This window comes from Perognathus longimembris, chromosome 3 (assembly GCF_023159225.1).
Source record: "Perognathus longimembris pacificus isolate PPM17 chromosome 3, ASM2315922v1, whole genome shotgun sequence".
Lineage (NCBI taxonomy): Eukaryota > Metazoa > Chordata > Mammalia > Rodentia > Heteromyidae > Perognathus > Perognathus longimembris.
Genome location: NC_063163.1, coordinates 50,151,647 through 50,280,185, shown reverse-complemented (window position 1 = coordinate 50,280,185; position 128,539 = coordinate 50,151,647). Strand labels below are relative to the sequence as shown.

Sequence of the window (128,539 nt, the reverse complement as noted above, 5' to 3'; positions counted from 1 at the left end):
TGGAGCATGAAGTTAAGTAAAAGAAGATACTCTTCCAAAAGACCTCATAATTCCATTTCTGTGAAATCCCAGAAAAGACCAATGGTCATTGGGGCTGCAGTGGGATACTGACTACAAAGAAGCATGAGAAGTTTGAGTAACAATGGAATTTTTCTGTATCATCAAGGCTCTGCTTATATGGCTGTACTCATTTGTCAAAGTCCTCCATGTTGCGAATTTAAAATCAATCAATTTTAATATAGTACATAATAGCTTAATAGAACTAATTGAATTTGATTTAGGGAAAATTTTAAAGTTAAAAGACAAATGATAGGCTAAGAGAAACTATTGGAAATATATATACATACATATAAAATTATATATGTATATTTATAAAATCTAGCAAAAGTTTTTAATTCCTAATTTACAATTAGCCATAGAAATCTGTAGGTAAATATCAAGAAATTCATTTGGGGTTTTCTTTTTTGCCAGTCCTAGGGCTTGAACTCAGGGCCTTAGCACTGTCCCTGAGCTTCTTTTGCTCAATGGTAGCACTCTACCACTTGAGCCATAGAGCCACTTCTGGCCTTTTCTGTTTATATGGTACTGAGGAATCAAACCCAGGGCCTCATGCATGCTAGGCAAGCACTCTACCACTAAGCTACATTCCCAGCCCAATATCAAGAAATTTGAGATTGGGGAGGAGGGAAAGTGGGAGAAAAATGAGGGAGGAAGTAACAAGTTTGTCAAGAAATATACTCACTACCTTATGTATGTAACTGTAACCCCTCTATACATCACCTTGACAATAAAAATTTTTTAATTAAAAAAAAAGAAATTTGAAAGAAAAGCAAACAAGACATATGGAGTTCTTTACTCTTTAGTCGGTGCAAATGACTATCAGTCTTGTGGAAAATAATGTCAGTCTTACCCGGGTTGGTATAACCAAAACAAAAATAACCATTTTCCCCATCAGTTTTGCATTTTTGGAAAGGCTGATAAGGTGTATTGTTGGTGAAAATAGAGAGGTATAATTTCTATAATTTTCTTTGTAAACAAATTATAAATAAATGAGCCTAAATCCAGCAGAATCTGTCATATGAAATAAAATCATCATTACATAAAGATTTCATATAAATGACTAATTGCTAGTCAATTTGAGTATTAAACTAAAAAAAAGTAAAAAATATAATCAAAATTAAAATGACTTTGATGTTGTGTTAACAGACATGAGATAAAAAAATACATGTTTTATGTGCATTATAATGTATGTATTATGTGCTTAAAGAAATAGAAGAGAGGATAAAATTTGAAAGCAAAACCAAAAGATTATAAAAGAACATCTATAAAATATATTTTGAAAAATCATATAGAACTTGTAAAAATTAAGACATCACACTGATGTTGAAATCTGAATGTTGATGTTATAAGCAGATCTGATACAGCTGAAGAAAGACTTGTCAAACTAGAAATTACATAATAGCACACAAAGAGACTGAAGATACCAGAAGTTAAGAGTTGTAATTAAGAAGATAAAAAGTTTAAAAACATACTTGAATAGAGGCAGAGGAAGAGGAGAGAGGGAGATTAGAAGAAGGAGTACCTGAAGGAGAAATGGCTGAGCGCTTTAAACAATTACTGAAAGAAACTGAGTGCTGGTGGCTCACACCTGTAATCCTAGCTACTCACGAAGCTGAGATCTGAGACTCGTGGTTCAAAACCAGTCCTGGGGCTTGAACTCAGTGCCTGAACATTGTCCTTGGCAGGACTGGCACAGATACACACATTAAACAGATGTTAAACAAAGTATCTGTAAACAGAAATACATAACAGACAAGGTTACATATAGATCAATGATGAAAATGTTGCCACCAGAACTTTGTAGGAACCTAACTCTCCATTGTCCTTAGATACACTGGTTCAGGATTAACTTAGTTCTGTGACTTTACAGAAAACATAACTACTGCAAATAATTGTATCAATTGCAAGAAAAGAAATGGAAGCCAGAGAAGAATGGCTCCAATGAGCTTAGATAAAAACAGTCACTGGAGGACCATGTCCCACAGAAAATTATTCTCAAGAATGAGGAAAAGACAGGAGCTAATGGCTCATGCCTGTAATCCTAGCTACTCCAGAGGCTGAGATCTGAGGATCATGGTTCAAAGTCAGCCCAGGCAGGCTTTAAAAGTTCTAAGCTTGGAAAGAGAATAAAAATGCCAACTAAATTTACATATTTACAAATTAAACTTGAATCTTCAAATATCTAAGGCAGTCACTTAAAAAATAGATAAATATAAGGTGTATGTTCTTCAAAATGGCAGGGAAAAGTTTAATAGGTCACATTAAAGTGTATAGAAAATAAGATGTGCAAGGGACACAAAAGAAATGCAGGACACATGTAACAATTGTAAAGTACAAATTAAGTTTCTGTAAATAACCCAAATAGGTTCATAATTACAAAGCACTGTACCTGTACTAAAAACTACAAGTAACAGGTAAATTTTCTAGATTTAAATTTTAAAATTCAGCCTCATTCCACTGATCAGGGACATATCTAAATTATGACACAATAATTTTTTTAAATAGATTTTAAAAATTGCATCGCATAGACACTAACAGAGTTCAGGTAAAAAGTAAAAAATGTCTAAGGATAAAGAGGTCTCCCATAATGAAAGTTAGTATGATTTTTTAAAATTTCAATGGCTATAAGTTGGTATGCATAAAATAGCATTAGCCTGATAATATAAGGCAAAACATGTTAACATATTATATTATAAAGATAAATTTTTTAAAACTTTGGACAAATTTCTAAATATTCATGTCACATAGTCAATATTCTCTTTTATAATGCAATAAAGCAGGAAAAAATTAGAGGAAAGCATTTTAGAATGTATACATGGAAAAGATTTCCAATGTTTTTAGTCACGCATTATTCAAAGGAGAAATCAATGAACTTTAGAAATTTTTTCCAGTGAACAAATGAACTTAGTATCTAATTTCAAAAGTCTGAAAGAAAATAATAGGATAAAACCAACAAAGGATTTTTTAAGGTAATAAATAATGGAAAAAATCCAAAGACAATTTTCAATGTTTCTACATCCTTGTGCACACAGCCAATGTAAATCCCCCTGTTGAGTGTGGGCAGTGCAGACCTAATCAGGCAAGCCACTCCACAGAAGGTTCCAAGGTCACAACACAGCAGTCTGAAAAATTCAAAGCTCTAGCAAATGCTTTCTTTGCTGGCCTGGAGAAAAACAGAGCCATGTTGAGAATCGCCTATAGGGGCTGCACAACAAAAGAAATGTATTTGCTATAGAAAGTCAGAATAGTACCTCCTCTATATTTTAAGAATGTAGAAAAACTATCCTATTGATACATAACAAAAGCAGAGAACATTCTTATCTACATAATTAAATGAAAAAATTGCAAGAATATATTTAGAATATAAAAGAAAGGAAGGCAGGAAGGCAATGTGGGAGGGAGGGAGGGAGGGAGGGAGGGAGGGAGGGAGGGAGGGAAGGAGGGAGGGAGGGAAGGAGGGAGGGAGGGAATATATTTTGAACCAGTAGGATTTATCCAAGGAATTCAAGAATTATTTATCAGAAGAACAGCAATTAAAATTTATTCAGCACTAAAATAGCTTAATAGAAAATTCATATGATAATCTCAACTGATCAAAGTGTTAAGATATATCTATGATGAAAAATTTTTTATAATATCTGGACACCGGTAGCTCACACCTATAATCTTAGCTACTCAGGAAACTGAGATCTGTCTGAGAACCATGGTTCAAAGCCTTCAGGGCAGGAAAGTCCATGAGACTCTTACAGTATTTCCAGTTAACCACCAAAAACAGCTGGAAGTGCAGCTGTGGCTGAAGTGGCAGAGCATTAGCCTTGAACAAAAAACGCTGAGGGATATTGCCCAGGCCCCAAGTTCAAGCCCCAGAACTGACATATGCACAAACATTTCATCAATCAAAGTCTTAATAAAAGTAAAGAAGTCCAAAATTGTACAGCAATCAACCTACAGAATGAAGAAATGTTGAAACCTTAAGCACAAAGATGCTCAGTATCATACTACTATCCATGTATAATGAGAGAAAGTACAGAATAAAAAGTACAAGAACTAGAAAGTCATTCTACCACCATTTGAATTGAAAATCCATTGGCTGTTCATTAGAATTAATAAGGAACCTTACAAGACAAATATAAATCAACTGCAATCAATTTCATTTCTATGAGACAGCAAAACAGCTGGAAAATGTTTAAATGACATCCAAAATATCACCAAAAGTAATGAACTATTTAGGAATACACTTGTGAGAATATGTGTAAGATCTTTGTGGGAACATTATAAAATTATACTGAAAGACACTAAGGCAAATTATATCAAGGCAGATATGTTATATTCATGGACTGGATTAATCAAATAATGAAAATACACATTAACTTAAGTTAAATATGTTTATTTAGTGTGGTTCCAGTAAAATGCCAACCATCTTTTTTTTTTTTTTCGGCCTAGGTGCTATCCCTGAGCTTTTCTGCTCAAGTACAGTGCTCTACCACTTCGAGCCACAGCACCACTTCCAGTGGTGGCTAACTGGAGATAAAAATCTCACAGACTCTCCTGCCCTGGCTTTCAACTCCAGCCCTCAGATCTCAGCCTCCGGAGTAGCTAGCATTACAGGCATGAGCTACAGTGCGTGGCTAAGGAAACTTGTTTTTATTGTTAGTGATAGTATTGGGGTTTGAGTTCAGGGCCTTATCTTGTTAGGTAGACCTTCTGCCACTGAGCCACGCCTTCTTACTCCACCCTCCACAACCATCTTTTTGTATTTGTTTCAATTTGGCTGTGAGAGATGACAAGTTGTTTCTAAAACTGGATAAAAAAAAGGACATAGCAAAAGATCTAGAGAAGACAAAGAACAAGATGGATGACTTGGCTTACCAGAGGTCACGCTACCTAGACATCGCAATATCTGTAATGGAAAGGAAGAATTAAAAAAAAAAAAAGGATCCAATTTGTGGTGCTGAGTTGGCAAAGAGAGAGAGGAAAGAGAAGCTGGCATTTCTTTTGATCAAACGTTTATTATATGATAGCCCAGTAACTTTTTAAGTGGTGTTCTAAGGTGGGTGAAAATCCCAAGTGGCCTTTGTTAGAGAGTAGGTGGGGTGTCTGTTCCTCCTACCTCTGTGCTGTTCCTCTTCTACCTGTTACTATTCCCTAGTACTCTCCTTACTTTTCCCTCATACATCAGCCATGACTACAATCTAACTTGTTGGGCTTCTCAGCAAGATTTATTTGTATGAAACAATAAGTATTATTTTAACCATAAGCCTGTCAGGTTTATGAAAGTATTTTCTAATTATTAACTCCAAATAATACAGGCAGGCCAGTCTTGTCTTCTTGATTACAAAGAAATACTTTGAACCCATGTGTAAGAAGTAGAAAATGCTCATTGTGAGAAAAAAGGTACAAATGTGAAAAATAGAAGTAGGAAACTTGAAGAGACAAGCAGGGCTGGGATCAATGTGGTGGAGAATGATGGAAAAGGCGATAGCAGCTTCTAGCCAGTGACTAACATCCCATGAGTATATAAACACTTATAATAGCCGAATTCTGTAGCCCTAATTCTGGCTTTAGAACTCCTCCGAGATTTTGTGTTCAACTACTGTCCTGCCTAATTCCATTCTCTTTCTTTTGCCATAGCTCCTTATTTTGCATGTACTGTTCAATAAACCTACTACTAAAATAAATAAATAAATAAGATAAAACACATCTATAAACACACAACGAACTGACATAAAATAGAGCTACAGGCATGGTTCAAGTGGTAGAATAGCAGCCTAGCAAGTGCAAGATCCTAAATTCAATTCTTAGTACCACCAAAATAATAAATGAATGAATAACCAGTGCAAGTAAAGGATGGAGTTACAGCTCATCAACAGAGCATCTGCCTAGCAAAGCATGAGACCCTGAGTTCAAATACATTGGAATTATTTCTTTCTTGTCCTTCAGCCATTGACCAGTTTTCTATGAATCATTCCTGGCTTGTCTTGTCCTTCTTCTTTCTGAAAGTTATCTGATTCTTTGAGTAGGCTTTGATGCATATATGTTTGATGAAGTATTCCCAGATCAAAGGTTTTAAAATATTGAAGCTCTTCTTTATTCTTGGTTGTTACCTCATTTTAGTTTTTTTAAGTTGAAGTTGTTTCCAAAGGCTATTTTTGTTGTTAAGGTGTTAATTATTTTCTGGGTCTAACTAGTGGTAGTTGACCTAATTATTCATGTCCAACCCTGAGCTTGGTTTATGATTGCTTTGTTTTAGCACCACTGAGGGACTGACGTAAAATGCCTTTTTTTAAGCTAGAGAGCTTAATATTGTGATTGTTTTGGAGTAATAGCATCCGGTCTCTCCACCTTCATCTTCTTCTATACAGCAAAGTCATGATCTATACCCAAGATGGCTGTCAGATGAATTTCTAAGTGCAAAAGCATACCATGTCACTTCTCTGTTAAAAACGTCTAAGAGCTGGATGGCTCATGCCCATCGTTTTAGCTACTCAGAAGACTGAGATGAGGAGATTTAAGGTTCTAAACTAGGCAGAGTCAAAAGCCAGTTCCTATCTCAAAAATAACCAGAGCACAAAGGTCTAGCTGTGTGGCTCAAGTCCTAGTAAATACAAAGCCCTGCATTCAACGCTACACTTTCCAAAAGCCTCCTAAAAGCTTCCTTTCACGCAGGAAAAATGAAGAGATGCTCACAATGACATGGGAGATGGCCCACGATATAAAATAACGTTGATGAATCTCATAAACAAGGTTGATGGGAAAAAAACTGCATAAGGAAATACAATAAGATTTCAAGGTAAAGTTTCAAATACAAGTAAAACACTGGGATAGGTTGAAAATAATGATAGCTTTATCTTTGAGGAGGAGAAAGTGGTAGAAATTGGAAGAAGGAAGTAATTTCTGGGATGTGAACAGTGTTATATTTCTTGTCTTGGATGGTGGTACTTCAGACGTTCATTTTCAAATAATCTATCAAGTCCAACCTCTACTGTAAGTGCACCTTCTAGTAGTTTAATTCTCCTTCAGTACAAATGTTTGCAAGGGAATTGGAGGGCAGGGAGTAAAGAAAGCAGCATGAAACAATCCCTTTAAAGAATCTGACCGAAAGAAAAACAAGGAAATGAAGCAGGAGCTACAAGGAAGCAAAGCAGAGTCAAAAGAAGGTTTGTTTTGTTTTTGAAATGGAATACACTGGAATGTGAACTCAGGGCCTTGTACTGTTAGACAGGTACTACCATACCTTCATTTTTTTCTTTTTTTTTGTATTTTTAAAATTATCTCTAAGTAGTTGTACAAAGGAGCTGCCATCTAAGAAAACTTTATTAAAACTATGCATCTTGATAATGTCACCCCTTTCAACATTCTCACCCATCCCTCCCAACTCACCCTTTCCTTCGCTTTTCTTAATTTTGTAGGCTATACAATGTTTTCTTGACTGCATTCCCTCCTCCTTCTCCTCTTCATTCCTTTATCCCATGCCCCTTGCCAATGTGCCCACCCCCTTCAAGTACCTGTTTCTGGTGTTTATTTTGTTCAACTTTGACTTTGCCTTCCTAAGAAATTACATTATTTGAGTTCTCCCTTGAATCTACTATATTTCAGTTAATATATTTTTGGTTGTTGTTGTTTTGTTCCTTTATAATAGGGTGTGTTTTTCCTGGACCAGTCAGGATCATGATTCTCTTATTTACACTTGGGTATATCTGAGATAATAGGCATGAGCCATTATACCTAGATTTTTATTGACAAGATAAAATCTCATCAACTTCTGCCTGGGATAGTATCTCAAAGAGATACTCCTGATCTCTGCCTCCTGAGTAGCAAGGATTTTAGGTGGGAGCCATCACACATAGTTTAAATAGAAAATGTTAAGCATGTTCTATGCAACAGAATTGATCCTATATAAAGGATTTTAAAAGGAAATACTATGTATTGAAGAATCTCCATTAGTAGTCTAGAAGGAACTCAGCAGAGTGCAGGGTGGGCCTGGAGCACACACACTTTTTCTAGCCATTACAAAGGAATTCAGGTGGGAGACTGAGTCAAACAGGAGATAACAAGAAATGCAATATGATTTTACATATATCCAAAGCAATGCAAGGGAGTGTACAGTAGAGATACCTGCACCTTCATGTTTATTTATTATAGCAGTATACATAATAGTCAAGGTATGATTGATGAGGTAGGTGTCTGCCATCAATGAATGTATAAAGAAAATGTGTCACCTGCAGAAAAATGGATGGAACTAGAGACCATCATGTTAAATAAAGTGAGACAGATTTAGACAAACAATATGTTCTCTTTCTTACGTGGAGTCTAGACCATATATATTCATGAATGAATGCAAGTGTGGGATTCTTTGGGGGAAGTAATAGGATTGGGGATGGGAAAGAAAAGAATTATAGGCAGCTAAATCAAAGTACTTTTTTTGTGCCCATACTGGGGCTTGAACTCAGGGCCTGGGCACTGTCCCTTAGCTTTTTCAGTTAAGGGTAATATGCTACCACTTAAGCCATAGCTCTTGTTTCAGCCTCCTGAGTAGCTAGGAGTACAGATATGAGCCACTGGCACCTGGCCTAAAGTGCATTATTTTTATCCATAAAAATAATATAATGAAACACACTGTAAATTTAAAAGGTTACAGAGAGAAGAGAGGGTTAAGAGAAAATAATAGAAAAGGTGAGTTGGATCTAAGTATAATATGTGCATGTATGGTAATACCACAGTCAAATTTCTTTGTACAGTTAACAGATGCTAATAAAGGGAGAAGAGCTGTACTGTCATATAGGAATGGGACATGAGAGGCCTGGACATCTGGTGTCCAATGAATTAAACAAAGGAAAGACTGATGGGGCAGTCATGGCCTTTTAGGGGGCAATCCCTCTGGGGACTGGTTCAGCTGATAGCATTTGGGAATAGACTGTGTTGTAATGAGGGGAGAAAACCTGATGATTGTCTTGGTGGCCCTTATGTCATCTCTAGTGGAGAAGGAGGTCCTGAACTCCTAGGCATGGAAATGTGGGATTAAGGGTATGCACATTGAAAATCTGCATGGGTTTTATCAAATCGGAGATGCAAATTGACATTTCCATTAGCATGTTGTCAGTACCCTGCACACACACACACACACACACACACACACACACACACACTCACATATACACACTATCCAACAATGGGTTTATACATAACTTTGTCAAATCTGACAGATGGAAAATATCTATGTTCTTTTACCAACTATTGTTATAAGCATCTTTGCATATCTTTATTTCTTTTCCATTGCTTCTTCAGGATATGCTGTCCGTAACCTTTGCCCATTTTCCCCTCTGGTTGCTGGGTTGTTTTTCCTTTTTTATTGATTCAAAGAGTTCTTTGCATATTAGGGAAAACAGACATTTGTCAGTCATATTTATTGAAAAGATTGGTGGCGGGGCATTGTGGTTAACATATGGATCTGGGTTTTACTGGCATTCTTCAAGTATATAAAACTGTAATATGTAGGGAATTATTTTTTTTTGTTCAATAAGATCTGGATGTACCTTGATTTCCAGGTGTTTTGGTTTTTTTCTCCCAAATAACCAGTGGTCTCCTCAAAGTTTCTAGATTACATGCTTTCCCCTGGTATATTCCAAATGCGAACTTTATCCTCCTAGCTTAAAAGGTGCTTAGGAACAAACTCAAAAGGCTGACTCAGCTGGGTCTAGTCACACTCCAGCACCCTAAGGACTCTTTCTTCTTCCCTCCCAGCACACAGAATACTTCACACTCACCTCCAGATTCCTGAACTTTCTACCTGAGCTACATTCATTAATCTGGGTCTCTTGCTATTTCCATGTCTTTAACACACTGAGATCTTCCTTGGGTTATTGTTAACAGGAAATAGATGAGAGATCAGCAAATATTTAATCAGGGCCCTCTGCCTACTTCTGTGGCAAAAATAAATATGTATTACCTTGTGAAGACTTTGTAACTCCCTGGAAATGTTTCATGTTCACAGCTACTGGCTGATTTGTCCCTTTCCTTTTGGTGCTCCCACCCATCTCCCTTTCTTCCACACTTTCTCTCTGTGCATATTCTAGCCCAGTGCAATCCCTCTTGCTAATATGAGTGAAGCTCCATCTAACTGGCTATTAGAATTCTATCAGTCATTTCAACAAAGCTGGGCACCTGGAATCCTAGCCTCTCAGGAGGCTAATATCTGAGGACCATGGTTGAAAGCCAACCTGAGTAGAAAAGTCCATAAGACTCTTTCCTCCAATGACCCAGAAAAAAACAACCCAAAACAACAATAACAACAACAACAACAACAACAACAACAACAACAAAGAACACCTGGAAGTGGAGCTGTAGATCAAGTGGCAGAGCACCAGCCTTGAGCACTAACAAACTCAAAAGGCTCGGGGGAAGCACTCAGGTCCTGTTTTCAAATTCTAGTACTGGTGCACACACACACACACACACACACACACACACACACAGAAATGAAGATGCTTTATGTATTTGTCATATGGAACATCCACATGAATAGAAATCTGTTGCTGATAGTACGGGGCAAAGGAGGCCTTGCTGCTGTAGGTTGATGAGATCTCTCCACAGCCTCTTATGACCACTTTGCTTTCCACGTGGCCATGCTTCTCTTGCTAAAAGTACTTGGTTCAAGCCCCACTTCCATCTCTGCCTGTACAATACCAGAAGCCAGAAAGCCACAACTCTCTGAGAGAAACCCACAGTGCTAACTGGTCTTAGACTCCTGACCAGCTACTTCAGTGAGCTGTTGCACTGCTCCATTGTCCTCTATTGCCATAGTTATTTGCTCCCTGACTACTTAGAAGACTAGTTTTAAGTTCCCTCTCCCCTCACTATTCCTAACTCCTGCCAGCACCTATGTCCTCATCTGAGCCTGGGTTTACTGCCTTCCTGCCTGTGCCCAGTGATGCCTGCACCTGCTCTGGACTCCTCACCCCTTCAGCCACTTGAGATCAGAGCTCCAGAAAGTACATTCTATTTCCTTGCATTGTACATTTTCTTTCTTCACAGAATAACTCTCCATTGATAGGAAGACATGTGAAATGTCCTCTATCTTATAAACACTCATCTTTGGGCTGGGGATTTTGCTCAGTGGAAGAGCACTTGCCTAGGAAGACCAAGACCCTGAGTTTGGTCCTCATCTCTGAAAAAGGACATCAAACACTCTTCTCTAACTCCATGCCCCTCCCAAAGGCCATCCCATTCCTCAAGCCCCTCTTGATAACAAACTAACATGTCTATTCTTGCTGCCACCATTTCCTCTTCTCTCATTTTCTCTTGAGCCCCTCCACACAGGATTGTGTCTTCACCAGCACATGTAAATTATTACCATTACTATTACCATGCCAAAGCATCATCATCAGTGCCTGGACTGCTAGCAGAGCTTCTTACTCATCTCTTTACTTTTATCTTGCTCACTTCAGTCTATGTTTGTCCAGCAGTCAGACGGATCCTAGCAAGCTCTACTCAGATCAAGCAAGTCCTCTTATCTATCCTCTCCTGGCTTCTAACTGGCAAAAAGCCCTGGCAGCCACTGGTGGCTCACATCTGTGATCCTAGGTACTTAGGAGGCTGCAGATCTTTGTTCAAAGGCAGCATGGGCAGCAAAGTCAGTGACATTCTTTTTGCCAAATCAACAAAAAGCTGAACATGGAGCTGTAGATTGAGTGGTAGAGCACAAACCTTGAGCACAAACAGCTCAGAGGCAGTGCTCTGGCCTTGAGTATTGGTACTTCAAGCCTCAGTACTGGTACAATTATTTTGTTAAATAATTTTTAGTCACTTAAGACTGACATCAGGCTACTCGTGCCTCACTCCTTCTAATCCATTGTCCCCTCCAACCACAGTCTCCTTGGATACTCAGGTCACTCCTCCTAGAGCTGTTGCAATCCTAGCCCCTTTATCTAGAATGTTCCTTCCCAGGTGACCATGTTGCTTGCTTTAAAAAAAAATAATTTTGTTATCAAGGTGATGTACAGAGGAGTTACAGTTACATATGTAAGGGACAGTATCATCTCTGTCCTCCAAACGGCATATAGCATGCCTACTCAACCCCAATTATTCCCTGGTTCTTTCTTTCACCTTAGGCTATTTACAAGCATTCACAACCAGGTGATGTAGTATTTTATATTCATTCATTCATGAATTTCCTGCTAGAACACTAGCATCTTGAAGTGAGGGAGTTTCCCAAAACAATGCCTGATACATAAAGGGGACACAGAAAATACTTGTTGACTAGACGTACCATGAAGACAGGTTTTAGGAACTGCAGACACAATTATGACATTAGTTGGAATATTATTCATGAAACTAAAAAATATAAAAAGAACTAAATCCGTGTCATTGGGAAGCTAAATATACTTTGAGATATTTTTCAAATGGGACACAACATCAGTAATTAAAGGGGTGAAGTCATGATTCCAATTTAGTTAGAAATAAAAATGTCTTCCTATGCATAATTCATGTCTTCATCCTGCATATGCATAAGAGAATATTTAGAAGGAAATACATCAATCTGTGATGAGCAGTTACCTCCAAATACCAGGATACCAAGAAAAAGGAGAGAGAGCTGTGCTGTATTTTATATACTTTTTGCTTAAATTTTATATTACTTTTACAATAAAATTAAAATATCCTTCAGGAGATAAAAATAGATACCAATGATAATGTTGTTTCCTTGTGTCATCTATAAATCTGATTTCCCTAGTAACTTGGGAAATTAAAGAATGGGCTGTTTCAAGCTTTAAGTTCAAAACTTGTGTGCAGGGCTGGGGATATGGCCTAGTGGCAAGAGTGCTTGCCTCGTATACATGAGGCCCTGGGTTCAATTCCCCAGCACCACATATACAGAAAACGGCCAGAGGTGGCGCTGTGGCTCAAGTGGCAGAGTGCTAGCCTTAAGCAAAAAGAAGCCAGGGACAGTGCTCAGGCCCTGAGTCCAAGCCCCAGGACTGGCAAAAAAACAAAACAAAACAAAACAAAAAAAAAAACTTGTGTGCAAAGAAACAAGCTAGTAACTGATTTTACTTATTGGGTCTCTAGTATAGGAAAAGTTGTGGGGTTTTGTTTTGTTTTCTGACTCAGGACCTGGGTACTGTCCTTTGTGACTTTACCACAGTTCCATTCCTGGTTTTCTGGTGGTTAACTGGAGATAAGAGTCTCCTAGATTTCCTGCTAAAACTGTGATCCTCAGATGTCGGATTACAGATGAGCCACTGATGCCCAGCTAGGTGGGATCCTTCATGACATACTGAACATATTTTCTCTAATCCAAACTTGCAAGTTGGATATGACCTCTACAGACAAATGAGGCTCAGAGAAATGATTGGTCATGATTCCTGAGTTAAGGTGAGAAGCGCTGGAGCTAGTAGTCACATAAAGGTCTCTTACATAATGGACCCCTAAGGCTGAGGGTGTGGGGGCAGAAAAAAAAAATAAGAAGAAAACTGTAACTGGAGATTACTAGCCCATCTGTGAGTTCCTTGGCAGTTGAAAGTCATGCCCAGAATTCACACTAACAACAGGCTTTGGCCTGTCTTTGGTGGGACTTAGACAATGGTAGAGGATGCCCTGCTTGGTAGATAGCTACAAAGGAAAGGAGACAGCACGGGCAGGACCTCAAAAGTCATTATGAGGAGCTGACAAATCCCAACAGCATATAGAAACCTAAGTGCCTTCCTTGTTAGGAGCCTGCAAAGCTGAGGAAAGCAGCATGAGATGCTATTGAGAATCATAATTCTTTTTTCCTATTGAATAACTGGGGGGGGGGTGGCGGGTATGGGACAGCTGTGGTGTCCTACAGCAGCTGGGGCATGCTGAAGGTATACTAGATGCAAGGAACTTTACTGACATTGGCCTTAATCCTCAGAATCTAAGTAAGTGAACATGGTGACCTCCATTTCATAGTAGAGGAAACAGGCAAGAGAAGGAAATTTAACCAACACACTCTTCATGGTAGAATTAGGCTATGATGGTTCTCTTGTGACCCCTATCCTCATGCTTTTGCTGTGACATGAAGCTGCCACTCCCGGGAGTGTGCCCAGAGCCACAGAGTGGAACAAGTAGCATTTGCATGTGTATCAGCAATCTGATGTTAGGACAAAGCTGTACTCCCTACATGAGAGGATTCTGGAAGTGATAAACAGCAATGAGGGACTTGTTGGGGGAGGTGGGTCTGGGCCTAGGAGGAAACAATCACCAATTGCTGTGCCTCTTTGTTTACATGACAGCGGAATATCCAAGTGTAGACAGTGAGAAATAATTTTCAGCTGGAAGCCTGCCATGAGTGGTTTGGTTGCCAATGGGATCTGATTAGTATTCTTGAGCTTTCATTAGCATTTGCACGAAATACCCAAATGACATGAAGCCAATTCTACAGGCAGAGATTTAATACTTTAACCCTATTTCTCTAATGCAGTTAACCTATGATGAAATACCCAGCTAGGTATTTCCTTTTCATAAACTATTTTAGCCTCAGCAAGCAATTTTACAAGTGCCTTCGCATTCACCTCTACTGAGCCAGGCCAGCCAACAGACATGGCTCCTTAATAGTGAATTCTGCCATCTTCTTGCTGGGGTAGACTGGGAGTGTCTTTCCCAGCCTGAATTGGAACAAGGCCAAGGTTGTAAAGTGCAAATCCCTCAACATGATCTCCCTGTAACCACCCTTTGCTGACACAATCCCACCCCAGAGAGCAGTGTCTTACTGCATCCTTTGTTGTAGGTTTTCCATTTTAGGGAGAATGGATAATGATATGAAGTGTAAACATATACTCTGCCAGTTAAGCCCTGTGGCTCTGTTTCTTAAAAGGAGCAGGAAAATCTCGGTGGCCAGCAATAATATTTATGTTGAAACTCATAGCTTGCTCTTCACAGGGCAATGGTGGTCAGGAAAGGAATTCTTTGCCCTGTATTTATTCAATTCTTCTCACATGTCTCAAGATAGCCAAGCAGTGTGAGCTCAGAGTAAATCCTCCAAGTTTCTGTTACATAAGATTATGATCAACCCTTTAGGTCGTCCCTTAATGCAGAGTCAATCGGTTCGCATTCTGATTGTTTTTCTGATACTCTTTTTCTGCTTTTAAAGAAAACACTAGTTTAACTGCTATCTCACAGAGATCCCTTTCCCTTAATGCTTTGAAAGGCTTATAGGCTTTTTGGTCCAGCTCTTGAGTTGCTGACCCTAGGCAAAAGTAGAACTTCCAGTTATCTTGGAAAAAAATTACAGAATGTCTCCTTTAATGAGGTATCTAAAATTGTTATTTTACAAGTTAAATGTCACAAAGGGTAGTTCAATTATAGTGTACCATTAGGATATTAAAAGAACAAATAATGCTTTGCACTGGCCTTTTTTATTATAGTAAATTATTGTAACATTAATTTGGGGGCATATAATTGCTCCAGAGCTGTTAATCCCATGGAGTCTTCACCCTGTGCTCAATATAAGTTCAGAAGTATTTGAATGCCGCAACATGAGTCACTGTATGCACAAAAGGCATTACGGAAGAAATCACTACATCTATCTTGTTTCTCTGAACTTATTCTCATATATTCATAACTATCAGAAAATTTTTTTACTTTTAAAATCTCTAGCTCAAAACTGAGTTGTTCACTTCAGGTCTATGGGGGAAAGTGCAAGGTGCTTGCAAAAGTAAAGACATTTTGTCTCCTAGAGGGGCTGGGCATAATAGTTCATGCCTACAATCCCAGCTACTCTGAAGGTGGAGATTGGGAAGACTGTAGTTTAAAGTTAGCTTGAATAAAAAGTTAACAAGACCTCATTCTCAACCAAAAAGCTGGGTATGTTGGTGCACTGCCTATGGTTGGAGTGAAATAAGAGGTGTATATAAGAGGATTGTGGTCCAAGGCTAGCTTTGGGCAAAAACACAGGACTCTGAGAAATAGATTTTTGAAAAGAAAAAAAAAGAATGGCAACATAGCTCAAGTTGCAGAGTGCCTGCCTAGCAAGCATGAGGTTCTTGATTCAAAATGTGGTATTTTTTTTAAGGAGGGGCATGGAGTCTCATAAATTTAGGTCTTATTTTGAAAGACAAGCCTACAACAATATGAAAGGAGGAGGAAATTGATGTATAAAATTGATGTATAAAAACTCCTAACATGCTACAGTCTTTAGTTGTATCTGAAGAAGGAATGTAAGATGTATGCCTTCATATTCCTTGAGTTTAGCAGAATAACTGTTTCAATGAAAACAATCTGATCTATGCAGTTTAGAAATGTTTCCCTGATGTTTTCTCAGCAGTGCCCAGGCCCACCCATTTTATAATGGACATTCAAGTAATCTTTACTTTAAAAAATAGCTTTATGAGTAAAATTCAGCAGCACACACAATACTGTGTAATGTTACCATGTCCATGTGTAGTATCCTGTTTTTGGTTGTTTTTAGAAATACTATTCTGGAATGTAAAAAACCACCTTGAAAAACGCAGATAAGGGTACCTGTGTCTTCCACAGAAGTATCAAGTTTCCATGGTGATGAAAGCAGCTCTTGATATCCCATTAACCAAGATGATCCTGGGCTTCCTGCTTCCTCATTCCATATACCATGGAGACACACAGAAAGAAAGGGGAGAGCCAAGGAAGAGCCAGAGGCTCTTCCAAAGAGAAAGCTGCAGGAGGCTCCAGGTCTGGTGTCCAGAAACTTTATTTCAAGGACACTCGGAGAAATTGTATTGCCATTGTGCATTATTTTGGGTAAGTGGTATTCTACTTAGAATGATACCTTTTGAGTCTTTTCACGTAAACAAAAACTGTTAAGAATATTCAGCAGGGTACGAGTGGAACATACCTGTATCTGAGCCCCTAGGCTGAGTACAAGGTGAGTCAAGGTTAGAGGCCAATCCAGACAGAAATGTTCACAAGATTCCTGTCAATTCATAGCTGGGTACAGTGGCATGGACCTGTCACCCACACGTTTGTGGGAGGTTGATATTGGGGCTATTATGGTGCCAGGCCAACCTGGACAGAATAGTCTGAGCCTGTCTCCAGAAGAGAGTGGACATATGGTAAGTGTCTGCCATCAGAGCAATAATAGACCCTAAAAGTAGAAAGATTGGGACTCAGGCATGCACTAAAAAATAACCCATGGAAAAAAATAGGGCTGGAGGTGTGGCTAAGTAGCCACACAGCATAACAAACATAAAACTCTGAGTTCACACTCAATAAAGGGAACATACAGCACCTCCACACCTCTCATCAGGCAAGCAGTTTCTAACACATAAATGAAATGAAATGGAGACCGCATCTTGCTCTCCCAAGCAGTTCCTCTTGAAACTCCATGTCTACTTTCACCTTTGATTTTCCCCACAAACATATTACCTAACTGTCTTTCTGACCTAACAAAATAGTATCTGAAGCCATCTCCTCAGGAAAACCTTCACTGCGCAGGGTGGAGGTGTCTCCATCCCTGCTATCCAGACAGGGAAGGGCTGTGTTGTTTGTATTTTACCTTCAGGTCCCAAGAGTAGTGAGGAAGACTCATTACAATGAGTAATAGGGATATGCTAGAAGGATGGAGTCAGACTCTCTGGGAGAGGATCCTGAAATGTATGACTTTAATAAATTTACAGGTGTTGTCCTTTGGAAATCAATAAAGTTTTGTTTCTATTCCATCTTTGTTTTCCTTATGGGTGTCTGAGTCTGCTTAAAATGCACTAAATATGTATAAGTGGGATTGTATCTATAAACCCATATGGCAGATTTCCAGGTACCAGCCCATCCAAGTCTATGGAAACAGACTCTGCAGAGACTGAATTTTAACAGGTTTCTCGTAAGCTCCCAAGTGATTCCTCTGTATAGGATACCATTGCCCTTGAGGAGTTAAACTAGAACCCACATGGGATCAAGAAAGTCACGCATGGGCTGGGAATATGGCTTAGTGGCAAGAGTGCTTGCCTCCTACACATGAAGCTCTCGGTTTGATTCCCCAGCACCACATATATGGAAAACGGTCAGAAGGGGCGCTGTGGCTCAGGTGGCAGAGTGCTAGCCTTGAGCAGGAAGAAGCCAGGGAAGATGCTCAGGCCCTGAGTCCAAGGCCCAGGACTGGCCAAAAAAAAAAAAAAAAAGAAAGTCACGCAGTAAACACAGCAGATGGAGGATCACAGGACACCAAAGTTCCATGTCAAAGAATACAAGCTCCTCTGCCTTAGTAGTTATAGTTATTTTGCCAGACTAGAGAAAGATCCAGTATTGCCAAAGTTTTGAATTTTTCAGAAAATAAAAATCTTGAGAAACTTAATTTCTTACAATTGAAAAAACAGTAAATAAACACAGGGAACTGGCAACGTATGTCCCTGCCTTTGAGAATCTTACTGTGTAATTTGAATCTCTGAAGATTTGCAATGCCATAAGCCATTTGGAGTCCAAGTGCCTTCTTATGATAAATGATCGAGTGTAACAGGATCTTGGGGTACAAGATCCTACCCAGTCACTAATGTGTCCATTTCCATCTCGTTGCTGATGGCATCATCTCAACCAGCTCTCCTGCCATAATGAACATGTCCTAGGATATCCTCCCACACCTCCCAGTGCAATCTGTTCCCAATAAACTTGTCAATTTCTAGGGCCATGGCTCTGAGTACTATCTTCCTTGGGTTTTCTTCATGAATGTCACTCCTAACATCAAAGCTAGGAACTCAGGGGTCCTCCTTGATCCTTTGGCCTCCCTCACAACCCATTTTGGATCATTTACCAAATCTTACTAATCCTGCTACCACTAGTGTGAAAGTTACAAGCTGTCACCTATTCTAAGCTTCTTCTTAGACCAATCTTTTTTTTTTATTTTTTTTGGCCAGTCGTGGGCCTTGGACTCAGGGCCTGAGCACTGTCCCTGGCTTCTTCCCGCTCAAGGCTAGCACTCTGCCACTTGAGCCACAGCGCCGCTTCTGGCCGTTTTCTGTATATGTGGTGCTGGGGAATCGAACCTAGGGCCTCGTGTATCCGAGGCAGGCACTTCTTGCCACTAGGCTATATCCCCAGCCCTAGACCAATCTTAATATGAAAGAAACAGTGCACTATCTCTGTCAGCCAGCCTGACTTCACAATGAAAATATTCGTCCTTTTTTATGGGCTGAGGCCCAGCTAACCTTTCCTCTTTGGCTTAAAAGTTGAACTTACCTGGAAGAATAGAATTTATTAAAAATGCAATTTCCCTTTTAGAAAATACTTCGAACACATGTGAAGTTCAAGACAGTGGAATTAGCCTTAAAAAAAGAGTTTTAAGCCAGGAGCTGGTGGCTCATGCCTATAATCCTACCTACTGAGGATCATGTTTTGAAGCCAGCCTGGCAGGTACGTCTGTGAGTCTCTTATCTCCAATTAACCATCAGAAAACCGGAAATAGCACTGTGGTTCAAAGTGATAGAGTTCACTTTAGCTTTAAGCAAATAAGCTCAGGGACAGAGTCCAGGGCCTGAGATGAAGCCCCATAACCAGTCCCCCAGCCACTCCCCCCCCCCAAAAAAAAAACAACCCAAAACAGAAAGAGCTTTAGCTCATGTGGGTAATCCTAACAACTGAGAGGAGGCTAAGATCTTAGGATCTGAGTTTGAAGCCAGCCTGAGCAGTAAAGTTGTAAGACTCTTATCTCCCATTAAACACCAAAAGGCCAGGGTAGAGCTATCCCAGATCAAGTGGCAGAACACCAGCTCTGAGTGAAAAAGCTAAGGGACAATACCTACACCATGAGTGCAAGTACTAATACTGGCACCAAAAAAATAAAAAGCTTTAACAATGGATCCAGTAGGTTCCTCTCCACATTCTGAAAGGATACAAGGTAATGAGAAAGCACCAAATAGAGAGATGGCTCCAGGGAGTCCTACTCTCTAAGTCTTCTGTTTAAAAATTCCTGACTACAGGCATCTTTTGTAGATCTAGTGAAAACTCCCATCAAAGTAAAAGCCTCAGCTACAATGTAGGACAGCAGTTACAAGCAGGCAATGGAGGGTGGGCACTCATTTGTAATAACAAGCATGGAACTTTAGTTACAAACTTCTAGTTCCTTTGCATAGAATGTCATACATCCAAAAATTCCATCATCTTGGCATCCTCAAAGAAAGTTTATACAATTTAACACAAACATTACCTCTAAGGTAATTATTAAAACTTCTTAAAACTCTAGTAAAATCAAATTCCTTACACAGTACTATTAAAAGTGGGAACATGTTTTTATTAAACAAAACAAAAAGTGGATTTTCAGAGTCACCTCTGAACAACAGTAAAACTCCTGCATAAGAACATTTAAAATATAAAACAGGCAATTGTCTTTCTTTGTTCGATAGTTATTTTTCTAATGCTCATAGGAAGGAAGAGATGAAAAACAAAGAATGCACTGATATGCTAGACTGTAACTAAAGATCAATAAAGAATTTTTTTCTATTAGCTAATATTCCACTGAAAGGATTGTAAAATGCAAACACAAACCCATCAGGTTATTCATCAGTCATGGAGTGAAGAGGCAAACACCTCTGAGCATCTTTCTAGATATTTCTAGTTTGGGTGACGGATACATGTCAAATCTAAAGACAGCACCTACAAGTAAGGGACAGTAATTCACTGAGACGGTAAAAATAAGTTGTACTACCTGTGCTCAGTGACATAGGAATATCAATTCACTTTCTCAAACCTTATCCTGTCACTAAGTTCACAGGGGTGTTCCTTCTATTGTAAATTTTTCATAAATGGAATCATTTTTTGATGAAGAAAAAAGTCTCAGTCACCTAGGTCATTGGTTCCTATAGCTCTCTAGCTGGGAGTAGTCCAAGCATGTATATAAGTAAAAATATGACTCTTTCCTCTCTTTCTACCTATCTGCATAAGCTTTTAACACATTTAGTACATGTCAGACAATGCCAACTCTTTTGATACTCGTCTATGAATATGGGTTCCAAAATCCTTTCTCCTTCCTCTCTTCTGTATTGTCCAATTGCACCTGCAGGTAGTCTACAGTAATTTCAAACATGTGCTGTTAATATGCCCAATACTGCTGCTGCAGAGAAAGGAGAAAAATGCATTAATTAAATCCTGCCTGTACCTTCTATGTCCTAAGGTGACAGTTAGTGATTTTTCTAATTGTCGATGACTAAATCTACAGGTTTAAAAATACTTGTTAATAAAGTAATTCTTTTTTTAAACAATAATTTTGCAACAAAACACACATGGAATAAATATGTCAACAACTAAAAACTAACAGGCCAGGCTGGGTGATGCATGCCTATGTCCCCACTACTCAACCTAAAGCAGGAGAATTGCTTGAGCCCAGGAGTTAACGACCATACTGAGCAACGAACTTGGACTCCTTAGTCAAGCAATGTTGTAACTGTCTTTCATTTATACTGTCCTTGCTATTGAAATATTGATGGAATAAATCTGAAGCTACTTCATGTATTTCTTTGCAATTCTCTTTGCACTATTTTTCTCACAAAAATTTTAGGTTACTATTACTCTCACTTTCAGATGGAAAAAAACAACAGAATCTACCATCAAAGGACTGTACCAAGAATTCACCAGAACATTAAGTATGGATAGTATATAGCATTTACTTACCAAGTTCCCAAATATATTAGCTATTATCAATATCCAAAAGTATTGGCAACTATGTGAAGGTTATGAGAAGGCCAGTCTAGTCTGAGTTTTTCACTTGACCTGGGAGTTCATCTAACAAGCAAAGACTGCACAGTTTACACATGCTGATCTACTTGTCTGGAATGTTCTTCTTTTCACATCTGACTGTGAACCACTGATCTGGCTAATTCTTTGTCTTGAGATCTTGATTTAGAAAGTACTTCTCAGGGGTAAGCTGTCCCTAACTTCTCCTGAGACTTCAACTCCTATTACAATTGCCTGCTTCTTTGCAGCTCCATAGCACTTCTTAGAATAATGGCTAAGCATAATCCCAGAACAGAGCATAACAGGTACTCAACAACCACCTACTCTATTCTTAGTGACTGGAACAACAGGTTTGATGTGGTAAGAGTGACTGCTACCAGCCTGAGAAAGCAGCAGAAGGTGGGGAATGGGGAAGTGGGATTTGGCATCTTAGTAATTTTGAGTAGAAGTAGGAAGACAAGAGGATATTGGGATCTATTTGGTAAGGTCTCCTCAAACAAGCTGAGCCATATGTGGGAAATCCAGATAGTCAGTGCATCATAAGGAACAAGAACTAAACTGAGTTAATAGTACCTAGTTTGCACCCACCAAGCTGAGTACCTTAGAAATGATCTCAGCTTTTATGTTCCAATTTAACATCTTTTCAGCCACATTAATAATAATAAAGTACAGGTCAGGATGGAGAAGAGTTCAATCTGACCCACGGCCCTCCAAATACTTACCAAGCAGTTGGGTTGTGCTGTGTGTGTCTGTCCCAGCATGGAATTGCACTGCTGGGGAAGAAACTTTGAGACTTTGGGCATGGCTGATGGCAAATGAATGTCAATGTTCTGATTTGTAACGGCAGCTGAATTATAGGAAAGGATAACTTTAGAATAGTATTTGACAGCATGAAAGGAATTAAGGGAGAGGGCTGCACTGGGAATTCGAGTTTTATACAGATCACCAATAATACTCTCTGAAGTAGAGCTTGACTGACCTGTAATAAGAAAGAAAACAAATATCTATCAGCTCTGGGTAGCAATCTGTAGCTTTGAACTAGGGTATCAGAAATAAATTGTCCTCTATTTCATTTACTCACAATTTACACTTTTCCTACTGTTACACTCAAACACTGATGGCTAACACTTAATGCAATGTACACATTATAAATCAGTACTCAAGTATCATCTCTGTATATCTTGGTGTGTGTGTGTGTGTGTGTGTGTGTGTGTGTGTGTGTGTGTGTGTGTGTGTGTGTGTGTTTGGCTTTCATCATCATTGTAAGTGGTCATCCCTATAAAGCAAAGAATAATGTGGAAAAGAACAATTCCATTCAGCCATGAATAAAATTTGGCAGATTTTCCATCATGAAGTAGGTTATATGATTATTTTATATTTCATACAGTAACCAGAAGATGAGTTTTAAAATGTATAGTTAATAACAAAATCCAAGTAACATAGTGATTATATATTTTCTCTGGACTATCATGGGTCATACATAATGATTTATGCTTATAATCCTACATAATTGGGAGGCTGAAAATGTAAGTATCACAGTTAGAAGCCAGTGTAGGTAAAAAAGTTCACAAGAACCTCTTCTCAGTGCAGTTGTGCATACCCTTCGTCCTAACCATATGGAAGGCTAAAATTGAGAGGATAATAGAGCCAAGTTAGCTGTGGCATAAAAGCCTACTGTACTCTACCTTACTTAGGGAAGAAAGTTGGATATAGTGGTATGCACCTGTGATCCCAGCAATGAAAGGAGATCAAAACTCAGGCATATACCCAGGCAGGAAGCAAGACCCTATTCTAAAAATAACTACTGAAAAACAGGGCTGGCAATTATGGCTGAAAAGGATCTCACAAGTTTAGCAAGCTTGAAGTCTTGAGTTCAAATCCCCAGTACCTCAAAAATGAGTAATAATGAAACAATGCAATTGTATGTCTACTGTAAATACAAGTATACCTGTAATTTTTTTTGAAAAATATGTAATTGGAGGAAATGTGAACAGAGTTACAGAAAGAACAGAAAAAGGAAAGTTGACAAAGTCTAAACATGTCCACATTCAGGTTAGGCCGACTGCAGACACCTTGTGATCCTGAGTGCACATTTACTCTCTCTTGCTCTTGGTAGTGAAAGTAAAATTTGGAAGATGTAACTGATGGCAATTATTTTAATCCTCTTTCAAAAACAGCATGGTGGGGGGCTGGGAATATGGCCTAGTGACAAGAGTGCTTGCCTCCTACACATGAAGCCCTGGGTTCGATTCCCCAGCACCACATATACAGAAAACGGCCAGAAGGGGTGCTGTGGCTCAGGTGGCAGAGTGCTAGCCTTGAGCGGGAAGAAGCCAGGGAAGGTGCTCAGGCCCTGAGTCCAAGGCCCAGGACTGGCCAAAAAAAAAAAAAAAAAAAACCAGCATGGTGATTATGAACCTATATCATGTAAGTATAATATGTGTTCTCTGTTCTGTAATTCATTCACCACACACTTGCAGGAATGTGGTGCATGGAGAAATGCAAAAAAGAGGAAATTTTGTATGTAAGGAAGACTTTCCCATCACGTGGCATATAAAATCTCTAACTTCAAACTGTAAATGATAAATGTAGCAATAAGAAGATGACTAAGAAAATTATTCTATAAATCATTTTATGTTTAAAGACATTAAAATGGTGATGAGGACTGTATAACAATATTGTACACATTAAATGAAGTTAAAAACATCAGGAGACAAATGATTTCCAGTAACAATACTAGAGAGAAAACATACCTGAAAGAGGACTTGAAGAAAGTATATACAAGATGAATGGTAATGAGCTTAGCCAGTCATAAAAGGATTCATGTGGCTTTTTAAGCAGCAACTTATACATAAAATTGAATTAAGGCTTTCACTCACTGGCCTTCCAGGACTCCTACTACTTGAACATGCCATAAGTCTACAGTCCTAGTATATCTGTGTCTGTCTGAGAACGATCTATTTAGAAATGAGAAGTAAACTCACTGTCATGGAAACAGTGTTGCTGTGGCATGTAGACAGTGCACATATGTAAGAAATAACATTAACAGGCACATGAATGTGGCCTGACTTCTTCCTGATTTAATCTGGGAAGATTTAAGCATCCTGTGGAACACTCAGCCATAGCTATGTTAAGTAGTACAATCATGGCTCCTGGCAACTTTAGTTCCTATTCTCTTCTTCTTACTTAGGTCAGGATAAGAACCTATACTGATGAATAAATTTCCCCGAGATCTACTTGACTGTATGAACAAGGACAGCTGTGTTCTATTTTTGGCCACTTTCTCTTCTGACTTTAGACATCAACCCTAGGAACTTAATTGTTCCTGTGGCTCCTCCTATGTTCCCATCGATGCACATGGGACCTCTGCTGTGTACTTAACATGCTGGGTGAGCCACAGCCTGCCCTAACCTCATGGAGTCATATTATAGAGCAAGAATAGAAGCAATAAATACATCATACTAACAGCTGTTAAGTATTCTGAAGATAAATCCAGTAGAGAAACTTTAAGGATTTCCTGCACTGCATATGGAGGAGAAGGATGTGCAGTGTTAGTTGAGGCTGAAAGATGAGGAGTTTAAGGCCAATGTGGGATACACAGCAAATTTCAGGCCAATCTGTGCTATACACTGAGATCCTAATGTAGACCCAGCTATACTTGGTTCCCTCATGATGGCACTAAGTTCATAGGGGCCCAGCGATGCACAGGGTGTCTCTGCAGGTTCAAGTATCCCATGAGAGGCACAAGTGCTAGGTAAGGCTCACCTCTCATAGATTCATCCAGGGATCCCCCCGCAGCAGGCTCAGAATAAACATCCAAACACTTATCAGCCACCAACTGCATCTCTCTCACAGGTGAGTACTTGCTTGTCAACACAGTGCTTTTCCTTGAAAAGACAAAAAAAATCACTTAACACATTTCTCCAGGAAGACAACATAACACTGTTGAGTTCAAATGTTCTTCTATTATTCAAGTTCTAAAAATCCTAAGAGAGCCTCAATTTCATATACTTATATATTAGACTAAGAAGGGGAACAAGACCCCTGATGATTCTTTTTAGGAATGATTGGCTCTTTCTCTGCTGGTTCCCTTTATTTACATCATCTAATAAATCTAAGCAAGCAGTCATTTGGCTTGCCATGTTGTACCAATGAATTTAAGCACAGTTGACTGAAATTGAGCTCCAGACCCTTTGATGTCCAGGATAGAGGAACTTTGAGATCCATCATGCCCTGCTATACTGCCACTGTCATTACATCTTTAAAGCTCCCTTTTAACATCCTTAGGAATAACAAAAGAAGAGGGAGTCAAATGATGAAAGGATTATGAGCCTGAGAATATTATATATGTCTACCACCATAACGTAGTAAGTAAACATTGGCAAAGAGAAAGGTTCATTGGTCTATAACAAATGCATGAGCTTTCATGTGGATTTGTTGTCTTAGCTACAAATCTAGCAGCAGTATCAGACAAAAATAACAAGGAGATTTTGGATTCTCAATACCTTTGAGACATGACTGGGCCTTGGAGGCAAAGCTGGATGGCCTGTGGTTTCTTCCAATACTTCTTATTGTTCTTAATGGCTTCTGAAATCTAGGAAATACATTGTAGATGTACATAGATGCAGTCAGATGTAGATACCTTCACACATATACAGAAGCACATTTGCAATTACCAAAAAAAAATAAATGAATAAAATTACTGCATAAAAGTGTTGTTTACAAGGGTAAATCCAAGGCTTTGAGAGTGGATACCTTGCGCAAAACAGCTGGAGGGATCCTGTCCCGGACATACTTCACATAATCAACTGTTGCCTCAATAACTGAAGCCATATCATTCTTCCTCCCCTGCTCATATGGTAACAGAGCACGCAGCTGCTCACAGCAATACTTGATTCGTTCTCTGATCAAAGAGTTGTAATAAGAATAATTAGTCTCATTTTCTTCTTTGTGCAAAGACATTCATTCTATATTTTTTTGTAAAGACCCTGTTCCTCCCCATCTAGTCTGTTTCAGAGAAAGGCTGTATTCCCACCAGCCAGAAGCTCTCACAACCCCTGAACTCACTATCTCCTGGGACACCTACTCTTGTGCTACACAGACAACTGCAGCCAGGATACAATATCTTTCTCTCTCACCCAGGCCTACCATAGTTCACACAACAGCCAGACCCTGGGAAGAAACACCACGCTGGTATGGAGGGATACCTGCTGACAGTATACTCTCTGAACAGAGAATCACATTTTATAAACAAATTAACTATTCACAGTAGAAATCTAGCAGGCAAGTTCAATCAGGATCATCATGTCACAGGACTTGAAGTACATTTCTAATAGATCATTGAGCATCATGTAATACATGGGCTTTATGTGTATTGTCATGGCCTGAGCCAAAGGAAAATGAGAAAGCTATTTCCTTTCTGTGAGTTAGTACAGACAAATAAGATAGTATGCAAATCAGTACAATATCCAGTCTAATATCAGGAAACAAATGCTACCCTAATTCAGAAGATAAATACACATGAAATGTAGATTTAGCTGAATTAACCCTGATGCCTTAACTTATCCATGTGTTTTGCACTAGATATTGATGAATGACATATATACAAGGCAGCACTGCCATTGGCTAACTAGGAACTCAGGCAAATTATTAAGGTGCTCTAAATAAACCTTAGAATGACAAGAGATCAAATAAGAAATTTTAGTTTAATGTACAGACAAGTGAATAACTTAAACATGTTCTAGACCAGTGGTGTATTCACCAAGCTCTGGAAGTTCTGGGTATTCTGCAGGGTTGTCCAGAAAGGACAAAAGAGAGTCAACAATCTGAAACTTTCCATGCCCTTTGACATAGTAGTTTCATACAAATATCTATCTTTAAGAGACAGAGATGATATTTTTGTACACAAGTATACATCATCATTGTATTTTAGTAAAAGATGGAAAACAATTTAAACTCCTAACACATGAGAACTCCTTAAGTAAGCTCATCAGTTCAGTAGAGTATCATCTAGCAGTGGAAACAATGCTATAAAGCTATTGAGGGAAAACAGAATACAAAAATCCCTTTCCTAGTGAAAAAATGCTATCAAACCTTTTTTTTTCTAGTATTAGAAAAACTTTCAAACACCCAAGAATTGAAAGAATTATACAGTGAACACTTTAGGTTCCCACCACTTACAGTCCACAATTAACATTTACTGTCTGCTTTGTCATATATGTATCCTAGCATTTACACTAATGCACTTCATCACATTAACGTATGCTTGTTGTAGAGTGCAGTTCACTATAGCTTTGAATGTAAATTATGTTATTTCCAATAAAATCTATGAAAGATAAAATGCACAAGTCTTAAGGGTCCATACTATGTGCTTGGATAGACATAAACAACTATAACACAAACTCTAACCAACATTATCAGAAAGTTCCTTGTTTCTTCCCAGTTATTACCAATTTCCACCCCAAGAAGAGGTAACCACAAGATAGTAATTGTTAAAATGAAGTTAAATATTAGGACAACCTGACTGCAAAATTCTGCTTCTGTAAATGGCTTAACTCGTTTGTTGCTTGCTCTAACCCCTGCGTCAACACCCTACATCTTGTGCTATGCTTTTAACTTTATAAACCCCAGCTCAATGACTATTAGGGGTCGCAGTTTCAGTTCCCCAGTCTGTGCTGCGTCCCTGGCCAGTCGGTTGCTTTTTACTTTCCCAATAAATCCATCTTTGATTGAGACTGTCTCTGTGTGGTGGACTCTGGAGGGACATGGGTTTGATTCCCACTTGGGGTACCTCCCCCAGACCCCATAACATTCTGGTATTTCTTCCACCACACATTACTTTTGCTGGTGCTGTAGCTTCAACTCAGGGCCTGGTACCTGTCCCTGAGATTCTTGTGCTCAAGGCTGGCACTCTACCATCTGAGCCACAGCTCCACTTTCTGGCTTGTTCCTTCCCAGGCTAGCTTCAAATTGCTGTTCTCAGATCTCAGGCTTCTTAGTATCTTAAGATCACAAGTGTAAGCCATGATAGCCTGGTACCACATGCTTTTCTATAAGGTTTCCTTCACTCAACATGTTTCAGTAATTTACCCATGTGACTGCGTGTAGGAAAAGTTTGTTCCTTTCTATTGCACAATAGTTCCTCTATAGCATAAAAAGTCCATAGCTTATGTATCTACTTCCTTATTGATGAACACTTTGGCTGCTCCCAGTTTGGGTCATTACTAATATCAAACTATATCACCCTACATGTCTTTGTGAATGCATGCTTTTATTTCTCTTTGATAGTTAAGAATAGAAATGATGGGTCATTTTAAAAGTTTATAAAAACAGTAGTACCATTTTACACTCCCACCATCAAATGTTTCGACAATTACTATCAGTAGTGTTCATTTGGCCTTTCTGCAGGATAAAATTAGTGAGAAGAGATAAAGTCCTGGAAGTCCATTTCCATTTGTCATTATTTCCCTTCAACCTAAAAAAAATTCCTTAGCATTTTTACCTTGTTGGCCTGCTGGTGTCATAATCCTTGAATTCTTTTATATAAAAAATTTCTTATCATTCTTTGTAGTTTGGAAATAATATCTGATGGAAACAGAATTTATACACAAAGAAGCTACAAGATAAATTACACACACACACACACACACACACCAGGGAAAAGATAAATTACACACACATGCCAGGGAAAAGATAAATTACACACACACACACACACACACACACACACACACACACACGGGATTTTAAAAAAAAAATAGTGGGTCTGGGAATGTGGCCTAGTGGTAAAGTGCTCATCTTGTATACATGAAGTCCTGGGTTCAATTCCTCAGCACCACATATATAGAAAAAGCTGGAAGTGGCGCTGTGGCTCAAGTGGTAGAGTGCTAGCCTTGAGCAAAAAGAAGTCAAGGACAGTGCTCAGGTCCTGAGTTCAAGCCCCAGGACTGGCAAAACAACAACAACAACAAAAAGAACATATACCCTGAAACAGCAGACTGTATATTATTTTCAAGTGCATGTGGATTGTTCAGCAGAGGAAAACATAGTGTGGCCCCCAAATAAGTCTCTGAAAACATCAAAGGAGAGGAATCTTACAGTTCCTGCACTCAGATGATGACATAATTAAGAAACAAGTCAATATTTGCAAAAATCTCCAAACGTGGAAATCAAGTTATAACTTTCAAGTAGTCACTGGTTAAAAAAGAAACTCACAAGATAAATGAGAAAATATTTTGCACTGAACAATGGTAGAAACATATCAAAGTTATAAAGATACAACAAAAGTCTGCTCAGAAAAAGAAATTTGTTTTAGTTTTAAGTGCTTATAGCAGAAAAGAAGAAATTGTAATTACAGCTACGCTGCAGAGATAGGATTATGATTAAATGCCAGTCTAGGCAAATGTTAGGGAGACCATATCTCAACAAGTCAATTGTGTCAACATTAACCCATAATTCAAGGAAGGCAGAGGTAGGAGGATGTCTTCAGAAGCCCACCTAAGAAAACAAACTTTTAGAAAAAGACTGAGAGCATGATTCACTGGGTAGAAAAGTGCTAAGTGGGAGGAGAAGGATGACAAGTTGTTAAAATCAACCATCTACATTTCTACCCAGAAGACAGATGTATTAGCAAATCTAATCCAGCAACAAATAAAAAATATACTACAACAAAACAATGTGGAATTTAGTATTTTAATTAATGAACTGAACTGCTATTTTAAAAGAGTAGAAAAACTATGGAGTCATCTTAATACATACAAAATCTTACTTCTAGTTATAACAAAAACTTAAAGAGGATAAGGAGTCTTCGGTTAGCTGATAAAACACATACCCAGAAACCTACAGTTTACACTACACATGGTAGCAAAATCCTTAACATATTAACAAAGCAAGGACATCTACTTGCATCACTTAAAATTCAAAAAGATTACAGGGAGCTAGTCTGGGCAGTCAGCCAATAATTACAAATAAAAGCCACAGAGACGGGTAAGGAAATAGTAAATTGAGTTCATTCACAAATGATATAATTGTGTATATAAAATATTCTAAGATATCTACCAAAATTACTAGAAATGATAAGAAGATACAATGAAGTCACAGGATACTAGGATAGGCTAAAACAAAATAAATTTATTCTTCATGTTATTAGTGAAAATTTGAGTAAATTAACAAATTATAAACAGGAGTGTTCCGACAGCATTATTAAAACCTCACAAAATGTTCAGAAATAAACCTAATAAGCTACAAAATAATGATGAATTAAAAGTTCTTAGAATTATCAGTATCATTCAGCATCAATTCTTCCTCAAATGGATCTACTGAAAACGATTCTAATCAATAAATTGAAAGGATTATTTTAAACATTATATGAAAAGTCAAAGAAACAGTGATACTTTGGGATGGAAAGCCTGGAGAAGTTGGGTTTTTGATAGCACTGGAAAAAAGTAAAGAGACCCCATCTCAATCAATAAGCTGGATGTAGTGGTTCACACCCATTATTCCAGCTATGTGGGAGGTATATGTAGGAGGGGTGCAGTCTGTAGATGTATAACACAGGGCAAAAACTTGACACCCTACTTGAGAAATATCTAAAGCAAAAAAGAGCAGGTGGCAAGGTTCCAGTAGGTGAGCAACAGATGAGCAAGTGTGAGGATCTGAGTTCAAATACATGTAACAGCATTAAAAAAGAAATCACTTTTTAATATACATTATATACACAATCTATATATGGAATCTATATACATATACAGATATACAGATATACCTATATGCATAATATATGTAGATTTCATCTATACACACCATATATGTACATCTCTATACATACACATATGTGGAAGAATAGAAGTAAAAAATTAGTGAAACTTTTTTAAGAATATTGGCACTAAAAATAATGATAATGGGGCTGGGGGTATGGCCTAGTGGCAAGAGTGCTTGTCTTGTATACATGAGGCCCTGGGTTCGATTCCCCAGCACCACATATACAGAAAATGGCCAGAAGTGGCGCTGTGGCTCAAGTGGCAGAGTGCTAGCCTTGAGCAAAAAGAAGCCAGGGACAGTGCTCAGGCCCTGAGTCTAAGCCCCAGGACTGGCCAAAAAAAATAATAATAATAATGATAATGGGCTTCAGTTTTCAACCAGTAACAATGATCAAAGTATGTTGCGACTTTGTCATCTGCACAAGAAGTCTACGTGAATATGAACCTACTCCAACCAATCAGGTACATACCAATCTCATTTTATTCTTTGCCAGTTAAAAGTGATTTTGCAAGGCTGAAGGCAATCTGGGCTGAAGTTCTCAGTGCACACTAAGCCCTTGGGTCTCTGCTCTTTACAAATGTGTCTCAAGCTAACAAGAACTGACAGGAAGGAAATTTGGTTAACAGCTTCCAAAGCTCTGTGAATCCCTTGTTCTACCCTCTTAGAACCTCCAAGACCCAACCAATCCTTAAAAGCCTTCATTTGTAGGAGACTATGACAAAGTTCGCTAGTACTTCTTTCCAAGTAAATAGACATACTGAAAATTACTAAACCATCATTTACAAGAGTCAGATGCACAGAAAACATGATGGAATCACTTGGAAAAGCACACACCGTCAAGATAAAAACATGCTGTTGTATTACACATGTATCACGAAGGAGATTTTCTAACAGGTCCTTAGAAGTTGCTTTACTGAAAATTGACTCTTTGATTTCATTAATTAACAAAGAACAGGACAGAAACTTGACACCCCTGTCTTCATTTCTGAACTGTATTCCTTAGTCTGAGACATCCCCTCACTTTGGAATTGTTACTAAAAGAACAGGAAAGAAGGAAAAAAAGATTACCTGTAAAGAAATAGCAGAACCTCTGTATGACAGAGCAAGACAAATCACCCTTGCCACACTGATTTACTTATTCTGACCAAATGGCAAACGATGGCAAGGATAACAACTCCTCTGGAGCCCTTTCAGAACCAGGATGGAGATAATGATCAAGAGTCCACACTATACCTGTTTAATAATTATACCGAACTTCCACCCCTTGCCTCAATTCTTTAAGCCTAAAGGTCATATCTCTACACCAAATATCAGCTTAACTACTTACTTTGATTCTTCCAATTGCACAAATATGACAAATTAATTAAATATCATTTCTCTGCCCTTCACCCCCACCCCACCCCACCCTGTTGCTCACTCTTGTTTATTATGCCTTTCTTTTTTGGGGGGGTGGGGTTGGTATTTGGGTTTAAATCCAAAGTCCTGCACTTGGGCCTATAGCCTAAAACTCCTGTTAAAACTTCACCAAGAATATTAGAATTTCTAAGCTAACTTTTTATGAATATTTATTTATTTATTGTCAAAGTGAAGTACAGAGGGGTTACAGTTTCATACATAAGAGAGTGGGTACATTTCTTGTTCAACCTGTTACCTCCTCCCTCATTCTCCCCCCTCCTCCCTCCCCTTCCCCCTCCCATGAGTTGTTCAGTTGGTTTACACCAAATGGTTCTATAAGTATTGCTTTTGGAGTTGTCTTTTTATCCTTTATCTCTTCATTTTGATAATCCCTTTCCCTTCCCTAGTTCTAATACAGGTATATACAGTATCCAGGGTACTCAGATGAGATACAGTGATAGCGAGGGTACAACCACACCAAGTGGATACAAGAGGAACAACAACAAAAAAAGCTATGTTTTCACATGGCATGTTGAAAATAATTACAACAGTGATATAGCACTCATTTCCATAACATGGAGTTCATTTCACTTATATGTTCATTTCATCTTATATGTTCATAAAGGGCATAGCTATTGGGCTATTGTGATCCTCTGCTATGACTAGTGTAAGCATGTACTAATTATTCCCCATGAGGGAAACCATAGAGTCCATGTTTCTTTGGGTCTGGCTCACTTCACTTAGTTTGATTTTTTTCCAAGTCCTTCCATTTCCTTATGAATGGGGCAATGTCATTCTTTCTGATAGATGCATAAAATTCCATTGTGTGTATGTACCATACTTTCCTGATCCACTCATATACTGAGGAGCATCTGGGTTGGTTCCATATTTTAGCAATGACAAATTATGCTGCAATGAACATTGTTGTGCTGGTAGCTTTAGTGTATTCTTGTTTGTAGTCTTTTGAGTAGATGCCCAAAAGTGGGGCTACTGGGTCATAGGGGAGCTCTATGTTTAGCCTTCTGAGGAATCTCCATACTGCTTTCTAGAGTGGCTTAACCAGTTTACATTCCCACCAACAATATAGTAGGGTTCCAATTGGCCACATCCCCTCCAGCATTTGTTATTGTTTGTTTTCCTGATAATGGACATGATTACTGGGATGAGGTGGAATCTCAGTGTTGTTTTGATTTGCATTTCTTTTATGTCCAGTGATATAGAGCACTTGTTCATGTGTCCCTTGGCACTTCTCCTCTTCAGAGAAGTCTCTTTTTAGGTCTTTAGCCTGCTTGTTGAGGGGACTGTTGATTCTTTGTTTTGGAAGAATTTAATTTTTTTAGTTCTGCGTATATTTTAGATATCAGGCCTTTGTCCTCTGTATAGCCTGTAAAGATCTTCTCCCAATCTGTGGACTTTCTGTTTATCTTGCAAGCTATGTCCTTTGCCCTGCAGAAGTATTTGATGGCAGTCCAATTAGTCCAACCTTTCTTTGATTTGTTGCATTCCTGGGCATTTATTAAAGAAGTTTCATCTGATGCCAAAGAGCCCAAGTGTTTCTCCTATTCCTTCTTGTACTGGTTTCAGGGTATCTGATTTTACTTCAAGGTCTTTGATCCATTTGGAATTGATTTTGGTGCAGGGTGATATGTAAGGATCTAGTTTTAATTTGTTGCAGGTGTTGAACCAGTTTTGCCAGCACCATTTGTTGAAGAGGCTGTCTTTCTTCCATCCTATTTTTTATCTCCTTTATCAAAGATTAAGTAAGCATAGTTCTGCAGGCTCATTTCTGGGTCTTCAGTTCTGTTCCACTGGTCCTCAGGCCTGTTCTTGTGCCAATACCAAGCTGTTTTTATTACTATAGCTTTGTAATACAGCTTAAAGTTTGGTATTGTAATTTCTCCTGCACTGTTCTTTCTACTTAGGATTGTTTTTGCTATTCATGGTCTTTTATTGTTCCATATGAATTTCTGGATTACTTCTTCTATTTCATTAAAGAATGGTGTTGGGATATTAAAGGGTATTGCATTGAATTTGTGGATAGCCTTTGGCAACATTGCCGTTTTGACAATGTTAATCCTCCCAATCCAGGAGCATGGGAGGTTTTTCCATTTCCTTAGTTCCTTAGTTATACCTTAATTTCTTTTACCAGGTTTTTAAAGTTCTCATCATAAAGGTCTTTCATTCCTTGGTTAAGGTTATTCCTGGGTATTTTATGCTTTTTGAGGGTATTGCAAAAGGAATTGCTTTCCTGATTTCAGCCTCAGTCTTTGGGTCATTAGCATATAGAAAAGCCATTGATTTTTGAGGGTTTATTTTATATCCTGCTACTTTGCCAAAGTTTTGGATCAGCTCAAGTAACTTAGGAGTGGAGTCTGTAAGGTTCTTTAGATACAGGATCATGTCATCAGCAAAGAGTGTTTAACTTCATATTTTCCTATTTGGATCTCCTTTATGTCTTCTTCTTGCCTTATTGCTCTGACTGGGAATTCTAGTACTATGTTGAAGAGGAGAGGAGAAAGTGGACAACCTTGTCTTGCTCCTGATTTTAGAGGAAATGGCTTTAACTTTTCCCCATTAAGAGTAATGTTCGCTGTGGGTTTGTCAAAAATAGCCTTAATTATATTCAGGAATGTTCCCTGGAATCCTAGTTTCTCCAAAGTTTTTATCATAAATGCGTGCTGGATTTTATCAAATGCTTTTCCCGCATCTAGTGAAATAACCTTGTGATTCTTGACCTTGTGCTGGTTGATGTGGTGGATTACATTGATTGACTCGCATATATTGAACCAGCTCTGCATACAGGGAATGAATGCAGTTTGTTCACAGTGTATGATTTTTTTGATGGCCTGTTGAAGCTGATTGGCCAGAATTTTGTTGAGAATTTTTGCATCAATATTGATCAAGGAAATGGGTCTATAGTTCTCTTTCCTTGATGAGTCCCTGCCTGGTTTTGGGATAAATGTTATACTGGCATCATAGACTGTGTTTGGTAGCAAACTTTCACTTTCAATTTCACCGAAGAGTTTGAGAAATATTGGTATGAGTTCTGTTTTGAAGGCCTTGTAGAATTCTTCTGTGAATTGACCTGGGCTTTCCTTGGATGGGAGATCTCTTATTGCAGTTTCTAGTTCAATGCTGGATATAGGTCTGTTCAGAAGGTTTAAATCTTCATGGTTAAGTTTGGGCATATCAATTTTTGCTAGGAATTCATCCATTTCTTCCAGGTTCTCAAATTTATCGGCATAAAGGTTTACAAAATATTCCCTTATTGTGTTATGAATCTTGGTTGTTTCTGTGGTGATGTTACCTGTTTCATCTCTGATCTTGTTTATTTGGGTGTGCTGTCTTTGTTTTTTGGTCAGATTTGCTAGGGGTATATCTTGTTAACTTTTTCAAAGAACCAACTCTTAGTTTTGTTGATTCTATTTTTTTTTACCTAAGTCGCTTAATTATGATTTAATTTTAATTATTTGCTTCTGTCTACTGGCTTGCGTTGTTGTTCCCTTTCTAGGAACTTAAGGTACTTCCTTAAGCTGTTGAAGTGATGTTTCTCAAGTTGTTGATGTAGGCACTCAGAGATATAAATTTTCCTCTGAGTACTTCCCTTGCCATGTCCCAAAGGAGCTGGTACTTAGTGTGCTCATCTTGGTTTAATTCCACAAACATTTGAATTTCTGTTCTAATTTCTTCAATGACCCACTGGAGGTTCAGAACCATGTTTAGTCCCCATGGGATTTTCTGTAGTGGCTGTTTGAGTTGAGCTCTAAATTTATTCCATTGTGGTCTGAGAGAATGCAGGGAATGATTTTGATACTTCTGAATTTGTACAGATTTGATTTGTGTCCTAGGATGGAGAATGTCCATGTACTGCTGAAAAGAATGCATGTTCTGGTGTTGCTGGATGGAATATTCTGTAAATGTCGGTTAAGTCTATTTGGTCTATGCAGTTCTTTAGTTCTGAGGTTTCTTCGCTCAGTTTTTGGCGTGTTGATCTGTCCAGAGGTGATAGAGTGTTAAAATCTCCAACTATCAATGTGTTTGGATCTATGAGTGTTTTTAGAGTCAGTAACATTTGTTTGATGAAGTTAGGTGCTCATGTATTTGGGGTGTAGATATTTAGGATGGTTATCTCCTCCTGTAGGAGAGATCCGTTTATTAGTATGTAGTAACCTTCTTTATCTCTTCTTACTGTTTTTTAATTGAAGTCAATTTTATCTGATACTAGGATTGCAACTCCAGCCTGCTTATGGGGGCCATTTGCTTGGTAGATTTTATTCCAGCCTTTCACTTTTAGAAAATGTTTGCTTCTGCTGGGTAAATGTGTCTCTTGGAGGCAGCAGAATGTTGGCTCTTGATTTTTTGATCCAACTTATGAGCCTATGTCGTTTAATTGGAGAATTAAGTCCATTAATATTGACATGATTGAGAGAGGATTGTTTGTTCCTTTCATTATAGCTATCTTTTTAAAGGCTGTGTCTTCCCAATTCTTGTTCTAATATCCTGGTTTTCTATTTAGGGTTCATTTCTCTGTCTGTATTGTGGTCCTGATTATTTTCTATGTGTAGGACATCCTTGAGGATTTTCTGTAATGCTTGTTTGGTGGAGATATATTTCTCCTTATTGTGGAAGACTTTTATTTGACCTTCGGCTAGGAATGAGAGTTTAGCTGGTTACAGTATTCTTGGTTGGTAGTTATTTTTCTTTAGGGAGTGGCATACCTCATAACAGGTTCTCCTTGCTTTCATGGTCTCTGTTGAGAAACCTGGAGTCATTCTGAGTAGTTTTTTTTTTTTATATGTGATTTTTTTTTTTCTCCCTAACAGCTTTATGGATTCTTTCCTTGGTCTCTATGGATCCTGTGTCATTGGGATGTTCTATTCTGGTCTGGTCTGTCTGGGGTTCTAAATGCTTCTTGTATCTAGATAGGCCTATCCTTCTGGATATTTAGGAAGTTCTCTGCTATTATTCTGTTGAACATATTGCCTATTCCATTAACTTTTTTCTCTAGGTTTTCCTCAATAACTAGTAGCCCTAAATTGGGCTTCCTGATTGTATCTTGGAGCTCCTGAAGCAATGTTTTCCTTATTGGGTGGGTTTTTTATAATTATTTTTTGTTCTTTTTCCATAAAGTCTAGGGAATCTTCAGTTCCTGAGATTCAATCCTCTGCTTCATCTAGTCTGCTCTGCCGGCTAGCTACTTGATTTCATATCTCCCTTCCTTCTGACTAGTCTTTCTTGAAGGCTTCCACGTCTTTGCTGTAATTTTCCCTTAGGTCCTGTATGGACTTCTTTATTTCACTAATTTGGTTCTGAGTGCTGTCTCTCGAATCTTTTAGCTGGGTAGGTATCTTTTCATAGGACTTTTTCCCTTCTGTTGGAGTTCATTTCTCTTTGTATTTGTGGAAGCCATGAAATCCTCTATTAATTTATGGGTGGATTCATCATGCTCATGTATTAATCTTTGGCGCACCTCCTCACGCTCTAGAATACTTGTCTGAAGAGAATCAAACTTTTCATTTATCATTTTTTATCAGCAGACTTTGTAGAGCATTTTGAAGGTTCTCCTCTGGGTCTTTGATTGACTTCTCTGTTTCCTGCTTATTCTGAGTGGGAGATGAGATTCCCTGGCCTACCATCTTTCTGGTGCTTCTTCTGCCCATTTGGATTGGAAATGCCAATCTACAATCACCTGTGAGCAATGTTTAAGACCCAAAGCAAACCTTACCAAGCCCTGTTGTATAAATCTTAGAGGTTCATAATCATATACAGATACCTTCCCTCTCTTTTTTATATATAAAAGCAGATTTGGTGTCCCCGCTGAATACAATTTTAATCTAACAACCAACCCTGAGGCCTGTATTCATTAGCTACTTATTTACATTTATAACCATGAGCAAGTTTGTTCTTACGTTTGGTTCTTTTTGGACTGGTGGGATTTCTCTATGAACCCCTTTGACTCACTCAGATTGAACAAGGATACCCTCTAGTCTGCCAATAACCAGAGGTTAATAGAGTCTGGAGGTCCTGGAAGTAAATTTAGGAGGGTAAGGAGTAGTGAAGAAAATGTAGTAAAAGGAATGGGGGATGATGATTTTGGTTTAGTTTCAGTGAAGTGGAAAGGTGGAAAAGAGTAGAATCGGAAAAAAGAGCAATATTAAAATGATATACACTGGAGAGTCAACAAAAAAGAGCAAAGGTATTAGTCAAAGGAAAGTAATTTTAAAGAAAAAATGTGAAAAGAGAAACAAAGAAAAACACAAAAACAAAAATATTAAAAATGGATAAGAACAACAAGAACAGACAAACATACAAAGCGAAAGGGAGTTTTCCTTGTTTGGGTGGGCTCTTTCCAGCCTCTGGTTTCCTTGTGATGGTCTACAGTCTGCTTTCCTGCTGCTTGGCTGGTTTGATTTGCTTTCAGCTTGCAGGGGATGGATCTGTTCTGACCCTTCTCCCCGATTAGTTAAATCCTAAAGCTCTATGGTTCACACAGCCTGCAGGTAGGAGTTGGGTGTCTTCTGTAGTTGGGGGATGTTGAATAGTTTCAGGAACTGGGGCTCAGGTCTGTGGTGGGGTTGCTGCTTTTAACTTCTGCCTCTGGCTATGCTGAGGAATCAATTAGCAGGGTGGGGCTCCTCTGGCTTGGTTTACTTGGTTGAAAGCCTCTGGCCATGGGGAAGTATGTCCCACCAGGGTGGGGAGACCTTCTCCTGGGCGGAGCTGGCTGTGTGATTTACCTCAGTTTGCTGGTAGGAGTTGGGCGCCCTCTGTGAAGGGGACATTGATCAGTCTTGGGAACTGTAGCCTCTCTCCATCTGTTTGCTCCGTGCTGCCAGTAGCTGCTTGCTGCTGCTTTCAGTTTTGAGTTTAGAAATTCAGGCTGCTGGGGAGTCAGCAGGGGGCACCTCTGGCAGAGTTTACCAGAGTCTGTGAGCCGCAGCCCCAGGGAAAGGTCCTCCCACCTTGGTGGGGAGACCTTCTCCTGGGCTGAGCTGGCTCTCACTATTCAGTTGCTCTTGCTCTTTTCAAAGATGGCCCCTTCGTCCTCGCTTTCCCCTGGCCTGCTTTATTTCCACTCTGCTCTGGCCTGGTCTATGCCGGAGTCAAGGATGGCACTTTGCTCTGGTGGTGGGGGAGGGGCTACCTTCCAAATGCTGCTCTGTGGGCGCAAGTGAGAATGTCTTTCATAGGGTACTCACACTTTCTCTGGAATTTCCATCTGTCTGTGCTCAGCCTGAGATCCGCATCTGTCTGCCGTCATCTGGAGGGTTTCTTCCTGGTAGCTTCTGTATGCTGTAGGTACGTAGTGCCGGGCGCTGCACCGGCACTGGCAAGAAGGCGGGACACGGCCCGGAGCTCAAATCTGTGTTTTCAGGCAAGCAGACTTGATTTTTCCTTTCTGGCCAGAATCCCTATACTGTTAGAACTTAATTGTGCTGTCTTTCTAGGAGTAAAAGTTTCTCTGGAGTAGTAAAACTGGGATCTCTGAGGGAGCTTAGCTAGGGATCTGCTGCTCCTCCACATCTTCCATGGAAAGCCCTAAACTAACTTTTTAATAAACCTATTCTAATAAATAAAAATAGGGATAGTACAGTAGTTTAAAAAATTGCAACTACAAATATTCAAAACTTTTGGCCACATGCTTAATATCTCTAGCATAGTGTAACTGTGTTATGCTAAGCTGTTTCAAAGCAAAACAACAAAAGATAAACCATGTGTAACACAGCTGACTAGTATAGTAGAAGGAGGAGGAAGGGAAAGGGACAGCAAGTAACCCATTAACACTGTTTAAAAGGTATAATCACAAGAGTGAAGATTAGTCTTCCCATCACCCCTACATAGCTTCTAGACATGTGATGTGTTGTCTTGTACCCTCCTCACTTGGATAGCCAAAGCCAAAAACTACCAAAAGGCCTTTTAATGTCTTATAGGCATAACTTCCTAGCTGAACCCTGCACAAAACACCAATCGATAAAAAATATGAGAGGAAAATGGATGCAACCAGAGTATAATCAACCTCAAGACTTCTTGCTCTTCCTCCATGTTTTCATTTGTAATATACACTAACACATTGAAATCTGGCCCAGTGTCATCAAAATCTCTCATTTCACTTTGAAATACACCTCACACCTCTACTCTCTCCTTCCTTTCACTTATTTATTTTTCTCATCTTTCACTTCTTATCTTTCTGCCACGAGGCTTCTTTCCTAACCATGTAAGGAAAATAAATAGTCTTTGATGAGATTAGTAACATTTAAGTTTTACTAAATACAAATAGTCAACTATAATACTCTGGAATAATACTATAATACCATAATGTAGACTATATATTATATTCCAAATATCATAATGTAATCATATCACAGTACTCCTGAGGAACCTACTCCCCTGCAGCTCTCCATGCTGCTTGCACTTGATTTTCTTCTTATCACCATCATGACTTTTCCTTCTTCCCAGCATCTTCCCTGATGCCTGTACCTTAAATATTGAGATTGTCCCAAGGTTCTCTTCTCTACTGTCTCTCCCCTCATTACAGTCATCCACTGCTTCAATAGATGCTATGCTCTGACACCTTTCACCCCATGTTTCCAGCTTAGATAATGCCAAAGTGGCAATTTCTTATTCCACCGAACTCTGCCAGCATTCAAACTCAATAACTAAAATGTTCATCTTCCACCCTTTAGACTGCCAATCTATTAGACCTCCCAGTACACTACCAGAAGCTCACTGGACTCTTCCTTCAGCCACAGTCATATTGAGTCTACCAATTTAAATACCTAAAACTGGCTTTTCTCCCTCCCTCTCCCCTTTCTTTCTCCCAGAGATAGTAAGGCTTTTTAATTGGAATATGTTAAATTGTACTTTATAAAGGGTTTCATCATAAAGGTTTCCATATATGCATAATGTGCTTTGATCATATTCAGCCCCTCTAGTACTTTCTTATTCAACCCTCTGTTCCCTCCCTTTCCCACCTCCCTAGCAGTGAATTTCACTTTCATAGCCTTGGTTGTCCCTATGCTATTTCTAATACCACTGATCAGGGTACTGCTCCTCCTTACTTACTTATCACAGGCTTCCTCTAGTCTCTGAACTCAATTCCCACTAGTTAGAGTGTTATTCCTTTGCTAAAACCCTTTTCAATGGTTGGGCAAGAGTCCAGGGTGCCATTCAAATACCATGGCACAACAGTTCTAACTCTTACCTACTAGCTTCTAACACCTTCTCTTGCCTTCTATCACTAGAGTCCTGACAGCCAACACAATACCTGCAATTCCATGAAGTCACTGGACTCTTTCATAATACCAGCCTATTTCTGCTATTCCTCACATCTGTAATCTGAGAATGGTTTGTGATATTTTCATACATGCCCACAGTGCACTGTGAACAAACACATCCCTTCAATCTTACTCCCAATCTCTCTTTCCTGACCCCTTTTCCCAGCTTCTGAATCAAATACATAGTGACTTTCCTTGTATGCTCATCTTAACTATCCCTTCAAAGAACCTTGCTCCCTCCTGTCTCAGATAACTCTGAGTATGCATAATCTGTCTCTATCATGATTTTTATTGAAATGTCACTTTGTATAATAGCCTATTTATAAGTCTGAGCACTAGACAGAGACCCCCTTTGAAGGGAGGAATTTTTTTTTACATCTCAGTTTTACAATCATGTTGTGGCATATAGTATATGCCAAGATATTTCTTCAATGACTAAATGACTGAGTGACACTTACTTAGTTGCCAGATTTTCCGGTTTCATTTTGACTTTTAAAAATATTGAGAAAAGGGCTGGGGATATGGCCTAGTGGCAAGAGTGCCTGTCTCATATACATGAGGCCCTGGGTTTGATTCCCCAGCACCACATATACAGAAAATGGCCAGAAGTGGCGCTGTGGCTCAAGTGTCAGAGTGCTAGCCTTGAGCAAAAAGAAGCCAGGGACAGTGCTCAGGCCCTGAGTCCAAGCCCCAGGACTGGCAAAAAAAAAATATATATATATATATATATATATATATATATATATATAGAGAGAGAGAGAGAGAGAGAGAGAGAGAGAGAGAAAAGCTACGAATCCATGAAAGTACTTCTCCCTACAAATGAGAAAGCTCAAAAACTGCTGTATCAAGGAAGCAAAGGGGTGACACTATCCAAAATGAAATGTACTCTTTACCTGACTTATGTAAACTATAACCCCTCTCTGTACATCATCATTTCTATTGTCATTGTAAAGTTAATGCACTCAGGGGTTACACTTACATAAGCCAATGAGTATGTTTCTTTTTTAACAGTGTCATCTCTTCCCTTATTTTCTCCAAGATTTTCCCTCCCAACCCACCCCCTCCATAAGTTGTATAGTTCATTTTCAACACAGTATCTAGTGAATATCACTGCTGCATTTGTTCACCCTTTGACCCATCATTCTACATTCTTCCTTACCCTTCCCAAAACAGATAAACTTACATATAAGACAAAAGGTACAGAAATCAAAACAGAAAAAAAAAAAAACAAGAAAACCCTCATTTTTATTTCTTGGAGTTCATTGCAATAAACATCACTTTATATGATTATATGCACATAGCTATTGGGTCTTTGTGATTCTCTTCTAAGAATAAACTTTTGCCTCACTGTGCATATGTTTAGAGTCCTATATAATTTAACATGTCTAAGTGTAATTTTTTTTGTCTTTTACCATCCAATGTGTTTACTTGTAGATTTATAAGTACATTTAAATGAGGGATGGCATACAATCTACTAACACCCGCCACCCCACAAACAGCCCTCAAAGAAACAACAACCCACTTAATAAATGGGCTAAAGACTTAAGAGACTTCCCAGAGGAAGTAAGAATGGCCAATAGATACATGAAGAAATGTTCAACATCTCTGGCCATAATAGAAATGCACATCAAAACAACATTGCTATTCCGCCTTATACCAGTTAAAACGGCCATTAGCAAAAAAACTATTAACAGATGCTGGCAGGGATGTGATCAAAAGGGAATTCTACTACACTGTTGGTGGGAATGTAAACTTATTCAAGCACTCTGGAAAGCAGTATGAAGGTTCCTCAAAAGACTAAACATGGAGCTTCCCTATGACCCAGCTATTCCAATGCTGGGCATTTATTCAATAGACCACAAACAAGGCCACACTCAAGCATTATTCAAAAGAACACAAACACCAAACTGGAGCTACCAGCACAACTATACTCATCCCAGCATTGTTTACCATAGCCTAGATTTGGAATCAATTCAGATGCCCCTCAGTAGAAAAATGGATCAAGAAAATGTGGTACATATACACAATGGAATTCTATTCTTCCATTACAAAGGATACTGTACCACTCATAAGGAAATGGAAAGACTTGTATATCATTTTTATAATAATTTAAAAAAATTTTTAAAGGGCCGCATCAGTATTTACCTTCTCATCTTCTCTTTGCTTGAATGAAGAAAAACCTTTTTGCTGTTCTCAAAATCTGACAATGAGGCATTTAATTCAAGTCTAATGTCATGTCTTACAGATTTTGTGCTAGAAATAAGAGAAAATCATACCACACATTAAAAGCAAAAATTGTCAGGCAATATTAAACAACAAGCACCAGTTCACTAATCAAATGGTGATTCTCTAAGTCTTTTGCTTCAAATTTTATGTTTAAGGTAGGCATATTTTCATTCAAAATTTCAAAAGAATGAATTAAAATCATCACAAAATCAATGATTGACCCAAGTCCTAAAATGCACTGATACAATATAACAGATATAATCAAAATGAAAATTTCTAACTTCATTCATTACAATTATCCCAAACTAAGACAATATCCAACTGACTATGGCTCCAATTCCAACATTTTGACTTTGTGATGATGTGAAAGCATACTAATACCACCAGGCCATTTTCACTTTCAGATCTCGGACTCCTGAGTAAATAGCATTACAGACATAATCCATCAGTGCCCAGCTAATATATGTAGTCTTAAAACACAGAAAATCTGTCATCCTTCTACAAAAGAACATTTATTTTTGAATCAACCTCAGTATTTAAGAGAGCATCACAAGCTACCTGTCCTCCAGAGATCTTTTTAGTGAAATGCAGACCATAAAAATTGCAAATACAAAAAAGTACAACAAAAACTAACCGAGCAAATAGATTGGCAGAAAAATATTCCAGGTGTTTACTGCTGCAGCTCTGCAAGGAAAATGTACGTTCTCCAGTCCTCAGAGCATTTTCATTCTTCACTGAACCTTTTAAAAGAGACCCATTTTAATTCCAAAATCACTAATAATGATTTTACAAATCAGTATTTTTAATGGAAGGCAATTCATAGATTTTAGTTGGTGAAGCATAAAACCAGTCAGGTTAGAAAGTAGAACTAGAACACTATGTAATTTTTATCCTAGGGTATCTTCTTTACAATCACATTCTAGGAGCTTAGTGACAGGTGTGCTTAAAACATTCAACTGAGTTTACTTATCAAAGTCCTATTTATAGGTACATGTCAAGACAGAAAATATGCATGAGTCTTCATTAAGCAGCTGCATTGTCAAAATATGGCCTCTGGAAAAAAAAATTTGCAGCTGTTCATCCTGGGAGTAAAGATGAGACAACTGGAAGCAAACATGGTCATGACCAATAGTAGGAGGCCAGCAGGTAATAAGTAGCTGCTCTATTTTCACTGAGAACCAGATAAGGAAAGCCTGCAAAAAGAGAACTTGGCCACCATGCCTAGCCACATACAGTGAGAAACTCCAGGGCCAGGAGCCAAGGGGTCTACAAAGCACACTCACTAATCTGAATATTTAAAGACAACATTTTAAAAGGCAGGTGGGTTGAATCTTGTTTCATCTAGAAAAGACATTTATACATAATAATCCTGAAAGTGTTTTCAGGTCAATTTTAAGAAAACCTACCATCTCAATTTTAATTTAAAAGTTTTAATTTTTTAAGAAGGAAATGTACTCATTCCCTGGCTTACGTAACTGTAACCCTTCTGTGCATTACCTTTACAATAACAATTTAAAAATGTAAAAGCAAAAAAAAAAAAATGTTTCTAGCCAGATACTGGTGGCTCACCCCTGTAATCTTAGCTACTCAGGAGGCTGAGATCTGAGGGTCATGGTTCAAAGCCGTTCAAAGCCAGCCTGGGTGGGAAAGTCCAAGAGATTCTTAGATCCAATTAACTACTAAAAAAATAGAAGACGTGGATTTGTGGCTCAAGTGGTATAGAGTACCAGCCTTGAGTGGAAAACGCAAGTGAGAGCTCAAGGCCCTGAGTTTAAGGTTCAGTAACAGTACAAAAAAATGTTTACAGCCTTGCAGAAGCATAATTAACAATTAAATTAAGATTCACAATACATTTAGGGTGGACATCAGAAGGTGATGTAAACAGATAGTATGAATAACTTCAATCAAGTTAATTGCTTTACCTTTGACAGGTAATGTAATTACTCATTTTCTTCTCATACATGTGATAGGAACACTTAAGATTCACCTAGTTAGCAAAATTTAAGTATTCAATACAGTACTGTTAACTGTGGTCATCAAGCTATACATCTCCAGAATTTACTCATCTTTTTAAAAACAGATCAAACTTTGTACCCCAGACCAACATCTCCTCACTTGATCTCATCTTAGTTCTACAACAACCAAAGTCACTGAACAATATTAATTTCTGTAGTACTTTAATTTCAGACATGGAATCTGTTCTTTGACAAGAAGGGTTAATTTAATCAAAGTGATGTTAGTAATACACATAATACAATAGATAAAGAGATTAGCAATGTGGCGTGTTGACACTAATTGAAGTGTTGACACTAATTCTCTAAGAATCTAAAAGAGAAAGGATAATCATTCTTCATCACAAGAGGCAACTTATGTACAACTATTTTGCAATAAAGCAAGTATTCAATTCCAGGTTAGTGCCTTGGTTTTTAGATATTCATTTAAAAACACAGTATAAATAATTTCATTTTATGTGAATAAGAAATAATGGTAGTCAGTTCACAATAAAATGAAACTATTTTGCTGCAACAAAGGAAAACAAAACAACAAAAGCTATGTGCCTATCACACACTGTATTATGTAACACATTGTAAACCTCTAAAGATGTCATCTATTTTTCTCTTTATTAAACTTATTTTTTCTTGAATATAGCTAAAAAGACTACCTATTCATTACAGTACACAGGAAACAGTTAAACCTGAGAAAATAAAGGTATTTACTGGGAAGTACATTTTTAAAATGTACAAATGTAGAATGTACAAATAGAATTCTATGTAGAATTTTCAATCTTTTAAAAATGTATTTTAACTTACCACCATTTGTGAAATATGCTCTCCAGTATTTTAGCACAATATTCATTTTTTCCGTTGTCAGTGGTTCACTTAAAGTAATATCAGCTCCATATCCTGAAACACAACCTAAGAATCTGTGGGTTAAATAGTGACCTTATTATTTCTATTTGAAGGAAAACAAATGCTATATCCAGCAGATACATACCTTTAAAATTTTCAGGGATTATAAAAACAAACAGCAAATGTATATTTTCCCTCTTGTCAAATCTGAGAGAAAGAAATGTTATAATTAAGCAAAATCAACATTCAAACAATTAAATTCTATCTAACTTAACTAGGAGCTGAACTACAGTGGTTTTTTTTATTTCCTTAAAACCTAAAACAATGGCATTAATATGGAAATTTAGTAAAAGTAGCATCTCAAATCATTGAGGGAAATGATTTATTCTTGAAAAAGGAAAAATAATTTAGACCTTTTTCACTTGAGTTGCTTGTCAGTTAAGTTTATCACAAAAATTGGATAAAAAAGGAACATTACAGGGATAAAATCATCAAAATCCAGAATTTCAGAAAGTTTATCGGACTAGGGGTACTTTTAAATAAATAAATATATATATATATGAGGTAGGTATCAGTGGCTCATGCCTGCAATGCTAGATAATTAGGAAGCTGAGATCTGTGGACCATATTCAAAGCCAGCCTAGGCAGGAAAGCCCACAAGACTCTTATCTCCATTTAACCACCAAAAAGCCAGAAGTTGCGCCATGGCTCAAGTGGCATAGTGCTAGCCTTGAGTGGAAAAGCAAAGGGACAGACAGTACATCCAGGCCCTGAGTTCAAGTCCCAGGATTTTCACAAAAAGAAAAAAAAAAGACATACAGAATAGATATATCTAACTGAATAAAAACATATGAAGATCAATAAAAAGATAAAAACAGAGAAAGGTAAATTGAATCTTAATTTGTATATAGTTTTTTTAATCAGCAGAAAAATGAATATTAAATATTTGGCCAATATTAAGGAATTAGTCATTTCAGACATGATATCAGTATTATAACACTTTCTTTATGAGGAACTTACTAAACTATTTATGTATGAAATAAAATAATGTCAGATTTGCTTTACACTAATCCACTAATGGGCAGAGGATCTTGGGAGAGAAGAGACCTGAAACAAGACTGGCTGATCACTGCATTATGGAGACCTACATGTGCATCATTCTATTCTACTTCTATATACTTAACGTTTTCAAAATACATCTTCAAAAATTTCAGAGTTATAGTTAATTAAACTCAGGGGTCCAGGTGAACTTTGGTATTTGCTAAAATGAAATGACTTTCCCAAGACAATATTGATAAAAAATAAAACTTAAAGTAAGAAAAACAATTTTTAAATATGATAAAATATCATTTATGTCAGGCACTATTAGTGCACACCTGAAATCCTACTCAGGAGGCTAAGATCTTAGGACTAAGATTTGAAGCCAGCCCAGACAAGAAAATCTGTGAGGCTCTTTTCTCCAAAATGCCAGAAGCAGAACTGTGGCTCAAGTGGTACAAGCACTAGCTTTGGTTAAAAAAAAGCTCAAGGACAGTGCTCAGGCCCTGAGTTCAAGACTAAGGACAAGTATGAAAACAAAATAAAACATTATTTATTAGTACAGTTATACCTGATTATTATTTATCCATTAAAACAGGAACTAGAGGAATTTCCACCAATAGTACTGTTAGTTTTTCTGAAAGTATTAGTCTATGTTACTATTCTATATTCCAAAATTGACCATTTATCCATTTCTGTGTATTCATGGAAGGTGAGTTCCAAGATTCCCCAGGGACACAGAAAAAATTACTGGATGACTAAGTCCCTTAGTTAAAAAAAATAGTGAAGCATTTGCATATTCCTGAATACTTTAACTCATTTATAAATTACTTATAATACCTAATGCAATTTAAAGGCTACATAAATAGTGGCTTCAATTGTGTAGTGAATGATGACATAGAAAAGTGGTCTGTACATGCTCAGTACAAATGTGGGTCCATTCAATATTTTTAATCTGCAAGGAGGCAGAATCTGTAGACACGAAGTGCTGACTGTCTGTAGTTCTTATATCTGAATCAAGGGTACTGAGAACCTGTTATTCAGAGCAGAGTCCATACCAGGATCTGAGAGATACCATGATAAGCAAACAGATCCTGCTTTTATGGAGTTAAGTGTTTCTGTGGAAGAAAAGAAGCTAAACAAATCACTGAAGATAAATAACTGGCACAAAATGTGTCCACCAATGTTTGAAGGAAGATCACAGGGTCTGTGGGAGCACAGGCTGCAGCCCTGATCCTCTCTATAGTCTCAGGAGAGGCCTCTAGACAGGCTATCTAGGAGTCAGTCATAGTGAAGGTGAGAACAGGGAAGAGTGGGAAGCAGAGAACATTCTGGACAAAGGCAGCAGCACCCCTCACTGGGAAGTGGGAATCAAAGTAGCTTGAGAAAGTGACAGAAATCTAAGATGTCCTTGCCTGGAGTTTTTAAGGAAGAGAAGAATGAGATGAGGCCAGAAAGGCAGAGAGGGATGGGCTGTGATCTTAAAGGCCAAAGTGTTCAATTAAAATGGGCAAAGGGAGGTTATTAGGTTAGGGAGTGACATTCTTTTTAGGATGTCAAAAACATGGTGCCTGTGTTGAACTGGACTGACAGGCAGGATGTTTGCTAAATTGTATTTGGATTTGATTCCATTCTCTGAATTCTGAGGAATTTAGGCTGGAAGAGAAGGAAGGAAAAGTACATGTGGTTTCTATAAGAATGTAGGCTTATGAGGGAAGGAGTCTGGACTGGCCCATCTTCTGTATGTTAGTGTGGAGGGCCTGCAGGTCTTGAAGCAATGAGAAAAATCAGGGTGTTATGGAAATATGGACAACAGGATGAAGAAAGAAGAGGTGGGAATATAGAGGAAAACAAATACTGGATGATTTAGTTGAAATAAAATAATTTTTATATACTTATTTTTAAATACTCTATATATTTATATATTCACCAAAGGTAGATTAGGATTGAAAATGCTCTAGAATCAGAGAAATGAAAAAATACAACCCTTTACTTTTAGAAATCACCCTATGCTTATTTTTGGAAAATTATAAATTGATTTTACTGGCACTAATATGTCAGATTTAAATAGATCAATTTATATACCTATGTATACATATGTACTATATATACCACCAAAAACTTACTTTATGATCAGAGTTCAAATTCATAGAAAGTTTTCCATTAGCACAGAATCTCTACCAACCCAAATCTCACCCACTAGTGAAAGCCTAATTATAGAGCTGCATAGGGACTCCAGCTACCCATGTAGTTCCCACAATTCAACACTCTGGTGCTCAGCTCAGCTTCTCATTCACATGCTGTACAAATTAATACACTAAAAGAGTTTCTAGTTTTCAGGATCACCCAAAATGGTGTACTTTCTAATGAATGGAGTGTTCCTTAAAACAAAACTAAGCAAAGCAAGAAACAGACCAAAACTCTGCTCCAACTAACACCACTTCTTCCTTGTACCAAAAAAAATTTCAGTCTGAGGCCTCAATTGATAGCTCCTTTGTTTTAAGATCAACTTGGGACCATTCATTCCTCTTCATGTCTCACAGATGACAGTTAAGTGTAATGCCACTCCCCAAGACTTGACCCCGCTGGTAAGACTAGATGCCAATATTCTACTTTGTCAATCCTGCCCACAGCATCCTGAGGTACCAAAGCCAGCTGTCAGATCAAACTGCAGCAAGCTCATTTTCATCTTGTTCCATCCCCAGGTGTGTCCCTGTCAGCTAAAAAACAAAAACTTTACATAAGAGTATTCAGAGCTGGCCTCTGCAAGCTTTCATCCATTTGAGATAAAGAATCTCAAAAGAATAAAAGCAAGCTTCAGGTTTAGGTTGTGGGTGTTTTTTTCTTTTGTATAGGAGCTTGAACTCAGGGCAATGTACTAATCAGGTAGGCACTCTATCATTTGTGTCACAAGATGCTTCCAAGAATAGCTGGAAGGACAAGTGTGTACAACCATACCAGCCTTTTATTAGTTGACACTGGGTTTTACAAACTTCTTGCTCAGGCTGACTCTGAACTAACATCATCCTATATCTGCCTCCTGAGCAGTTAGATAATAGTCCTGAGCCTCCTCAGGTTTTGGCCATTTTGAGTACATCCATCCATTATGCAGTGTGAGGCCAAATACAGGCAAACTAAATTGGAATAGTGCATTTGAGACTTGTAACAAATGACATTCTTTCTTAACTACTCAATTGAAACAACCCTTTAGAGTAAGAAAGTTGAGAACATGAACAGGAGAACACAGAGTTCACTTGCTACTAAGAGGCCACCTGTGATGATGAAATGCACTGATGCCCTGTCAGTTTATTCTGGTCCATAGGGAAGGTCAGCATGCCCCGTTCCTACTGTGCTAGTCCACAAAGAGCTCCTCTTGAAAAAAACTAGGGGTGCCAATTACAAAGATCAGCAGCTTTTCTCAGTTCTTATTCACACCCATTATCAATTTATGGGACAAAGTTCTTTGTCTCAGGACAAAGCCATGTCCTAAGAAATATGTACTTAGCTATTTCATCAGTGCTAATAATATCAGAGTGGATAGTTACACATATCTGAATAGGTCTGTCACTTACTGTGGTCTTGTGATGTAACACAGTTAACATAAAATGTAGGGGGCCATTACTAGCTTCAGATCACATACTGTTTTACAGGAAAAGCTGTTTTTCTAAGTAGAAGGAACACTCTCTAACTACAAAAGGTATAGCACATAAACTGGGCACCAGTGGCTCATCCCTGTAATCTTAGCTACTAAGGAGGCTGAAATCTGAGGATAGAGGTTTGAAGGTAGCCCTGGCAGCAAAGTTTGAGACTCTTATCTCCAATCAAGCACCAAAAAACAAGGCCAGAGGTGGAGCTGTTGCAAAAGGTAGAACACTCCCTTTGAGCAAAAGTGTTCAGGGGACAGTGCCCAGGCCCTGAGTTCAAGCAGCACCAGGAAAGACACACACACACACATACCGAAAGTATAGCATAGTAAATACAGGAAGCATGTTAAGTCCCTTATTGCAATCATCAATGTGCAGTAGATAATAGTACTTTTGATGGAAACATCATCATATGACACATGATTATACTCAGATATTTCATTGTTACTCTGCCTATTATTAAGTATTCAGGAGAAAAAGTCATATAACCTGAGTAGTAAGATTTACCAATACAATAAGCCAATGATTCAGAATTGGAGACATGAAGGGACAACTTGCAGATCCTTATGACCCACAAGAGTGAGTTTTCTTAATGAATTGGTAAGTTAACTGAGCAGACAATTGGAACAGTATGGGGAAAATATGAAACTAAACTTGATTTGTAAATCGAGAAGTTGCAATAATTTCCTTTTAGTGAATAGCACTGAGCTCACAAAAACTACAAAACTTTAAAAACCATAGAACCATTTCATGGAAAGGAAAACTACAATTTTGTACACTATGCACAAATATAAAATATATTTTAATTTTTGTATCTACTTTTAGAAGGTAAAATGTCAGGATGTACCTGGATTATCAAGCCAAGTATAGTTTAGTTTAACAATTGACTTAAGGCAAGAGTGAATTATCTTGGTATTCTAGAGCTTGAGCCTACCAATCCTACAATTATTCTAAAATGTTACCACTATATTATATATATATGTAATATCACTGGATATATATACATATATGTATCACTGGATAGTGCTAAAATATGTGCTTTGAATATATGAAAACTGAGAGTTAGGGAATACTGTTAGAAATCTTAACCAATACTCAATATATGTCTCTGCTATAATTTTTGAGAATGTGTTTGTAAAGTACTAATATTTTATTAATGACTAAAGTTAATCAATGATTAACAGTGAGCTCAAAACAGTTCTCTAAGAATAACTTTTAGCATCTTTTAAGTCGATAGCTTTCATTTAATTCTAAAATAAATCTAAATTTTATCTAAACTGAACCCTTATTTTCAGTAAATATTCATATGCTTCATACATATTTATAGCTGTGATTGTGTGCTCTAGTACTATAAAAAATATGGACACTTCTACGCCAAACCAGTTCATTTCCTGGAAGGGGAGGCATCCAGAGAAGAGGGAATTGAAGTAGCTGCAAACTTACCTAGACCAATCCAGCCTTTGAGGTACTACAAGACCTCTAAAGAGAAAAAAAAAAAGCTACCATAAAATAGAATAAAGGCTAACAATGACTATTAATTTGTAGATAGTCATTATTTTATTCCAAGCACAAAAGATACAATGTTTCAGGGAAAAAAAATTTAAGCCTTATAAATAAGACAGAACATGTATAAGACCCAACCTAAGGAAAACTACACATGAAAAGATATAAACACCTTCCACAAGGTTAAATGATTTGTAAATCTTAAACTTACAACATTTCTAGGTGGCTAGGAATATGGCCTAGTGGTAGAGTGCTTGTCTCCTATACTTGAAGCCCTAGGTTCGATTCCTCAGCACCACATAAACAGAAAAAGCTGGAAGTGGCGCTGTGACTCAAGTGGTAGAGTGCTAGCCTTGAGCAGTCAGGCCCTGAGTTCAAGCCCCAGGACTAGCAAAAAAAAAAAAAATTCTAGGACAAGAAAGGAAGTTTCCTATCCTCTGAAGCTAGCATCACAAAAGCAAAGTGTCCACAAAGAAAATATTTCCTTTTCAAAAAGGAATACAAAAGCTAGTCAGCCAGGTGACTCCAGAAGCTCATACCTAGCTACCCAGGAGACTAAGATCTGAGAATTGTAGTTCAAAGCCAGCTTGGACAGCCAAATCCTCAAGACTCTTTTCTCTTTATAGCTAGCAAAAAGCTGTTAGTAGATGTGTGGCTCAAGTGGTAGAGCACCAGCTACAAAGGAAAAAGCCAAGCAACCAGTACACACACACACAAACACACACACATGCACGCACGTACACACACACACACACACACACACCCTACTGTCTATCCCTCTAATGGCATTTTTCCATACATTCATTCCTACATTTACCTATACCTACAGCAACCCATACTTGGCTGCTAGGACTAATACTGCAAATTAGGAATAAATGAGACAAGAAAGGCAAATTCAGGTATATTCCACAAATTATCCCTTTATGTGAAACAAATACTTTTATAGAGAAGTATGCATATTTGTATCTACTTAGTAGCTTAGCTACATGTCTCTCCTTTGGCTAATAAGCAGTTTTCAGCGATGGGCTATAGGTGTAGCTCCACAGCAGAGTGCTTACCTACTATGCATAAACCTCAGCACAAAGAAAGTAAAAAAAACACAGACAAAATAAAAACCACAAAAAGGAAGAAAAAAATCAGAAAGAAATCTTAAGCTATGTTACGTATGCCATGCAGAGCAATGAAATTTACAGTGAGGGCAATCCGTAGTATAGACAGGAAACTCCTTTAATCTCCTAGATCTCAATAAATGCCACTAAACAGAAAGCTTGTTAATAAACAAAATGCAACATAATTTCAATAATGGGCAAAGATAACGCTTTACTCCATTCAGAGATGTATAGCTAGAATCCTACTTTTGGAACAAGGAGCCTTGTCATACTGCTTTGTCCAGTGTCATCCCAAAACTATGCCATGGGTTTAGATTATACTAAGTACTAAATCTCACAGATGGCTTCAATTCAAAAGTCAAATAATTACATATGTTTAAAAAGAAATTAAAAGAAGAGGAAGGAGTTCTAGCTGAGTTTTGTCAAAACATGCTGTGTGGTCAAGCAAAACCTCAGCCTCAGTTTTCTTATCTGTCAAAATACACACAATAAAACTGCCCTACACACCTCATAGAGATGTTTTAAAAGCAAAAATACCCCACAAATGGGATATTGTAATGAGAACTCAGTTGGTGAAATTCTTTAGCAGATTTTTTAAGGTGTATAATTAAGTATACACTTAGAAGCACAGTTTGTAACAATTTAGGGGAGCAGGATCCTGTTTGAGGAAGACAGTTTGCCTAGTGTGTCTACAGTTCACATTCCCAACAGAAAATCAAAGAAACACAAAAGGGCAAGGAGTATAGCTTAGTAGCAAAACAACTGCCTAGTACATGAGAAGTCTTGTGAGAAGTAAGGGGCAGGAAGTATGTGTGCACAGGACCAGTTGTTCAAAGACACCTAAGGAGCAGAGTGTCTGTCTGTCTACCTTTCCCTAGTAAGTGACCCAATGGCTTGGGCTTCTTGCCATTCAACTCTTTTTATTTCTTCACACATCTGGTTGCTCCTCCTATTCACTCAGGGATCACAATTTATTTCTAAACATTCTCCTTCAGCATAGAAAATCCTATGACCTATAATTCTGATTGTCTCTCATATATTCCAGTATTTACCTATAATTCCAATTTTGCCATCAGATGTTTTCACAGAAGACCAAATTTATTCTGATCTCACTCTGTTGAAACAGGTTCAAAATCCTATAAACCATCCATAAAGACTCTAATTCTCCTACCACTGGACCCCAATTCTCAGAAGCTACAGTGGGCCACGTCAAAGCAGAATTTCTGTGGAGCCCAAACACAAAACAGCATTGTTGGAGGTGGTAAGGAATAGACTTGATGGATCCACTCAGAGCTCCAAGAGACAGCTTCAGCCCACAGACAGCATGGAATGCAGCTGGGTGTACTTGCCTGTCCCAGTATCTGCTAAAACCATTAGTGACCTCTGAAAAGATGTGCCATTTTAATGGCAGGTATTAGGGGAAAAAAAGGATGCATATGGGAGAACTGGAGGCTATGTATATATAAAATTCTTGGTCCAGTTAATTGTCCCTTGTACTTATTATTTCTCAAGTTAGAATGATAGTTCCTATAGTGATACCATCTAACTAGTAACAGAAACTGACATGCATACGGATCCTGTCCAGGAAGACAAACCATCTTTTAGAGATTTTTATAGGAAGACATTTTTAAAACCTATAGCCACAGAGTCAAAGTTTTACAAGGTACCTGATCGACTTGATAGCTTCCAGCTCCTCAGCAGTTAGGACAGGAGTAGTCCTCAGGAAAATCATATTAAACACGCAGTTGTTCACAAGTGCGGCTGCCCTCTTTGCATCACAAATGGTGATGGTTACTTCCTCTGTATTTGAAAAGAATTTCTGTACAGCGCAAGCCAGGTGGTGAACGTTGACATCTCCAACCAACAAGAGGTCTAGTTTTGACTGAAAGAGAAGGATACAGAAGCACCACATAATTAACATCTAGGAGATAGCATCATGTCTGTGAGGATGAAAAAAAGAAGAGGTAAAAGTAGCACAAGGTCTACTCCACAGAGGATGGAGAGCACATAAGAGATACCTGGGGGCAGGAAATAGTAATTTCATGTCCAGTACTGCAGGACCATCTAGAAGCTATGCCAATTGTAAGAGTTTTGCCTACTAATGTTCTACTGCAGTTTTAGAAATTTATTTCTTGTCTGATCAACAATGGGTAAGATTCCTACCATCCAGTCTTCCATATGCCCTTTTCCTGCTGGGAAATCTGTTTCCTACAAAGAAAAAATGAACTAGTGACCTTCCCACACAACTTATTTAGATGAAACATATTCCATAAAACGGGAAATGATCTGAATTCCCAAGGCCTAAGAAAAACTGAAAGAAGTTATCTGAATAGAATATGCATGTTATTTAAATTCTACTGTTAGGGACCAATTTTTTTTCTTTATTTCCATCTAGGAATATTTTCAAGTACAATTTTATTTTTATTAATAAACTGTTCATCTTCACCTTTTATTTCTCTGTAGTTTATTCTCTAGAGCTAATAAACACAATCCACGAAAAGGGCCCAATGATTTGAATTGCCCAATACTTGAATTAACAGAAATAAGAAGATAATTTGAAATGCAGACCAGACAGGTCCACCTGAGAAAATAGACTTGGAAGTTGAAGCGAGTTTAAGCCAAGATAAATAGATGGAAGAGTTGGAAATCCTTGGGGAAGAGAATGGCACCAGACCGCCAAAAACACAGGTCTGCCGGAGGAGGTGCTGGTGTAGGTGGCCCCCATGTGGCATCCTTCAGCCTCAGCCTGGTTTCCCAGAAGCTGAAGGGAGGAGCAGATGAGGAGCAAGAAACAATGTAAGTGTAGGAAAGCAAAGCTTCTGGTGCTAGGACTTGAATTCCAGCACTCATATTCTCGCGAGGCCTTCTTGTCCACATCTAGCACTCTACAACTTGAACTACTCTTCCAGTCCAAGATAGGTGTGTTATGTCAAACATACAGGTATAACATACCAACATAAAGCTACTTTTATTTTTCAAGTCTTTTTTTATTTAACAATATAGTTCAACAATTCAACAAGAATTCTTAGTTGGGTACTCAGAAAACTGAGATCTTAGTTCGATCACAGTTCGAAGCCAGCCTGGGCAGAAAAGCCTGTGAGATTCTTATGTACAATAAATTCTCAGAAAAAGCCAGAAGAGGTGCTGTGGCTCAAAGTAGTAGAGCAGTAGCCTTGAGCACAAAGCAGCCCAGCGACAGTGTCCAGAATTCAAGCCCCAAGACCGACCAGCCAAAAGAAGCAATTCTGGCTTGCTGAAAGTATCCTCATTTTTTAGGATGTTACTGAGTTTCTTTTCAAAAAGGTTTTCTATCATCTGTTGGGATCTAAGGTGGATGTGTTCATCTGCATGTGATCTACTTTTTCTCATTTCCAAGGATAATGATTAACTGAACTATTCTCCTAATGATGGATTTGTGTATCATAATATTGAAACAAAAGCCTTTGTAAGTACCCATTTATGCAAATAAGCATGCATCCTAAAACACTGTAAGATCAGGAACTGTTAGCTTTGGGTTGTCAACTTAGATGCTGCCAAATTGTTTTCTCTGAAAGATTTTTAAAAACTATGTTCTCAGTAATAGATAGATGGATAGATATAGTACTCATTTTTACAAACCCTTAATAAGATGAACTATTCTTCAATTTTTTGAAATTTTTGTCAATATTATTAGAGGGAAACACTTTGTTCTTCTGATTGGCATTTTTCTAATTAATGTGAATATCTTTTCGTTTTAGTAAATGTGCATTTCTATTGTGCATTTTATTTCCTATTCTATTTATTATGCATGCTCATTTTATTATGCATATTATTGTGTATCTGCCTATTTATGGTTGTTCTTTTTCTGACTGTTCTGGTAGAATTTTCCATATTCTGAATGTTAGCTACTATTTTCATGGCTGTCTACTCTGTCCTTAAATCTGAAGTCCCTCCCATGTGGTAGGGTGACAGGTTTATACCACAAGGTTCAGCATATTAACTGAAATGGAGTCTTGCTAACTTTTTATTTGGGTCAGCCTTGAACCACAAGTCTCTAATCATCTGGTATTATAGGCATGAGTTATTATCATGCCTAGCCTTGCCTAGGTATGCTTTTAGACATCCATTTCATTTATATTTTTAAATGCTTGAATTTTAAGATACATATTGCTGAGCTAATCCTGCTCAGCAATTTTTCTTTTTTTCTAGTAAGGCTTTTTTAGAGCCTATATAATTGTGTGGCCCAGTATAGTTTGAAATTCTCAGACAGCACAATTACAGAAGAGTTTCATCACTGTAGAAACCTGTTTATGTAGGAGAGCAGGTGAACTAAATAAAAGTCCTTCCACAGGGCACTTTTTTGTATCCCACCAACTTTGAGATGGAGTGCGTTCATGTCCACTTATTGCTAGTGTACAATTTCAGCTTATATTTCTATTTTAACCTATGAAATTCTTACATAAAGATATTTTTAATTTTCAAGAGTTGTATTTTCAATGATGTTCATAGTTGCTCATTTTTTATTTCATGCACTGTCAACTGCAAATGTATCTGGCACAATGTCTGTTACAATTTGGGGACATTTTCTTCACAGCCTAATATAAACATTGTTAATGTTCTGTGGATACATGAGGCCTATTTTCTGTTGGGCACAAAGCTCTCTATATCTGCTCTCTATATCCTCTCATTGTCAGAAATATTCAAATCTCCCTAATTATTAGTTCTCTAAGATGTATGAGTATGGTTAATTTTTGGCTTATTCATTCTTTGGCTCTGGAGATGTTATTCTATTATGTCTTTGATCACCTCTTGCACACTGTGTTCTCTCTCTCTCCTCCCCTTTGCAAATCTTTAGTCTTTGTGAACCCCAAATTAATACTTCACTCCTCAACTTCTGAGAATCTCAACTTCAACTTAAATTTCCAGATCAGTAACTCCATCTTCTATCCTTTAAGAATGTTTTGCAGTTTCAGTTAACTTAACTTAATGTGACTTGCTAATTTTTAAGATTATTTTTCTTTTGTGACTTTTAATAGCCTATTTTCAGAATATGATCATCTGTCTGAAAATATAAATTAGAATTTTTGAAGTTTATTTCTCTCTCGTAGCCAACTCAAACTACTACCATAAATTAAATAGCTAACAATACAAATGAAGGCACAATTTCTGGTTTCTGTTCATAGATGGCAATTTCCCACTATGTTCTCACACAGAGCAAGAGTCCACTTCACTAAAGGCAGTCCTATTCTTGAGAGTGGAGCTTTCATGACCTAATCACCTTGAAACAGTCCCACCTGCTAATACTATCACCTTGGGGTAGGATTTTAATCTGTCCCAGGTGCAACTATTCTATCTTTGCATTTGTGTCTAGTTCTGCTGTTATTGGCAATCCTTGGTTATCCAATCATGTATGAATTAAAGGGATTAGCAATGTCTCTGCAGTTGGGATGGCGTAGCTCCCCAATGACTCGTGGCTTCCTTTAATGGCACTAATAGCACAACTGGATGGAATAAGTGTGGGTGAGTAGGGGAATGCAAGCATAGGCTGTGGCTAATGTTCGAAGTAAAGGCAAGCATCTCTTTGGAAACAAAGCAACCTGGTTTTTCCTCCTGGCCAGAGCTGCTTTGTGGTTAAATTCACCATTATTCATCTCTACTGGAAGAAATGAGCTAGGAGAATATTCAGTGTTCTACATCCAGCTAATTCAATACCAAGTGAACACTCTACTTCATCTTGGTTTCTGTGAACAATGTACCTACACTCTAACACTGAGTCACTAAAATTGCTTTATATCAACATGTCTTTTTCCTGTATGTTAAGCTGTAGTTTTTCTACTTTTGGCTCAGTGGACATTTGATCACACCTGGTTTCTAAATTTCAAGTGTTCTTGTGGATTTTTTTTTGTGCCAGTGTCAAAGTCTGAACTAAAAGCCTGCTTGCGTTGGTGCATACTACCACTTGACCCATGTCTCCAGTCCAGCTGTTTGATGATTATTTGGGAGATGGAAACTTGTAGATTTTTCTGCCTGGCAATAGTTTCAAGTCGTGAACCTCTGGATCACAACCTCCTAAAAGTAGCTAAGATTATAGTTGAGTACCCACCAGTGCCTGGCTGATTTGTTTTGGTTTGTTTTTTTAATGTTAGAGAGAGGCTGTTAAAGACTATGCATGCTGATTCTGGAGTTTGAACTCAGAGCCTGCTTTTGCTTAAGGCTGGCAGCATTTGGATCATAGCTCTATTTCAAGCATTTTGGTGGTTATCTGGAGATAAATATCTCACAGATTTTTCTGCCTGGGAGTATTTAGGATTATAGGTGTTAGCCACTAGTGTCCACCCATTAATGTATATCACCCCTCATTTTTCCATAATATTTACTTGCTGAAGCCATAATCACATTTGAAAAATATCACTTGCTATAAAGTTTGGAGTTTGTGGAAAGGTTTGTGTGTCTGCTCAATTCACCACTGTAAGCCAGTCTCACTTATATGCCCCACATGTCCCAATTCAGTATAAAAATGTAAACTCCTTAGTATGGTTTCTATAACCTAACAGGGTATTTCACCAACTTTCATCCTAATATCTTAAGAGTTTTAGAAGATATCATAACATTTTCTTTCCATATCTTTGTTATTATTATTCAGGGTCTAAGTAGTTCCAGCTAATCTAAAACCTCCTGAGTGCTGGGATTACAGGTGTGTGACATAGTGCCTATCTTCCTTAATGCTTTAGAAAACTGAAATTTGGAATTTCTGTGGTAAAGAGAAATGGGGTCCCTCTAGTATGTTTGCTTTTCCTTGTTTCCAGTAGCATTTCAGGAATACTTTTGAGTATTGTGAATCTCCACTGTAGCATATGATTTATTCAATACCAATACATGCTTTGAGAGCCCTGAAACAATTCTTACAAGTACAGTGATAATCAGGGATTTGCACTTGCTTGGCTGGTTTGCCCTGCTGGTACTCTACTACTGAAGGCATTCCTCCAGCTTGGTATTTTGCTGGCTATTTTTGGAGTATTGAGGGCTTTTCTGCTCAGGTTAGCTTCAAATTTCAATCCTCAGGATCTCCTGAATAGTCAGGATAACAGACATGACACCAGGGCCTGACCGTTTTATTATTATTTGTGCCCATTCTGGGGCTTGAACTTTGCCTGGCACTGTCCCTGAGCTTTTTTTGCTCAATACTAGTGCTCTACCATTTGAGCCACAGCTCTGCTTTCAGCATTTTGATGGTTCATTGGAATAAGAGTCTTACAGACTTTCCTGCCTGAGCTGGTTCTGAACCATGATCTCCAGATCTCGCTTCCTGAGTAGCTAAGCGTATAGGTGTTAGCCACTGGCTCCCAGCTTAGTTTTGTCATTTAATTAACCTGGTTAAAACTGAAGCAAACACACACACACACACATACACACACACACACACACACACAATAACCTACCTGGTGCATAGTGATCATATTTTTTAAAGACCCTTCTGAGAACAAAAGGGTAAACTAAGACTATTTCACAAAAATGTGTATAAACTGGTATACCCTCACTGCGAAAAAGAATCTATAAAACTTTCCATTTGAAAAAAGTATTTTTGGTTGGTTGTGGGGCTCACTGGGCTTCAATTCCAGGCCTGGCCATTGTCCCTGAGCTTTTGTGCTCAAGGGTAGTGCTCCACCACTTTTGAGCCACAGTGCCACTTCCAGTTTTCTGATGGTTAATTGGAAATAAGAATCTCATAGACTTTCCTGCCCTTACTTAGCTGGCTTTGAACTACAATCCCCAGATCTCAGCCTCGTGAGTAGCTAAGATCACAGGCCTGAGCCACTGGCACCCAGCATTCTCTTTGTTCTTTAGACATCTTTGCCATTCTATGTGCCTGCTTAATACTCTTAACATTTTCTAAGCCCCTTGTACTGGGCAGGTGCGCACTGTGAGGAACACAGGATGACAAGGTCATATCCTCAGGGGGCTTACAATCTGGCAGTCTTCTCTGCTATTCAGAGTGCGGTTTTCAGTCCTTGGAATGCAGAAGAGTGCTTGAGCCTCAGTTCTAACAAAGCATTTACTGATCAGTTTTCTACAGCTTGGCTCAGTGTGAAGGGAACAAAGGCTTTTACATCTGCAGCTTAGTTCAGGCACCTATTAGGGCTCTAAGACACTTAGGTAATCCCCTCCTGAAGGAAAGCACTTCTAGAGCATGCTTGAGGTAAGGACAAGCATTTGTACAATGCCTGGTGGGAGGTAGGTACTGCTAAATTTTCTCCACTAATAGTAAACACAAGCACTAAGGACAAGCAAATGTCAGTTCACCAGAGAAGGGGAAGGGAGAGGTGGAATTATCTGGAGAAAATATGTTGAGGACAGTGAACCTAGCTTTTTTTTTTTTTTTTTTTTTGGCCAGTCCTGGAGCTTGGACTCAGGGCCTGAACACTGTCCCTGGCTTCTTTTTGCTCAAGACTAGCACTCTGCCACTTGAGCCACAGCACCACTTCTGGCTGTTTTCTATATATGTGGTGCTGAGGAATCAAACCCAGGGCTTCATGTATACGAGGCAAGCATTCTTGCCACTAGGCCATATTCCCAGCCCTGAACCTAGTTTTGAAAGGAACAGTTCTCTGCATCAAAGAAGTAGGAAAAAGACCTACAAGGAGGAGAATGCAAGTTTGGATAGTGGAAATCAACCACCTAACTTAAGCTTCTTCCTCAAGTAGCATCTAGAGTTCAAATATATTCCCCTCCATGGCTGTGATCACACTGTCCCCAGAGTCTCTAAGTCTTGTGGAGAATTAAGAAAGAGCCAAAAACTGGATATGGTTGCTCAAACCTGTAATAACAGCTACTTGAGAAGCAGAGATGAGAGGATCTAGAATCAAGGCCAGTCTCAGGCAAAAAGACATTTACACTGGGCCCTGAGGCTCACACCTTAATTGTAGCTACTCAAGAAGCAGAGATCTGAGGAGTTGTTCAAAGCCAGTCTGGGCAGAAAAGTTCATCCGTAAGACTCTTATTTCCAATTAATCATCAAAAAGCAGGAAGCAGAGCTGTGGCTCAAGTGGTAGAGCACCACCCTTGAGAAATAAGTCAGGGACAATGCTTAGACCCTGAGTTCAACCCTCAGCACCAAAAAAGAAAAAAAGAAAAACAGGAGAAAGAGAGAAGAGTCTGCTAGACTCCATCTTAACCAATAGCTTGGTGCAGCGAGATGGCTTCTTACAAAAGAGGGCAACACAAGGAAAATACAAGCAGGAGGATAGAAGACCAGGTTGGCTTGGGCATAAAGTGAGAACCAAACTCAAAAATAACCAATACAAAAGGGGCTGAAGGCTTGGCTCAAGAAGTTGAGCAAGCTTGAGGCCCTGTGTTCAAGTCCCAGTACCAAAGAAAGACAAGGAAGGAGGGAGGGAGGGAGGGAGGGAGGGAGGGAGGAAGGAAGGAAGGAAGGAAGGAAGGAAGGAGGAAGGAAGGAAGGAAGGAAGGAAGGAAGGAAGGAAGGAAGGAAGGAAGGAAGGAGACAGGAAAAGAAGGAAAAAGAGAGACAGAAACAGAGCGAGAGAGAGACAGAGAGGCCAAATCATGGCACGGTTCATGCCTGAAATCCTAACTTCTGGGAGTCTGAGATTGAAAGGAACACAGTTTGAAGCCAGCCTAGGCAGAAAGTTCTTCAGATCCCTTCTGAAGCCAGAGTACACAGTGCTCCTAAAGTAGACAGACTGCAGTTCAGGACCATTGCAGTGCATGTCCTGACAGAAAGTGAGACTCTATCCTTAAAATAACCAATAGAAATCACAGCTGGAAGGGTATTAAACAACAGGTCTAGAGTTCAAACCTGCCAGGAAAACGAAAATGGAGAAGAAAAAAAGAAACCAGCCCCAAAGGGCAGAATGTGGGCACAGGGGACCAATGTGGGATGAGAAAAACCAAGCACCACTCACCCAGCAAAAGCTGCAGTCTTGAGTCCCAAGTCTCCACAGTGCCCTGGTCTATAGCACAGGGCAGCAGGAAATAAAGCCGCCTCTGCCAAAGGCTTCCTTTCCTGCAGTACCAAATCAATGCCATAGCACATTCATAATGTCAGTAATCAGACTAATTAGCAAGTCCACTAGCCAGTTACTCAAATTAAATGAAAAGCTTCTAATCAACACAATTCTGAATATTTTTCAGTTAAAAAATACCTTGTTGATGGTGAAATATATGAACACAGGCAATGAGGAGGATCCATTGATAATAAAAGGGATGAAAACTGCTTTACACAGTATATCTAAGGTTTTCACCTACCAGCAACATAATTTGGAACAATGCCAGACTTCATTTGACAGAAAATGATTTTCTATTAGAATTGCTTAGTGCACTTTTTTCTTTAAAGCAATGCATATTCATTAGGAAATACAGGGGAAATTAAAAACAAAACCTAAAGTGAAAATGAAAAGCATTGGTAATCTTATCATTCAGTGTCTACCCTATTAACACGTTAGCAAATATCCTTTAAGTATATGGACAGTTTTTATAATGTGACATCATTGTCAATGTTCTTGATCCACTTCCCTCCATTTCTGGGGTCAGAGCAGAATGCAGGGCACTCCAGACGCTCAATTTTTAAAACACCGGATTTCCATTTGCAATCTGGGGCAGGCTAAACCCTTAATTACTAACAGCAGGTGCTGAAGTGCTTAAAGCCAATCACTGTACATTTTAGTGAGTTGTTATTTATGTCACTCTTATCACCAGGAAAGCAGTATAGACAATCAGCAGCAGCATCTGCATAGGCCCAAAGCTTTCCTGGGGTTTTCCAGTTTCCCCAGGAGTCAGGGGATTTAGGCAGCTGGCTGGAGAAACTTAGCAAGCTGCTCTTCTCACAAAGACACACAAAAGACTGGGTGGAAGGGCTTGACATTCTCCAAGGACAGGAAACCACAATTATTTATGTACTACATAATCATATATTTAATTTTATTTAGAGCCCCATTCTAGACAGCTTTGCCTAATCCTGTACCATAAAATACTACTTGTCATTAGTGGGTTAGTAGGTCCTTCTGGTCATCTTGAATTTATTAAAAGGTGCTAAATGGTCCACTGAAGATGGGATAATGAATTCTATTTCTGAAGGTAGTTGTCAGAACAGAGGGATAACATGAGGGAAGCAGGGCCTAGGGAGGAGGAGGACAGGACCGACGCCCTGTCCTGTTTGTCCAGGATGTCTGAACCACTCAAGAAGCAAGGCCAAGACAGCTGGCTTAAGTTTTCCAGACTGGCCAAGGCCTGGCATATGCTTTCACCTTTCATTTCTAAACTAAGATTGTGTGGCCAAAACCAAAAACTTTCCAACGCAAGTTCAACAGAAGAAGCCTTGGATGCCCACAGAGGCCGAAGGATGTGGAGCACAGGTATCCCGTAGCCTACCGCTTGGCCTTGCATACTTAGCTGCCTGGAGTTCTGCTGGGTGACTGGAGACGCCAGGCCAGTTGACATAACAGGAAACAAAACAAAAGGTCCGCCAACTTGGGCAGGGACGGAATGCAATCAGCGTTGACCTTCCTGTCTTCGAACACAACCATCATTATTCACATTTTGTTCACAAGATTTTATTCGTAAGACCCTCAAGGGAAATCATGGGGGGAGAGGGGGAGGGGGGAGAGGGAGGGGGGAAAATAAGGGAGGACGTAACAAATTGTACAAGTACCCACTGCCTTACGTAGGAAACTGTAACCCCTCTATACATCACTTTGACAATAAATAAATAATTATTCAAAAAAAGGAACCCCAAGAGGCGATATACTTGGCCCCAAGCATTCTTCTAAAAGACAAAAAAAGGGGCTGGGGATATGGCCTAGTGGCAAGAGTGCATGCCTCCAATACATGAAGCCCTAGGTTCGATTCCCCAGCTCCACATATACAGAAAATGGCCAGAAGTGGCGCTGTGGCTCAAGTGGCAGAGTGCTAGCCTTGAGCAAAAAGAAGCCAGGGACAGTGCTCAGGCCCTGAGTCCAAGGCCCAGGACCGGCCAAAAAAAAAAAGCCATAAAAGACAAAAAAAAAAAAATCCTGTTTTTAAGTTTTGAATCTACGGCAGATGGCGTTTGTATTAAACAGCCTTTTCTTCCACGACTTCCTTACGTCCTTTCCGAACATGGTTGCACCCCACCGCCGAGGAGACCCCACCCCCGTGCGAAGGCGGCCTTGGGTGCCACGCGGGTCCCCTTCCCACTCAGGGCCGACCCAGGCCCGGACGCGGCCTTTCCGGATGGCCCAGTCCCTTCAACGAGGGCAGCCTGGGCTAGGCCCTAAGGGCTGCCGGTGCGGTTTTAAACGCAGCTGCCTCCCCTTGCTCCCCTCTCCACCTTGCCTTACCTGGCCCAGGCTCCCGTCCGGCTCCTGGCTGCTAATTGAGGCGGCCATAACCACGTAGTGCACGTGCCTAGCCCCGGGCGGCTTTCCAGCAGGAGCTCCGCAAGCGACACTTCCTGCTGCAGCTGTGGTGCGCACGCGCAGCAACCCCTCCAGGGGGGCCTGCGCCACCGCTGCGCATGCGCCCTGTCCCGCCTGTCCGTCCATCAGCCTGCTCCGCTTAGGGGAGCCACAGGGCCACCCTACCGACGCCACGTGGGACTTCCGGCTTGAGAGTCCGCCTTGACACCTTGGGCGGGGCAACCCGCCTGTCCTCACCATGGAGGAGCCCTGGTCATTCGTCCTCCCCCTCAGACTGCCCTTCCTCCCTCCATCCTTAGGAAGTCTCAGGTGCAATCTATGACGTGTGGAATTGAAACCCCCTTCCGACAACTGTTTAAAAAAAATTTTTAAAGAAAAGCCGGGCGCCAGTGATCACGCCTATAATCCTAGCCACTCAGGAGGCTGAGGGCTGAGGATCGCGGTTCAAAGCCAGCCCTGGTAGAAAAGTCCGTGAGACTCATCTCCAATTTACCACACAACACTGGAAGGAGAGATGTGGCTCGAGTAGTAGAGCCTCAGCTTTGGGCACCAAGGAAAAAGCTCGGAGAAAGAGCCCAGGCTCAGAGTTCAAGCACCAGAAAGAGTACCAAAAAAAAAAAAAAATGTTTTTTAACTTATAAAAAAGACAAGTCTTTTTTCTCATTTCAGTTCATCGTACTAAATTTATTTATTAGATGTATGTCTGTACGTCCTGAGGCTTGAATTCAGAACCCGGATGTTGCTGTTCCCTTCCCCCACCCCATCCGCATTCAAGATGGCACTCTACCACTTGAACCACAGCTCCACTTTCTGGGCAGTCTTTTTCTTTTTGCCAGTCCTGGGGCTTGGACTCGGAGCCGGAGCACTGTCCCTTTTTGCTCAAGGCTAGCATTCTACCACTTGAGCCACAGGACCACTTCTGGTTTTTTCTGATTATGTGGTGCTGAGGAATCAAACCTAGGGCTTCATGCATGGAAGGCGAGCACTCTACCACTAAACCATATTCCCAGCCGCTCTGGGCAGTCTTTAAGTTAAAATGTTAGAGATTAATGAAGTTTTTCTATCTATGTATCTGTGTGTGTCTCTATATATATTTGTACATACATATTTGTATGTATTTATACATGTGTATGTATTTATATGTGTATATATGCATGTGTATGTATTTATTCTATGTGTACATATACACATATAAATGACTACATATGTGTATGCATATATATGGATATGAATAGAGAAGGTGTTACAGTATAGTGTGTGGTGCTTTTCTAAATGACTAATTAGGAATTACTTTCAAATTAAGAAACTTAAGAATTTAGAAGGACTTGATTTGGTCCTTATTCGTGTCCTCATTTTCTCTACTGAGCACTGGAGGCAACAGGCAACAAGCAAGTCTTCTGGCAGCTACTCCTCTGACAACTCACTTTTTCAGCCTTCACTGACATTTTCTTGAGTTCTGTTGAGCAGCACCTACAGGGTTACACAAGACCCTAACTCAAAAAGCCAAGAGAAGAAAAGAGCAACTCACCTTTTTCCTTATCATTATTTCCTAAGTAATAACAGTATAACAACTATTTACACTGTGTTAGCTATTCAGGTTGATTACCTCTTATTCGAAATGCTTGAGTGTTTCAGATTTCATTTCTTGATCTGAGGATATTTGCATATATGTAATGAGATATCATGGGGAAAGGACTAAAAATGAAATTCATTTCCATCAGTTCTTTATATGCATAGCCTGAAGAAAATTTTATACAAAATTTTAAATAATTTTGTGCAACTCCTCACATGCAGTCAATCTCCACTTGTAATATCATGTCAAATTTTGGAACATTTTGACTTTTCCTAAAGCCAGATGCTAGTGGCTCACATCTGTAATCCAACCTACTCAGGAGGAAGAGGATCTGAGGATTGTAGTTCAAAGCTACTTGTAGATCCGAGTAGAAGTAGAGGTGTGGCTCATTTCATAGTGTTAAGAGGAAAAAAAAACAAGTGAGTGTGCAAGGTCTTATTTTCAAGCCCCAGTACTGGCACACACATAATAATAAAATAATAATAACTTCTAAGATTATGTGAAAGTCATCCCTCCTATGTTAAGAAAACTATGATAAATATCTCCTATATCTAGAACATAAGAGCACAGCTTCTAAAGATTCTATTAAGATATTTTCTTTTTTTTTTTTGTCAGTCCTGGGGCTTGCCCTCAGGGCCTGAGCAGTATCCTGGATTCTTTTTGCTCAAGGCTAGCACTCTACCACTTGAGCCACAGCACCACTTCTGGCCTTTTCTGTTTATGTGGTGCTGAGGAATCGAACCCAGAGCTTCATGCATGCAAGGCACTCTACCACTAAGCCATATCCCCAGCCCTTCATTTTTAATTTCCAGGGAAATTAGAGACAAAAAGACAAAGACAGATAGAGTGCGCTAACTTTATTAGTGAATGCATATTAAAACAATGGCCTTCTTTGAAGGGGATTTTGCTTCCCCAGGGGACATTTAGCTATGTCTAGAGTCAGATTCCATTATTGCAAAGTGGGAGGAGTTGTGAACTGGCTTCCAGTTCAGAGATGCTGCTAATGTCCTTTAGTTGTCCCAAATGGCATTAATGTATAAATTGAGAAACCCTACCATAAAGCTCATAAATTATAACATATTTAGAATATGAAACAAATCTCTGTCCATTTCAATTTTTTGAATTATATTGATATTATTGGAAACAAACATGCAGAATAGTCTCTGTCCTTCCTGAGAGTATCAATATGCAACTATAATTTTGATGGAAAACTGGATATATTTTGAAATCATAAAATATATTTCTGCATAGGGAATTATATTAGAAAAAAAACAAAAGTAACAATTCATTCTTAGAAAATTCATTTATGTGCAGTCATGATATATGCTTTACATCATTCTCCCTACTAAGTTATGATTGTACATTTTTTGTAATATGTACATGCCCTGAATAGGCTTCTAAATAATATTGGATCCAAGGACTATTCATAGTCTTATAGTTTGGAAGTTTCAAACTTAAATTTGGCAATGCTTAGAATTTTTTTTTTTTTTTTTTTTTTTTTTTTTTTTTTGGCCAGTCCTGGGCCTTGGACTCAGGGCCTGAGCACTGTCCCTGGCTTCTTCCCACTCAAGGCTAGCACTCCGCCACCTGAGCCACAGCGCCACTTCTGGCCGTTTTCTGTATATGTGGTGCTGGGGAATCGAACCTAGGGCCTCGTGTATCCGAGGCAGGCACTCTTGCCACTAGGCTATATCCCCAGCCCTGGAAATTTTTTATCCAGCTATTTTATCATAACTTTCGTTAGTACTAGTCCCAATGTAATTACTACGTGGCACAATCTCAAAACTGTAGAAAAATTACAACTCAACAGATCCAAAGAGCATCCATTTCTCCTTGGATTTTCATTTGACTTTATTGCTCATAGCTGGTGCTCTACTACTTGCGGCACATCTCTAGCCTGGAGCTTGAATTCGAGCTTGGGTGATGTCCCTGAGCTTTATTGCTCAAGGCTCTACTACTTGAGCCACAAGTCCACTTCCACCTTTATTTCCCTCCTTAAATGGAGATAAGAATCTCAAAGACTTTCCTGCCTGGCTTGACTTCAAACTGCAATTCTCAAATCTCAGCCTCTTGAGTAGCTAAGGTTTGTAGGCGTGAGCCATGTTTAGCTTTTGGTGGTTAATTAGAAATGATGTCTATCGGACTTTTCTGCTGGGGGTGGTTTCTTTGAATTATGAGTCCTTTGAACCATCATGATCTCTGGATCTCTCTTCTGAGTAAGCTAGGATTACAAATATAACCAACAGATGCCTGGCAAGATATTTCTTTAGAACCTTAGTGATGATTGAATGAAACAACTGAAGCCAGAGACATGTTAAGCTGCTTTTGAAATATGGAGTTTGTTATTAAACTTCTGTGGGCCTAGTTCGCTGGTTTGGGAAGTACCCTAGATTCTTTCTCTGGTCCTCAGCCACTAATTCACTTGTTGCACTTCTTTAGTTTTCATTTCAGCCTAGAAACCCTCATGTTTTCTGCCCCTCACAGAGCTCTCCTAACCTGAAAGTATAGTTCCCACAGCTGCATTGTGTGACATCTCTCATTTCAATTTTTCCCAGATCTTTCCATTTCTGTACAAATGGTACAAGATCATTCTTTCTGATGGATGAGTAAAATTCCGTTGTGTATACATACCACATTTTCTTGTTTTTTCTTCATCCGTTGATGGGCATCTGGGCTGATTCCAAACATTAGCTATGGTGAACAGTATTACAATAAACATGGTTGTGCTGGTGGTTTTTACCATATCCTAGTTTGTCATCTTTTGTGGAAGAACCTCCACACTGCTTTTCAGAGTTATTGAACAAGTTTACATTCCCACCAGCAGTATATTAGGGTTCCCTTTTGGCCACATTCTCAACAGCATCTGTTATCATTTGTTTTCTTGGTAGTGGCCATTCTAACTGGAGTGAGGCACATACAAGTGTATACAAATGTATTAACTGAAATATGGCAGATTCAAGGGAGAACTCCAATAGTTTAATTTCTTAGAACAGCAAAATTGAAAGCTCAGCAAAATAAAACACCAGGAAGTGGGCATTCAAAAAGGTTTGGGTAAGGGTCAAGGAGAAGGGGATAAGAAGTGAAGAAGAGAAGAGAAGAAGAGGGGAAGAACGCAATTGAGAACCCACTGTACATACTAGAAAAATAAGAAGAATGAGCAAAGGGGGGAGTAGAGAGGGATGGATGAGAATGTTGAAGGGGTGACATTGATCAAGCTATATTGTATCCATAAACTGCTTTGTTAAATGGCAACGCCTTTGTGCAGTTACTTAAAAGTACTAATTTTAAAAATAAAATGAATATATATGTATATATAAAATCTAGCTTCTAAGATTATAATATTAGGAGGTGAGACCTTTGAGGGGTCAGTAGTCCGTGAGGGAGGAGCCCTCATGCAATTAGTACCCTTTTTGAGAGGCAGAGAGGCAGGGTCTTTTTCCCTCCCACAGTGGTCTTCCTAAGCTCTGAGAACTATGAACCTTTGTGTTCTTTATAACGCACCCAGCCTGCAGTATTTTCTAATAGCAGCGCAAGCAGTATAGGACATCCATCTTCTCACACCTTGGTTTGTTTGATTCATATCCTAGTACCTAGTATGTAGATGTTAATAATGAATCCAACAAGTTAGGAAATATTGCCCCCCCAGCAATGGAAAAGTCTAGTGATTAGACCAACTAATGCTCTATTTATAGACCAACTTCTAAGGATTCCCTGGAGTAGTAAAATGTGAGTTCTCTTATCATCCATTAAATTAATTCACTTTCCAAGAAAAAAGGACTTAGCTCTGGCAAACCTTCCTTATTTTTAACCACAGTTCTTTGTAGGGAATGTGGGACTAAAATAAAGTGACAGTACAACTATGGCTGGTGCCACACAGGGTCCAGAATGAGGCTAGGCACTACCATGGGGAGTCAGTCTGAGGGTTTCCTCAGGGCAGACGAGCAGCCACTGCTAGAAGCAAAGCAGCATCCTGGAGCCTCCAGTGATGTCACTCATTTTCCCATAGCAGTAATGACAGCTGGGTTAAGTATGGAGGAATTCCTATAATTAAACAATTCAGACAATCTTAGGAAGATGGGAATTAACAAAGTTCAAAAGAAAAGAAAAAGGATATACACTTCTTTCCTTGTGAAGACTTAGATGGATACTAACCTGACTAAAAAGAAAACTGGAACAATTTTCATTTATTTTAGTATAGGAAATTTCACACACACCCAAGAGTATATACAGATGTGTCAAACAATGTGTAATCATGAGGATGCTTATCATCACTCAGCCTAATAGACACCAGTAATGATCTGAAATCCCTGTGTGTCTCTCTCATTCCTATTCTTTTTGTACTCCCCAGATATAAAGACTATTTTATGTGTGTGTGTGTGTGCGCGCGCGGGTGTGTTTGCGTGTGTGTGCCTATACTGGAGCTTGAACTAGGGGTTTAAATGCTGTCCCTTAGCATTTTTTGCTCGAGGTTGGTACTCTACTAGTTGAGCCACAGCTCCACTTTGGTTTTATTGCATTTTTTTTTTTTGCTGGTTAATTAGAGATAAGATTCTACCAGATTTTGTTCACTCTTGAGTAGCTAGGATTATAGATATGAGCCCCCAGTGCCTGGATTCAGACTATCATGTTTACTGTTTAGTTTTACTTCTACTAACGAAACAAGAATGGATTGCTTTGATAAAAGCGGTGTGACAATCTCTGAGGCTTGGGAGTTGTTTCCTTTTTTCTTTTTTCCAGACCAGGGGCTTGAACTCAGATCCTAGTCACTGTCCCTGAACTTCTTTTGCTCAAGGCAAGCACTCTACTACTTGAACTACAGTGCCACTTCCAGCTTTTGAGGGTAATTTATTGGAAATAAAAGTCTCACGGAGTTTCCTGCCCAGGCTAGCTTTGAACTATGATCTTCAAATCTCAGCCTTCTGAGTAGCGAGGATTACAGGCATGAGCCACTGGCACCCACTTGGAATTGTTTGTTATAATTACATACAGAGACTAATAAGAATGAATTGGATATTATCTTAACAAAATACTAATACAATAGCATTAACTTAGCAGATCTGCAGTGGGAAGCAGTGAGAAATATGGGAGGTTAGAATATTAAAGACCCCCTTTGTCATAGCAGACTGTGTCCTAAGTCTGTAGGTAAAGATGTTGGAAAGAAACTAAAAATAATCTGTGCTAGATTTTATTGACTGCCTTTGACAAGACAGAATAATTAAAAAGAGTTTAGGGTATAGTCAATGCATTTTCAAAAGAGAATAGATAAGTCTGTGGGAAAAATCCAGAAATTTGGGCATGTCACAGCATGAGAGATATAGAAAAGCCAACTACCTCTAAGTCCTGAAAAGAAAAGATCACATAACAGTTTGTGCAACAAAAGACTGCTAAGAACCCACATTTGTGGCCACAGCTAGATTATGAGTGACTTAAATGTCTTTGTGTTAGCTGTCATGAGGAAGAGACAGTGCAAAGCCAAAGAAAGAAATCATGCTCTGAAATTATGGTCATTATACACAGAATTGGCTCTTTTGGTGAAATTATCCAAGAAACAATAATTTCAATTAAAAATATTCTAAAAAGAATTGTAAATCTCTTTTGGTCACCCAAATTGTCTTAAGAGAAAGTAAATTCTGTACACTGTGCATCCCCAAAGTGTGGCATATGCCCTCACACCCATCTAATGGTGAGCAAGATGATTACAAGAACAAAAGATCCCATGGAGTGAAGCCAGCACTTGCAAGAAAAATGGGCTAAAACATTCCTGCCCAAACAATCAGAGCCCAATCTAGGGGCCTCTTTCAGGCCCAGAGAAGACCATCACTATCTATACTTGCTCCATAAACACCTAAGACCATTAATGCTGTGTGTTTCTTCCTGAGAATAGGTAATTCTTGGTAGCCATCCATATTCAGACATCATAGGATTGTACATTCCACATTGAGGTTCATTATAATCAATTCCTGAGAAACAGCAAAGGAGAGAAATCATCCAGTCATAAAAGACACATTATGTAACAGAGGAAAAAAATATCCAGACCTCTGGTCAGAAACTATGCAAGTTGTAAGACAATGGAATGGTATATTTCCTGTACTGAAAACTAAAACTATCAAACTAGCAGGTCACCTTCAATTTCAAAAGAATTCCTGTTTTCCCTCTCTTTCCATCCTTTTGGAGTCTAGTCCTCTTCTTCTGTAGAATTGGCTACTAAATGACATAAAAAAGTGTACATTAATCACTCAAAACTAATTATAACTTCATTCAGGCAAAAGTTAGAAATTCGTTACAAGCAGATCTTTATTTCAAACAACACTAAAAGTTAAGTTCTTCAAGAGGAAATAAAGATAATTTCAGATGGAGATCTGGATGTACACAAAGGAATAAAGAATGCCAGAAATGACAAATATGTCAGTAAATATAAAATTCAATGGACAAGTTATAATGACTTATTAGATTAAGGGGCTCAATGTTCACTAAAAGAAAGTGAAATCTGTGGTTAGACTTGAGTCTAAACCTTTTTATAGTCATTCTTCTTGTTTTTCATTGCCCATCCTGAGGCCTGAATTCAAGAGCTTCGAGCTCTTACTCACTTGCTGGCTTAAAGCTGGAGTTCCACTACTTTGAGCCAAACCTCCCATCTGACATTTTGGCAAGGTAATTGAAGATAGAGTCTTAAGTGTTTTCTTCCCAGGCTAGCTTCAAACTATGATAATCAGATTTTAGTCTTCTGAGTATAGGATTATAGGCATATGCCCCTGGCACCTAGTTTCCTATGTGTTTTTAAAAACTCTAAGATGAATACTTTATAGATGAGTATGTAGTAAAGAACTAGCCTAACCCAAAGTGAGATCTAGCCTTTGTTCTCAAGTGTTGGGAGGTAACAAACAAGCCTTTGGAATGTCTTGCTTAGTAGAGGTGTCTTTTGTTTGTGTGAGGGTTTTGGTCAACCCATGGAGATTTCTACCCACATCACCAAACCCCAATAATACCCCCAGACAACCAGGCCTGGATGAGCTTCCCTACTCTCAATACTCCACATATACTGTCACACATCTTGGTCAGGAAGAGTTAGCATTGTCTAAGATCCTTGGAGAGACAAGTGGAAGCCAAGAATTTAGACCTTCCTGAATTCTGCCCTATATGTCTTCCCTAAACTGTTTTGCTTTCCTCCTCTCTGAATAGACTGTAGTCTAATTTACAGGTCAGATTAACAATTGGTCACTTTTTCTAAAAAGAAGCATCCTACTGACAAGAACATCTCATAATTATACAGTACCTAATTATTTTAAAGGTATCTTTTCATATCACAATCATGCTCAGTAATTTTAATGTCAGTTTTTAATATTCTGCTATCTTTGCTTCTTTGTAAAACAATTTTGGTGTTGCTAAAGATTGAACTCATAACTTTGAGGTTGCTAAGCAAGTGCTCTACCAATCAAATCTCAATAAGTGTTTTATAAATATCTCAAGATCAAAGAGTCAAAGGAAAATATTGAATGTAATTGTCTCTTTACTATTGTTCTGGCTGTTGCAGTCCCTGGAAAAACTTCTTTGTTGGAATATTCTGCTTACAAGTCTGTTCTTCAATCATGGTGCTAGTTAGTGATGATATATTCTGATTTTTAACATTATGCTTTCTGAGAAAGTCAAATAATGTTTCATTAATAAGGATCAATCGCTTAATTTACAAAAAATATACATGACCTAGAAAGTAGAGTAAAATGTTAATGTATGCTTAACATTTTAACATAGCTTTATTGATGTATAGGTCACAAAAATTGATCCATTTAAAATGTAATATACTCATAGAGTTGTACAATGGTCACTGTAATCAATTTTATTACATTTTTCAAAACTCTCACAAGGAATATTTTCCTCATTAAAATCATTTTCTAGTACAATGCCCTCGTAGCTCAGCTTTAGGCAAACACTAATTAATGCATTGTCTTCCTACATGGATTTGCCTATTCTGGACAGTTCATATAAATGGAATTTTATAATATGTAGTCTTGTGATTGGATTCCTTCACTTAGGATAGGTATTTTTAAATTTTCAAATATACACTACTGTTTTAGTGATATTTTTATGAATTCTGAACATTGTAATTAAGCCACAAAATACCGATATGATGTAATTTTCTAGATTCTAGCTAGATGTATAATTTGTATTAAAACACTGAGAGTGTTTCAGTTCTTCACGCTATCTAACCAATGTCCATCATGGCTTAAAACAGACACATTTCCTGACATCTGGAGGGCCACTCAAAATAGCTGGCACAAATTTAACACTTGACTGTGATGAGAATCCCCATGATATGATATTCAACTAATCTACCACCCCTAGTGATTAAGAACTGTGAATATTCCTCAATCTAGGCCCCACAACAGCTTATCTCTGTGCAAAATTAATTTGATTATTTTTGTTGATAACTGCAATTGTTTTTTGTTTTGTTTTGTTTTGGCCAGTCCTGGGCCTTGGACTCAAGGCCTGAGTACTATCCCTGGCTTCTTTTTGCTCAAGGCTAGCACTCTGCCACTTGAGCCACAGCGCCACTTCTGGCCATTTTCTGTATATGTGGTGCTGAGGAATCGAACCCAGGGCTTCATGTATAGGACGCAAGCATTCTTGCCGCTAGGCCATATTCCCAGCACCGATAACTGCAATTGTTAATAATATTTCAGTTATTCTTTTGCTACTAAGGGCAAGAAATATGATATAAACATTAAAACCTGAAATTTTTTGTAAAAGTATGGGTCACATTACCTTTATCTGCAGTCAGCTTAAGAACAAAGTAAATTTATCCAAGTACTTCCGATGCAGAATATATTACAGGAATTTACTTTATATATCTCTGCATTGTATTTTAAAGTCACATAAAGTCTTATTTGGAGCTGACCTCTGGTGGCTTACACCTGTAATCCTGGCTATTCAAGATGCTAAGATCTGAGGATCATGGTTCAAAGCTAGCCTTGGTAGGAAAGTCCATAAGACTCTTAGCCCCAATTAGTCACCAAAGGGCCAGAATTAGAGCTGTGGCTGCTCAAATGGTAGAGTGCTAGCTGTGAGCAGGCCCTGAGATCAAGCCCCAGGACCAGTGTGTGTGTGTGTGTGTATGTGTGTGTGTGTGTGTGTGTGTGTGTGTGCATGCAAACACACAATTATTTACCCATATGAAATTTATGCATCCTTCTTTAAAACAGAGGTAAAGGAATGCACTTGGTATTCATTACTGGTGACACCAAATGGAATTTGGACTTAGTGCCAGATACAGATGAAAACAGTGTTAGTTGAAAACTGTACTTATCTCTGGGTGGCTCTTGGAATTTTTAAGCCCAATAATTTCACCCATGAAAATGAGCAAACGAGCATATGTATATTAAAGATGTAGGTCACAGTTATAAAAGATTATATAATATCATAAATATGAGTAGCCATCTAGAAAACAAATATAATATTAATATTACTATCAGAGAAATCATGAATAATATTGGGGAAAGCAAATATAATTATATCATCCTTCAGATTTCGTAAAGAAATGTTTTAAAACCACAAACATTTCTATTAGACATTTGGGGACCAGAAAAGAATAGGTTTTTGATAGACAAAAGAAAAAGAGCTAAAAAGAAAGTTGATAGCTCTTATCTATTTCATTCCCTGAAAAATGAATTGAGCTTTAGCTTCACAAATTGAATATTATAGATGGAAAAAAAAAGGAAGAAATAGAAATCCACTTAGAGCTGGAATCATGGGTGGAGTTTTGGAAGATGGTTTGATCTTGTGATCTTTTTTAGTGGTACTTTCTTGACTGTCACTGTCTTCTGATTAACTGGATTGTATCTTCCCCTGAAATACAGCATTAATCATGATATTTTTAGTTACTATGGTACATAAAAAAACACATTGTATGTCGCATCAGAAGAACTGTATATTGCACAGAGCTTCTCCAGATTGTAGTGTCACATGTAAATCTTCTGGTGTATATTTTCTGCTTGCAGTGAAATCTTAGATCATCACATATTCTAATACATCTTCTCACCACAGCTATAGAGGTAACCAATTCAAAGTAGGTGCTACAAAGCCTGGGAGCTACTCATTAGCTGCCTTAATGGAGAAAGCTTTGTGTAAAGATATGAAATGGACCCATTTGAATACTTGTCCTTGGAATCTAAAGCTAGAAAAATAGAGAGTAAGGTCATGAAGTGGGACACCAATAGCAAAGTAATAAGAATCTATAAATTCCTCTCCTTAGATTTCCCTGAAATCTTTGTTGACATAATGTATTTCTAATCTTCCATATATTCTTATTTGATATAGTGGGAGGCTACTTTAATTCCCTGCAGTATGTTTTCAAAATACATTTAGATTAGAGATATATGTCAGCCAAAATGATCAAGTAAGAAATTATTGTTTTCCTTCTAATTAAGAAGCAAATTTTATCCTCCATAAAAACACTGAGAAATTCACAAGAACAGCCAGAAGTAAAATTTTTTAAACTCTGGGAACAAAGAAAGATCTTGCAGCAATCCTGGAATATAGATAGGTAGGAGGTAGGTAGATAGATAGATAGATAGATAAATAGATAGATAGATGTACGTAGGTAGGTAGTCAGACTGTGTGTGTGTGCGTGTGTGCGTGTGTGTGCGTGTGTGCGTGTGTGTGTGTGTGTGTGTGTGTAATGGAGAAGTTGCCAGAACACTGAGCTATATGTAATTTAATTTTCCCTAGAGTAGCCATGAAAATCAACTCTTTTTCTCTTCTAATTTTTCTAGAACTTAGAAAAAAAGAGGGGAAAAAAGCTTTTCATATTAGGTGTTTCCAAACTAGATCAAGAAAGAACAGCTTTGTAAATGGATGTTTTAGGTAATCAGACATTTCAATAAAAATCCAAGCCTCTGAATGAGGCTTGAAAGGAATTTCAACCCTTCTTTACCTGTAATGTTACCAAAATGAAAACATAAGGAGATAATAATTACTTTTAAAGACATGAGGAATTTAAAAAATAAAATAACTCATGAAAAAATTCAGTGAAAGAGCTTAACAACAGATTGACAGAAGAATCAATGAAGTTGAATATACATCAATAAAAATTATTCAGTTTGAGAAACAGACAATAAAGACCAGAGGTGGGGGGGAGGGGCTGTGGCTCAGAGACCCATGAGACATGATCATGTGTACTAATGTGTGTATAATGAGCATCTCAGAAGGAGAGCGAAAAGTGTAAAGGACAGAAACTGTCTTTGAAGAATAATTGCTGAATATTTCCCAATCTTGGTGAGTCTGAGATTGGCTACTTATATTAAATTACATTAAATAATAATTGGTAGAGCCAAAAAATGATTTTCTCCAAAGCCAGTGAAAATTTTCATTTACCACCTTAAACCTCATTACTTTTAAAAATACTGAATTGAACTCATTATACAAATGTTCACTTTGTTATTTTGACTTCGGGACTTTCACAAGGTATCTAAGCAGATGGATTTTTTTATTTTTCTCTTTTAATTTAAAATAATTATAAAATACACAGATTATTTTAGAAAATAACAAAAAGAAATAAATCCGAACCATTCATTATCCCTTGTACTATTTTGTACTATATTTTGTACTTACTTTTATAGGTATTTTTCTATGTCAGGTTTGTATTCTTTGAGGATTTAATTTTTCTAAGTTTATAATATCACTGCATTTTATTTAGTTATTGCTCTAATGTTGGATAGGTTGATTGTATTTTTCTCTACTGCAGAAGGTTTTTTAAATTTTTTAATCAAAAGCAGGTTTTTCAAACAATCTATCTTTAATGAGTGCTAAAATTAATTTCCCACAAGTCATTTTATTCCAGGGCACCAAGGACTGCTTTCTTATTTTCTTTCTGTAGAGCTTTTAGTCATTTTATAAAATTTTCACAGGCAACAAAACTGAGTTTGCACATAAAGGGGAAAAAAGTGTAAATTTTACATTTTGCTACTTCTAAGAATCACTGCTGGGATAATCACCATTGAGCTGCTTGCTTGCAGAAATGTAGTTTTCATTTAAATATGTGCTTTGGTCAGTCAATCAAGTCCTATTAGCTTTTGTAGAATTTTTTCGGCTATTTCCCAACCTAATTTTAGTGCATAGTTCCCCTATTTATTGTAACAAGTCTATTTTTCAAATCAGTAAGTGTAAAGATTGCTGGAATAATCTTTCAATGGCAAAGTGTGGTCCTGAGTTCACATAACAGGTACATGACTGCTGATGTTCAGCCAAACACTATCCCACTTTGATAGTTTAAAAACAAAACAAAACAACAACAACACAATTTCATACCTAATTGGGTATTTTCTAAACATTGTGCATTTATTCTGAACATCAGGAGGACTTTTTTTTTTTCAGGAGGACTTTCTAAGTCAATATTTTAACATTATCACTGCTAGAGTTTGGTCTATGAACATCATGGCCTCCAGAGGGGTGCTATTGCGAAATCTTTAGGAGGCATGACCAGGGGGATGGAATCCTTAGATCACAGACCTCCTTGAAGGAGACAGTGGAATTCCAGCCTGTTCTTTGCTTTTGTTCCCTTGCTTTTGATGTACCCAGTTTTTCTCTGCCATGTGCTACTATCATTATGGGCCACCTGGCAGGCCCAAAGCAATGAAGTCAAACAGATCAGAGACCAGAACCTCCAAAACTGCCAGGCAAAGTAAACCTTTTCTCTTTATAGTTATCACAGATATTTTATTACAGATGAAAGTTGATGAACTTAAGCTTAAATAAGCCTATCAACCAAAGCAAACATTAAAAGCTACTGACAATTTTTAAAACATTGTTTAAAGTATGATGTATACAGAGACTGTAAAATGCAAACTTAAAGCTCCATGAATTACAACAAAATAAAGTATAACTGCTCCCAAGATCAAGTATTAGAGTACTGTCATCATAAAAAATGATACCCCATATCCTTCCCAAATATTAGTCTCTTTCACCTTCCCATATGTAATTACTATCCTGATTTCTAACACCGTAGTTAAGTTTTGCCTGTCACTGAACTTTATGTAAATGGAATTATACACTTAAACAGATTCCTACATTTTTTTACCTCTGACACTGAAGACTATGGTAATTACCCAAATGTTATACATGCTATAGTTTTTAAAGCTATTACCCACATATATGTATATATACATATATTACATATATATGCATTTCACATACACACACACACACACACACACACACGATCCATTCTTCTACTGACCAATATTTAGTTGTTTTCAGCTTTGGCCATTACAAATAAAGCTGCTATAACCAGGTCTTGTGGAATAAATGTATGCAACAATCTCTTTGGGATATAACTAGTAGAACTGTGGAATCACTGGGAAGGTATATGATCAACTAAATGTAAAACTAAATGCTGAATAGTACTCCAAAGTGTAATTTTATACTCTAATCCACAATGTATGAGAACCTCCTACTCCTGCATGACTCTTGGTGGCACCTGGAATCATCATTTTTTTTTGCCAGTCCTAGGACTTGAACTCAGAGCCTGGGCACTGTCCCTGAGCTTCTTTTGCTCAAGGCTAGCAGTCTACCACTTGAGCTACAGTGTTACCAGCTTTTTCTGTTTGTGTAGTACTGAAGAATCGAACCCAGGGCTTCATGCATGCTAGGCAAGCACTCTACCACTAAGGCGCATTCCCAGCCCCTGGAATCATCAATCTTAAATTTCATACTCAGGCCAGCCTCTCAACAAGTCTCAACCAATGTCTCACACCTGTAAATCCTAGTTACATAGGAGGCTGAGATCTGAGGATCATAGTTCAAAGCCAGCCTGGGCAGAAAAGTTGGTAAGGCTGCATCTCCAACTAATCAGTAAAAAGTTGGGCTGCTAGTGTGACCCAAGTGGTACAGTGCCAGCCATGAGTGAAAAAGCTGAGTTCAAAATTTAGGCAGAGGATCTACTCCTGATTAGGTGCTAAGCAGTTAATGAGCTTTCAGAGTAGCTCACACATGTTAGCCACAGCTTATTGCTGAACTAATTAAGTATAATCTATGGAACTCTTTTCAGAGAGTACATGGGAGCTTGCATCTTGTTTTCTAAGATCTCTTCCCATGATCCTTTTCCTTACTAATTTTGCTTTGTATCCTTTCTCTGTAATACATTTCAGCCACAGGTACAAAAATATTCTGAGACCTTGTAGTGATTCATTAACCACAGGAAGGATCTTGCAGATCCCTGACACACTGGGCTAATAGTTTTCCAAGGACATTCTTTGTCTGGATGTGCTTTAATATTTAAACTATGTTAAATTGCCAATTATAAAAATGTATTAAGAAAATTATTATTTTAATCATTTATGACTATTCAAGAAAACATTTTGCTCCATCCAGCTATACTTTGGCAAAATATTGCTATACCATTAATTTTCACCAAAGAAAATTATTATACTGCATATCCCTTGAGTGCCTCTTGCTTTGACCTGTATTTGAAAAGAGTTGATTTATAACTAATGTATCTTGGTTTAATTTTCTAGTTTTTTATATATAAATCTTTCCCTATAAAAATATTACAAAGGACTGATTCTGCAATTCTCTACTTAGTATAGAACTCAGGGAAATTGTGTGTAGCTATAACTTTCAAGCCAATAAATGATTTGCTTTTATCATAAATTGGTTTTATTTATACAGGAAACAGTAACATGTATTGTTACCTACATTTATTTCGTGACTACTGGCATAAATATATTTCCTAACTAAAAAGTTTAAGGTTGACTCTGTAATTATATTTTTTACATTTAAATAGAAATTTACTGGTATTGTTTAAGCTCTTCTGTGTACTGCATTGTTTTAATGTTTTTTTTTTACAAACGTAAGATCTTACCCTGTTTGAAGACTCAAAATGTTTCTGGGATCTAAAAAGGTATAAATAGTGATGGGAGATAACACACTTCTTTAGATTCTCTAACCATCTGCCAATTTAAAGTGTTGCTAGAAATCTCAAAGGTCATCTTTCAAAATATAGCAGATACCTGTTTTGTCAGTACTATTCACAGACAAGGAAAATTAATTAGAAAGAAAAGCTACAGCTAGACTTACGTCTTTACTAGATTCTCTTTCATTCTAGGCAGTTGATCCATCTGTTGTTGTCTTTTAAAAATTTGATGAGAGCCAGCAACCTGCAATACAAAAAAAATTGAACAGATATTTCGTTTTATGATTGACTTTCAAAATAAAATAAACAGCCAAAATTTTCAGTTAATTTCCCCATAACCATGCCCTTTTGTAGAAATTATTGCCTTTTTCAATATGATAAAGCTTCTGGAATTCCCATTTCCTCAGCTCCACAGTCCATCTGAGTTTTTAACCTAATATGCAATTACCTATGACAATTAAGTTATCCATATGATATAAAACATTGAAAGTTTTGTTAGTAGACATTGAATATGCATAAACATGTATCTACTCTGCTAATAAAGTAGATAAGACAACAGAAACAATATGTATGGTGGGGCAGAAATAGGAAGAGAAGATAATATTTCCACTGTTGTTTGTTGTGAAATTTGAGAAGGAAAAAATGGACACATTTTTGAATGGTATGGATGTAAGCTACAACTCAGGAACAACAGAGGCCAATCCACTTAGGAATGGCAACTAAAACCACAAACTATGAGAACATTCATAAAGGGCATCACAAGGACATCAGAGACCACATCACCTAAACCTAGGAAGGCAGCTTTTAAGGGGATAGTAGAATCATTGGGCAGGGAAAGCACCTAAGAAAGGTTGAAGGCATAGCTCAGCTGTAAAACAGTGCCTACCTTGAAACAAGTTTCAGGTCCTGTAACCAGTTTAAGACCTGTAACAAGTTTAGTATCACCCCCCCCATCCCCAAACCAACGATGTAACTGAAAGGGCCTGATCACTCCCATAGTCAGAAGAGAGATGAAAAGAGGTTGAGGAGTGAAAGGCAAATGCAGTGACTTATATCCATTCTTTCATCAAGTTTAGCATGGAAAAAGGAATCTGAGTAATTTTAAGAAGACAGTGGGGTAAAACAAAAGTCAACTGAGTGTGTTACAAGCAAAGGATAAACCACAGTGAAAGACAGAAATTAAAAATAAAGAGCAACCAGAAGCCTTAGAAAAAACAATGAAATCCTTTTGAAGATAAGAGGAACACAAAAATAATGGATAAAGATGTGGATAAAGGATCTGGGGATGTGGCTTAGCAGTAGAGTACTTGCCTAGTATGCATGAAGCCCTGGTTCGATTCCTGAGCACCACATAAACAGAAAAGGTCAGAATTGGTGCTGTGGCTTAAGTGGTAGAGTGCTACCCTTGAGCAAAAAGAAGCCAGGGACAGTGCTCAGACCCTGAGTTCAAGCCTCAGGACTGGCAAAAAAAATGATATAGATAAAATGAAGATAAAGAGAAAACCTGAGTTTAATAGCTGATAGATTCTTTGCTCCTTCTGATCTAAATATCAGATCATTTTCTAAGAATGACAGGTTTGATTGCATTGTAGCAGAAAATGCAATTCATTCATCCCTCTTTCATTCAGAGGATATATCATACTTATTACATGCTACCAGTAAAATATGGGCCAGGGTACAAAGACATATAAGTTATCATTCTATTTGGGGAAACAACAAAATGAGTAGAAGATGATAATCAAGGGCCTTAATGAGGTTGGCACACATGTTTTATAAGCAGTCAGGACATGCAATATTTCAGGCTACAAGGGGCCTCGCTTGCAACAAGAGCCAGTTACAAGCCATTGAAAGGATATCTTATGTAGAAGGAACAGCAAGGGTGCAATAGCAAAGAACAGAAGAAAGCAGCATAACATACGCAGAAACTGAACATTGCATTTTGTCCTAATGCAGTGCGAGACATTAGCAAGGATGAAGCTATGGAGACAGGCGTGGCCACACTGAAGGGAACCTGGTAGATCTGATCTTACCAAGGAGCTTTTCTGTGATCCTTTGGACAATGCAAACCAGAAGGATTTTCATTATTGTTTTTGTTTTGCTAATAGGAAACGATATCATAGTTGCACTGGGGTGGCTGAGAAGGCAAGTGGTTGTAGTGGAAACAATACTTAGTTGTACTCTTAAGAATATATCTCAAGAACTAGATTTCAAACTGACTAGCTATGTATTTAAACACACAACAATAAAATAGTTTCCAACAAGACAATATAAATGCTTGAGTAATCTGGAACCTAGATAGCTTCGCCAGTGATGAATAATATAACTTAATATTATAATTCATTAACAATGTAAAAGAATTGTTTCTAACCCTTTGTTAAGCTATAATCTAGGAATATATACTTGTTCTAAAACTCAAACTATAGGGTGCTAAAAATTTTTCAGGAAAAGAAAACAAGGAAGAGCTTATAATACTTCAGCAGTTCAAACTGCCTGACAAAGCCAGGTGTGGTAGTATATGCCTTTAGCCCCAAGCTACTCAAGGAGGCTGAAGGAGAAGGATTGCTTAAACCCAAGAACCTGAGTCCAGCCTGAGTAACACACACCCCTACCCCAGGAAATAAATAATAAACAAATACAAAAATAAAATGTAAAAAATATTGTAAAAGAATCTAGAAATGCCTGATAAAACAGAATCAGAATTCTCTCAGATCTATTGCTAAATGGACCTAAAATTCCAGGCTTATGGCAACAGAAGCTGAAACTTAAATTTTATTAGCTATTGCAACAAGCTCTAGTCAGTCTCTCCGATTTTTCAGTAATTCAATATGTCTGTGTTTTCTTAATAACCAGTATGTCTATTATATACACAGTGTGCATATGCAAAGAATGATGAGATGAAGAAACTCTATTTCAGTGAAAACAGTGTCTAGAAAGTGAGACAAAGCCACAGAGCCAGCAGCAGAAGTATAATCAACAGACTCAGCAAATAGCTCAAGTTATCTACTAAAGAATCAATTATTTATGCATTCAGCATGAAGAACTGCCAAGCATCCATTAACCTTTCCAGTCAATATACTGTCCTCCTGGCCAGAACCATCTTTAACTAGAAAGATGACCAATTCACTCTAGTGAGAAAATTTTATTAACATTTATACTGGGGACAGGATTAACATCTTCCCAGGAAGCTGTTAAAATAATATTTGATTGTTCTGTGATTCTGTATAATCAGAGTAGGAAAATTCCACCTAAATGAATTTTTCAGGTAAATAAGAGTAAATGAATTGAATGTTTCAAGGAAAAAGAGCTTTTACTTTTAACCTTTAAAAAAAATAAAAAACCTCAACAGCCAGCACTGTGGCTCATGCCTATAATCCTAGCAACTCAGGAGGCTGGGATCTGAGGATCGTGGGTGGTTCAAAACCAGCCAGGGCAGAAAAGTCTGTGAGACTCTTATCTCCAATCAACCACTGGAAAACTGGAAGAGGAGCTGTGGTTCAAAGTGATAGAGCACGAAGTGAAAAAAGCTCAGGGACAGCGCCCAGACTCTTAGTTCAAGTCCCACCAGTGACAAAAACAAAAACAAAACAAAACTTCGACAGCATTTTATGGATCACCTTTTTGTTAGTGACATGGGTTTTGCATTATCCCTACTACATTCAATTCAGTAAATAGTTTCAAACTTTTTGCCACTCTTGCACTAAGGTTAAATGAATAGTAAAAAATGAGGTATCCTGTTTCACCTTAGAGGGAGCTGATGGCTTCTGAAAGAATCCACAATAACAGCTGACACTGCTTACCTTTGTCAGCACCGGGGCTCAAGTTGCTCTCTGTAGCCTTAACTTCCTTTGGGGGTCGAATTCCCATGACTAACTCCTCTTTTGAATCCCACTATTGTTCCGTTCTTAGATGAGTGATTAGCAGGTTGCCCCTATGGTAAGCTTGTCTTTCAGGCTTTCTAGCTCCTGTGTAACTTGCTGTGCTTTGGGAACTGCAGTCCCCCTTCTGTTCCCTTGACTATCACTGTTGAGGCTCTTCAGAGTTATCCTCCAAACCAACTTTTCTTTTTACCCTCATGCATTTCATTTATTCATATGACTGCACATACAATCTGAATGCTATCTCTCTTGTATATAAATTGTTCCTGAGATTCAATAATTCCACTGTTCTTTGGACGACACTTCTGGTTGGGTGGCATGCATTGAAAGCCCATTCATACCCTAGTCTTAAACTACAAGCTAAAGCAAAGCTAATATAGATCGAATATATAAATATCAATTTTAAGCTATATAAGGAATGAAAAAGCATGGTAAATTTAGGAAACATAAAATTAAGAAGAAACCAAACAGTAGAAGAAACCAAAAATAAAACATATCTGTCAACCCTGTAAAAAGCTCTACAATGCATCCTGGTACCAGGGGCTCACACCTGTAATCCTAGCTATTCAGGAGGCTGAGATCTAAGGATCGTGGTTCAAAGCCAGCCTGAACAGAAAAGTCCCCATGAGACTCTTATCTTCAACTAACCACCAGAAAACTGAAAGTGGCTCTATGGCTCAAAGTGGTAAAGTGCTAGCCTTGAGAAAAAGAGCTCAGAGACAGTGTCCAGTCCCTGAGCTCAAGCCTCCATGACCAACAAAAAAGAAAAGAAATGGAAATCTATATAATGCCAACAATATAAGAAAAACTGGAAGAAAAATTAAAAAACATACAAAACTGCTCATCACTCTCCTATCCTGTATTTATAAGTACATACTTTATATCAGCAACAATGCTGTATCAATCTTAGACTTGACCATACACAACTATAAAATATCTGGAATTTCATAACAGCAGTGTTATATTAACTCATCTGTTTGAATTATATGAATTATATTATTAAGAAAAAATAGGCAAAATAATATCTTAATTGGGAAACTTACTTCCTTTATACTTCTTCTTAAATGTTAATCTTCTATCTCCCATATTTAGAAACTTCTAGAAATCTTTTTAGAAATATTTAGAAACATTTTAGAATTCTAACATGTTTTTCTAGCAAACAAACAAAACCTAGAAAAATGAAAAGTACAATTTACACAGGAACCTCTAGAATTTGAAAGTCAAAAGTTACCTGGGACATTTCAGCTAGATATGAACGGCGTTCATTGTTGGTTCTGTGGTAAGCCTATATAAAAACAACAACAACAATAACAAACAAGGTGAAGAAGCCAAAAGGAGAAAAACATTAGCAATACCAGTAAGCAAATTCCTAGATTTAGGTTAACATCTATGTTCCCTGTTGTAGAGCAGTTTTAGATGACACTAGAAATAATGACAAACTTCCAAAACAAACTTTTGCTTCTTGGTCCAGTCGAAGTGCATAATCTTTCACTTGATTTTCAAGACTCCTTTTTTCTTTTTCTAGCTGCTTAAGTAATGCATTCAAAGATTCCTGAAAATATAAAGAGTACATTTTTATACGTACTCATACTACAGGCAACAATAAAGACATTCTCTTCACTAACAAATGTCTTATATACAACATTCTGTAATTTCATAATCCTCTATGTACTTTTAATAGTAATAATAAATAAAATATTTGTTGAGCTCTCATAATATGTCATGTATTACACTAAGTATTATGTCATAGATTCCTTCATTTAATCCTAATTGAAAATCCTGTTTTTATGTGGTGCTGAGCTGAGACAGTTAATATGTATTTCCATTTTAATATTGAGCATGTACATATTTAACACTGCAATGTAGAGAGGTGATAAAATGGCCCAAGATAAACAGATAATAATCAGAGGCAGATAATTAATGTTAGAATTTGAACACAGATAAAATGATCCCAAAGGCTACAAATTCTAAGTAATTAGTATTACCAATAAATATCATGCATTCATGCCACAGCTACCATTGTTAACAGAAGTAGTACAGGGAAAGACACTTAAAAGCAACATACTCTAGCTGGGTGCCAGCGGCTCACACCTATCATCCTTTCTACTCTGGAGGTTGAGATCTGAGGAGTGAGGTTCAAAGACAGCCAGGCAGCCAGAGCAGATACATCTACAAGAGACTCTTATCTCCAACTGACCAGAAAAATCCAGAAGTGGAGGTGTGAATCAAGTGATAGTGTGTTATCCTTCAGCAAAAAAGCTAAGCAGTAATGAGAGACCAGAAGTACAAGCCCCAGTATGGATACACACACACACACACACACACACACACACACACACACACACACTCCCCAAATATATATGTTCTCTTGTTAACTGCTTTAAGTACATCTTTACTTCCTGATGAAAACCCAAATGGTATCACACAGAAGGAAAAGTTTAAGATTTCATTTTTATAAGAAAAGAGATTGAGTAAATTATTTTATCAACAACAATTTGTATATATGCACAAACACAAATAGGAGAAATGCACAACTAAAGGCATAATTTATATCTGTCATCTGGTTTTCTGGTCTTTGTTTCCTGAACTGCCATACTTCATAATATTTACCCAACTTATACTTCTCTTCTTTAGCTTGATAATTAATTTTACTTTCCAGACCATTTTCGGCCAGTACCTGCCTCACAAACTCCAGAATTTTCTTTTTGAATGCTAATTTTCTGAAAAATTTGCTCCCTGTGTGTTTGGAGAGGTCATGTGTGTGAAAAAGAACCCAGTTACCACATAGAAGTATAGAGAATTTGATAATCCCTCAACTGGGCCACCAGGTCAAAGGGAAAGAAATCTTCCAGATCTGATGACTAAGGGCAAAGAAGTCTGAGAAACAGGAATGTGGATGGTCCTACTAACACGGAAACAAAGAGTAAAATATTGTTGTGTATTGTACATTACACAGTAATTCTCACCAGAAAGCACCACTGTAGAAAAGATATGACACCAAGTGGATCAAAGACTTGGACAGAAGTTATCATGCACAGCTCTGTCCATAGCCACCTCGTACTGGACAGTGAGCTAATGAACAGAGGAATCCACAGTGGCAGAAACACAGACTTCTTGCTGCTTGACTCAGCAACAAGGCTTCTTCCCACCAAGGTTGAACTAGATCTTCGGTTGGTCAGTGTCTGACCTGCCAGCAAGAGATGCCAGCTGGAGCTCCTGATATGGTGCCATCCTTCAAGATTAGCCTGCCACTTAGTGACAAGTTGATTACCTAAGATGCCTTCCATCAATCCATTCAAATGTACACTCCTAATAGTTTTACTTTTCCTCTCCTATTCACAGTGTTTCAGCAATCTTTTAGTTAAGAGAAAGAAGGTTACTGTGACCCAAAAATCTTCTTCAGGCAGAAGATCAAACTTGTATCCTGTTTTAGAAGAGATTGTTTGGGTACCCAATGGTTAATGTAAGAGAGACTCAGTATTGAGAACTAATAAATATTGGAACATGCCATAGAGACCTTGCTGCTGAAATTCACAGGGTATAATTGTGGTTTTATATAAATCTACCTGCTGATTTTAGGTGCCAATTTGCAAAAAGTCTGAACTGCTTTTTTTTTTTTTTACACTCTGGTAAAACCATCAACAATGCCCCAACTGGGAGACTTGCATGTATGAAAATCTTTTTTAGAAAGTTTATATAAAGGAATAACTTCTCTATTATTTCCCAACTCAAATCTCTCATCTGGAAGTGACATAATGGATCTACTATTGATGTCTTTGCTCATTTTCAATTGTTGCAACAGAATATCTGTGTTTAAGTAATTTATAAAAGAATGCTAGAGGCTGCAAGTTCAAGAATGAGCAACTGAATCTGGCAAGGGCCTAGTGCTATGATGCAATGTGGTAGAGAAGCAGAAAAACAATTGGGAGAGCATGTATAAAAGACAAAAATAAGGGGGAACCCTTGATTTATAACCCCTATTCTTACATGAAAGTCAATAATTCCATTTAGCTACCCAATCACCCCTTAAAGACTCCATTTCCTAACATCACAAGGGCAATCAAATTAGGATATTAGCTTTACAGGAGACAAATCATACTCAAGTTATTGCATCTGCCAGCACTTCAAGTTGAGCACATACTATTCAGGCTTCTCAGGCTAGACTTTGAAAAGGCATGTGATCTTATCCTTAGACAAAAAGGAGGAGAGTAGAAATAATTTGTCAGGCCAGGATGACTTAGTGTCTGATAATGAATTAGATTTGTACCATATACCAGGCATGGTGGTTCATACCTGTAATCCTAGCTACTTGAGGTGGAAATTGGAGGAAATTGAGGCCAGCATGGGCAAAAAGTTGACATGACTCCAATTCAATCAGTGGCTGGGCATAGTAGCATGTATCTGTCATTTCCCTGTGACAGGAAGCACAAGTAGAACTGTAGCCCAGGCTGTCCTGGGCATAAAGTAAGATCCTACTTTAAAAAAAAAAAAAAGGAAAGAGGAGTAAAGATAGGGCTCAAATGGTACAATGTCTGCTTAGTAAGTGTGAGATCTTGAGCTCAATTCCTAGTACAATCCCCAAATCCCCCAAAAGAAAAGAAAATAATGTCACCATGACTAGGTTGGTACCTAATTAGTTATGTATATATCTCTTTCCTTTTAGAAGTGAGAAGTGCATAATATGTCAGATCTGAACTCCTACTAATCCTTGTCCAGGTAGTCTTGACTTGCTACAGTGAACCACAAGGATTAGTTCCAATATCCAAAACGGAAGAAAAACGATACTACCCTGAAACTACATATAGGAATTCAAGTCTCGCCTCACATTTGCCCTCCCTTATGGCTCACACCTTCCATCATGTAAACCTAGATTCCCTGCTCCAAATCAAAGGAAAAACGTGACTGGAGGAGCAGAGGTTGAGATACACAGAAAGGCCTATATAGTACTTTCAAAAAACTGTTCCCACCTAGAAAAAACACTCCAGGCTCTGCCGGCTCCATAACAGATCCAGATTTAGTGAGCTCACTTTCCTGTATTCATCCGTGAATCAATCAACATTGAAGGGGAGATATACACTATGATTTATCAGTCTACATAAGGTTCTTATCTCAGGACTCCAGGGACATAAAAGGAAGTGAAAAACCCTTTCGTGTCAAACCCACGATTGAAAGTAGTAATCCAGTATAGTTTATAGATGGCAAATTATTTTCTTAAGAAAGGCAGAGAGGGGCTGGGAATATGGCCTAGTGGCAAGACTGCTTGCCTCATCATATACATGAAGCCCTGGGTTCGATTCCTCAGCACCACATATATAGAAAAAGCCGGAAGTGGTACTGTGGCTCAAGTGGTAGAGTGCCAGCCTTGAGCAAAAAGAAGCCAGGGACAGTGCTCAAGCCCTGAGTTCAAGCCCCAGTACTTGCAAAATAACAAAACAAAGCAAATAAAGTAGGAAAGGCAGAGAGAATGTTTATCAAATCAAAGTATCCTCTACAAGAGAGGTTAAAGTTTAGTATTTGGTCATGGTATCTGGGCTGTTGAAAGGAAGTTATAGGGGGCTAATAAAATTAGACTGGTCAAGGTATTGTCATATACTACAGAGTTGGTTAAATAATTTACAATCAACTTCCTCATACATTGGTGAGAGAGTAGATTAGAACAAAGTTATGAAGGGGGGCAGTGTAATAAGATACTATATCCATTTAATTTATGATTTATCTCCTAAACTAATAACTGGTCATTTCTGTAACCCCAGTTATTACTCGTGCTCTTACAAAGTTTCCTTAGATTTTTTTTTGGTCATAATTGAGGTCATTAAAGCTACTAAAAGAAGTATTCAAATGGAAATGGAAGCAGCTAAAACCTGCAAAACCAAAGAAATATTTTAGAGATCCTATCTCCTTTGTTTTTCTCTCTGAGATACTTAATAATGACTATTATTTTTACAATTATATTAAGAGGATAATTAGGTCAGCTAATACTGAAAAAATTCTGGTTTCTCAAAATAACACCAGTGATAAATCCCTTAGAAGTGATAACTCCCTACCATGCATATTTGATGAACATCTTTATTATAACATAATTGGATATTTCTCAAGTAGGTACTATTCTTTGGCTCCCTGCCTTAAATATATACATCAGAACAAAATGAATGACATGTAAACATATTAACTGAGTTATTTGACAGAAAATTATTAAATTCATGAACTACTCTTGTGAAACACAATATCCAGGTATAAAGAACAATTGAAGAGAAACAGGGATTGGTGAAAGTATTTCAAATTGCTACTGTATGTATGGACCACTGCTCCTAGGATTCCAAAGTTAGGATATTATAGAAATGTTTATTTAAAACTGTTACTTTTATTGGCTTAAAGGAAATCTAGATCTTGGGAAAATTCCATGCTAAGTTCTAAATGAAGTTTGATTACCAATAACATACAAGAATAAATTATTTCTATATTTAGAGGTGACCTGAATGAAAAATGATCCAAAACTCTAGCAGCGCATACTATATATGCATGCATAAACTAGTAGTTAAAATGCAAAGTTGTCAGGCACTGGTGGCTCATATCTGTAATCCTAGCTACTCAAGAAGCTAAGATCTGAGGATTTCCGTTCATTGTCAGGGGGGCGGGGAGGAGAGTGTGTGAGACTCTTAGCTACTATTAACCAGCAAAAAGTCAGTGGTGGAGCTGTGGCTTACATGGTAGAGCACTAGCCTTGTGCAAAAAAAAAAAAGTTCAAGGACAGTTTTCAGGCTGTGTTCTCAAGCCCTGGGACTGGTGTGTGCGTGCCTCCTGCTACACACACATAAATTTCAAATAACATTAATATATGTCAAATGTAATAGAATAAATGGGTTACACATTTTTAACATGTCAATCATTGTGGACTGAGACTATAATGTCTCTGATAGAAAGGACCTAAGTGGAAAAAAAGAGAAGGGAACAATATATTGCCCATATTCTTAAGGAGAAAATGATTTAAGATTACAGCTGAAGCAAAGTATCTGAGCAGTACATAAGAGACAAATAAAAATAATTATAACTAATGAAGGACCAGTTATAGAATGCTTGGGAGGGTAGACTGAGGAATCTAAGTTTTGGGAGCTATTCCAAGTTATAAAAGTGACACAATGTAAGCAGGGGCATAAGAATATTAATCAACTGACAGTGTCTATGACAAATGAGTGTTTTATGTTGCAGTTATGACCTCTGAGGTTTAAATTTTTTAATATACTTTCTTTGCAATGAGTTAGTATTTGCTATTTCCATCCAGATTAGATTCTCTTTCAACCTCATTCTACAGTTAATTTATTGATTCCAATTCTACAATTCATTGATATTTTCAACAAACACCTCCTTTCTGACAGATATTGTACTATGTGGGTACCACAAAGAATAACAAACCTAGACCCTGTCATTACCAAGCTAGGTAAGGGAAGGCTCCAGAATGTGGTCTGTCATAGTGGAACGTTACTATGTGAACTTGACAATTCTGCACCTGTGATTGGGGGTGGGGTGGGAACAGTCTATAATGTCAATTAGATCAGGTTGGTTCATTGTCATCTTCAGTGATTTTCTGGCTGCTTGATCTATCAGTTACACAGGGGAATCCAAGACTCTAATTTTTAAAGTAAATTTGTTTTATTTTAACTACAGGTTTATCAAAATGATCATTTAAATGTTCTTAGCAGTTTACAGTCCTAGCACCTTCTGTTCCAGGTAAGCAGTCTCAGTTGTGATTCTGCGTTCATCTCTTTATAGCTAAATCTTAAGGGTGGGAGTCTGCCCTCTAATGATTCTCTAATGGTTCCCCCAAAGTAACCAACTTTTTTTTTTCACTTTTCCTTACTGCAATGACAGGTCCCAGCTATTTTCATCCTGTTTCCTAACTATAATAAAAAGAATGCATTCTCAAAGTCGAGATTGGGAATCCTGTACCTGCAGCCTCAGTGCTCACATCTAGCAGTGATACATACTGCTTTGGGCTAAGCAGCAGCAATTAAATCTCCTAACTGGCTAAGTCCGCAGCAGCCTACACCTTTTTCCAAGATCCATCCATTTCTGCATGGGTCAAACTGGCAAATTAAACAAGAGTTATGGCAGGTACCAATAGCCTTGCATCTTTGTTATTAATTGTGGCACAAATCCCTATGTTCCTGGAATAAGAAAATGTCTCTGATTTCTACTTGGTTTTGGAAGAGGTGAAAGGAAGATGTGTCCACTTGATCTTCTCAATCATAATAGCTTTTAGTTTAGGGAGAAAGGACCTAATTTTTTGGGGGGTGAACTTCAACTTCCAAATATTTCAAGGAGATGTCTGTAGGGTCACTAGGTCCACCTACTATGTTAGGGACCTTAGCCATGGATCTCCATGATGAGGAATGTCAATTCATATTCTATATTCAACCATCCTCTTTCATCCAGTATATAGTCATTTGTGTAAGCAGACAAAGGTCTCTTTCTCAGAAGAAAGGAGACTGTGTCATGATATATACTTGGACTGGTGCTCTAGCCTTTATGAGGGTTAATCTATATGCTCCTGAGGTCCAGGAGCAGCTGCAACTATACCATCTCCAAGAGCATCTATCCAAATGTCCTGTCTCTTTTCAGGATCCCTCAGCATGTTTATTTGGGCCCTGTCCTTCACACAACAAACCTAACTAAGCTCGAACATGTGCCTGCCTCTAGAGCTCTGCTGTTCTCACAGTGAGGGCTTCTTCATCCACTGTTCTGCCCCTCTGCTACTGAGATGGAGCATCCTGAGGCACCCAGAAATACTTTCTGGCATTATTTGCTTAATAGTTGTCAGTTCTTCATTATCCTTATGCAAGTACCAATAAGATTTGGCAGTAACCCCATATTTTCCAAATGCTCACCCTCATGATTTCTTCTACAGTATTCCTTATTCCAGGACATTTCCCAAGGTCATCATTACCAATTAAATCTTTAGCAACTAAACTGTCACCTGAGCCAGTTCCATTGGTGTCATATTTATCAATGAGGACAGATTCTCTACCTGCCAGTCAGTGAGCCCACTCTAAGTTCATGTTTTCTTGGATCACTTTTAGTACAATGACTCTCACCTGGGCTCCCAAGGAATGGATACCAAGACAGGATGAAATGTACAAGGATTACCAGAATAAAAGGAGCAGAAAGTGGCTGGCAGAGGCTTCATGGCAATGCAAGTCTAGAAGGCTGGAAACAGAAGTGTCCTAGGCTGGCAAGCAGTCTAGAAAAGAGTTTGGGAAAGCTACCAGAGAAGCTTGAGATAAAATGGAGTCTAATGTGTCCCAGGAATGAGTCCACCTTAGCATCTTTTCTACAGCTGATGGTTAGCAGAGAATGGCCCTGTTAGTGTAGCCTTGATGAATTCCAAACCCTAGCACCTGGAATCTTCAAGCAATGAGTTTGTGGAAGTCTGTGAGGTGATGAGTATCTGGGACACCATAGGTATTTCTGTTTTTCAACTGAAGAATCCTCTAATCTCTCTATAAGGCTTAATACCAGCTGGGTTTTTCTAGGAGTAAGGCAGAAGAGAGCTGAGAAGTCCATCATTCAGATTTCATCTGTTTAAAGACGTGTGTCTCACTTTCATTATTTTTTATACACGAAGCTCTATGTTCTAGAGCTATGGTAGGTTTATTTCTCCTAATAAAGGAAAGTATCTTGACTACATGGGGTCCCAGTGACCAATTGCTCGTCTTTCTTACCTGACCTCCTTCCTTACTCATTGACACAAAGAAGAAGGAGGGAGGGAAGAAAAGAGGGAGAAAGAGAGAAAAATCTATAAGAAAAAATCATTCATTGATGGCTTACAAATGAAAAACACAATAATAGAATTTAATCGCAGCTCCCAGACAGTACTTTACAATGAGCAAGTATGTTGACCAAAGATGAGAGTGAGGTGCCCCCTCGTGGCCAACACTGTTATTCACTTTATGGGACATTGTTTTTCTTTCTTTTTTAAAAATTTATTTATTGACAAAGTGATGTACAGAGGAATTATAGTTTCATACATAAGGCGAGTACATTTCTTATCCAACTTGTTGCTTCCTCCCTCAATGTTTTCCACCTTCCCCCCTTCCCGATGGTTCTATGTGAAATTGTACTTAGCTTTAGGGAGAACACAAATTCAAAGCTATCCATCAAAACAAAATCAAATAAATTTTTTAAAAAACAACCCCAAAACTAGTTGATAAAAAAGAAATAGCAAAAATTAGGGAAAAGTTGATACATTGGAGATAAAAAAAACTTACAAAAAATCAATGAAACAAACATCAGTTTCTTTGAATAAGATTGATAAACCTCAAGCTAACTTTTGAACAAAAGAAGGAGAAAAAGTACTCAATAAAATTAGAGATGCAAGAGAGAATATCACAACAGATACAAAAGATAATTTCAAAGAACCAGTACCAATGCCTTCAAACTCTTACTTAAAATAAGAAAAGAAGGAACATTATCAAACTTATTTCATGAAGCAAATATTATACTCATTCTGAAAACATACAGAGATGCAACAAAAGGGAATTATAAACTAATCACATTGCTAAATATTGATGCAAATAAATTAAATTCTAGCAAATAATACAACAACACAGTAAAAAAAATACATCTAGATCAAGTTGGTTTCATCCTAGGAACACAGGGATAGTTCACATACACAAATCAATAAATGTAATGTATCACATAAATAATACCAAGAACAAAAGTCACATAATTATTTCAATGAAGAAAATGCCTGTGACAAAATTCGACACTCTTTTATGATAAGAAACAAACATCCTTTTCCAAAGAAATGGCTTACAACACAGACAAAAGTAACTCATCATTTCCCTATATCCCTCCTAGCTCTGATTTCTATAGTCTTGCTCATTGTCATCTGTAAGATAATTTAAACTAGGACTCTCAATCACCCTTTAATCTCTCAGGCTCACCCCAGTTCACATGTTCATGAGATCCTCTCTCTCTCTCTCTCTCTCTCTCTCTCTCTCTCTCTCTCTCTCTCTCTCTCTCTCTCTCTCTCGCCTCCCCTCTCTCTCCTTCTCTCTGTCTCTCTTTCTGTGTGTGTGGGGGGGTGTTAGTAAATATTAATCTCTCCTCTCTGCTTCATCTCCATATAATGCTGGCCAAAATAAATTAAAACTGCTCAAATTTTTGAAAAGTTGCCTTCTCTTACTTAGACTATGAAAAAATAATACTAAGTGGTTTCTCTGTCTCACCTCTCACCTATACATGGAAATCCTTTTGCTATTAGGAGGCTGGGTTAGTTTTAAAACTATATAAGTGGAATTTCAGTGGCTCATGCCTGTAATTCCAGTTACTCAGGATTACTATTGATATCTGAGGATCCTGTTTCAAGGATAAACATGGGCAGGAAAGTCTGTAAGACTGTAAGCTGGAAGTGGGGCTCTGGCTCAAGTGGTAGAGCACCAGTCGAGGATAAAAGCTCAAGGACAATCCCTAGGCTCTGAGTTCAAGTCCCAGTACTGGCACAAAATAAAGCTATATAAAATACTTCAATAGCTTCCTATCACATATCAAAACACTCACATTATCCAGTAAGAATTATAGTCCATGAGATTCTATCTCCAATTAACCAGAAAAACAAAGTGTTGGGGCTGGGGATATAGCCTAGTGGCAAGAGTGCCTGCCTCGGATACACGAGGCCCTAGGTTCGATTCCCCAGCACCACATATCCAGAAAACGGCCAGAAGCGGTGCTGTGGCTCAAGTGGCAGAGTGCTAGCCTTGAGCGGGAAGAAGCCAGGGACAGTGCTCAGGCCCTGAGTCCAAGGCCCAGGACTGACAAAAAAAAAAAAAAAAAAAAAAAAAAACAAAGTGGACTGGAGTTGTGGTTCAAGTTGTAGAGTAGCAAGCTGTGAGCTTAGAAAAAGCTGAGTGAGAGCACAAGGACCTGAATTCAACTGCTGATAATAGCACCAAAATCAAACCAAACAAAGCCTTAAGTGTTCAATAATAGAGAAAATGGATAATTCAATGCAGTGAAACATAATGTAGCCTTTTAGAACACATGTGAAAACAGAAGTTGGCAGTTGATTTAGTTACCCGGATAAGCATAGGATCTAAAACTGTTCTTCCATAAAGCTATAATTACATTAAAAGTGATAACAACTGGCCAGGCACTGGTGGCTCATACCTGTCACCCTAGTTATTCAGGAGGCTGAGATCTGAGGACATGGTTTGAATCCAGCCCAGACAGGAAATTCCATGAAACTCTCATCTCCAAAAAGCCAGAAGTGGAGCTATGCCTCATGTGCTAGAATGCTAGCCTTGAGTAAAATAACTAAGAGACAGTGCCCTAGTTCTGAGTTCAAGCCCCAGAAAATTATTTTTTTTAATGTCAACAGCCACAAAAACTACACATAATCCTTTTCATTCTCTTTTTATTAGGTTGTTCTTTTTATTAATATATGCATAACGTCTACTAAAATAAAGGACTGTCAACGTTATTGCTAGTCTGTGTTTTGCCTGTTTTTTGTCCTTAATTTTCTAAAGGCCACTAAATACAGACTCATCTTTTTTTATGGTAATGAGGTTGGACTCGAGGCCTTGTGCTTGCTAAGTGTGTGCTCTAACATTTGAGCCATTCCACCAGCTCTTTTTGTGTTGGTTATTTTGGAGACAGGCTATCATTTTATGCCTAGGCCAGCCTGGATTATAATCCTATTTGACCTTCCCTGGGTTGCTGGGATGACATGTATACTCCATTGTGCCTGGTAACCAATTGATATGGAATAACATGAACTTTCTTTTCTTGTCTAGGCTGGCTTAAACCATGATCCCCCATCTCAGCCTACTCAGTAGCTAGAAATACAGGCTTAAGCCACTGAACCTGGCTTAAAATTTAATACTTAAAAAAATGAAATGCCATTCATTTGTTTTACAAAGCTTATTGTATATCTGTACACATTCTCCTCCTCTTCCTACTTATTCTCAGTTAAAATAATACATTTGCCTATCAGCATGGCTATGTGATTAAGTTCTAAGTGTTGAGCTGCAAGGCAAAATTGCTGGGGACAGCATCTTGGAAAGTTCTTTGCAGGAGAGTAGATATGACTGGCCTTTACTTTTGCCTATTCCTTTCACCTACTTTTCTTTGGATAAGAATATGAAGGAACAGTTGTAACTACTTTCAACGTCCCATGTGTATCTGTAGCTTCTATTATTGATGATGTTCTTGTATCACCTTTCTGTGGTTGTACCTACACTATCTCTGTAATCTTATCTGAGTATATTGGAAATCGTGTATACTGGTATTGGAAGTAGGAAATTGAAAGGGAATACCACATTTGACAGACATAGGGTTAAAAAAAAGACAAACAACTACAAAATCAATACTTGCAAAACTGTTTGGTATAAGTGAACTGAACACCTGGGGGGGGGAGGGAAAGGGGGAGGAGGGAGGGAGGTATGAGGGACAAGGTAACAAACAGTACAAGAAATGTATCCAATGCCTAACGTATGAAACTGTAACCTCTCTGTACATCAGTTTGATAATAAAAATTTGGGGAAAAAATGTGAAGGAAGCAAGATGCTGGTGGCTCATATCTGTAATCCTAGGTACTCAGGAGGCTGAGATCTGAGGATCTTTGTTCAAAGCCAGCTCAGGCAGGAAAGTCCATGAGACAATTACCTTTAAGTAACCACCAGAAAATTGCTAGTGGAGCTGTGGCTCAAAGTAGTAGAGTGTTAGCTTTGAGCAAAAAGAGCTCAGGACAGTGCCCAGGCTCTGAGTTCAAGACCCATGACAGACAAAAAATAAAGAATGTAAAGAAAGTAAGATGCAGCTGCCATCTTATACGCAATGGGTCAGAAGTCACCTACAAGTAGATGGTGGAGTAGATAACCGATACAGCTTGCTGAAAATTAAATTTTAGTTAATTATATCATGAAAAGACACTTTTAATATACTCTATTTTCTTCAGATGCAAAAAGTGAATTTCAAAAATCAAAAGTTAAAGGCTCTAAACTATCCTAATCTGTATTCATAGGACTAGAATTCCACTCTTTCTTATGGAAGTAACTTTTAGCCAACATATTAAAACCGAGTCCATCTTAATAGTCTAATTTAAAAATGACATTTTGCATTTTTCCAAATAATATTATAAAATATCACATATCAAAAATCAGTACCTATCCCTTTAGAAATTTTAAAGTGTGACTGTAAAGGTTATTGCTGAAGACTGAATGATAGATATTTACAATTTTTTTTTTACTGAGGAGAAATATAATTTTCTGTCTCTAGATCTAAACCTGTTAGAGAACCACATGAATATCACAAGTCCATTAAGAAAATTCTTTATCAACTGAATGTGTTACCGAATTTCAGTCTCAGGTAGTAGTTAGAAAACTAACTTTTCCTTGGACAGCTGTGAAGTACTTAAGCATATCACACCAACACCAAGCTATCCATACCCAATTTCTTTAGGACCAGGGTGAGGTTATCAAGAAGTAGCCTGGAAATTTCATATTTATAATCTGTAGATTATAAACTTATGATCTGTAGAGAGTAGTTCATACTTCATTATTTTACAGGTAATATTAAAGACAGCTTAAATTCAGAAAAGGAACACTTAAACCAGCTCTAAAAGTAATTTCTAAGTGCCACAAGAGGGTGGTATTACTCTACTAAAGAAGGGGAGAGAAAAAATCTAGTTTTTCACTTTAAGGAAAAAGTCATTTTCCTGACTTTCCCAGTAACACAACTGTGAGTTCTTTTGAGTAGAGAAAAGAGTTATGCAAATACTTCCTCTTCATTATTTTCAAAGTGCAAGATTTCTCTATATTTGTCAGTAACAAATTTCACTTACAAAAAAACCCCACAAACAAACAACAACAACAACATAAAAACCACCCACAAACACTCTGTAGGTCCTCAGGACACCTGAGAATGCAGCTTTCAATTCAGTTCTTTAGCTACAGCTATCTGTAAAGGATTTGTTGTTATTTATGAGAAGCAGTACAGAGAAAATCAGTGAAGTGGGTGGAGGATTTAGAGGGAGAAAATTTGGCTCCATATTTACTTAGTGTAGGCTTGATCATGTCCCTTAATCTCTCCCATTTTAATCACATGATTAAAGGAAATAATGCTAAACTCTATTCCATCAGGTTGTTACAAGGCCTAGATAAGGAAATAAAAAATATGTACACGCTGTATATGCTTCAATAAAGACAAATTATTATTATTGTAGTGTTAAATTCTACAAATTGGTTGAATATTGTAGTTTTTACTTTCAAAACAAAGTAGCACAAACTCTCCATGTATTCTGAGTATTTTAAAGTAAAAATTTTACTTTTAAGTAAAACTTCAGCAAGGGTTCTGAGTAAAAAAGCTATTTCTAAGCATGCTCCAGACTGAATGTAAATCATGCCTTGGGCCTTTTCTCTATTTTAAGTATATAATTTATGTGAGTGTAATTGATATGAATATATTTTACATTAGGACAATAGTAAGGAAACTTCTTTTTTTCTTTTTCTTTTTTTTTTTTTTTTTTTTTTTGCCAGTTGTGGAGCTTGACCTCAGGGCCTGGGCACTGTCCCTGGCTCCTTTTTGCTCAAGGCTAGCACTCTACCACTAGAGCCACAGCACCACTTCTGGCTTTTTTTTTTGTATATGTGGTGCTGAGGAATCGAACCCAGGGTTTCATGCATGCTAGGCAAGCACTCTATCACTAGGCCACAATCCTAGCCCCCTTCACTATATTTTAAAGGACAAATTAAGTGGATGAAGAGCCAATGAACGTGCTTTGTAAAGTATAAAACATGAAACACATAGTAATTTATCAGAGATTAAAATGAGAAGATGTCAGTAAGGGAAAAACCAGCCTCAGGCTGGCTGTAAAGTAATGCTACAAGCTCTCTGTTGGGTTTTACATGTATCTTACATATTTTTGTATACATACAGAAGAATATATGTGAGTATTTTAAATGTTTATATATGGGTGCAGGTATAGTACAGAGGAACTGGAATGGATATGTTCTAGATATGCAGAATGAGGCAAAGTAGTTAAGATATGGTGACAGGAAATTGGAAAAAATATATTAGAAATTAGCCAAATCCTTTTTCCACATATGTGGTGCTGAGGAATCAAACCCAGGGCTTCATATATGTGAGACGAGCACTCTACACTAGGCCATATTCCCAGGCCCCTGTGAGTGAAATCTTGAATCTCTTACAGGAGAAGGGAGGCTGATCATTTTTTGAAAGTAATACTTTTCTGGATCTTCTTGAGAACATTGCAAAGTCAGGTTTTGTATGACATGAAGGAGACAAAAGGGAGAGCAGCTCATTATTCTGAAGCAAGCTTGAAGGCATAAGAACTAAAGGAAATGGGGCTGGTGGATAGCAGTTGAGTAGGGAGTGCAAATTTTCTCTCATGTACTTTGGCTGAAGTATACGGACACACTTATGTATCATGATTGTTTCCAGTTATTGCTTATTATTTTAATTAGCTTTTAGTCTAATTTACTGATTTAAGAGATTTGAACTAACACGTATTGTTTTTAAGATACTTGAACTAATAAACTTTTATTCCTAAAGCAAAAACAAAAAAAAAAAATTAGCCAAATCAAGGAGCAGAGACAGAACCAGTGAATAAGGCCAAACAAAAATAATCACTAGACCAGCATAAAATCAAATCACTGTTCAAAATGAATAGACCTTTACTCTTCAATGTTAAATGAGAACAATGTCTCTAGATGAAGAAATAAGTTCAAGAATAAAAAGGCTTGGTTTAGGGTTTTTTAATTTAATTTTCAAGTATAATTTTATTATTATTAGGATGTTGTACAAAGGGATTACCATTTAATAAGTCAGGTAATGAGTGCATTGCTTTTGGGGAGCAATGTTACCCCTTCCTTCACTTTCCCACAGCTTCCTCCTCTTATGCCTGCCCACAAGTTTGTTTTGTTTTTGTTTTAAGTCAGAATACCTTTGAAAGATAAAAGAGCACAAATGCTGGGTACTGGTGGCTAACACTTGTCATCCTAGTTATTCAGGAGGCTGAGATCTTAGAATTATGATTCAAAGCCAGCCCAAGCAAGAATATACATGAGACACTCATCTCCAATTAACCACCAGAAGAAGCTGCAGGTGGAGCTGTGGCTCAAGTGGTACAGTGCTAACCTCCAGCACAAAAAAAGCTCAGTGACAGTGCCCAGGCCCTGAGTTCAAGCTTCAGAACTGGCATAGCCACATTTAAAAAATAAAAATAACTACAAAGAACAGACACCCAGGTCACAAGATCTTTTGACTGTAGGCCAATTCAGAGTCCTTGTCTCCATGCTTGGTGGCAGAATCAAAATAGCCATCCAGGTGTCCAGTTCTGAGCTGGGATCTTCTGGCCAAGTTAGGGGAGATAAAAACCTGTAGACAAAGACCACTCATTGTGTCTTTAGTTTCCCTTTCCCCTCTTGTACCCTTTGTCTTCCTGCATTAAATAAATCTGTTAACTAAATATGCTGAATGCTGGCCTATTACCTCCTGTGCCTACTTTGTGAATTACTTTGAAATTCATTTCATTATGATTCCAAATCCCTAGAAGTCTGGGTAACGTGGAAAATGGTGTTGAATTCCCACTGCTATTGGGAAAATCCTCTGTTTTCTAAATAACATCTCAGTAACACAAAATATATGTGAAACTGATGGTACACTGAGATTCTTTTCCTTTTGTATTTATTTGTATGTTTGTAACTACATATAATTCCTTCCCAATTCTGAAAGGGGGAGGTTATGTTGATAGTCTTATTCCTTGTTGGTGGATTTCTCAAACTCTAGATTAACTTCTCTGAACAAAGTATTTTGTTTGGACCTTGTCATTGTCTTTATAATTTTGTGTGGAATCTGTCTGGGGAAAAATATACATAATTTATTTCAATTATTTTGTTTAACCATCCTTTACTTACCACTGACATTCGTTCATAGACACGAATAGCAGATAGTCTATCTACAATAAAGCAAATATGGGCAGTTGATATTTTATTAGTTTCAATTCAACTTATAAGACATACACATCATTCCTTTTGTACCTGACGGATTTACACGACATTTTTCCATTTTTTCTTCAAGAGATCTAATTTGCTTTTCTAATTGATCATTCAGTTCGAGTTGGGTCTCATAACGAGCTTTCCATTCACCACCTGAATGAAAAAGATGGGAAATAAAATCAAGATCACCCCATTACATTTCATTTACTCATTTGAATAACATGAATCAATGCAATCTACTTCTATACTTAACTTGTTTATTAATGCAGATAAGCTAAAGGACATAATTTAAAGTTTGTATTTTTGTTAGATTTTTCCAGACCATAGACACACCTCAGCCTTCCAGGATACCATGCAGATATACAGCAACACAACTAACTGCTCTAGTTACCTTTCTTCCTTATTCTTCACCCACTTTACACAACCCATCCTTAGTTCCTCATGGATCTGTATAAGGAATTCCATTAGAGGAAATAGTAGGCACGTTTCTTTCCTTGAAACAAAATATATACATAAAAAAAAAACTAAACAGTACTCCCTCTGTTCATCTTTTCACTTTGAAAAAGAACTCTAAAGTCTTTTTAATAACTAACATGTATTTGTGGCTGCTATATACAAATCACAAAACTCTTCACATATGATTAGTTATTTAATCCTCATTTAAAAAAATATTTATCTTTTTTGTCAGTTGAGGGGCTTGAACTCAGGGCTTGGGCTCTGTCCCTGAGCTTTTTCACTCAAGGTTAGTGCTCTATCACTTTAAGCCACAGTGCCACTTCTGGTTAACTGCTGGTTACTTGGAGATAAATGACCCACAGACTTTCTTGCTTGGGCTGGCTTTGAACTGAGATCCTTATATTTCAGTCTCCTGAGTAGCTAGGATTCCAGGTGTGAGCCACCAGCACCAGGCTAATCCTCATTTTTAAGAAGTTACTCATTTTGTAAATGAAGGCTCAGAAATGTTAAATAATGTGTGTGTGTGTGTGTGTGTGTGTGTGTGTGTGTGTGTGTGTGTTTGTGTCTGTGTGTCTATGTGTGTAGGTACTAGAGCTTGAACTTAGGGCTTGGGCACTGTCTTTTAGCTTCTACCTCAAAGGTTAGTGCTGTATGATTTGAGCCACAGCTCCACTTCTGGCATTTTGCTAGTTAATTGGAGGTAAGAGTCTCCTGACTTTCCTGTCTGGGCTGGCTTTGAACCTGGAGTTCTCAGATCTCAATCTTCTAAGTATTTAAAGTTATATAGCCTTGAGTCACCAGTGACTGGGCTTGAATAACATTCTTAAAATGACAAAGCTATCTAATCGGGGAACTGAAGTTTTAGGCCCAGTTTTATCTTGCTTGAAAGCATATCCTTTTAATGGGTAGGATGGAATAGAACTGTGTATGTTTAACCATCTATTCAGGCACTTAATCCTTAACTAGGTTTCTTTCACTAAAACCCATTGGCTATTAATGCCAAACCATTTTTCTTAGTTGGGGTGGGAGTGAGAGTCAAACTTAAAGGCCCCAATTTTTTTTCTCAAATCACATTTATTTGTAAGTTACAATAATTGAAGTTAAGGATACAAAACTTGCATTTAAGGCCCATAGCTTCCAAATGGTCCATAATACAATGTATGGAAATATGAATGACAATTTTATATTTTAGTTACTAACTCAGATCATTAAATGACAATTATTGAAACAAAAATCAGAATGTTGGTTTATTAAAGAAGCATCTTTAACTCCTATGTTTTGCATTAAGAATAGGAAATATTTCTTCCTATTAACATTGTTTTAGGCTGGGAATGTGGCTTAGTGGTAGAGTGCTTGCCTAGTATGCACAAAGCCCTGGGTTCAATTCTTCAGCACCACATAAACAGAGAAAAGGCCGGAAGTGGCGCTGTGGCTCGAGAGGTAGAGTGCTAGCCTTGAACAGAAGGAAGCCAGGGACAGTGCTCAGGCCCTGAGTCTATGCCCCGGGACTGGCAAAAAAATAATAATAATAAATAAGACCCCCCCAAAAAACCATTGTTTTACTAAAATAAATGCTTGCTAGAACTTTTTTTTTAAATACTGAAGTATATTCATAAGCAGCATTAGGTTAGTTTACTTACAGAACATATAAAATGATGTAAATTTCTAAACAGTTATAATGCAAATGGCATATGGCTCACCCAGTGTTTTCACAAATGATAGATTACTTCAAAAGACCATCTTAGATGAATTTTATAACCATTGCTGACAATTTCAGAATATATTTTAGAATTTCTGTCCAGGTCTGCTAGCTCCTGCCTATAATCCTAGCTACTCGGGAGACTGAGATCTGAGGCTCTTTTAACTCATCACCAAAAAGCTGGACTGTGGAGCTGTAGCTCAAGTGGTAGAACACCAGCTTGAGTGGAAAAAGCTGAAGGACAGCACCCAGGCCCTTTTTTCCAAGTCCTGGTAGTAGCACGAAAGAAGGAAGGAAGGGAGGGAGGAAGGAAGGAAGGGAGAAAGGGAGGAAGGGAGGAAGGGAGGAAGGGAGAAAGGGAGGAAGGGAGGAGGGAGGGAGGGAGAAAGGGAGGAAGGGAGGAGGGAGGGAGGGAGAGAGAGAGGGAGGAATTTCTATGTGAAGGTGTGAGGGTTTTTTAAGCTCATTCTTTTATCTTTTTCATCTTATTTGAAAACAGTGAATAGCTAGAAGTAATTGATAATATAAAGATATTGTTATGACTATAACTACTGTCTGAGTAAAGGTTTACTCTAAAGGCCCCAAAAAATTAAAGTCAGGTTTTGTAAAGAGAAATAGAAAATAAAAAGAGGCTGGCTTATTTTTAAACTTTAAATGCTCATTATGTGCTTGAGATAACTTCTGCTACAGAACCTGTCCCTTACATAGCTGCATTTTGAGGCTTTTGTGATGGCTCTTGTACTCAAAGTGACACATCAGATTTTTTTTGGTGCCAAGTTTAATGTAACAGTGTCAGAGAGAACACTACATCTATTACTTAGGCCTGTTTCAGATATAACTAATTTATTCCAGACTCTTGATATATTTTAACTTGGCATCTTATCTCAAGTTTGGAATATAATTTCAACATCACTGCTTTTCAAGAAAAGATGAGTGATGCAAGGGTCACTAACATTAGTATTTACAGCACCTTGGGTTATCAAGGAGCTATGGGTAGATAAAAGGCAAGTCAATGTGGTTCTTTAGAAAAACAAAAAATGCTGATCATTAGAAAGTTAAGCTGATTTATGGGAGTCAATACTACTTTGTAAAAAGACGTACAAAATTAATTTCTAATCTTGTAGGCTTCTAAGCACTTGTTAAGAGATCAAAAGTTCTGTATTTACATTGGTATTAGCCAGTGATAGCTACAGGCTTTGAGTACATTGCTTTTATGCAACACATGCTTTTAATTACAATATATGTAATTACATGTACATGTTTTTCTTTTTCTTTATCACAAAAGAAGGTAAGAAATAATACTAAAGCAGAGAGAATGGGTAAGGACACACATACCAACATGGCCACACAGGAGAAGGCATATGGAGGCATAGGGAAGTAGTTACTGCTTTATCAATTTTCAAGTGATTTCATGACGAAAAACAAAACAAACCCAAAAAACAATCCACAAAGTAGATTAGTAAGTTCAAATCATCTTCATCACTTACCAGCATATACATAAGATTTGGAGCCAGTTCCTTTTTTTTCATGCCTTTGTTTCTCATCTGCAAAATAATGACAGCTAGTTTCTATCTTATAGGCTGTTGGGATCTTGATGAAGCATATATAAAGTGCTTAGACTGCTTCAGGGCATGCAGAAATGCTATCAAGATGGTTATACCTTCTTTTTATCACTATGATTATCAACATTATTTTAAAAATTGTCTCAAAAGTGCTTCCCAGAGAGGCAACATTGTACTACAGTATGTAACTTGTAACAAAAGTAGCTTTTCTTTAAGAGAAAACAGTCCATATGGGTAGTCATGCAGGAAGCTGGGAAAGGTATTAGTAGCCAACATGATGAACAAATACATCTGTACTTCCATTACATCTGTCACTTCTGAAATTCACACAGCAACTGAGGAATTTCCAACAGAAAAATAGGGGTAGAACAAAGAGGTAACTCATGAGTATGAAAATGTAGTCAAATTGTCTTTTAGCTAAAAATATCTGAAATATAATTTCTTGCCTACTAAAGAAGTAGAGATTAAATCTCATTTTCTAGCCTGCTATTGCCAGCATTGTTTTTATGTTTAAATAATACCATTAGTGTAACAACCCTTTTCTGCATTGTTACAAATAGAGTTGATTTTAACTAATCCTGTAGAAAGTTCTGGACTATTAAATTATAAAATATGAAAATTACAATAATTATGATTTTATTACTTCTCTAATAGTACTCAAAGCAATACTACATTTTAATCATAGCAGCAAGTGTCTTTGTATTTTTCCCTCAAAAATGGAAATGCCTCTAATGTTTCAGCATTCACAATGCCTGTCTAAAGTAAACAGAAGTATTATTTTATTTGTTTTCAAATGAGGAAGACAAATTGAATTTTATTAAAATATTTTAGTATACACTAAAAATCAGTTTTGAAATGAGTTTTTAAAATGTCTAATCTATACACATATCACTTAATAAACAAAAGGATCTAGAGTTGGAAACCAGACTATAAATGAGAGCAAATGATCTTAAAGGAAAAGTCCGAGATGGAGACATGGATTTATGTGTAGATCAAAGGTCATTTTAAAAGCAGGGAAAGAAAGTGAGAGAACTCAGATCTGGAATGTTAACAGCATTTTTAGCAATCAGGAAGATGAAGAGAAATGACAAGTGGGAGTTGGAAGGAAGATAACCCAGTGTGGCATTGCCCTTTCAAAGACAAGGTCATCACCAACTATGACAAAGATTAATAAGTCAAGTAAAATGAGAACTGAGAGCTGATATTGGACTCAGCAAATTGGGAATCACTGGTGATGTTGACAAAAGAAGTTGATTGGAGACAAAACTTTGGTTTGGAATTCATTCAGGAGAAAATGAGTTATGTGTATACTAGGCAAATTTTGTCTGTTATCCCCAGATAAAGAAATGTCACAATGCCTCACTAAACCAGGGTTCACTTCTCTAGATGAAAAAAATGAGGAGCCAAATTAAGGTTAAGTGGTGGAAAGAAGCGGAGAGTAAGAGTTTGGGTTTGGATAGGAGAACTTCTGCCTTCAAATTCCAGATCTATCACTGACCACCATCTTTAAGAAAGGCATTTCAAGCTTAATCATTGTTTTTTTCAACTGCTAAACTATATGGCAGTTTGCTGCAAGGCAGTATATAACTAAAACTTCCTTAAGTGATATCGTATATGGAAATTATACTAGTAGGGGTGTAATGGGAGATAGGTGTATGACCTTTTTTCTTACATGAATAAGGGTAATGGCCACTGTCTGCTATTCATCTTGGGCTTTAGCTTTAGCCTACAGAGAAGGGAACTTCCTCTCCTGCTATCTTGATATTTTTTCTTTTCTTAATTTTATTGTCAAAGTGATATACAGAGGGGCTACAGTTACTCACATAAGGTAGTAAGTACATTTCTTGTTAAACTTGTTACCCTCCTCATTTTTCTCTCACTTTCCCTCCCCTGCAAGTTGTACAGTTTATTTCCAACATATTGTCTTATGAATATCACTGTTGCTTTGATTTGCCCTTTGTCCTTTGCCTCATCTTTCTTTTGTTTTTTGTTTTTTGTTTTGTTTTGTTTTGTTTTTTTGTTTTGTTTTGGCCAGTCCTAGGCCGTGAACTCAGGGCCTGAGCACTGCCCCTGGCTTCTTTTTTGCTCAAGGCTAGCACTTGAGCACTTGAGCCACAGCGCCACTTCTGGCCATTTTCTGTACATGTGGTGCTGAGGAATCGAACCCAGGGCCTCATGTATATGAGGCAAGCACTCTTGCCACTAGGCCATATTCCCAGCTCCTGCCTCATCGTTTTGATGTTCCTCTTCCCTTCTCTAATTCAGATAAATGTATAGACAATACCCAGGGTACCGAAATTAGCTACAGTGACAACAGGAGATAAACCATAGGAAAGACAAATGAAAGAAATAACTTTACATAGTACATTAAAAATAACAACAACAATGTAAAACCTTTTATTTCCATATCTTGGAGTTCATTTTGCTTAGCATCATTTTAGATGATCATATAACCATAGGCTAGTGAGCTCTTGTGATCCTCTGCTAGGAGTATCCTAAACATATACTAATTATTTCTTCATACTTATGTCCAAATACCTTTCCATGATAACTGTTGCTAATATGACATGTTATGCCATATTTACAAGTGGACATAGGGAACACATTGCATGTGAATCCAGGTCCATGCCTTCTATTTTTTTTTTCTGTAGATAGATAACTGAGAGCACTTTAGCTACTCTTGTCAATGGAAATACCCTCACGGAACTAATAACTAAAGTATACATAAGAAGATATAGGAAGCTACTTTTGCCTTGGGCAAAATGTTGTTCTCCAATCAAACTTTAATAGAGCATTGGGAATTTACAGCAAGTGGTTTTTTATTTCTGATTTGGTTACTAATCCATTTTGTTGCTCAAGAAAAGGGAGATATAAATGGGTTAAGGTCCAAAGGCTACCCTTTGAACTCTAATAAACATCTTCTCGGTACTCAACCAGCTAGGTTTGTGTACAATTCTCTTTCCCTATGTTCCTATTTCTCCTTATGAAAAACTCAGATTACTTCTCATATCCTGATTTTATTTTGACCCTGGCTTCCAATGCTAAGGGAATCTCTTTAGAGTGGAAAAAAGAAAGTGTTCATTCAAAATGTTGCTACATGACAAGCTCTCAATCAGTATTTCTGGACTACATTAACATTCTGAATGCGTTATGAAATTTAAAAATAGATGGATATGTGTGGCATGTATATTATTATTATTATTGGTTGTGGGACTTGAACTCTGGGCCTGGGCACTGTCTCTGAGCTCTTCAGCTCAAGTCCAGCACTCTACCACTTTGAGCCACAGTGCCACTTCTGGTTTTCTGGTGGTTAATTGGAGAAAGAGTCTCAGGGACTTTCCTGCCTGGACTGGCTATGAACCACAACCTTCAGATCTCCACCTCCTGAGTAGCTAGGTTTACAGGTGTGAGCCATGGGGCCCAGCGACATGTGTATATCATATATTTTCTCCCCAGATACAGATTTTTAGTAACAGTTCATATCCAATAGATAAGAAGGGTAAAATTTAAGTTAAGTACAAAACTTGTCATATTTTATCCTTTCCTAAAGAATTTCTATATTGATATAAACAATAAAATTTTGTGAATTGATGAACACATTGAACTTGTAAGGCAGAAAAATTATATAGTAATAGGTTTGCATTCTGATGTATTACAGTTTTACTTTTTACTCAAGTAGTTTATTGTAAATCATTATTGATACCAAAAAGCCACACTGAAATCTTGGTACTATTATTTAACCTGTGCACTTTACTATAATATAGGTAGCCTGATAAAATCAACAAGAACTACCCAGGAGTCACATAAGCTTCTACTTCTGTACCTTCATTGTCAGTATTGAGTTTGACTTCCATTTCTGCTATCTTCTGTCTTATTTCAAGCAATGACAGTTGGACTACATCCCTGTTATTAAAAATATTTTGGTTATATTTCAATTGAAAATAATGTGAAAAAAACTAGTACAAAGCTACCCACTAATGCTTCAGGGACAATTTTCTAAAATATAATTTGAAGACGTGGTGGCAGTGAAGGCTACTGATGAGTCAGTTTCAGAAAGAATATGTTTTAAAACTCAAAATTCCCAGATAGTGCCTGGAAATTACCCTAAAATATAATCTCAAGGAAGTTCCTTATCTGGTGCTCAAAACCCAGCAAATTAAAAGCTGCAAAGCATTGTAAAACACTAGGGGCAAAGGGGTATAGATAGGAACTGCATGCTCAAAACAAAGAAAACACAGATAATTCTTAAGTATTCCAGAGGTCAGCTACTCAGGACACCAGTAAGCAGTACATCAATTAATCAAAGTACAGAAAACAAGAGGCTCATTTACTCAGTAGATATTTTTGAATGGCTATTATGTTAAAGGCACTGAGTTAAAGAGACAATACAGTGAACCTAACTACAGCAGTAGCAGCCGCAAATATCCTCTGGAGGCTTATTTTATACAAAGCAGGGCTAAATACTTCTGACTACGGTTCATTACATCCTGACAACAACCTCAGAAAAGTATATTTATATAAAAATCTTAAGAGTTAGAAAGCTGAGGCTGGAGATATGGCCTAGTGGCAAGAGTGCTTGCCTCGTATGCACAAAGCCCTAGGTTCGATTCCCCAGCACCACATATATACAAAATGGCCAGAAGTGGCGCTGTGGCTCAAGTGGCAGAATGCTAGCCTTGAGCAAAAAGAAGCCAGGGACAGTGTTCAAGCCCTAGGACTGGCAAAAAGAGAGAGAGAGAGAGAGAGAGAGAGAGAGAGAGAGAGAGAGAGAGAGAGAGAGAGAGAGAGAGAGAGAGAGACAGAGAGAGAGAGAGAGAGAGAGAGAGAGAGAAAGCTGGAGCTTAAAAAGGCTAATTAAACAAGATACTATAGTTAATGGTGATAAGACCTGAGATTTGAATTTGTATAGAATTCTTCATAAGTACTTGCTCTAATCTTTTACTACCTCTGTGAAAACAGAGCCTGTCCTCCAAATGTTTGCTACAAGGTGAAGAAATGGGCACTTTGGCCCAGCGCTGGTGGCTTAGGCAGCTCAGGACTGTAATCCTAGCTACTCAGGAAGCTGAGACCTGAGGATTGCGGTTCAAAGGCAGCCCTGACAGGAAAGTCCATGAGACTCTTATTTTCAATTAGCCACCAGAAAACTGGAAGTGGTGCTATGGCTCAAATGGTAGAGTGTTAGCCCTGAGCTGAACTGCTCAGGGACAGTGGCCAGGCTGAGTTCAAGTCCCACAATGGACCAAGAAGGAAGGAAGGAAGGGAGGGAGGGAGGGAGGGAGGGAGGGAGGGAGGGAGGGAGGGAGGGAGGGAGGGAGGGAGGGAGGGGGAGAAAGAGAAAGAGAGAGAGAGGGAGGGGGAGAGAGGGAGGGAGGAAGGAAGGAAGGAAGGAAGGAAGGAAGGAAGGAAGGAAGGAAGGAAGGAAGGAAAAAAAGAAAGAAAGAGAGGAAGGAAGGAAGGACGGAAGGAAGGAAAGAAGGAAGGAAGGAAGGAAGGAAGGAAGGAAGGAAGGAAGGAAGGAAGTAAGGAAGGAAGGAGCACTTCATTGTATGACTGCACTACACGAGAGAAAAGTACTGCATTCGAATGGGATAAAACTTGCAGAAGAACCTAATTCTTGTGGTGCCTTTGACAGGACCAGTATTATTGATTTAAAATATATACATAGAAGTCTGGCACTGGTAGCTCATGTCCCTAATCCTAGCTACTCAGGATATCTGAGGATACTGGTTTTAAGCCAGGCTGGGCAGACAAGTTCAGGAGACTCTTATCTCCAATGACCTAGCAAAAAGACAGAAGTGAAGCTGTGACTCTAGGGGTACAGTGCCAATCTTAAGTGAAAAAGCCAAGAGACAGCAAGAGGTCCTGAGTTCAAGTGCCTGTACTGGTACTTTAAAAACTTTGTGCCATATATGTATATAGGTGTATATACATATGCACCTATATACACCTATATACACATGTATATATGTCTATTTGGGTCCTTCATTACTTTTTTGGAGGGGAGAGATTTGAGTTGTCTTCTTGTCATTGAACTGATTGAGTTCCTCACTTATTTTGAATACTAGCCCCCTCTTAGATATATGGCTTGCAAACATTTTCTCCCTTTCTGTGGACAATCTCTTCACTGGATTGCTTGGTATATATGTGTATATATTTGTATATATACCTGTGTATATATATATATATATATGTATAAATACATGCATATATGTATATGTGTATATACACTTGTATACTGATTATGTATATCTGTATACATATACATGTATATATAGGTATGTAATATATGTGTGTATATATGTACATATATATTTCTTAAGAAATCCAGATGTCAGCTACACAGAACATCAGTAAGCAGTACATCAGTTAATCAAAGTACAGAAAATGAGGGACTCATTTACCCAGGAAGTATTTTTGAATGCCTATTGTTAAAGGCACTGAGTTAAAGACAGTATAGTGAATCATATATGTAGTGTATACATATATGTAACATACACGTGTAGTACACACATTGCATACACATGTGTAATATACATGCATATGACATGTATGCGGGCATGTATATGTGTATATGTAAATATACTTACATACGTGAACAAGGGGAGGGGGTCAGATGGGGATGCGCACAGGGAATGTGGGGCGGCACACAGGGACATGAGCCTCCCAACTCACTTCATGTGGATTTCTTCCAGCAAATCCAGTTTAAGACGGTCGGTGCTCACACCATCGAAGTTGTCACCTCTTCCCTCCCCCATAGTGGCAGGTCAGAGACCTCCTGCGTGCCTCCCCTCCACACAGCTTGGAACATAAGACCTGAGAGGACCCACTGGAGCTGGGGAAGACAGGATGGGTCAAGTGCCGTCGCCATGGTGACGCTCTGCGTCCTTCCCCCTTCTCAGGGGAGACACATGGTGATGTCACAGGGCGTCAGCAGCGATTCCGAGAGGGTGGGGCCAGAACTGGTGGCTACAGGTTAACATTCCACGACCAAATCCAGGAAACTGCCATCATTCCTTCTACTCAGAACCGTGGTGCAACAGCTCCACATTTGCCTTTTTCTTGTCTCAGGTGTGATATTTTCTTTATTGCTAGGCCTTGTTAGGGAGCTGCTGGACACCCCAGCCTGTGCCTAGGCTATGGGAGGAGGATTGGACCCTGGAGAGATACTGCCTGAAGTGGGGAAGAATTGAACCTCCAAACCAAGAAGTTTTCTCTTAGAGTTTTAGGCAGATCTGAGGACTGTCCACTGCAACTGGAAATTTCATCTGTTTAGTTATAGAATTTGCATTGAGTCATCTGACTTTTAATATCCTTCTTTCTCAGCTCCCCACCTTTGAATGGAAAGATAAGATGCACTGGCTGTGACTATCTCCTCCAAAATTCATATTGAAAGTTAATTCCTATTCCTAGATAGTAAGGTAGAACCAGGAACCCATAAGAAGTGATTAGCTCTTTGCGCTGTTGGGTGGAAAAATCCATTCACGGAAATAATGAATTTATGGTGTAACTCCAGATGAGTCTGCTATAAAAGCCAGTTAGGTTAGGATCCTCACCAAGTGCTGGCCTGGTGAGTGATGCCTTATACCACCTTGAGACTCTGCCAGTGAAAACGCCAACACCAGCTATGGCTCTTCAACCTTGGAACATAATTGTGAGCCCAAATAAACATCTTTGTCATTTATGTGGTATTCTGTTAGTACCTACAGGAAAGTCTAAGATAATGACTTCTTAAATTTTCCTGAATGTTTCATTAAAGTGTGAGCATGGCCCCATGTTTGCCAGCAGAAATCACAAGTGGTGTTATCTAGTAAGGAATTTCTTCATTTTAGTGCTCAGAAGAATGGCCTTCAGTGCAGGAACATCTGGCTTGTGTCCCATTAGGCCTGTGAAACCATTTGTAAATTGATGGGATAAACACGAATGCTTCTCCCCAAATGCCCTTGGCTGGTCTGCTTCTAATGATAAATAAATGATGTTACAAATATCTGAATGTACCCTGTCAGAAGAAGACTTTCCCACTCCTGGGATAAGAGTAAGTGTTTCATCTCTACAAAAAGGAAATCAAAGATAAAATGCATAAAAGACACACTGTTAGTAGTTACTTGGTAGCTGTTTACTAACATACTTTTGGAAAACACTATTGGAAAAATATTAAAATTTACAGAAAAAAGTAGGGACTGATCATTGCTATTCTTGAAGTTAGCATACAGAACATACCTTTGTTTTTTTGTTAGGAAGTGGGTTTTGATAAAGAAAAGGGAGATTTGAGAAAATTGTAAAATTTCTGAACTGTGGAATGTCTTAAGCATTGGAACAGTTTAAAGTTAATTTGGAAAAACAAAACATTAGACCATAGTGTGTTAGTTGTTGGTGGTTGTTTTGTTTGCTTTGTGCTTGAACTGAGGGCCTCACACTCTTAGTTGACTTTCTGCTCAAGATAGTTGATCTACCACTTCAGACACACCTCCACATCAAGCTTTTAGCTGGTTAATTGGAAATAAGAGTCTCATGGATTTTTTTCTGCCTAGGCCGGCTTAAAACCTCTGTCCTCAGATCAGTCTCCTTGAGTGCTAAGGTTACAGGCATGAGCCACCAGTACCCAGCTCCCAATCATGTGTTTAATGTCCAAAAGAATCACATTTGTGGGCTGAAGATACTTTGAAGAATTTTGAGAAATCAGTTCAACTAATAATAATTAAGTTTATTGTGTAAAAATGATGTGTAAGGTGCTATACTCACTATGGTATGGTTATGTGGGTTCTTGTCTCTTGAACTTAAGGAGTGAGATCCATTGTGAAGGTAAAAGATATGGAGTATAGCCAGGTGCTGGGGCTCACACCTGTAATCCCAGCTACTCAAAATGCTGAGATCTGAGGATTGTGGTTCAAAGCCAGCCCAGGCAGGAATGTCTAGGAGATTCTTATCTCCAATTAATCACTAGAAAACCAGAAGTAGAGCTGTGGCTCAAAGTGGTAGAGCAGAGAAAGAGAAAAAAAAGAGATGAAGTATAATTGGAAAAATCAGTTTTGACAGGTGAGAGATGGACAGAGAAGTAGCTGAATCTAGGGGGTTTAAGATATAAAAGCTTCATTCTGATTTGTTGCACCATATATATATGAGGTGTAACACAACCAACCAGAGAAGACCTGTGACGTAACTGCAGACCTGAGTCTGTGTAAGTCAATCAGATCTGTTCCTCAAGTTCCCACAAGCTATTTTGTCTCTAATACCGAGAAGAATGGGCTTTGGTATAGGGTGCAGAGGTAGGGACTATTTGTAACTAAGAATAAAAATTTAGGGGAGGATGGGTTGGAATGTTTGAAACAAACATGGTTTCTGAGGACTGTTCTCCATTTTTTTTTTGCCAATTCTTTTCTATTGCAAGGTGCTTGTCTATTTTGCTATTTAACTCTACCTATCCAAATGCTTTTGATGAACCTATACTTCAGTGGAAAAGAGAAGTGTAATACGAAGGAATTCATGCCAGTCTCCTATTAATCCCACTCACCAATGTCCATTTGTTGGCCTTGATGACTTCTCTCCTAACTAGAGTTCATTTCCCTCTTTCAGACTGAGGAGAGGTGAGAATTGCTTGGGGATGTTAGGGGGATAATTATGTGTGATATGGTTTTAGAATTCTTGTATGCAATCCAGCACACAATTTATGAAATGTCAAGGCCAAGCAAAAATTAATGATTTTATTCTCTGGTTTGCCTGTGGAATCCTCTGTTCCCCTGGATCTACTCTAATGGTATTTCTAAATGACTACTCATCCACTCCCATGTAAACCAACTGTTTCTTTATTCTACATGTTTTCTTAGTCTAACATCCTCTTGTTTCAGACTTCTGCTCACTGCTTGTCTACCAAGAGCAAAAGGTTAAGTATTGCCACACTTCTCGCTGACTGGACTTCCAAATGGCTGATCCTGCCAGACAGCCTCATTCTTCCATTTACAACTCACAACACATTGTTTCAACCTTGTTATCACTGGATGGCTTTACCCCTGAGTTTAAAAAACAATTATGTGCCAAAGCTTCCTGTCCTTTTAGCTGTCAAGCCGTTGAATTCTGAGACACTTTCCTGTACCTTGGGTGAAACTTTTTTCATCAAATACATACTCCAAGCATCTGCTCTTAACCAAAATCTTGTCTGCAAAATTTCAGCAGAACATGTCTGTGCAGTGTGAGTGGAAAAGCATATTCCTCTACTAGTGGTAATTTTCTCCAGTGAATAACCTTGAGTGATCAAGCTGTTTCTTTTCATAATAGCTCTTTTCATAGAATATATCTTATGACATTATTTCAGTCCTGTTGTTTCTTCTACTTTCTATATTTGTCTTTCTAGATCCCTGATATATTGTGAATATTTTTTATTAAAAAGCTTTTTGGAAATTAATGTTTCAAGCATTTGTTGTTAAATACAAAACTTGGTTAGAAAAACTCTTTAAAAACTTTAGTAAGATGTTATCAGATTTGGGTGAGAAATGGAATATAAAATGATGTTTGGCAATAGCCCTAAGATTGGCAAAATAGTATACCATAAACTAGTTAGCATTTCCAGAAGAGGACTCACTTCTTACCCCATTGCAGCTTGGCACAAGAATCGCCAAGGCAAACACAACATAGTGTTGGATCAAACAATGCATTAATTACATAGAGTATATACAAGATTAGTTACAGCAGCTTGTGTGGGGTCTCATTCCTAATGCTTCCTCACGTAGACAATGCAGGGAAATCTGCCCACACATTCCTCTTGCTCCATAATGGAATGATCCTGACTCCTTCCCCAGTAGATTCTGAAAGGATCACGTACACAGGTATAGACAGAACAAAGGAACACTCATTGAGCCTGAATGGGAAAGATATTTCCACACAAGGCCCAGGCTGTGTGAACTTTTTATCTCAGAGTGCCCCAAGGTTGATTCTGACCAAAAGTAGAGAGGGTGTCACAGACTACACATGACACTATGCCTTTCACAACACATAGCTTTCCCTTCAAACAAAACAGGAAAAGGAAAAAGCTCACTCTCCAAAAAATCTGGTGAAATATTGCTAGTATCTTGGAAACTTTTTCCCTCTATTGCACCAAAGAAGTTATAATAAAAACACAGTGATATTGTTAGGCATCTAGAATTGGGAAACTTATGAAAGCCATTTGTCCTTAACTACCTCTATTTGTTAGTGACTGAACAATTACTATTATGCAGGCCCCTCATTTTTAAGGCTAGCATATGACCTTTTTCTGGATTACTACTACTCTTTATAATCTTGGGCATGTTACTTAGCCTCTAGTACCCAGGTCAGTCAATGAGTTTATCTATGTAAAAATCACTTTTAAGGACTGGCATAGACATAGTAACTATGTCAATATTACCTACTATTATTTCTGTAACCAGTTGATAGCTGGAGCTATACCACCAAGTTCATCCATCAGGAAAAGCCCTCATAGCACTAAGTACAACATATATAGTTGGATTTTGCAGGTAGGCAAAAAGTCTTGCTACTGTGCTGCTTTAAAAACCACCAAATTAGGAAGACGGCGGAGGAGCGGCTGAGCCCTGCAGAGCTCCCTCCGATATCGTAGTTTTCTCACCTCATAGAAACTCTTTCTCCGAGAAAGACAGCCAAAGTAAGTTCTAACAGTACAGGGATTCTGAACAGGAAGGAAAAATCGACTTTGCTGGTCTGAAAACACAGTTTTGAGCTCCGGGCAGTGTCCCGCCGCAGCACCAGCGCCGGCTCCGGCACAGTGGCGGGCACAGCCCCCCGCACTCCACGCAGCTAAAGCGAGAAATACTCCAGACGGCAGCCGCGCACGGAGGACCTGACATCGCAGAGACAGCGTGAGTACCCCGCAAAAAAAAAAAAAAATTATTCTCGCTTGTGCCTACAGTCCAGCTTCTGGAAGGCATCCCTGTCCCCACCGCCAGAGCAAAGCGCCATCTTTGCCACTGGCATAGGGTCAGACCAGACTGGAACTGAAGCGGGCCTGGGGAAAGCGAGGTCAAAAAAGCCATCTTTGAAAAGGGCAGGAGGGGCGGAATCAGTGAGAACCAGCTCCGCGCAGAAGAACGCCCCCTGCCCTGGCGGGAGGCGCGTCTGAGGATTATCCAGAGATGCCCCGCCCTGCCCGCCGGAACTTCTAAACTTACAGCAAAAGCTGCGAGCAGCTACCAGGGGCACGGAAACAACAGAAGGAGGAACAAACAGTTCCGGGGACAGCTAAATGGTCCCGTCACAGAGGAAACTAATTCCCAGCCCCAAACGGAGCTGCATTCCATAGCTACCTATGCCAAAGAGGCCGCCTCCCTCAGGCAAGCAACTCTTGGTGGAGCAAAACAGGCCAGAGGCGCCACGCTCTGCTGAGTTCACAGTCTAGTCAAGTCCAGGCATCAATGGCAGCGGCCCCACAGCAGACAGAGGAGCCACAGTTCCTGTGACTGCCTACGTCCCCATCGACAGAGGACGCCCAAGGCCTGCCTGCAAGCTGTGCGAACCTCAGAGACCCACGATTGCACCAACAGGGGAGAAGGTCAGAACAGATCCACCCCTTGCCAACTGAAATCAAGTCAAACCAGCCAATGAGGAAAATAGACTGCAGTCCACTGCAGGGAAACCTGAGACTGGTTTCTTTTTCTTTTCAAACATTTTTTTAAAACTTTTCTTTTAAATTTTCTTTTTAATTTTTTCACACCTGAAACATCATTGGCTGTTTTTTTGTTTGTTTGTTTGTTTGTTTTCCATTTTTACTGGTTTGTTTTATCAAGTTTTTTTTGTGTTTGTTTATTTGCTTGGGTGTCCCTTTTCTGTTATTTTCCTTTTTATTTACTTATGCTTCCTTGAAATAATTTTTCTCTGTTTTGTGTATCTGTCTTCCAGTATTTTTACTTCATTTCTCTCGTTGCGTCCTCTTCCTTTAAAAATTACTTTCCTATAAATAACACCTACACCCTTTTCTGCTAACTCTCCAGTGTCTGTCATTTTATCAATGTGCTTTCTACTGATTCTACTCTTCTCCACATTTCCACGTCACTGAAACTAAACCAAAATCACCCCCCCCCCCAATACACTTTACTCTATTCTCTTTACTACCTCCAACTTACCCTCCTGACTTACTGCCTGGACCTCCAGGCTCCATTGACTCCTGGTTATTGGATAGAGGATATCCCAGCTTAATACGAGTGAATCAAAGGGGTTCATAGAGAAAGCCAGTCCTAAAAGAACTTAATATAAAAACAAGAATTGTGTATAAGGTTGTAACAGTAAATAAGTAACTACTGAATACAGGGCCCAGGATCAGATGTTATATTGAAATTGTATTCTTTAGGAACACCAAATCTAACTTTATAGACAGGTATACAAGTTATCTGTATATAATTGTGAAATTGTAAGATTTACACAACAGTGCTTGGTAAGGGCTGCTTTGGGTCTTAAACAGTGCTCACAGGTGCTGGTAGACTGGCATTCCCAATCCAAATGGGCAGAAGAAACACAAGAAAGATGGCAAATAATGAAGTCTTATCCCCCACCCAAAACAAGCAGGAAGCAGAGCAGTCAATCAAAAACATAGAAGAAAACCCCCAAAATGCTCTACAAAGTTTACTGATAAACATGATAAATGAAAAGTTTGAATCTCTTCAGTCAATTATGTTAGAGCGTGAGGAGGCAAAGCAAAAATTAATGGAGAATTTCATGGCATCCACAAATAGAAAGATAAGTGAGCTTCAAGAGTCAAATGAAAAGATAGCTACCCAACTTAAAGATTTGAGAGACAACACTCAAAACCAAAGTAATGAAGTTAATGAAGTAAAGAAGTCCATACAGGACCTAAGAAATGACATGGAAATCATCAGGAAAGACCAGTCAGAAGGAAAAGAGATTCGAAATCAAGTAGCTAGCCTACAGTCCCGACTAACTGAAGCAGAGGATCGAATCTCAGGAGCTGAAGATTCCTTAGATTCTATGGAGAAAGATCAAAAATCAATACAAATCCAGTCCAAGCAACAAAACAGATCGCTACAGGAGATTCAAGACACAATCAGGAAGCCCAATTTAAGGATAATAGGTATTGAGGAAAACTTGGAGAAAGAGGTTAATGGGATAGGCAACCTATTTAACAGAATATTAGCTGAGAACTTCCCAAACATCCAGAAGGAAAGGCCTATACAGATACAAGAAGCATTTAGAACCCCAAATCGACCAGACCAGAATAGGACTTCCCACCGACACATTGTGATCAAAACAGCTTCAGCAGAGTGCAAGGAAAAAATACTCAAAGCTGTTAGGGCAAAGAAAACAATCACATATAAAGGAAAAGCAATCAGAATTACCCCAGACTTCTCAGCAGAGACCATGAAAGCAAGGAGAGCCTGGAATGAAGTATACCAAACTCTAAATAAAAACAACTACCATCCAAGAATTCTGTACCCAGCCAAACTCTCCTTCATAGCCGAAGGTCAAATAAAAGTCTTCCACAATAAGGAAAAACTGAAACAATATATCTCCACCAAACCAGCTTTACACAAAATCCTTAAAGATGTACTATACAGGGAAAATAATCAAGATCCCAACACAGACAGAGAAATGAACCCTAATTAGTAAACACTAGATCAAGAAATGGGAAGACACAGCTTTAAACAAGACAGTGATAATGAAAGGAACAAACGATCACCTCTCAATCCTAACTGTCAACATTAATGGACTTAATTCTCCAATCAAACGACATAGGCTCATAACTTGGATGAAAAATCAAGATCCATCTTTCTGCTGCCTCCAAGAGACACATCTATCCAGCAAAAGTAAACATCTTCTAAAAGTGAAAGGCTGGAAACAAATCTATCAAGCAAATGGCCCCCATAAGCAGGCTGGAGTTGCAATCCTAGTATCAGACAAAATTGACTTCAAATTAAAAAAGGTAAGAAGAGACAAAGAAGGTTACTACATACTAGTAAAAGGATCTCTCCAACAGGAAGAAATAACCATCCTAAATATCTACACGCCAAATGCAGGAGCACCCAACTTCATCAAACAAACACTACTGGCTCTAAAAACATTCATAGACCCAAACACAATGATAGTGGGGGACTTTAACACTCCACTATCACCTCTGGACAGATCAACACGCTAAAAACTGAACAAAGAAACCACAGAACTAAACAATTGCATAGACCAACTAGACTTAATCGACATCTACAGAATATTCCACCCAGCAAGGACAGAATACACATTCTTTTCGGCAGCACACGGAACATTCTCCAAAATAGATCACATCTTAGGGCACAAAGAAAATCTGTACAAATTCAGAAGTATCAAAATCATTCCCTGCATTCTTTCAGACCACAATGGAATAAAATTAGAGCTCAACTCATTCAGCCACCACAGAAAATCCCACAATTCATGGAGACTAAAGAACACACTGCTGAACCATCAGTGGATCATTGAAGAAATTAAAACAGAAATTCAAAGGTTTATGGACTTCAACCAAGTTGAGGGCACAAAGTACCAGCTCCTTTGGGACACAGCAAAGGCAGTACTCAGAGGAAAATTTATATCTCTGAGTACATACATCAACAAACTGGAGAAACAGCAACTCAGTAATTTAAGGAAGCACCTTAATTTTCTGGAGAGAGAACAGCAAGCCAAACCCCAAGTCAATAGACGGAAGCAAATAATTAAAATCAAATCAGAATTAAATCAATTAGAGACGAAAAAAACCATCGAAAGAATCAACAAAACAAAGAGTTGGTTCTTTGAAAAAATCAACAAGATAGACAGACCCCTGGCAAACCTGACCAAAGAACGAAGGCAGCACACTCAAATAAACAAGATAAGAGATGAAACAGGTAGCATCACCACAGAAATAACCGAAATTCAGAAAATAATAAGGGACTATTTTGCAAACCTTTATGCCAACAAATTCGAGAACTTGGAAGAAATGGATGATTTCCTAGAAAAAATTGATACCCCCAAACTCAACTATGAAGACTTAAACCTTCTAAACAGACCCATATCCAGTCTTGAAATAGAAACAGCAATAAATGATCTCCCATCCAAGAAAAGCCCAGGTCCAGATGGATTCACCGCAGAATTCTACAAGGCCTTCAAAACAGAACTCACTCCAATATTTCTCAAACTCTTCAATGAAATTGAAAGAGAACGTTCACTGCCAGACTCATTTTATGAAGCCAGTATAACCCTCATCCCAAAACCAGGCAGAGACTCATCACGGAAAGAGGACTACAGACCAATCTCCCTGATGAACATAGATGCAAAAATTCTCAACAAAATTCTGGCCAATTGACTTCAACAGGTCATCAAAAAAATCATACACCACGATCAAACTGGATTCATCCCAGGGATGCAAAGCTGGTTTAATATACGCAAGTCAATTAATGTAATCCACCACATCAACCGGAGCAAGGTAAAGAACCACATGGTTTTATCGCTGGATGCGGAAAAAGCGTTCGATAAAATCCAGCACCCATTTATGCTAAAAGCCCTGGAAAAACTGGGATTCCAGGGAACATTCCTGAATATAATCAAGGCAGTTTATGACAAACCAACAGCAAGCATAACTCTAAATGGTGAAAAACTAAAGCCATTCCCTTTAAAATCAGGAACAAGGCAGGGATGTCCACTCTCTCCCCTGCTCTTCAACATAGTACTAGAATTCCTAGCCAGAGCAATTAGGCAAGAAGAGAATATAAAGGGGATCCAAATAGGAAAAGATGAAGTTAAACTTTCTCTCTTCGCAGATGACATGATCCTATACCTAAAGAATCCCATAGACTCTACCCCCAAGCTACTAGAGCTGATACAAAACTTTGGCAAAGTTGCAGGATATAAAATAAACCTTCAAAAATCAACGGCCTTTCTCTATGCTAACAACCCGAAGACCGAGGCTGAAATCAGGAAAGCAACTCCTTTTGCAATAGCCCCCAAAAACATAAAATACCTAGGAATAACCTTAACCAAAGAAGTAAAAGACCTCTTTGAAGAGAACTTTAAAAGCTTGAAAAATGAAATTAAGTCAGAACTAAGAAAATGGAAAAACCTCCCATGCTCCTGGATTGGGAGGATTAATGTAATCAAAATGGCAATATTGCCAAAGGCTATCTACAAATTCAATGCAATACCCATTAATATCCCAACACCATTCTTTAATGAAATAGAGGAAGCAATCCAGAAATTCATATGGAACAATAAAAGACCTAGAATAGCAAAAACACTCCTAAGCAGAAAGAACAGTGCTGGAGGAATTACAATACCCAACTTCAAGCTGTATTATAAAGCTATAGTAATAAAAACAGCTTGGTATTGGCACCGGAACAGGCCTGAAGACCAATGGAACAGAATTGAAGACCCAGAATTAAACCCACAGAACTATGCCTCCTTAATCTTTGATAAAGGAGCTAAAACAATAGTATGGAAGAAAGATAGCCTCTTTAACAAGTGGTGCTGGCAAAACTGGCTCAACACATGCAACAAACTAAAACTAGATCCTTATATATCACCCTGCACCAAAATCAATTCCAAATGGATTAAAGACCTTGAAATCAAAACAGGCACCCTGAAGACACTAAAGGAAGGAGTAGGAGAAACACTTGGGCTCCTTGGCACAGGACAGAACTTCCTTAACAAAGACCCTGAAAGGCTACAAATCAAAGAAAGGTTGGACAAATGGGACTGCATCAAACTCCAGAGCTTCTGCACGGCAAAGGACATAGCTCTCAAGATAAACAGAAAGCCCACAGACTGGGAGAAGATCTTTACCGGACATTCAACAGACAAAGGCCTCATCTCTAAAATATATGCAGAACTAAAAAAATTACCTTCTTCCAAAACAAAACTGCAAAGAACCAATAGCCCCCTCATCAAGTGGGCTAAAGACTTACAAAGAAACTTCTCTGATGAGGAAATGAGAATGGCCAATAGACATATGAAAAAATGCTCTACATCACTGGCCATAAAGGAAATGCAAATCAAAACAACATTGAGATTCCATCTCACCCCAGCAAGAATGTCATATATCAAGAAAACTAATAATAACAATTGTTGGAGGGGATGTGGCCAAAAGGGAACCCTACTTCATTGTTGGTGGGAATGTAAACTGGTTCAGCCACTCTGGCAAGCAGTATGGAGATTCCTCAGAAGGCTCAATATAGAACTCCCCTATGACCCAGCAGCCCCACTGTTGGGTATCTATCCAAAAGCCCACAAACAAAATCACAGTAATGCCACCAGCACAACAATGTTCATCGCAGCACAATTTGTCATAGCGAGAGGCTGGAACCAACCCAGATGCCCCTCCATAGATGAATGGATCAGGAAAATGTGGTACATTTACACAATGGAATTTTATGCCTCTATCAGAAAGAATGACATTGTTCCATTTGTAAGGAAATGGAAAGACTTGGAAAAAGTTATACTAAGTGAAGTGAGCCAGACCCAAAGAAACATGGACTCTATGGCCTCCCTTATTGGGAATAATTAGTACAGGTTTAGGCAAGCCATAGCAGAGCATCACATGGCCCAATAGCTATACCCTTAGAAACACATAAGATGATGCTAATTGAAATGAACTCCATGTTATGGAAACAAGTGATATATCACAGTTGTAACCACTTTCAACTTCCTATGTGTATGTGTAGTTTCTATTATAGATAATGTTTTGTATCACCTTCCTATGTTTGTACCTACACTATCTCTGTAATCTTATCTGAGTATATTGGAAACCGTGTTTACTGGTATTGGAAGTAGGAAATTCAAAGGGAATACCAAATTCGAAAGACACAGGGTAAAAAAAGAGAAATAACTACAAAAGCAATACTTGCAAAACTGTTTGGTGTAAGTGAACTGAACACCAGGGGGGAGGAGGGAAAGGGGGGAGGGAGGGGGGCATGAGGGACAAGGCAACAAACAGTACAAGAAATGTATCCAATGCCCAACGTATGATACTGTAACCTCTCTGTACGTCAGTTTGATAATAAAAATTTGAGAAAAAAAAAAAACCACCAAATTTGGGCTGGGGATATAGCCTAGTGGCAAGAGTGCCTGCCTCGGATACACGAGGCCCTAGGTTCGATTCCCCAGCACCACATATACAGAAAACGGCCAGAAGCGGCGCTGTGGCTCAAGTGGCAGAGTGCTAGCCTTGAGCGGGAAGAAGCCAGGGACAGTGCTCAGGCCCTGAGTCCAAGGCCCAGGACTGGCCAAAAAAAAAAAAAAAAAAAAAAACCACCAAATTTGTAAAGAACAAACATTCCTTTCTCACAATTCTGGAGGCTGGGAGCCTAGTGAGTTCGCTGTTGCTGTAAAATGGTCTCTGCTTCCAAGATGGGATGTGAGTTGTTCACACATTACAGAATGGTGGAGTGTAAAATAGACAAATGTCATGTTCCCAATGCCAGAAGAGGCTACAATGGCCTTTCTAGTTCCCTCTAGCCCTTTCCTAAGGCACCAATCTCACCCATGAAAGCAAAAACCTCATGGCTTAATCATCTCCTAAAGATACAGCCTCTTCAGAGGTTATACAGGGTACTAAGTTTCAACATTAATTTGAAACAT

At 38.3% G+C, this 128,539-nt stretch overlaps 2 protein-coding genes across 2 annotated transcripts; both read right to left on the bottom strand.

Moving 5' to 3' along the window:
• Positions 1-21,064: 21,064 nt before the first annotated feature.
• On the bottom strand, positions 21,065-67,021 carry Sohlh2 (spermatogenesis and oogenesis specific basic helix-loop-helix 2). The gene is made up of 12 exons (XM_048340600.1): positions 66,818-67,021; positions 57,178-57,264; positions 56,171-56,385; positions 47,355-47,416; positions 47,171-47,275; positions 44,995-45,094; positions 44,280-44,387; positions 26,461-26,608; positions 26,211-26,299; positions 25,471-25,592; positions 22,428-22,684; positions 21,065-21,085 (listed from the first exon to the last, which is right to left on the bottom strand). The coding sequence occupies exons 1-12, from the start codon at positions 67,019-67,021 to the stop codon at positions 21,065-21,067; spliced, it is 1,518 nt and encodes a 505-aa protein (XP_048196557.1).
• An 11,187-nt stretch (positions 67,022-78,208) lies between these two features.
• Ccdc169 (coiled-coil domain containing 169) lies at positions 78,209-115,728 on the bottom strand. The gene is made up of 8 exons (XM_048340829.1): positions 115,646-115,728; positions 112,797-112,876; positions 105,299-105,409; positions 105,176-105,216; positions 88,699-88,797; positions 88,477-88,530; positions 83,535-83,614; positions 78,209-78,308 (listed from the first exon to the last, which is right to left on the bottom strand). Exons 1-8 carry the CDS (start codon positions 115,726-115,728, stop codon positions 78,209-78,211), a joined length of 648 nt encoding a protein of 215 aa, XP_048196786.1.
• Positions 115,729-128,539: the final 12,811 nt, after the last annotated feature.

What these genes read in the sequence shown, in the direction of transcription:
- Sohlh2 (XM_048340600.1), bottom strand. Translation starts at nt 67,021, where the DNA reads ATGGACGGACAGGCGGGACAGGGCGCATGCGCAGCGGTGGCGCAGGCC. An exon ending in AGCAAAGAGAAGATGAGAAG is followed by an intron (nt 26,609 to 44,279) that starts GTAAATACTGAT and finishes CTCTTTGATCAG; the next exon opens with AGAACGAATCAAGTATTGCT. An exon ending in CCTGGATGAATCTATGAGAG is followed by an intron (nt 22,685 to 25,470) that starts GTGAGCCTTACC and finishes TTCTTATTACAG; the next exon opens with GTCAGTCAAGCTCTACTTCA.
- Ccdc169 (XM_048340829.1), bottom strand. Translation starts at nt 115,728, where the DNA reads ATGGGGGAGGGAAGAGGTGACAACTTCGATGGTGTGAGCACCGACCGT. An exon ending in CTGGAAGAAATCCACATGAA is followed by an intron (nt 112,877 to 115,645) that starts GTGAGTTGGGAG and finishes TTTTAATAACAG; the next exon opens with GGATGTAGTCCAACTGTCAT. An exon ending in TCTATGAACGAATGTCAGTG is followed by an intron (nt 88,798 to 105,175) that starts GTAAGTAAAGGA and finishes TTATATTTTCAG; the next exon opens with GAATCTTTGAATGCATTACT.